The sequence below is a fragment of the Anopheles nili genome, chromosome 3 (assembly GCF_943737925.1).
Source record: "Anopheles nili chromosome 3, idAnoNiliSN_F5_01, whole genome shotgun sequence".
In the NCBI taxonomy this organism is placed as follows: Eukaryota; Metazoa; Arthropoda; class Insecta; order Diptera; family Culicidae; genus Anopheles; species Anopheles nili.
In genome coordinates, this window is record NC_071292.1 from 30087712 (window position 1) to 30229090 (window position 141379).

Here is a 141379-nt window from a genome sequence, read left to right on the forward strand (position 1 = left end):
GCGGTTTTTACCACCGGACCGGCGTTTCCTGGCCCAGCGCCCCCTAGCTGCGGATTAATTGCTACGCGGACTAACAGCTCACAGTGAATGAAATCCTCCGGTTTGACTCTGTATTTCATGTGGTTTGGTTTTATTTCCTCTCAATCAGCTGCCCGGTACATCGGTACATTGGTGAAAAGTTTGCATCCCTCATCCCGGCCAAGGCGGTCAGGTGGGCTGGATTACCAAAGAACCACCGACGCCCACCGGAAGCGGTGTAACGAGAAGTGTGTGTGTGTGTGTATTTGCGTGTGGGTGGTGTATGTGTGTGTGTCTGTAAATGTGTCGGTGTGTATTAGCGTGATACAAACTACATATTTGCATAATTCGACGGTCGGCGCCTGCGGATGTACGGTTTTTTTTTTGTTCTTCAATTTATTTTATTTTTTTAGATTCTTTTTTGTTTTGTTTTGAATTCTTCAACTAGATCTACAATTTGCAGACTATTCCGGGCTCGAGAAAGCGAATCGACAGACACCGAAAATGGGAACCATATTTGAACCCACCCATAGTGCGCCCGGCTGGTTTTTTTTTTATCTCCCCCTCCGCATTCCGTTCTAGTAGTAGTATTGGGTTTGCTTTTGTTTTTGGTTTTGCTTAAATGTTTGTTGTTTTTTTCTTCTGTTTGTTGCCAGAGATCATGCTATGCTTTTTAAGTGTTAGGTGGAGTTATACGGAGAGTTTGTGTTACTATACCTAAACGCGCCCTTCGGAATCGACCGCGAGTCCGTGCGTGCGGGCTCTCGTAGTAGGATTTCCCTTCTTTTCTTTTCTTTTCTTTTCTTTTTTTTTTGTTTGCCTTCGGTTTCCTTCTTTGTGGGTTTTTTTTTCTTCTGAAGCAGAGAGCGGAATGCCTCCGGTTTTGCAATTAGCTGTACAACTTACCTACGAGTTATTACGATGGTCTTAAATCTTTTATTTTATTATTACTTGCTTTTTTTTTTCTTCTTTAACGTGGGTATTATGTATACTATTGCAATAACAAAATCATACAACAATCTTCACCAACCGATAGTAGCTGAAGTACGGGAAAAGTATAAAATGCCTAGCCAAATGATTCAAACTTTACGCCGCACCTCCTACTACAATGTGTGTGTGTGTTTTTTTTTGTTTGTTTTACTTCTGCTCCTTCGTCTTCTCTTCTATTCCTCCATAATATGCTCTTGATTTTGCGCACGCGCGCGCGCACTAACCAGGGCTGCTCTCATTTGCGCCCATTTATCATTCCTCTAACGCGTTGCTTTAACTGGGTTGCGCTTGTTGCTGTTTTTTTTTTCTAGATGTTAGCCAAGCACTTAGCACTTTCACCTTCGTCCTGTCCATTCTGCCTTCTGACTCCTTAACGCCCTTTGCGCACTACACCTTTGCTGCTATGCTGCTTTGATCTGCGGCTATCCTAACGCCAGTGCGTTTATAAACTCATTCGAACATCAACTAGGGCCACTTTCTTCGCTTTTCCTTTTCCGTTGTGCCTGCTTGCTGCTTGCTTCCCTCCGTTTGCTCACACCCACCGATGGTTGGACTCCGGTGCACTCTTCTTCTGCGTCTGCTCTTTTTCCTTTTCCCCCGTTCCGCACGATGATAACACGCAACAGAGCGAGAGCGGCGAACGGGGACTTTTCCGCTGGCTTTCAGCTGGTTTATGCTGCGTTAAGCGGGCCTCCGATTTAGTCGATCATCAGCTCGAAGTGAACGGACCCTCTTCGCTCGGCCCGATCGTACATGATGTTGCGGGCCCAGGCTTTGCACTCGATGTTGATCAGCACGCCAGCTGAAATTGAGAAAGTAGCAGGTCAAACTCCCTTCAAATGCTCGAGCATGATACGTTGAACATAACTGGACACTCTGTTGACAAATGAAAAACATTCCACTCGCACAGTCATACTGATCGCGGTTCTTCCTGTGATTGCGCATTCCAAGCCCTCGTAAACCTTGAACTTCGTACCATTGAACCTGAAACGTCCACGTGAGTTTGGAACGTGAGTTTGCTCGGTGCAACGCATTTACAAAACCGGTTTCAGACCATGAGAAATGCACTTTCTCGCAAGGATAACGGTATGTGTTGAAAAAATCCAACACGATGTGGTGGATTTGTGCTGTCAAAAAATCCATTTTCGTTGTTTTATTGCAATTGCCATAACCGGATTGTTTCGGATGCCAATGCAGGGCATCGGAATTATTATTGCTCAACCCGCTCGACCCGCTCAGTCAGTGAGTGTCTCAGCAAGTGTAATGATCATGAGGCTCCCTTTGGTTAGTTTAGGGTTGCTTGTAGCCCTGCATTGTGTGTGCGTTACGGCGAATGTGATCTCATTTGGGACCCCCGATGTGGAGCTGGATATTTGCTATAAAAAGCGCCTATTAAAAGGGCTTCGCAATCCGGTCGTCTTCACGTTTGATAATGTGAGCTAAGGTGTTTACAATGTAGACCATACAACGTTTGTATTGAACGGCATCTACTCCTTCTTTTAGCCACTGCCCAATCAGATACGGTACATTAGAGTTGAAATGCCTCCGCATCGGTACAACACTGAATTGGCGGTAAAAATTGTTCGTGGGGGGTTAGGGCAGTTGTTTGCGACGATCGAGATACAAGATCTCAAGAGATCGTACTTCATTGGGAGCAACGTGGAGGTAGTTATCAAATGCTCCCCACAATCGACCACTGTCGATCCTTCGCAAGGCTCAACATCAACGAGTTCGTCAACTGCAGGACCTATAACAACCAAATCCACAACTTATTCTACGCATTCAACCGGCTCCACTCATCCTATGACACAACACACCACTTCTATAAAGCCTACGTCTGAGCATCCCATTTCTACAGTTGGCTCTAGCATTTCTACTGCTATGACGAGCCCCATTTCTCTTCCAACACATACTACGACGACGAAAAAGCCACATAGTACGATATGGACAGTGCATACCACTGAATCCACTGCTATGACGACATCTTCGTCGTCTACAACTCCTGCCAGCACCAGCTCTACTAGCGAAACAACCAACAGCAGCTCTGCTACAGAGGGAACAACTCGGACAACTCCTAGAACGACCAGCTCTACTGTTGGATCGCCAATGTCTTCTACCGAAATGTGCGCTGGTTCTGCAACAACACCTCAGTCTTCCAGCTCAACTGTTGACCATGTCACAACCATGTCAGCATCGACATCGACAGAATCGTCCACTACATATCAATCTTCTAGCTCAACATCTGAGTCAGAATATGGTAATTCCAACACGGAATCAACCACAAAGCCAACAACGTCTTCGACAGTATTATCTACTGGCAGCAGCACTCCGGTATCATTCAGTTCTACAACTCAATCAACCACCATGTCTACGTCGTCATCTACAGAACCATTTTCTCCTGACTGCAGTGGTTCTACAACCACTGCTGAAAATACCAGCTCGACTCCAAAATCAACTACTGCGTCAACATCAGCATCTACGACATCATCTACTCCCGAAACCAATACCTCAACCACTGGATCAACAGTACAATATACCAGCAGTACTCCTGAATCTTCCAGTTCTACTACGGAGTCAACTACTATGTCAACGTCCTCTTCATCATCATCATCTACTTCCAGCAATACTCACGAACCCAGCAGTTCCACAACGGAATATACTTCCACTGAAAACTGTACTGATTCTTCATCAAGCACATCAGAAACTGAGCTCACAACCTCGTCATCATCATCCACTATTAAACACACAACTCATACCTTCACTAGCTCCACTAAGGAATCAACAGGCCATTCGAGCACGTCTAAAGAATCTACTGATAGCTCTACCATGCCTACTAGCCACAGCACATCTTCTAGTACAGCAGAATCTACTACCAGCAGCACTCCTGAATCCTCCAGTTCTACAACGGAATCTACCTCTACTAAATCGTCATCTAGCACATCAGAAACTGAGTCCACAACGCCATCAACATCATCTACTACTATGCATACATCTCATTCCTTCACTAGCTCTACCATGGAATCAACAAGCCCTTCAAACATGTCTACTGAATCTACTGAAAGCTCAACCTTGTCTACAAGCCACAGTACATCTTCTAGTACTGCAGAATCTACTGCCAGCAGTACTTCCGAGCCTAGCAGTTCTTCAACGGAATCTACCTCTACTAAATCGTCATCTAGCACATCAGAAACTGAGTCCACAACGCCATCAACATCATCTACTATGATGCATACATCTCATACGTTTACTAGCACTACCAAGGAATCAACAGGCCATTCGAGCATGTCTACAGAATCTACTGATAGCTCTACCATGCCTACAAGCCACAGCACATCTTCTAGTACGGCTGCATCTACTACCAGCAGGACTACTGAATCCTCCAGTTCTACAAACGAATCTACCTCCACTGAAATCTCTACTGAATCATCATCTAACACATCAGAAACTGAAGCCACAACGTCATCAACATCATCTACTACTATGCATACATCTCATTCCTTCACTAGCTCAACTATGGAATCAACAAGCACTTCGAGCATGCCTACTGAATCTACTGGAAGCTCAACATCAACAAACTCAACCATGCCTACAAGTCACAGCACATCTTCTAGTACAGCGGGTACTACTTCTTCTAGCTCGACGACATCGATGATGTTTACGCCACCAACCAAAACAACAACTACGGCTACGACGGCAATGACTACAGCCAGTTCATCATCCACTTCTACTACCACAACGTCTACTACTACTCTATCGACCACTTCAAAACGACCTCTAACCACTTCAGCAAGGCCAACTCTTTTTCCTGCAGTAACGCTCAGTTCGTCGACTACGGGCCTTCCGACCACTAGTGCTGCTAATAACCTGCTTTTTAATGCTAACAAGCAAAGTACCCTTATGAGCAGCTGGACGCCTTCTTCAAGCCTTCTCGTGCCTTCAGTGACTCTTGCATTTCCAACCCGTAAACCACGACCGCAATCCAAACCATTCAACCCAATATCTTTCTCTTTTATCACAAAGCCTCCAAACCGGCCAACAAAAGCAATTGCATATACTGATATATACAATAAGGCGCGAAAGTTTTTCATTTGATTTATCAAATGGTCCATAGTTACATAATATACAATATCAAACAAGATGTGTTGTGTTGTGTCCTTGTTTCTTGTATCGATCGATTTTGTACAAGTGTTTTGAGCGTTGGTTTCATATACTTACTCTTTGGTTTTTCGAAGTAGACCGCTACTACGGGCGGCAGATATCCATCAACATTCTTGTACGGGAAGAAGTATCCTGGGAATCCACGACGCGGGATATACTGGATGGCACCGATGTGCTCATTGTCGGCAGGATTTTCGCCCGCGCAGGAAACCCAAACCACGTTGGTCTGCAACGGAAAATGGGAATAGGTTAGAAGAATCTAATCTTCACCACCCAGTCGCTGGAGGCTTACGTTTTTGTTTCCTCGAGCTTCCTCACCACGGATGTGCTCCTTGAGATCGTCAGGCATCTTTTCCGGCAAGTTGGTCGAGGTATTGTACATGTCTGGAACCCAGTTGTAGATCTATCCGGGACGGAAGAACAATAATGTTATATCCATAACGTAGAAGACTAAAGAATCGTCAGCGTAGCCACTGGACTGGTTAAACACCCAGCAACAGTACCTTGTTAAGCTTCAGGAATATGCACGGGCTCTTCTTCTTGAAGTTGTATCGGTTTTCCTTGACACACGGGGACCAGTTAGTCATAGGAACTTTGCAAACCTTGCCCTCCGGTGGCGGATTGTCGAACGAGCAATCAACACGGTTATCTTCCTCTACCGTGTAAGCTGGACGTAGCGAAGAAAGAACAACGATGTCAAAAACACTCATTGCCAAAACGTGTGCAATTCCGCAAACTTACGCTCCAGAAATTCGTCGATCAAATTGGTCCAGATCCCGACGTTTCCGTTGTCGGAGGCTTTGTACCAGATGAGCGAGCTCTCCACATTCTGGTACTCTGGTGGCGTTGGTCGAAAGCCCAATCCTGCACAAAGGTACCTCAGTGAGCATCTTCTTGCGCATCTCCTTAGGCTCTATTTCGCCGCAACTTACCTGGATTTGAACCAATCAACGAACTGTCGAGTTGGTACTTCGGCATCTGCATGTCTAGCGTCTGCCAGAACACGGCCAGCATCGCGGCGAAGAATCCAACGAGGGCAGCATAAAAGCACACGTAGAAGAAGAGAATTTTCGCTGTAACGATGGAGAGAAGCGAAAGAGCGAAATGCATGATTAATGAGGGCTTCATTAGTGTTGACATTTAGTACGGACTCGTGCGGTGACGTACATGGCGGCAAAACCTCCCGTCCGGCCAGGGTTACGCTTAGGAAGCCGTTTGTCGGAACACATTAACCGCACCGTGTATTCGCGTGAGACCCTAACCAAAAACCCGCCTGCTATTAATAGCAACACTTTCGATCCGATCACGACAACAGTTGCTACCAGACGCGCATGTGACAGCGGAAAGGTGAGCCATCGTCATCTGCGTCAATAATTCCGTGGAAATGACTCGAAAAAACACACACACACACACACAAACCCACGCCACACATGTGCGGGCGGTTTCGAAGCTTCAAGCTCACAACAGCATCCGTGTGAGCGTTTGGCAAATTAAATGTAAATGGTAGCGATTACTTACAGCATCCCTCCCGGCAGGATATGCCAACTTACGCCATGCATTATGCGCTCAGTGTCCGTGCAAATCACCACCCCAGGGGTGTAGAAATTTCAATCCCACTCTGCCTTTTTTCCCGATAAGGGTATAGGAGATACGCAAGGTACACAAGGTACATCATCAGATCGCACAGCTGCCTTACTTGCAGCTGAACGAACCTACCAACAGCTGCAGGGTTGTTTGCTGCATTCACAAACATTACGCTACGACGCTGCCATTCCGCAGTCTATTCAAACGCATCCGGAAAAGCGCACCATCCGGCGGCGGCCTGAATAGACTACGCCCTTAGGGCACCCGAGCTTGGCAAGAAAAAGGCTCTCGAGTGTGTGAGCATCGCCGGTGACGGTGACCGGCCTGAGGGCGAAATCTTATTAGCAGCGACCACTTCACTCAGCGAGCACTGTAGCTTCACCGTGCGCTGACTTTGAGGTGGTTATTTTCCACATACACCCTCGCACACACACACCCACACCCACACGTACTCAGTGGCCTTTCGCAGGACCACTGGGATCTCGAAACGCTAGAGCTTCACGCCTTCTTCACACGCTAGCATGATAGCGCCTGCACTATCGCCTGCACGGGAGTCATCGCCGCTGACTGTCAAAAATATCAATTCTCATCAACGAGATATAACCGTCAATCATTATTCCACAATTAACACACCCCAGGCCGGTTCGGCTGTTTAACGATTGTGTTTGCTTTTGCACCCCATCTCCCAACGCCCATCAACCCCAGTCGGTGTCAACTAGTGAGGTCGTCTCGGTGGTCGTGAATGTGGCATTCCATGAACTGGAATCTCGCCGTTTAGAAGGTCGCACGAACGAACGGTCTGCCTTCGAACGAACGGCCTGGGTCTGGGTTGATGCGAGTGCACAAATCAACCATGTTAATGAGCGGCGCGTTAGGACGTTACACGCTTTGGCTCAACCATTCCAGCCTGCCGTCGGACGTGATCGCGTGATCTGACCGCTGTTCTGAAGCCTATCTGGAGTCACGATGGAACAATGAGACAGCACGTGTCTGACCGGGGTGATCAGTGATTTTGCGAGCCCCGTGGCCGCCGAATGGGTAAGTAGGGGAATTTTGCTCGAGGCGTGTGCGAAAATTCCCCCAGTAAAAATGGTGCTGATCCTTTGAGACACTTTTCCAGATGAAAAACCCCACCTGCTAAGCAACGCCCGTAATTTGGGGATTTTTTAATCACACTCTCTCGCAACAAAGTTCCCCGTTTTCTCGGTCACGCCGCACACGACAAGTTAACGCTAAATCAAATAAAAATGCCATTACACCGATGGCAATGAATTCCAGCTCTAGCTCTAGTCTGCGCCTGTGTGCATAAATCATTTTGTACCGAGCTATTTAATACCCCTGTGCCAGCCACCGATTTAACCGACAACGAGCCCAGTCGGAGTGTTGTTGGCAGCTTAGGGGGTAGTTTTATTTTTTCCTCCCGCCCGGTAAAACCCTTTCCAATGGCCGCCCGTAGCGGTGATTGATGACGTCGATATCTCGGGGGCTCAACTTCGATCGATTATTGGAAAGTGCCCGACAAAACTCACGGACCCCGTCGACGCACATGGAGATCAATTGAAATTAATGCTTATTGATTGTTTCTACATAGAATTAATTGAACCCAACCCAATGCTTAATTGCTCGCTTACGAGAACCGTAGTCAATGTCACACGCCACTATGTACGTGTGAGTGGTTGTTGGTGTGCAGCTGGGTGGATTGTGGAGACCTAAATTGAGACGTCCTTTTAGAAGCGCCATCGTGTTCTATCGTACATAACGTCCACAACGTTCAATGCTGCTTGCTCTCGGACATTTTTCCCATCATTCTTACTCTATTCCAATACTCTATCGCTCTCACTCTCTCTCTCTCTCTCTCTCTCTCTCTCTCTCTCTCTCGTGTTGGCATTTCCCTTGAGATGGTAAAATTCATGAATTTTAAAATCGATTCCAGCGCACATCCCCGTGGGTGCCATGTGCGATAAGTCACGCGACCCACAGCGACAGAGATCCATCAAACAACGCCCAGTGTTTATCGATCGATTTCCATCGACGGCTTTTCGAGCCGTCGAGAGTTGCATGAGGGCGTTTATGAATAGAAAAGCAGTCCTCTCGAAGCACTGACACTCGAGAGAGGGAGAGAGAGAGAGAATCACTCGTCCGCAGAAGATTGCCATCACGTGCTCCAGCATCTGGTACGTTTCGTTGCATGGTTTTAAACGTGCTTTGTTTCACATTTCAAAAATAAAATCTCTAATGTCTGCCCCAGAGTTTGCAGATCCAATTCGGCACGAATGGACAAAAAGAAAAACTCTCAGACATTGAGTGCATTGCAGCAGGGAATCCCACCCTTCGGCTTGTATCCGTGTATTGTCAATGTTGCTGGAACAAACGAAAAAAAAATCCCACAACACATTACTACCAACTGATAGCACAGCTCAGCGAAAACAAGCGCTCTCGCGTTTCGTGTTTAATTTTTTATTTACCACTGTTCGCTGCAGAGTGGCCGAGTGTTTGCATGCGCAGCGAAAAGAGCTACAAAAAATGTTTTTTATTACCCGCGGGCCACAATAACACATCGACTATGGATCATTGAGAACGTTCGGCACGTTTTGCGAGTCGTTTCAAGCGAGCAAGAAGAGGAGTTGTAGCCCACTTTTTAGCTGTTGAATCATACGTTACGAGCAGCATTTAATGAAACGATCACATTTCATCTATACCTCGATGAAAAAAAAAAATAAATTGTGACCTTAACATCCTGTTGAATATCTAAAGGGCAAAAGAGTTAAACAAAATATAAATCAACAGCCAATGGTGGGTCATTTCAAGGGCTCCAAAAGTGTACGGAGAAAGACAACCACCATGGGTTGCTGATAAAATTTTTGCCAAACCATTCCGCGTCCGTTTTGCCGAGTGGACCTTCGACTAACGAATGAGGTCAGTGAATTCATTGATGGGAAGCTCAGAGGACAGCGGGCGTATATTTATCAGCAACTCCACGCCAACCGAGAAGCGTTATCAACGTATTGAGCATCGAGTGGATCCGGTAGGGCTTGGATAAACTATTTGCACTACGAATGGCACAGGCAGGGCCCGGTATTGTCGGTAATGTCTAATGGCCTATCCGGAGGTACGCATTGTTGCCTGTGCAAACAAGACCGGATCTTGATAAGGCCCTTCATGGAACCGTTCGATGCGATCGGATACGTCAACGTGCCCACCATCATTCTCGCTGCCCTAGTTGGGTGGCGAACATTGCGCATGAACCGATCCCACTGGGGACCAACGGGGACTGCTCTTGAGTCCCACTAAAATAGCAATTTCGACGGGCGTCTTGCCACAATCCCGCACCAACCATCAGCAAAATAAAAGATTCCAGTACCGGTGTCCTATTTCTCCAGTCGAAGAGAGCGACCCTTGTGCAAAGTACGCAAGACGGAGGAGTAAAACAGACCGGAAGAATGGGCGTAGAAAAGCGGATGCTTCCATTGTACAAAAAAAAAGACAACAAGAAAGTATACTCAAAAGCCTCGCAAGCAACCCCTTTTGAAGAACTGCAAAAAAGGAAAAAGAACATCCTGTTTGGTGAGCTTATTTGGCAAATAACTTTATAGAGAGTATATCTTAGGCTTGAAGGAATGTGGGGAGAATTTTAGCTGATGTATGTTTAGATTACACTATACGGTTTTAAATAAACAAGCACGAAATTCCCAGTAAAGTCTATAAGTCCCAAATTTTTGAAATAAATTCATCGTTAATTGCCTGAGCTTAAAAGCTTGATAAGCGAGCTTTTGATTTAACCTCAATATAAACTCCCTTTTAAGATCTCAATAGAAGTAATCCTTAGCAAGATGCCTGAGAGGTGTTTAATGTTTTACGGGGAGCACTGTTAGAAGGTCTGCAAAACCACCAAAGCGCACCAACATATTTACGATCGTTTCAACATTCAACTCCAGCACGCCAACTCGTGCGATTCGTTTTTGGTGCGTTACGACTCGCTGACTTCCGACATTTCGGCCGGTTTGATGGTACACAGCGGAACACACAAGCATATGGCCAAAAGCGAAAGGCACAACGGCACATCGAAACGGCACAAACGAAGAAATGAGTGAGGGCAGGGTCATTTTTGGTGCGATATATTAATAACTTTGTTGACTGATCGTGGCGCAAAAAGAAGCTTCAAGAAGATGAGGGATGAGTGGTTTGCCACGAGGGTAAAGTCCTCCCCAAAATCTCTCCCTTACCACCACGCGTCCAACGGAAACGATCGTTGAAATACTTGTCCTTTTTTTCTATATTCTTCATCAGCATTTTCTAGCTCTCTCATTTCGGAGTTAAAATTATCTGCACAAATCGAGGTTCGTCAGTAAGCGACTCACATCGGCAAAGCAAGAAGTAACAGAACAGGTTCTAAGACAGTCGCTTTGAAGAGTTGCTTTTTCTCGCTGTGTTACTTGCGGAACGGTTCACCTGGAACGGCTTAGCGATCGCGGAAACCGGTACAAACGGCGTTAGCGAATTACAACCGGGGCCTGGTGACTCGCGCGAGTTACTCGCGCATTCTGGAAAGCAGAACCAATAGTTTGCAAGTAGGGAGAAAACAAATAACATACGCCATAATCAGGGCCGGGCGTTTTAAGCGGCGCAAAGTACACAGAGCGCTTGGAAATCCCACCGGAATTTCGCGACATCAATAATGGGTTGTGGGACCGGTTAAGGGTGTGCCTATTAGCCTAGCTGGAAGTTAGAGCTCGTTAGAGATCAATTCCAGTAGAGAATGTTGAAAGAGCATTCTCTAAGAGCTACCAGGTTGATAATTCATCCCTTCAGCTATCGGGGATGGTTCGTAGGAAATCCCAAAAATCGATCGGATCTCCTCTCTCTCTCTCTCTCTCTCTGGACCAAAACGAGCGTTGTACGAGTTGGAAAATCGCACGTTGGAAAAATAAACCGACGCCAGTTATTTATAGGCCAGCAGCGCAAGCGCAAAGGACTCGCGACTGGCCACATGGTTTGGTGAGTCGTCAAACAGGCCAGCTAGCGAAAAGCGAACGAATCCAGCGGTGACTGGGTACTGGCTAACGATAGGGCAGGTGTATACGCGACAGACCGGCCAAGTTTACGAAGTATTAAATTTAGCCCCCGTGGTGTGCTCTTTTCCCGACCCCAAAATGTGGAGCAACCCGCGCGAAGGCCAACACGAACGAATGTCCCATTCGGTGGGAAAATTAACGAGCCTGCAATGATGCATGGAGTCGACCGGTATCGATCGCTGCTTAATAGGATTCGTAACTCAATCGTCTGGGTTGCTAACACCGCAGGTAGGACACGACCAAAACGTCAAAGACTACGTGGTCAGGTGACACGAAACCTTTGCTGGGGGTCGTGTCAGAAACGCGCCCAGTTACTCAACCAAACAGTGGAAGGATGATCCAGCTCGTACAGCCCGTACAGTCGTTAAACGAGCTACAAACTACCGAAGACTAATCGACGGTCAGGCCCGCAGGGAGTTCCTCCAGCTGCAGTCGTTAGGAGAAAAAGTATGAGACCACATTACGAGCAGCGGGCACGATAAGCTGGAGCCAGCTGTTCACTGCCAACAAATGATGTCATGGCTCGTTACTCGGAAGACTCGCGAAGCTGAGAACATTCATGACCGCTAAGAGTGACACACTTTCACGCAAAGTGTAGATAAGCGAGAAAAAAATGGAGAATCAAAATTAATCAAAAATGGATGTATCTAACAAAACATACGCACACGTGGGTTTTGGTGAGGGTTTTTTTGGAAGAGCGAAAACACTTCCACCATGTCTGAAGGGTGTATTCTTGAACTGTTCTTCCATCGGGACCTTCTGTTCCAACGGGCAATGGAAAACGACACTGCTGCGGCAGCTCAGATCGAAAACCAGGCTTCACTCGGGACCGAATCGTCGAGCAGGCAGCATTGAAATTCAATTCGTTTCAATTTAAATAACAAATATGTTTGCGGTGTAAATATCCACGCCGCCGCAGATGCTTCTTTCTTGGGTGTTGCTATATTTGCCAGTCCGTTCTAAGCGGTTTGCTATGCGTACGTTTGATTCGACTATGCTTCTCGCTAAATTGCACGGTACACACATTCCATCCACCAAAATACGTATCCGTCGGGTTTGACAGAACGCAGCCTGCTGCGATTTCTCGCAGAAGTGACAGATTTGTAGTTCACAATGTATTTTCTCAAACCCCCAACCGATGGGTTACATAATAATGGCCGCATGTTTGGTTGCACAGATGATTCCAGCCCTCACCATGTTGTAAATGCGCGTTTAATGGGCCACACGCTTTTACACGATATTTCCCCGGATGAAGGTCAACGCGTGGTGTCGCTAGTGGACATCGTTAAATGATGCCCGAAATGTTCGTCAGGTGTCAAATTGTAGTTTGATTTACACAACAACAACAACAAAAAACATGACAATCACGACCCCATCGTAGTGGGCTGTGAAAAGAGTGAAAAAAAAAGCATTTTCCACAAGAAAAAAAAACCGTTTTGCCACCCCTAACCAAAATTACGAATCCACCGCATTATCAAATTATACGTATCCCGTTTCAACCGTACCATTACTTCCGACCGGGACGGGACTTCGCTTATGTAATGCATACCATTTGGTAGTTTCTCTCGCTCCAGCAGGCGAGGGTGAAAAAAAAACGCACAAGAAACGGGAAACTCGCATTACGGTAATTGCCGAGCATTTGTACGAACCGACCGACTCAGACTCAATAATTTTTCCTCGAGCAAGTAGTAGACGTTAGCCTGCGAGCAGTACATGGAACGGGAGGTCAGCATGGCTGACTGCGAAAGTGGTTACATAATGCTGCCTTACACGGTGTGTCGCGCGTACGCACACAACCACAACCACACACAGAGCTATGGTCGAGCTCTCACAGACCTCGGCAAGGCTCTCGACCGGGGGATGATTAAATCGAGCTTCGTTATCCTTTTCCCGTGCGCTGTTTCGCTTGTTGTTCACTTCCGGTACGCCAGGCACACCTACCAAGCGGTTGCGTAAGCGCTCCTTGCACACCATTCGGAAAAGGATCCTTAACCGAGCCTTGCCGTCTGTGTGACAGGACCAGCCCACACACAAGACGGCCGGAGAGGTCGATTGAGATGGATTCGACATTCGATCGAACGTGACGGGAGACTCATCAAGACAAGCAGGACATTCACAAGTGTCCTTATTTCGTTGGTGGTCCTTGTTTTTTTTTGTTGTTGAGTGGGCACGATGGACGTTTCGGGACCACTTCAAATCGATGCTTGAAGTGAACCGAAAAAAAGGGCAGATCCACTCATGGTCGGTTGTTTGTCGGGAATGTAAAAATTTATGTAACCAGCTCTTTCCCAAGCTTTTCCTTCAGGTGAGTGAAAATTCGCTCGCGAGAGCGAACCGGGTCGCGAGCGCTCCCTCTCTCGCGCTCTCTCGCGTGGTTAGTAACGTGACAGGACACTTGGGGGCGCTAGTGTGCTAGCCCCAACACCAGGAAATTGGGGGATCCTTCACCGTGCTCCCAGAAGGAGGTTCGATGGGTCACGGGAAAATCCAACATGGCTGCGCCCTATTTCGATGGCGCAACAACGCGCGTGTATGTGTTTGCGAAATGACAGTGACTTACCCCAGCTGGATCCGGTGCGGCCAAGGCATTGGCTGGTTTCGCTGTTCCACAGGAACGTCTTAAATCCTTCCCATTTGCCCATCTTGGGCGGTGGGGCATAGTACTGTTCTGCCACCTTCTTGTCGGCCATGGTTGCTGCTTTTGCTGTTGCTGCTGTTGCTGTTGCTGTGGGGTTTTTTCCCGCTGGCAGTGGGGTCCTCGCGTCGGTCGTCGGTGCTTTTTTTACCACCCCCTTTGCAAAGGGCTACTGCAACGTTGCACACACCTATGCACAACTATGGCAATACACACCTCTCGCTTTTGCGGATGCACCTGAGGCGCCCGTTTGCACACGTTCTTCCGCTTCCGGCGTGTACCCGCGTGTAATCCACAAACAAAAACGCGCGCGCTCTCTCGCTCTCTCTCTCTCTCTCTCTCTCTCTCTCTCTCGCACACTCTCACGCACAGCACACAGCAGCAAACGCTCGTTCCCAGCACCAGCTAATCCCCAACTACCCGAGCGTGGTTTGATCGTCGCGAGGACATTCAGGATGTGACGGCGTGATGGCGGATGGGCCCGCGTCCAGGCGGTTTGGAGTGGCGTGGAAGGAATGGAATAAAATGCAGATAGAGAGAGAGAGAGAGAGAGAGAGAGAGAAAAAAACAATAGGTAAGATTATACTGTTTGGTAAGCGAAATCGGTGCTTCTTTTCCGGTGCTGCGTTGCGTTTCCGCTGCGGGTCGTTCGAAATTCGCGCCGAAGGATTCGCCTTTTTTATGTAACCACCCAAGAAGGTGGTGTGTGCGCGAGCGCACGTTTTCACGCGACTCCCCGACGTTGTGTGTGTGTGTGTGTTTGTGTGCGCACTCCCGCAGGATCCACCGGAGAGGTTCATACACACGCGTACACACACACACACGTACAGAGGGGCGCGCTCCTGCAGTTCACAGGAAATGGAAAATTGAACGCCCGCTCTCGCAAGGAACGCCAGTGAAAAATCGCTCAACCCTTTTACTTTGCAATAGAGCCTTGTGTTAAAAGCCTCGAATACCCTGTTATATCACTCTCTTTCTCGCGCTCTAGCTTAGCAACTGTTTGCTCCTGTCCTTTTTTTCTTATTTAAAATCCCTCTAGTTTTTTTTCTCTCAACATGTCCTCCAGCCCAAAGGATTCTCTTGCTCTCTTTTCTCGTGAGAAGCTCTCGCTCTCTTTTTTTCTCAAACACACATACACTTTTCCACGTTCATACATAACTTTCTTCGCACACATACGCACGCACGCACACACACACACGTTCGCTTGTCAAGAGGATACGAAGTATATCCTTTTTTTTCAGTAGTTCCAGTAACGCACGATGACACACCACTACTACTTCTCAGTTCACTAAAACGTCCACATGTGGGGGAAGGATCATTTCTTGGCCAATTATTCTCAAGCTCAAAGCACGGCGCGATCGTTCATATGTTTTACAAAATGTTTGATCAAAAACTTTCGCACACACACACGCACACGCTGTCGGCACAGTTGAAACAAACAACACTCCTCCACAACACAAGCGCAACAGTAACAGTGTTCGAGGTGGCTTTTTTCACCAACTCTAAACAGGCCAACCCCGTTGCGGGAAGCAGCGCTACGTACCGCCAGGCGTTCAGTTCAGCTCTCGAAAGGGAAACCAAGCGCCAACGATACACTCGTAACCGATTCCGTCGCGGTTCTGAGAACGAGTCGCCATGCTGCCAACTGCCTTGGTTATTTATCCGACGCAACTCCAGATTCCTGCTGGGGGTGGAAGTCTGAGTGCCACCCTCTTACCACACGAGAGAGAGAGAGAGCGAGAGAGCGCGGGCTCGCTCTGAGCTCCAATTTCTCGCATTTTGTCGCGTTTGCTCCACTGGAATTCAGCCCATTGGAAGGCCTCTCTCGATTGCTCTCTCTCTCTCTCTCTCTCTCTTACTGAGAAGACACTCACATCGAGGGAGGGGGTTGATTTGAGAGAGTTTGCTCGCGAAAAGCGGATGGGGTAGAATTTTCCCTCCCGTAAAGAACCCAAGCGCCCAAGCTGATGTCCTCCTTCCAAATCGCGCGTTGGCGAAGAAAATTCGGGAGAACCAGCTTGGCCAACTTGGATGGGTGAAGAAGCTAGGGAAAAAAACCAACGACGTATCGATGTCTTTTCGGAGCGAGCGAGAGAGAGAGAGAGAGAGAGAGAGAGAGAGAGAGAGAGAGAAATTATGTGAAAGAAAAAAAGGAACAAATTCGCGCAAACCACCATTGCGCATGATTCTTGCGTTCGATCGGCCGCTGCAGAGACATGGCAGTAAGCAAGCGGCCAGCAACACGGATACAAGGACATCCTCTCTTCGTCTTCGACTTCCCTCCCCCTCCCCCCCCCCCTCCCTTCAGGATCCCTTTTTTCCACCTTTTTTCCGTGGAGTGTGCGCGGGCGCGCGCGTGTGTTGGTGTGTGACCCGATACGGAGCGGGTGACAAAACTTTTGGAGGACACCGACAAGGGTGAAAAGTCGGCCGAAGGGCAAGGAAAGAGGAGCTGGAGAGAGAGCGGGAGAGAGACGCATACTGCAGACGGAATGGAGCCAACGGTCGTTCGTATGGAGAAAGGGGAGCGAAATACAAGGATGAAAAAAAGTGAAGCAAATTTTTCACTCGCTCCATCGAAACACAGCGACTGCCGGAATATGGGGCTGATTTTTCGCCGATGTGCACCAACGTGTGTCACGGGACACGGTCCTTGCATCGCACACACACACTCGAATGCCACACACATACAAACACACACACACACATACACACACGCTCAGAAGAAACGAGGACGAATTACGGCACCACGGGGATCGATAATTGTTTCCTTGGGCTAGTTTCAATTCCTGCGTGCTTTAATTCCTGCGTTTTCTCTCTTTCCCTTTTTTCGAATCCAGACAAAGCAAGGAACGGTTCGGTTAAACTGTCTCCTCCCTAGCTGTTCCCTTCCTGTTTCCTATCTCGCACACCTGATCGATCGGCGGTATAAGACCTTCGACGCTTCTTCGATCGCTCTACTTTCACAATGCCAGCAGCAGCCAGCACAACCAGCACCGACGACGACGGGCTCAGCAGACAGCAGATGCTAACCTTTTACTATGACCACATAGAACCGAATACTCTATGCAAGTGGCCTGTCGCACGGCACCGTCGGACTGCTTCCGGGGGAAAAACGAACTGAGTCCTGCCACTGGCCATTGGAATCGTGGCGGATGGTGAGCGTGCGAGTGTTCACTCACTCTCTCGCAGTTTTCCAGCCAATTTTCCACGAACAGGCCCGCATTCCGGGAAGAGAACGCGCCTCTCTCTCTCGCTCTCTCTCTCTGGGGCTGGGGGACAGAAGAGGTCCGTGCTCCAGTTTTCTCGCGTGGTACCTCCACCCACCGAACGATGCCAGTGATTGTGTAATCATCAGTCTCTTGCCACACGGCCTGACCCACCATGCGCCTCCATCGTTGGTCGTTTTATTGCTTTTTCTTCTCCGAACTGAGCAGGCCCCCACCATCGGTGCATTTTCCGAGCATGAGTGCCCTTCCTTGTGAGAGCGCGAGGAACTCATCGTCACTCATTGGTCGCTGAGTTGCTTCACAAAGGACGTTATTTTTTTTTCCGCGTGTGTTGGCCGATCTGATTCTTGCGCGTTACGGTGGCGGCCTCGAATGCTGGAGGAAACCTACTCCCGGTGCACAACCGAAATCCATTACGTCATACCTCAGCTGTTACGCCATTAGTTTTTGGTTGCAGGTGGGGAGGGTGGTCGTGGTGGGATCACTCGTTCCGGGATTTTAGGATTCGCGCGATTCCTGCTTCTACTGTTGCTGCGGGCTCGATCCTGTGGCCTTTTTGCGGTTGCGGAAACCAAATTCTTGCTGCTAATCCTTGCAGGAACCTTTTTGAAGGGATGTGATTCCTTGATTCCACCCCTCAAACCCCCGCCCCACCCCCCCCCCCCCCCCCCGCACACCCCACCGGGTGAGCTAATGCTAGTGAGACGAACTGCAACCTACGTCAATCATGCAACGCAATTATGTAACCGTCGAACCGTACCACCCGAGGGCTTGGCATCGCATTCTTCGCTTGCTCGGGCAGTCACTTCCGGTGGGTTCGAGCCTTGCAAGGTAACATTGTTCCTTTCCAACACCCACACACACACACACACATCCACTGACGCGCAATCGAGCCTCCCCCCGTTCGGGGCGGATATCAGATTGTGCAAAAGGCAACATGGGCCAATTGGTCCTTTTTTGCCTTCGGCTTTCTCATCACGCGCTCTCTCTCTCTCTCTCTCTCTCTCTCTCACTTGTTAGGAAAATGACATTCTCCCGCTTGAAAACCGTAACGAAATCAGGATATCAATTCGAGGTCACCGGGCACCAGGAAAAAGGGGGGGGGGGCATGTTTCTCATCAAAAGATAATTTCAGTCGAGCCGTGGAAAGGTGCGAACAGGAAATTGGAAAGAACCTAATGGGAGGGACAGAGAGCGAGAGAGAGAGAGAGAGAGAGGAGACAAAAAATGAAATACAAATATATTGATCACGATTGAGCTCGGAGACATTCGAACGGGGAAGTCTGATGAAGGTGACGTAAAATAGGAATAACATTTAAAAAAAAAGGAAACGAGGAATAAGGCATGATGAAGGTTTTTTCGAGTAAAAATGGGAATGCGATGTTCGCTTTATTCATTTTCTATATTTATTGCAACTGAAAAATACTTATCAGTAGGGAAATGTTGCACTATCGAACGAACGGAGCATAAAAGTACACTTAAGAATATCGAGACGTCAGATATCATGCCGCCACTTGACGGTCGCAACCTCGTTTCGATTCGATTTGCACTGTTGTCACGATACGATGCACACACTTCGCAGTATCGGAGGGACAACAGCAACATCATATTGTCATTACCGAAAGCAGGACCTCTCGATTTCGCTGTGATATTTCAAGTACACACGTTAGCAACGACAACAAGCTTCAATACTCAGCCTCGACGTCACGGCAGCGATCGTGATCAGTCGCCTTCGTCAATAGCCTGGAGAAGCTGGCACATGCTGAGGCAATTAGCATAGCATAAGCGTTCCACCCAGCCCGATCCAGAGCCCGATGACGACACGGAAATTGCACCTCGAGCTCGCCCGATTCCGGTCGGGCGCCAGCTAGGACCGTTTAGCACCGTTCCGCGTCAGCGAGCGATACGGCAAACGGAAAAAAAACGCTGGAGAATGCCGGGTTCTCCACCCCGCAGCCCTTTCAGAGAATGTCCTCAAGCGCAAGCTGGTGATCACGCAATGGTGATGGTTTCCGCGGGCCGTGCCATTTTTATCACCTTTTCGCGCGCAGGGCCGGATCCGATCCAGCCGATTGAGAGCAATTAGTGGAATGTGGCAATTAGCGGCGAATTTGTTATTCACATTACGAGCCCCATCAAGGACAGCCTCGTTGGCAGGAAGGAGAAGGAGATGGATCAGCCGGTGAAGACATGGCAAACACGGGATCAACGGAACGGCCCAACAGCCCTGGGCAGCGATTAGCGAGCGCATGACGTCACGGCCGCTAGATGGCGCTCGAGTTGTGGTTGCTTACACTTGAAAAGTATCTTCTTAAGTACGTTCCTGAGAAGCGTTTTGGAACGCGTGGAAATAAGCGTGTGCGGTAACCAACGCAAAGCTCGAGCATGCATTGTAAAACCGGCCAGTTAACACCTGCAGCAGTATAAACACTGTCCAACGCCAACGTGCCGCCAACGATGGCCGATTGAACGCTGGCGGGCTCATTCGTGCAGGCTTTCGCCGGGAGCACGCTAGAGAAGTAGTAAAAATAATGATATTTTTAAACCCTCACTTTGTGAAGTGTCACATTAGCATTGCCATTTTGAACGCTGCTATCGCAATTCATTTGCATCATTAGCACGGCCGTATGGAATCGGCCAATCGATGCAGCGGGCAGGTTGAGATACAGGCGATTTTGTGAGACTCTGCCGCGAAAGGCTGTCGACGGGCGAAGTCACGTTTTTCTCCGGTCGGAAGAGTTGTTTGAAGGTTGATTGAAATGGAATGATCGCTGCATGTACGCTCCCGGTTAGATAATTTCGCCCACTGATAAACATTTGTTCATACTTTTAACGCTTTCGTGCAAATAAAAGGGAAACCGTTTTGAGCTAAAATTGAAACACTGCCGATGTGTGGCGGTACAAGGTATTTGCAGAATGGAATGTGATAAATTCGAGTGGAAACGAATGTATTCGTACACTGCTTGTTTGATTCAACATACATTGTCTGTTTTTCGTTCAAACTGCAACATAATTCAAACTTCAACATAAACCTGCTATAATATGTACCGCTGTAACTAACGCCGCTGTAAAAAAACGCTGTGCTATAATTTATGGCGATACTGTGGAATGATGTACGATAGTGGGATGTTATAGTGCTAAGAGGAGTCAGTAAAGATTTTAATGTGTCTTTTTATGTGCAATGTGAATTATTTAATTAATGTCAAAATTAAAAATAATTTGTCTTACTTCATACAAATTAAATCTGGAAAAAGTGAATCAGTACAAGATGTGTATAGTAAATGAAATGAAGCTTTGATTTTTATAAGTTAAACTACGTCTCAGTCTGTACGGACTGCCCCGTTAGGTCAACGAATTTTTCGAAACAATTATTATGAGATTAACAGAAAATGGTTCCGTTTTAGAAAAAAAAGTTTGTTCATTGATATGTTTAAAAACAAATTTATAGCTGAAATGAGTTTAAAATATCCGTTATTTAACGTTAACACTAACAATGAACCACGTGGATGTTTCGTGTATAGTTTAGAAATGGGAACAAAAATAAGCTCATCCTGGTTTAGGTGCTGTTGAATGTTTAAATGATCGATTTTTCAAATGATATAGTTCACAAGCGTTAAATACTATGCCATAAAATATCTCTCAATAACAGCATACAGTATAGTGATATTAGTGCATTACAAAATCGCTAATAATATAATCTATCTAAACCATCTTTTTGAACAACAGCATACATCATTTTTATCAAAACAAAGCATCTAGTCTCAAGCCGAATTGTTAGGAAACACTAAATAATGGCCAGCGTTACCTGGCGACGGTTGCTATTTTCCTCAGCAACGCTTTTTTACCGCTTGTGCGTGGTAGGCCGAATGCTTCCCAAGGCAGTTGAAATCGTTCTCCCATCAAGCAGCTTCATTCAAGTTCCAACATCATGGTGCGCGAAATGGCTGATACCGAGTTTGGGCCTAAAAAGTGAGTATTTGACTTTGTTTCAAAACTTCGCGGTTCAAGTTTCGATAGATTGCATCTAATAAACCTCCTTTCGCGGTTCTCATCTGCTTTGTGGAAATCAAAGAATGACGAAGAAATCAATTCAGGCGTCATGCCGGAAGAACAAGCTCTATCTGACGCCTCATTTGAACGACGTTCTTTATCTGCACTATTCCGGTAACGAGAGTGAAGATGTGATACGTGTCTGGTTTCTTTTGTTAACCATAAGCTTTTACTCTCCTCTTATCTTCCAGGTTATAATGCCATCGAGTGTCTCGAGGAGTACGTGGGCCTCAAATGTCTCTGGCTCGAGTGCAACGCCATTTCCAGCATTTCCGGGCTCGACCACCAGGCCCAACTGCGATGTCTCTATCTGCATAACAACCTCATCAAGGTCAGTATCATTTCGGGAAAGGGTGCCGTCGGCGTCAGTCACGTATTGATTTTACGTTTGAGTGGCATCCCATTCTACAAAATGACTCCCACTCCAAAATAACAACCTAAACAAACGAACAACTGCATCCTGTACGCCTTTATCCTTTAGAAAATCGAGAACTTGGAGAACTGCAAGCAGCTGGATACGCTGAACCTTTCCCATAATCACATAGCGAAGATTGAAAATTGTGGAGGCGGTACGTGGCGGAAAGTCGTCGTTTAGTGTATAAAACAAGTTTTCATCAGGCTGTCATGTACTGTGTGTCTTTGTAGAAATACTTCCTCTACTAAATACGCTAAATATATCCCACAACTGCCTGAAATCGATCGAGAGCATTGCAGAGCTGCGAAAGTGTGATTTCGTGTCCGTGCTGGACATTTCGCACAACCGTATCGAAGACATAGCGATCGTCAAGGTTCGCCTTTCCCGTTTAAGGATTTAGCGCTTCGAATTGAATGATGCCTTATTCGTTTCGCTTCAGGTTTTAGGCGAAATGAAAGGGCTTCGTGTGCTGACGATGACAGGAAATCCGGTTGTCAATGAAATACCCTCTTATCGCAAGACGCTCGTGCTGGAATGTGTAAGGATATGTGTATTGATCGTTAGTTTTATTTGCGTGTAGCTAAACATGAAACTATCCCTTCAGAAATCACTCACATATTTGGATTCTCGGCCGGTTTTTGACAAAGATCGAGCGTGTGCCGAAGCCTGGTAAGAATTGGTAGCTCTTTCATTTAGTTAACAAATAAAGCACGAGGCTAATTTTCTCTCCGAAGGAAACGTGGTGGCTACGAAGCGGAACGGAAGGAACATTTGCACTGGAAAAAGGAAGAGCAACGCAAAATGCGACGTAGCATAAACGGTACGCATGACATCAAACTACAAGCAGGAGATTCTTACTTAGGGGATTTGGTTTCAACTCAAACTCGCTTTTTTTTCAGCAACGTTACGTTTACGACACCGAGGAGCCGGGGAACCTGAATTGGTAAGAACAGCAACGTAAACTTCATCCTTGTGCTTATCCTTTCGGATCATTTTAGCTGAAAACTAGCAGCGACGAGGAATCGGATGAAGGAAAGGACCGCAAGCTTGAGGAACAAGAAGGCTTACCACAGGAGGAGTATCAATCCAACGAGCTGGCATGGAAGGAAATGGAAGACCTGTTCAACCAACACACCAGTGCGCTGTCACGATCGTTACCATCTGTTCCGTCAAATACTACTCAGGCTTTCGCCTCACGATCATTTGAAAATGAAGCACAGTTTGTTGCGGAGAAACCATATAATGATGGTATGCCAAGGGCGCTTATTGAAGAAATCACGATAGATGAGTATGTGGAACTGATTGCAGACAAGACAGCTTTTGAAGACGCCGCTAACAATTCGTCGAAATTAGCAGAAGAACTACCAGAAGAAGCTAAAGACCCTGCTTGGATAGATAATCCTAGTATAAAAGCGGAAAGCAATGAAGCTGGTGTGGAAGAAAAAGATGAAAATGCAGATAATGCATCGGAAGGACACGGTGCTAATGAAGTATCACACAGAGAAGCAATGAAGGTAGTAATAGATGAAATATTGGATGAATCAAAAGACGTTGTTTCAAGCATCATACTTGCCTCAGATAGTAATCAAGCATCAAATGATCAAGCAGAAATCGCAAAACCAGTAGTAGCCGATGGCAAGCGAGACGCTCGACTTGCGTCCGCTGAAGAAGATGACACCTTGAACGTGGTAATTCATTCGAAGGAGATTTCTATAACGATGCAGCCGTCCAATTGCGATGCAAGAGAGTACCCACTTGAGCTGCAAGATGTTAACGAGCAGAGTGGTGAACGAAAGGATTCCACCACTTCGGTAGATTCTGTCATGGGATCCGACTCGAACTCCGACCCCACACTAGTGACCGATTGTGATAGATGTGTGCAAGACGGTAGCTTGGCGAACTCGTCCCGTACGGACACTTCCTCAGACAGTGAGGATATGTTTGACAAGATAGTGCCGAAGAAACACCGCAAGCTGGCATCTGCCGTGCGAGCCAGCGATTCGTCGACCAGCAGTAGCTCGGAATCAGCGGATGAAGCCGGCGGCTGTAAGCTGGACAGTGTGCTAGACCGTCAGAACACGATCACAGAGTTCATCGACGAGTATAAACGCTTTTTCCACTCGGTTGATTTGCGTGATCCAAAGTGCGTTTTGAAAAACCGCCACAAGCTCGTGCGTCCTCAGACGGCGAAGGTACAGCGTACGGAACCCCTGGTGTATGAGGGTGTATTGAAGACGATAGAACGCAACTCGAATGAGGCCAAGATCGAGCAGGCACGTCAGGAGCGAGCGATGGAAGATCGCAGCCTTGCGAAGGACACTGTGTTCGAGCGGTTGTTGAAAGGACACGCGACGGTCAACATGAACATCGAACATCAGGCGATATCTATCGGCGGGAAAGAGCACAACTTCCAGGAGTACCGGTTGGAGATGTTCCGCAAAGATCAAGAGAAGCTGCAGACGTTGATTGATCGTGTCACGGCGCAGAAGGACAAGTACAACGCGCACATCGATAGCATTCACGATCAGCTGGCAAACATCATGGATGATTACGGGCAGATCAGTGAGAAGTTGCGGAAGGTCGACGACATGATACAAACGATCGGTGAAGATGTCAACAGCGAGGGAAGAGAGGCCCTCCTGGACTGTGCTGCAGGTGGACAAGCAATTGCTAATGTTATCAACGAGCCCTTGACACCTGCACTGAGCTTCAGAGCAACTCCCGATCTCGCAGCAACGATCGATCCGGAAATAGTCGATCATCTATCGTCTGAAGAATCAGCTGAAGACAAATTTGAGGTACCTCAGACACCTAAGATCGGAAGCGCATCAGGTGAGCCACAGAAACGTGATCCCCTGACAGATAAGTTCGGATCCGATCCCGTGTACCGGAAGTTCATCGACATCCAATACGAGATCGATAAGCTAACGGAGGACGAGATCTTCTGTGCACTCTCTGAAGCGGCCCGAGAACTTCACGAAGAGGAGCTCGAGGCTCAGCTACTTCATGACGCCGTCGATGAGTACTGGAATCCGGACACTGACATCGACGGGTTCCGCCGATGCTTGAATCTCGACGCACATCCCGTCATACAACGGTTCAAGCACTTCATCGAGTACCAGGGCACCGATACGGACGATACGGACACGGAAGCGCACGTCCAGAAACTGGAGCAAGCCTACCGTAAGTATGAGCGTCGTCTTTCGAACCATCTCTTCGACGAGTATCTGATCCTAAGTCGCAAGGCGAGCATTGCAACGACCACCGGAGGGGAATCGAGTGCAGCCGAATTGGAGCTGATCGACCTTGAGTCGGGTTGCGTGCGGCGAGCGTCCACAAGCAGACGTTCTACGGCTTGGGATATGAAGGATTCCTTCGATGAAGCTTTCGCCGAGGTGGACGAGGCCATCGAGCCAATTCCTAGCGCTTGTCAAGCGCTTGAAGAACCAAAGCCCGAAGAACTGGAAGATGACGAGTCAAGGCCAGAAGTCAACCACCGTACACCAGACGAGAGATCAGAGGATCCGATCGCAGAGGTGGACAAACCGGAGTCGTGTTAGATGACCACCGTTAGTTGTACCAAGCCAGAGAGGCTTTCTTAATGTTACCCGCACAAATTACGCATGTAGAGGACCTTGCAGATCATGTTGCACAAGAGTTCGGAGATAAATAAAGCAGTCGCACAAGTGTACTGAGAATAAAGGTTCGTTTTAATTCGTATTAGTACTTATCGTCGTAGTATCCCCTAAGAGCGGACTCCTCGAGCAGCGTCACAAGTGAGTCAAGTGTCTCCTCGCCTGTTGGCACAATCTGATCCGGTGGCAGGACGAATCCATTCCAGGCGTTACCATCCGGACGCAGTTCATAAGTGTAGGCAATCTTGACATCCTGCACACCATAGCTCCAGTCAACGCTCGATCCGCTAGCCGGGTAGATCGCATCATACACATTGCCATAGGTGTACTTGGTACCATATCGGCGAGCCAGCGACTTCACCGTCGCCTCGGCGATATCATTCAGGTCGTCATGGTTGGGCGAGTGTTCACTCGTGTGACCGTACGGGAACAGCAGCAGTTGCGAGTACGAGTGGAACCCAAGGTACGCACCCAACTTACCACGCAGTGTTTCCACGAACGCGGCCATCGAGCGGGTCTCAACTTCCGAAAACGCCTGAGGTCCAGCATAGGTGTCCGCACACGCGTTATTGCTGGTACCCTGTTCAGCCCAGTGGAAGTCCCAGTTTCGGTTCGGATCAGCTCCATAACAGAACGCACCATAAGGCTTGCGGGTCTTACGCCACAATCGATTCACCTTGTGCGTGTACACATACCCATCCGGATTGACGCTCGGGAACACGTACCAGTCGAACTTCTCAGCTAACGCGCGCACTTGCGGGTCCTTGCTGTTGACCAGCTCGTTCAACAGGTACGTAACAGTGGCGGGTGAGATCCACTCACGTGCGTGAATTCCTCCCTCAAGGAACACACCCGGACGTCCAGCACCATACGATAACTTCACACCCTTCAACGTGCGGTTCTGATACGATCGACCAGCGTCCAACAGCTCCACTTCAGCGTGATCCTGCGCCAGCTTATCCAACCAAGCGTGCATCTCCTCCAGCGTGTGATAATCGCGCCAATCGAAGGTTCCCTTCGCGCGACGATTCGTCAACCGGATCCGCTCGGTATCGAACGCACGCTGCACATTCTCATCGATCACCTCGTGCGGGATGTACTCCGTTTCGAGCGCTTCCGTAAAGTCAGCCAGCTTATGCGGGGCCACAACGATATCGAACCGATCGCCCACCTTCCGGGCTGTCTCGAGGAACACCAGACTATCGCTGGTTTGCTCCATAGCGGCCACAACCCGCAGCTGCTGCTCGTTGACGGGCGTCACCCGGTACAATCGGTAGTTATCGTACCGAGCCACCTCAGCAGCCTCGATCACCTGCACGGTGGCCAAGGCTAATGCCACCAGGGCCAACGTTACCGTACGGTAGTAGACACCGCTCGACTGCATGTTCGTTTCGTTCCGTTCACACCACTCGACTGTACCGGCTGGACTCGGTTGGGAGCCCTTTTTTATACCTCTACCGGGACCCACTCGGTTGCGAGAACTGGATGCGGGCCCTCCAAAGGGTGTTCTTCTTCCTACCGGTGGGCGGTTAACGGCCTTGCCTGAAGTACCCAAACCCACCCGGGGGGGCGAAGGAAAACCAACCAAATGATAATCGATAAGTAATGGGGGCTGGGAGTTGGTTTGATCGTCGTGGGTTTACCTGAGGGCCAGCTGAGTTGTTTGTGCTAAAAAAAGAAAAAGCGCAAAAAAGCAACGTGCTTCTTGAGCTGTGTCGTACGCCTTACCTCTCGACTTCGATCCGATCGTAATCCAACCTGGGGTCTTTCCCAAGCAACCCTCGAGGATGCGGCCCTCACGTGTTTACGTCGGAACAGAGCTCGCAGCCAACGCTCATTAGCGGTAACGGCGAATTTGTTTAATCGCAATTGCACCGGATGGGCGCCAGGTTAAGATAAATCGAACGTTTATCGCTCACAGGGTTATTGGCCGCCGATCTGACCGAACTCGGAGGCCCGCCATTAACGGAACCCTGATGATGACAACCGCTGGCTAAGAGGAACCGGAAAACGACACACTTGACGTGCCGCTCGTGTGCGTTTGGGAGGGGGTGGTTGGGTGGATGTCACTCCGGAATGGGGTTGGCTTCTTGTCTTGGCGATAATCTGGGGCACTCGAGCTCAAGAATTTCGATCGATTGTCTGGGTAAATATTTTTATTGTGCACTGAGGAGCGCAGTGGGTTTATCGCGTGTGCTCGATGATGCTCGATCTCGAAGCTGTGAGCTGTGGGATTATAAACAGACATTCGAGGTGCAGGACTCGCGACGCGTCGATTGACACAATTGCCAACACTTTGCCATTTGGGAACGATTGACTTTGGAAGCTATCAAGTCCTGTTAGAGTGGGGTACATATGTTTTTTTTTATTATTATTGTGTACCTTTCTATTACATATTTAAATTAAATCGGGACAATTATCACGTGGGTTGTTTAATCTATATTGTCTCAGAATATTCTTGTTTGCGAAATGTTATTATCAGCCTGCGTCAAATATCAGAACCGAAACATTCTGCTCGTGGAATATTTATTCTAGCCCACCAGTAGTGTTGAGCATAAAACCGTGTTAAATACTGCCTTTTACATCGTTTGTTAAGCTGCGTGCGGTACTGGTGTACGGCACATAATGTTGAAAGTGAAAAGCTGGCAAAATTACTATATTGGTTTAAATCGGTCAAAGAGAGGTTGCTTCTGATTGTAATACAGTGATCCTGGTGTTCCAACATTATAAGAGGTCTTATTCCTTTCACTCACGAGTGAAAAGGAATGTCTTATTAAAAATTTCCTTAATTACAATAATCAAAAATAAATAGACAAGATTGCATTAAAAGGGCTCGAATCGTTTGGTTCTTTATTATTCCTCAAGCTCATCATCCGCTAGCGACTTTTTGGTATTAATCAATTCCCCACGAGCACGCAGCGTGTTTGAGGAGTTCTAAATTCACCTAAATGCAGCTCATCAACCATGATATGCCGCATACGAGAGTGCACTGACTGTTCCGAAAGCGTTCGTCCAGCTGATAACACTCAACACGCAGGTTGTGGCCTCTTGATGCCGAGCCAGCCACTTGCCAGTGCCCGAGTGTTACCGGTATCAGCTCCAGCACCAGCCCTTACCATCGAGAAATAACCGGTTGCCGCATCTTGGGCGCGCCCAAACAACGTGCCCTAGGTCAATTGAACCGCGACGAGCCGCGATCGATCGAAGGGCGCTCATCGTGATCGAGAGAAAATAAAAACCGCCACAAACCGGTACGAATCACCAGCGGAAGCACAAACAAGACCCTTTAAACATCAGTCCTACTAGGGCACGCTTGGGACGGCTGATGCAGCGTGTCGTTACAACACCCTTAACCCGGTCGGGGCGCGTGTACGCCTGCAACACGGGCTGATTAGAGAGTGATCCTTGTTGGTGATAACTGCCGGTGGCGGCGGCTTACTTTCACGCTTTCTGTGACCGGTTTGTGGCAGTGCGAGAGTGGGTCCAGGGAATCTGTGTGCCGGTATAAATAGAATTCTCGCCTGATCCACAAACCCGCCAGTGGTGTAAACAGCTCACGGAGTGATAGAGGAACATCACTTTCTTCTCTATTTTTTTCTTGTGCGTGACGAAACCTGATTGCGCCAGGCCCAGTTTTCAGACCTCCCCGAAAAAGCAACGAACGTCAGAACCTCACCAGACTCGACATCGTGGGGCTTGGCCAAATTTCATTGTGTTCGTGTTAGGGTCTGTTGTCGTTTATCAATTTAAAATAACAACAGTCAGCAGTTTATTCGCCACGCCACTCTGGCCATCATTATCGCACGCAGTAACTGGTTTTTTGTACGAGACACACGCCGTGTCTGATCCTGCATATGGCGATCATCTCGACCGGCACCATGATTGGCACCTTCTCTAATCACTAGTCCTCGTTGCGTGTGTGTGTGTGTGTGTGTGAGTGTGCATAGTGGCATGATGCAGCCGTCCCGTTGATAAGTGACGGTGACTTTTCGGCTACCCTTGGGGTTTGAGCGTCACGGGAGGCTGTGTATAAATAAGGGTCGCGATCGTGCTCCACAACTCAGTCCATTCAGTGCCTGCCGGCTCGTGGGGTTCGCTGATATCTGCTCGTCCTTGACGGACAGTCACCACTCGAAGGACATACACGATGATGGAGGATGCTGCAAGGAAGAACGCCCAAACGAACGGGTTTCATGTGAGTGTTTCTGTGACAGGTGTGGTGCGAGAAAACAACGATAGTGATCGTTATCCTTTCGCTCGACAGGCTCCCACCAATGGGCATCACGCGGAGCAGTTGAAAATCGCCATCATCGGCCAAAGCAACTTTGCCGCGGAGGTGCTCGAAGTGCTGCTTGAACGCGAACACCTGGTGGTTGGGGTGTTCACGATCGCTGACAAAGGTTCCCGTGAGGATGTCCTTGCGACGACGGCTCGCAACCATCGCATACCGGTGTTCAAGTTCAGCGCCTGGCGTCGTAAAGGCGTCCCAATACCGGAGGTCCTGGAGCAGTATCGCTCGGTTGGTGCCAACCTAAATGTGCTTCCGTTCTGCAGTCAGTTCATCCCGATGGAGGTGATCGATGGGGCGGCATTTGGGAGCATCTGCTATCATCCTTCGATCCTGCCGCTACACCGTGGTGCCAGCGCCATCTCGTGGACGCTTATCGAAGGTGACGAACGGGCCGGTTTTTCGGTGTTTTGGGCCGATGATGGGCTAGATACGGGCCCGATACTGCTGCAGCGCCAGTGTCCTGTCAACGGGGATGATACGCTGGATTCGCTGTACAAGCGGTTCTTGTATCCTGAGGGCGTAACAGCGATGGCTGAAGCTGTGGACATGATCGCTGCTGGAACGGCACCGAAGATCCCGCAGACGGAGATCGGTGCCAGCTACGATCCAGCGTTGTTTCGCGAGGAAAACCAGCACTTGAACCTCGACCAACCGGCTGTGAGGATATTTAACTTCATCCGTGGACTTGACTCGGTGCCCGGTGCACTGGCCATCGTGGAAACGGACGCAGGTGTTGACGTACCTGTGCGGTTGTTTGGAGCTTCGCTTAGTGCGAGACGATGCATGGCTGATGGTAAGCCCATCCGCTTCAAAGGATCGTCTGCGGTGGCTTATGTGTGTCGGGAGGGACTTTTCATCGTTGGAACCGATGGCAGGTTGGTTCGAGTGAAACGACTCAAACGCGGCAACAAGGTCATTCCAGCTGGACAGTGGTTCGAGCAGGCTGATAGCAAGCCAGTGCCACTAGAACTGAGCGAAAAGGAACAGGAGCAAGAGACCGTGTTGCGTGGCATATGGAAGTCGATCTTGAAGGTTGAGATTGAGCCGGAAACGGACTTCTTCGCGTGTGGTGCCGGTTCCATGGATGTCGTACGGCTGGTTGAGGAGGTCAAGGACACACTCGAAGTGCCCGTTGTCAATGAAACACTCTTCATGGCACCCGCGTACGGAGAGTTCCTACAAGAGGTCGTGCTGCGGTTGCGTACTGGCGCAGGTGATCGTGCCTCCGAAACCACGTGCGAGTTCAAACACGTGCTGCTGAAGGCAAACCGTCGTCAAATCACCGTCCCAACGCAAATGTTCATCGGTGGGCGCTTTGTGGACGCAGAGAACGCCAAGACACTGCCGATTGTCAACCCTACCACGGAGCAGGTGATCTGTGATGTGGCGTGTGCTTCACGAGCTGATGTAAACGCCGCGGTCCAGGCAGCTGACGAAGCGTTCTGCGGGGTTTGGAAGACAGTGAGTGCTCGTGAACGCGGCCAAATGATGTACAAGCTGGCGGATCTGATGGAGCAACACAAGGAGGAACTGGCGACGATCGAATCGATCGATTCAGGTGCCGTGTACACGTTAGCACTAAAGACACACGTCGGTATGTCGATCGACGCCTGGCGGTACTACGCTGGTTGGGCGGACAAGATCGAAGGTAGCACCATTCCGGTGAACCCTGCACGTCCAAACCACGTGCTGACGTTCACGCGAAAGGAACCGATCGGGGTGTGTGCTCTGATCACACCCTGGAACTACCCACTCATGATGCTCTCGTGGAAAATGGCCGCGTGCATCGCAGCCGGTAACACCGTCGTGATTAAGCCCGCTCAAGTGTGCCCACTGACAGCGCTAAAGTTCGCAGAGTTGACAGTTCGGGCAGGGTTTCCCGCGGGTGTGATCAACGTTGTCACTGGTGCTGGATCGCTTGCTGGGCAGGCGTTAGCAGACCATCCGTTGGTGCGAAAACTGGGCTTCACTGGCTCAACACCGATCGGCAAACGCATCATGGCGTCCTGTGCGGAATCGAACATCAAAAAGTGCTCGATGGAGTTGGGTGGCAAGTCACCGCTTGTCATCTTCGCGGATTGCGATCTGGAGAAAGCGGTACGACTCGGCATGTCGGCGGTGTTCTTCAACAAAGGTGAGAATTGTATCGCCGCTGGGCGGTTGTTCGTGGAGGATCGCATCCATGATGAGTTCGTGCGTAAGGTGCTAAAGGGTATACGATCGATGAAGATCGGTGATCCGTTGGATCGAGCAACCGCACATGGACCGCAAAATCATCGGGCACACTTTGAGAAGCTGCAGGAGTACTGCACCATCGGGTTGAAGGAAGGAGCCACGCTGCTTTGTGGAGGTCGACGTGTGGCGAATATGAGCGGGTTTTTCTTCGAGCCGACCGTGTTCACGGACGTTGAAGATCACATGTACATCGCTCGCGAGGAATCGTTTGGACCGATCATGGTGATATCGAAGTTCCATGCGAGTGATTTTGAGGCGTTGGTGGCGCGAGCTAACAACACAGAGTACGGGCTTGCCAGTGGCGTTTTTACGAAGGACATGCAGAAGGCGTTGCGGTTTGCTGAGCAGGTCGATGCGGGTACGGTGTTTGTGAATACCTACAACAAAACGGATGTGGCCGCTCCGTTTGGTGGTTTCAAGCAGAGCGGTTTTGGAAAGGATCTAGGTGAGTGTGAAGCAAAAGGAATGCGCTAGGGTGGAGTCCTTATTAATACAAGTTTTTGAATTTTCAATTGCAGGAAAGGAATCCTTGAATGAGTACCTGAAGACCAAGTGCGTAACTGTAGAATACTAGTGTCACGGATTAGTTAAACAATAAGTCAATGCGTTAATGGCAATAAATTATTTGTAATGCTAAAATGATCTTAATATTGCGCTTTACTCATCGGAAAACTGAATTTTCACTCACGACCGAGTGAAACGCTTCAATCTACCTCACTCGCCTGAATGTATGCAATTGGTGAGCATATCATTTCGCCCCTGCGCTGCAGAGAACGCATGCACATTGGGAGTAACGATCACGGTGAACGGTTAAAACAAACATAAGTGTGCCATACGCTGATAAAAAGAAACTACAGCAAATTGCTCGCTTCCTTCCTCAACCAGAACGTTTGCTACGTCGAGTGCACGCATCGAACAGCAGTCGAATCGTGAAGAAGTACACCATTTCAAAACCGGTTATAATGCTGAATCCCAGAAACAGCCCCAAAATACCACCAAACGATGCTGCAAGGACATGCAAACATACACACGTACGTCAGTAACAGCCTCATCGTTTGATGCCAACCCAATCTCACCTAAAACGCCCAGCGAGTCCTGATAAATGTCCATCCGGAAGTGCGTTGCCGTCAGATCCGCAAAGTAGATGTGCACCAGACTGTGGTTCCGGAGCTTGATATCCTTACTAGAGGCGGAAAAGCAGGTGTTACATGGGTGGAACACGGAATGCACGCATCCAGCGACAACTTACAAGAACGACAGCGCGTTATAGGAGTAGTTCCGACTCATCGCACTCGTCACCATTTCCGACGGGTACTGGATCTTGTCACATCCTGGCAAACACCCACAAGGAGGTACGATCCGACGCTCAGACAACCGTTCCACGGAGGCGTTTACAGTCGGTACAGCCGCCTGGTAGAGGTCTCGTAAACGCATCAAACACTCCATATCCCGAACCTCACAATTTCGCAGGGATCCGTTGTTGGGCAGATGATACGGTACACAACCACACCGGGCGTGGATAGTCGCCGCTCGGCACTCAACCATACAATTGACGTACGAGTAACGCTGTAACACCGTCAGAACACGCTCACTCCTATCGAAACAGTTCCGAACGGTCGGTTCAACACCGAGAGCATCTCGAGTGGCATAAGTCGCCGTTGGTTTAAGCGTCACAAAGGACTCCGTGCCCGCTAGGATGAGCTTGATCTCGGCATCGTTATCCGGGTAGTCGTACGAACCGTGGATCAACAGCTTAAACCCGTACGCGGCCACATCCGTCGAGTGATAGTCCTCCACCGATGGTTGCAGTAGTATCGAGAGGCCCGTCTGAAAGCCACTCGCCATAACACGCCTTGGTTCGCGGGGTACACTGACCGTGATCTTTTTCGGGTAGTTATCCTTCAGCAGCCCGTAGTAGTTGAACGAACAGCACAACCCCTCGGTGGTGTTGACCACCTGGAACAGGTTGTCACACCTCCACTGGGTGCCTTTCCAGAGACACCGCTCGAGTAGAGTCCCACAGGGTGGCGCAAATTCACCCATCAGCTGTGGTATTTCCAGATTGTTCTCGAGCATGGTGTCGTGCAGCATCCGATACCGGTCGGGATCGGTCTGCCCGAGTCCGGTCACGTGCAGGAACAATCGAAACAGGTCCGACAGCTGTGCTGCTGACACGTTTGCAGGGCGTCGCATCGTCTGGGCACGGTTGAGCGCAGCCGAAGCGGAGATTTTGTTCATATTGCATACAGTAACGGCCGGAAAGGGGAGATTCCAGCTTGGGTAATTCGTCGATTCCGTCACCTACGTGACCCGATGTGGGTGGAAAACGAGTTTCCTGTATCATCATTAGCACCACAAAACCCACGCCTTCGCGAACTTACCGTAACGGTTGGAGTTTCCACGCTCCAGGACCACGAGATCGCAAGCAGCGTGATGGCGACGATGGTCGAAGATAAAACGGCCAGCAACCAGACGGTACGTTCCGTCACGTTGTAACCCTCACGCACGATCTGGCTGTACCCGTGGAGGGCCGTGTTCCTGCATAACTCTCGCAGTTGCTTTCCGAACCAGCTTCGAAAGTGCCTTCTCGAATCAGGCTGCTTCGAAGCGACCTCACTGCCCTCGACATTCCTCGCAATCACGCGCTGTGTTAGACCTTTGAGCGTTATTCGGTGCATCTCTCGGCACGTACAACCTTCACCGTTTCCGGAATGAGTGAGAACCTGGAAGCAGGAACGCACCTGCCACACCTGAAGTACATTAATAATTCGTGTGGAGTCATCAGCCCGCTACACGGTGGTCGGTTGTCGAACATTAAACTGCCCATCTCAGCATAATTAACCTCCAACATGACAGCTGGAACTCCGGACAATCTCTAGACAGTTGCTTCCTGGGGTGGGAAAGTCAGCCAGATAGGAAAATCCACCCTCTGCTGGCATTCCCATAATGGAATGGTGGTGCTTTCCCTGTCGAGACCAAACCCACAAATAGCTCGATCAATCCCGTGACCTGCCGCTTGTGTGCTTTCCAGTGCCTTGTTTGAGTGGGTTGTTTTGCGACCTCCAGTGCTCTAGATAGTGGCCACCATACCGATGGGGACACACCATTGACGTCAGCTTTTCGAACACTCCCCGGAGGCCACCACGGGTGAACCCATCACTATCAATTCCTACGATTGAGCTACTTTTGCAGCATCTGCCTGCCGGCACGAACGTTCTGCACACCGGTGGATGAGATTCCCGTGCACCAGTTTGACGTGATTCGTGCGCGATCGCGCGATAGCGTTACTCAATGCGATCGATTAACTGGATTGGGCGCGTGAGCCTCTCTGCGGAAAACTCACCCAACCCAACCATGATGCAATAACTGTCGCGATGTGCGTCTAACATTGCGAAATATGACACTCCTCCTGAGCGAGTGATTTTTTTGTTGTTGTTGTTGCTGATTTGCGTTTCGTTTAAGACGCTCCAGCGAGTGAAGTTATTTCTGGAATCGTGTTTGATTGATTAAGCACAACACGCCCCACACGGCATATTCTGCCCCACAAATGGAGCACGGCAGAAAGCTGCTTGAAATGGTTTTTTTTTCTCGGAAAAGTGTTACCGTTCACGTTCAGACCGGGGAAACCGTGGAAAACTTACGCGCCCGGTTCAAAACGATCGCAGCATTAAGCGATTCTTGTTGCGCTAACCATTTTGGACCGGCCAATTCTCGAAGGCCCACCCGTTGAGCGTCAATGGTGCACGATGACGCACGGCGTGCCAAGTCTGGCGGGCACTTCCAGCTATTGACCTCAAAATCATGAAATAATTGCATAACGTACAAGCCCGCGGACCGGTGCGTGCGCGCTGCATTCGACACCATCGTGCGGACTCTGCTGGGGCTGCTAAATTAACGAATTTACACTTCCATCGGCGGGCGAATGCCGTGCTGTGGCTTCGCTGGCATCCCCGATTGACGTCATGGAGGATTTTGCGTGGAAACGGAGAGGAAAAATCCGGCCGCTTCCATGGGGGTTCGTTTTCAACGAAGCAGCGTGAAAAAAGAGCCACAAGCTGGGCTGCGAAACCCTTGCATGCCGTGCGATGGGGCGGACGATTGAATTGGAAATTACCCGCGCGATGTATGCCATATATTTGCCGCCAATTTGGAGACGTTGGCGTTTTTCATGAATATCGTTGAATAAAACCTGGGTAAAGCGATGCAATTTGCGGGGCAGTTTTGTGCATGCGCGTTTCTGGCTTCGTGCGGGAGTGATCTAGTCACCGATGCGCTTTTGATGGGTTTTTTTTTATCTCCATGGCAACGATTGATACAAATGGAGCTGTAAGGGATGATGAATGTCACCATGTTGATCTACTTACATGTAGAAAAATACATGAATTCACTTATTTTCATATTGCAAACGTGTTCCAGAACGAGAAGGTGTCAATGAGGGTCATGAGAAAAAAAATATACAAAAACCTTTTATTTGGAATTTAAAAAAAAGCTTACAACAACACAATGTTTTAGAGAAACTAACATTTGGAAAATAAAATCATTTTAAAAGGTGAAGGAGTAACAAAAACACCAAAAATTTAATATGCCTTTTTCGCCATTTTTAACTCAATGAAAGGGTTAATGAAAAACAAACCCTCGAGCCATTCAGCTGCATCGAACGTCAGTGCGTCAGATCGGAATCCAAAGACTCTGAAGGTTCGTTACTGCAATGCAACAATGGTGATCGTCAACCAACAAACGAACGCCCGCACCCAACCAATTCAGAGCAACGACACCGATCGCTGGCTAGAATCCAATAATTGAGGCTTCACAAATGCAAATACCATATTTGTACGGGACGGCAAGGCACCAGTGCACATGCCTCGATGTTCATGGAAACGCAGACTCATTTTATGGTCGGTTTTCTTTTATGGCCGCCTGGTGTCAACTGACATTCCGCCGGCGCTTATCGGCGCGAGCAAATAGTAACGGCAGCTGGCGAGCAAAAGAAACCCGAACCCGGGCTCTGAGGACGGTTCTGGCCCTCCAGACAGGCAAGCACCCATTCCACAAAAGGCAAGCAAAAAGGTGTTTCCTTGGGTTCGGGCTGACACGCACTTGGTTTCGCGCTTTGGTACGCAATAACATTTTTTTTATCAAACTCTGGGGCACAAAAATTCACACCCCTCCCGGGTGTGGCGATTGGGTCAGAAATGAGTGAAAAACAACGCCAAAATGTAGCACATAACCCACGGCTTATGCACCCCATCGGATGGCCAGTCAAACGGTCGTGGTTGGAACCGTTTGGCCCAGATTTGTGTTTTTTTTTCGCTTTTCACTCGCAGCTCGATGACGTCAAACCGCGGTTTTAGGTGATTATGTTACGAAAATCACCCCATTCAGGCTGTCTTTGGTTAGTCTTTCACTAGCCTTGGAGTGTTTTCCCCCTATCACGACGCAATTGTGTTTTGATACGGGGTGACAAGAACTTGCAAAAATTTACTTCCGGTCGGATGCGATAACCAGTCAACAACCAAACATTGGAGTGTCTGGAAATTTTGTTTGGCTGGAAAAAGCAAATAATCAACCAGACATCGAAAACAGACGACGAAAAGACGCACTTTTTAAGGGGCCAGTTCAGTAAATTTTCTTCGATGGACGATAAAGCAGTAATCCTTACGCCCATTACCGTCTGGGAACGCTCCAACGTCACCTGGGGAACTGCAGGTGAATAATGGTGCCTGCGTGAGACGCATTAGTCACTGACGTGTGACTTTTTTTGAACCTTTACGGGAATTGAAAGCAAACTGAACGGTGCCAAGCCAGCTCGCTTCTCCCGCTGGACGTTTGACCGTTGTCGCTTAATGGGGAATCCACTCAAAACAGTCATGGAGCAATCATTTCACGCGTTTTTCTTTCTTGGCCGCAGGATAGCCCTACCTGAAAAACAACGCCATTTTATCCAAATGAGTCATGAGCTGCTTCTTCGCGTTGTAGGCCAGGGTGTTTTATGCTTTTTTTGCAAATAAAAGGCGTTTCGTTTCACCCGCGCGAGCAAGTACTTCTGCACGCTTCAAACTCGTACGTTACTGCATTTATATAGCCTCTTTCGAAAATATAAATTATGTTTAACGCGAAATTATGACGTCCAATGTGGTCTGGACAATACTTTGATGCGTAAAAAAAACGATACGAATGCAACGTGGAGAAAAGCTGTGTAGCTGTTTGAGGTTATTCTAACGATAGTTTAAATAGCTAATACAATGGAGCATTTAAAGATTCAATTCCGTTTGAAGAAGCCCGCCTGAAAGCTCCGATGTAGGAGCTTTTTATGAGTCGCTTCACAAACACGATCGAACGCGCACTATAGGATTTGGGATGATAAGCTATGTCCTGAAATGATGCAATGTAGAAAACTATATTATAATCCGGTGTTATTTAATTCAAATAGTACTTACTCTATACTCATACGGCTCATATTCGTAAGCCTTAATTTTCTTCTCAAAATAGTATAAAACACAATAATAATTTCAAATTATTTTATAAAATAACGCTCAATAAAATATCTGCAAAGAAATGTAGCATTTCACTATTTGATATACACATTTTATTATCGTGCATGATATAACAAAATTGTATAAAAGTATAAACATTAAGGCTATCGATTAAATTGGTAAATTTATTAAGAAGATTTTCTTAATCTAGACACTAAAATGGTTGCATAAAATTAAGCAACGCTTTTTGCTATTAACAATAGAACATCTGTTTCCTACCGTCTGCTATCAATTCTGAGTAAATCGATTTAATGAAAAAAAAAATATATACATTCATAACTTAACCACACCCCGGTCCATCGTTGTCCCACTGTGCGGCGCATGAAAATGAGAAAACGGGCTCGACGACGGCACGTTCGCTCTTTGCCGCGGCGAATCGAAAGCTTCACTTCGCTTCAATCCGCGGTCTCGATCGTACGCGCCGCGCGGTTTAGTCGCGATTTTCGCTCGACCACCAAGCGTGGCGTGTTTTTCGACTCACTTTCAACGCAACGCAAACGGGGAAGCCGTTCGGCACTCTCGGCAAAGGGCTATCAGTGATTCCTGGCGGGTCATCTCGCACGCCAAGTAAAAGACAAAATCAAAACCGTGACAGGTTTCGAGCACGGATCGGCCACGTGCAGTGTGACTTAAGTGAGATGTTTTAGTGTCTGCCTTCCGAATGTGCTGAAGGTGCACTTTCTGAGCGGAGGCAAGAGTTTAAAGAAAAAAGAGCAGTAGGCCGTGAAAGGTGAAAAAAAACCGAGACCGAAAAAGCGCAACGGTGCGTAGTGAAGCGTTTCGCGCGCGTGGAGTGTGGTTTAAAAATTAAAAAAAAAAGCGTTGGGTGAAATTTTCTCCCCCTTTCCACGAGCGAGCGCAGCTTTCAATTTCGAAGCCTCACAGCGCGGGTAACGGGCGTTAAAGCCCCGCATAGTGTCGCCGCATAGTGTTCCCACCGAGACCTGGAAGAGTGAAAGTGTGTCCCGCACAAAAACCAGCACCAGAAACGGGCCACCTCTTGCGGGCCTTCTTAGGCGCACGCGAAAGAAAACGCGCTAGAGTGCGTGCATAACGCAGAGAATCGTGAGAAAGAGTTTGCTCACGAGCAGCGCGGTTGCGCTGCGTTAGCAAATGGAAGGATAATAGTTTTGCGCCAGCTGCGCTCAAATAGTGCGCTGATCACACAATAAATATTAATTAAACAAATGCACGGTGGTGCACCTTGGAAGTAGTCGTCGTCGTCGTCGTCCGCCAGCTCGGTCGGAAAGTGCCGCTGGGTGGGTTGTTGTGGAAAATATTTACATTCGCATTAGGCCCGAATCGGTGCTGCCCGAGCGGGAAGGGTGTTCCGGAAAAACAGAAGTATAAATCTACGCCGCGCATCCCCCGTCTGAGAAAAGGGCAGTACTTGGAGCGCAACCCTACAGGTGGTTGAGGTGTAAAAAAAACAGCTCACATTTCCAGCAGTACACGGAGCTGTTTGCTTATCACCAAACCCTAAGGAGAGACTCAAGGTGGAAGACAACTCCGGGGAACTCCCGGTACGGTGAAAGAAGTGCACGGGTTGCGGTGGCAAAAGCAAGACCCCCGTTTAGGAACCGGTCCCAGCCTAGGTTCCAAACCCACCGAGCCGCACATTTGCACATTCCACAGCATCGAAGCGGCGACCGTCCAGCACAAACAACTCCATTCCGGGCACGTCAAGGCATCGTCCTCCAACCGCGTTGTTCGCAAGGTGTGCGCAAGATCGCACAGAGTGTCACCGAACCCCCGACGCTAGCAGGGTGGAAAAACTTTCATCCCGGCACGGCATGACTTCTTCCATATTTCTCACCATGGCAGGATGGACCAGTGACAAGTTTCGTCTCTCCTGTATCGACAACAATGGCCTCAAGCGTACGCTGCTCAAGATGCTGATACTGGACAATGGCACGAAAAACTCGGTAAGTAAACCCCCGCCTGGGTGTCTACTAAGCGGCATTGCAAGCCGTCGATTTGGTCGATAAGAATCTCCTCATCGTGAAGGAAAACTTGCGTGTCTTTCGAAACGGTTCAACGGTTTCGATCGAATGCGTAAAGGTGAAATACCTGCCGAATTGTTGCACCTTTTTTTTGCCGTGCTGACGCGCGTCATTGCGCTTTTATCTGCACCGAGGCCAAAGTGTGATAAGGAAGTCGTTAAAACCGACCCCAAACGGGTGGTGGGCTCATGTGCGTGTCAAATTTATGCAACGCAGCTTTAGCGAGTAGTAACACCTTGTACAGTACCTGTCACCTGGCGACACGACAATTCACCTGCCGTGTTTTATTGGCTAATGTGTGGCTTCTTCACGAGCCACATTAGAGGTTATGTTTCCCAAATACCAGAACCACCACCCCGTCGATCATTTTTCGAACAGCTAAGGACGCCCACGCACCGCCGGAATGACGTAAAAAAAACCGCACACAAATCAAACGCCCGTAATCGGATACGAATGAGGCTCGTTTTTTTTTTGGGGGGGCTCTAGAGTCCACCAAAGCCCACTCAGAAGGCTAGACATGGGGACCAAAGCCCCAAAAGCCGCTTGTCAATGACACTTTTCACGGTCATCGGTGAGCCTACACCGAATTTTGAGGCCCGGTTTACGTCAGCAGGGTTGCTTCTCCGCGGAAATATGCAAATGTCGCTGTTCTGTCTTAGTCTGCTGCTGAGGACGCACGTTTAGACGCTCCATGGAGGCTTCCTTCCTGCTAGCACGATCCAGCGATCGTGAAACACGCTTCCAGGTGGTGGAAATGATCGCATAAGATCGAGGTCTCTCTCTTTCTCTCTCTCTCTCCAGTAGATGCTCTAAATTCCACCGGTACGTCACGAAATCCAACGCGTTTCCGATACGCAATTGATACGTCCAAACGGCGTCTGGGTGTACTTTCATTCACAGGTCCACGCTAAAATAACCGCTCCGCAAACAGTAGGATAGGCCGCATGTGGTGTTAACACACATTGCGAGGCTGCTAACGAGTCTGGGTTGTAAAATTAGCGCCTGATGACGCTTGGGTATGACGCCGTGCGATCGATCTAACTGGTGGCCATTAAAAAAGCCAATCCACGACCTCACGAATGCGCCGAACATCCTCACTTCCGTTCGAACGGTGATCGAATTCCGTTTTTTTCTCTCTCTCTCTCTATCTCTCACCTTCCCCACCCAATCGGGCTCACGTCCTTAGACAAAGCGTTTTCATGTCCCGCTAAAAGCGAAGGCACACAACCTGTAGGCGGATCTGGTTAGGAGTCGGCACTGGATTCCAGCGGCCACGTCTGTCCCAGGTGAACCAGTTACATCCGGCACACGGCTGTACGGCCAGAGTTTAAGTCCCTTCAACTGTCCCTCCATCGAGACAAAGTGGCCATAGCTGCTTCCTGCAACCGATATCAGCCTTTCCTCGGGCGCATTATCATGAGACGCGTACGGTAACGTGCCTTGGGCGGCTTGGGATCACACGATCCCGATTGACGTCAGGCACACGTGCAAGCGCATCGCAGCATGTGATTTGAAAATAACATGCGCCACTGACACGCCGCCGCCGCCGCCGATCGAGGGCTAATTTTCTCTCCACTCCGGAAGCGCCAACTTGTTCGCATGGGATGGAAAATTAAAATCCGAACCACCCTTGCATTGAACTCGGGCCGATTTCAGACCGATCAATTCAGCTATGGGTTGCAATTCACAATACAGCACACGTCCGGTGGTTGCGCTCGTGTTCCACTGCAACCCTAAACAATGGATGCGGTTTGATGTGGTTTTTTTTTTTTGAGCGAGTAAAATCGGTCCCATTCTTATGGCGACTGTTTTGTAAACTTGCATGCACGGACTGACAAACAACCGAGCTGCTGGAACGGGACTTGTTGTAACCATTTTGATCAACTACGGCTAATTAGCTGATTTGAAGCGCTTCCAGCGAGAGTGTAAAATGGCACGGATTGATTTTTAAACCTACGACACTCACACACACGCTGGCTCCCGATGTCACTGTTTGACAGACGAAGAATTACCCATTGCATGCGATTAGAGTAAGTTTTGCTCCGCTGGTGCCAACGAATCCCCCTGGGTCTAGTTTAATCCGGATCTAGTGGCGCTCAGAGCCGGAAAACTGTGCCAGTGGTATGCCAGGAAGTACCTTCGAAGCTCGAGAGGACAGCACAGAGAAACCGAATGGTCATGGCACCTGCATGGGTGCGAGGAGAGCTAATTATCAGCCACCGTTGACGCGTTCAGCCCGCAGACACAGATCACCAGTTAATTGCCAGCATCCCGACCTGCGGTTGGAGTCAATATTTTACGCCACCATCGCACCGTTTTTCACACGTCTACGGTGTGTGTGTGTCCTTGAAGGTTTAGCCCCAGGAACAAACTAAAACCACTTGACCACTAGCCGGATCGACCTCAAAACGATCGTGATGACGATGAGCGGCGGGAGGACGTTTGCGCGTCGAAGATGACTCAAGAGTGATCGGTTTTGTTGCCCACTCGTGTGCCTGTGCTAGTACGTCTGTGTGTGCGCGCGCGCGCGCGCGTTTAGTAGCCTTTTTTTTACACTGCCTTCGATTACCTCTACCGCAAATGTTCGTCCCGATCGGTCACGACCATATCCATATCTTCCCCCGCTTTATTACTCAATCGTTGTGTGTAATATTTACATCATGTTTTTTGCGGGTTTGTAATGTCAAACCGACGTCGATCGTTTTGTGCGGCTCGGAACTGCTGCTCATCGCGTTGCATTCGTAGGTGTTTTGTGTGTGTGTTTTTTTTTCTTCGTCAACAAAACCACCGTCTGATCTTTAGACGTAGGTCAAATCGGTTGTGGTTTCAAAACGTTGCGGTGACACTAAGCGGCGAATCTAAGCAACCATAGACGAACCACACGAAACTCGATACTACCATCGAGATATGACACTACCATCGAGTCGGGGTGCGCGTCTACTTTGATCGGTAACTAACACCTGCCCTGAGAGGGATCGATCGTGCGTTAAACGCACACTTTTCTCTTCCGCCCGAGATTTGACACATTCGCGATCGAACTCGGGTTTTCGGAATGGTAGATTACGCCCCGGAATTCCCACCCACACCAGTGCCTTTCTGGCTGGTTGGAGTTTGGAGTTTAGGTTTTGGAATAGTGGTGGTTGGAGGAGGCTTTAGAATGCTTTTTAAAAAAAAATGGCGCTTTGTCAAAACTGGAGCACGCATCGGACGGTCGATTTGGTCGATTGGTGAATTTTATGATCAAGTGATCGTGAGGCTGATCGTGAGTGAAAGCCCACCACTGAAGCTGCTGAATATTTGAAAGGTTGCGAAAACCTACGTGGCCTTGTGCTGAGTGCGTGCAGTATGAGTATGGTAGGAGTTTGATCGATTACAAGCGGTTCGATTCGTACCGATCACTTTAAGCTTGTTTGTTGATACAGTTGCGTTCGTTAGCCGTGTCTAACCTCCTGTCTTACTATTGCATTTCATTTGCAGAACATCGAAGCGGAACGATCAGCAACGGAATATCTGGTCGATCAGGGTGTGCCGACTGCCAATGCCAACAAATCGCTGCTCAGCTTTCTCGCAATCGTAAGTATCGCTCCCTCCTCAAGCCCAGCGGAGGTTAGTGTGTTGTTCACCTGCCATCACACCGTCGCGGTGTACCGAAGAGTGATCCCTTATGTCCCTCGGCCTTGATGATGTGATGTCAAGCAAAAAAGGGCTACCTACGGAGCTGTAACGAAGCGTGATCTCTACGGGGTGCCCTGCGAGACATTCAACACCGTGCTGAGCCACCGACCGACTGACTGACTGCGACCGCACGAAGGAATGGGAGGCCACAGAGGCCATTAAAATGCATGTGCCACCATCTTCTGCTGCCGATGGGTGACATTTTGTGCAATTTATTGTTTCTCGAGCCGCCCGAGTTGGACGTCCTCCAGCTCGGCATCTACGAGCACCGGAAGCACAACGGCCACTAACGTAACAGTGCCAGTGCCATTTTACGAGCTGCACTGAGGTTGCACCAAACTGCAGCTGCAATTGCTGCGGAAGCGTTTGTCGAAAAGCGTACCACTAGCGCCAGTGTCACTATGGCTCGCTGCGTCACGGTCACGGACAGATCGTTCACGGACTCATCCCTCAGCACGTTCGCGCCATGCTTGGGTGTTAATTTACGCCTGGAATCTTCTGGAGCGCAACGCTGGAGACCATTGTTTCGAAAACGCACTTCCAAAATCGGGCCACGTGTTGCGCAGTTACTGCCCCAAAAATGGCATCGCACTCCAAAAGTGTGCTCCATTCATTAGAGCCCATAAAAAAAAATCCACATATGGTGCTGGGTGACCCGTATATGGTCCAATGCTGCCAAAAACCGGTGGCCATGGTGTTGGGAAAGATCGCACCATCCTGGCTGGTGTCTAATAATTCATCTTCTTCGGACCTTCTGGCGGTCTTCTCACAACGGAGATGCAGTCCGTGTCAACACGTTGCCACGGGTTGACCTCTTCACTCTCCTTCGCCGGTGTCACGCAGCTTGGGGTGGGTTAATTATTCATCACGACGAGTAAGGGTGGCTTTACAACCCTCAGGCTTCCCATCAGGGACTATTAAAAGATCTGCGTGTTGCGGTTTTTTTTTCCTTCACGGAACGGATTTTGCTCACACCGCGAGTTCGTTCGCATCGCGAGTTCATTGCGTTCCCTTCACGATTGGCGGAATGCTGTGCTGACGTCAGTTTGAAGTTCATTACACGGGTGTGCGATCGAGCACATAATGGCAAGAGCAATCCACCCGAACGGGAGCAGATTAAACCCCAACAGGAGAAACCACCCTTCTCACCACGGGGTGGTGCCCTACGTGACGGGCTTTAACCCGTCCTGCTTAAAGGGGGGAGGTGGCATTTATCTCGATGCGAATGAACGAACGTACGTGCTTTCGCCGTTTCACTGACGATGTCGTGAGATGAGGCGTCGCACCAGACATGTCCGCTGGAGTTCGCAAAACGCCTGGGCTGGTTTCCATTTCAATCGTGCCGCGGTTGAAAGAAAGTGAAATAAAAGGCTAAAAGTGACAAAAAAAGAGCAGCCACCGGGCGTGTGCGTCATCAGGCGGATGTCCGCATTCCCAGCACGTTGGTCTCGCACGATCAGGCACGTCGTCCTACTTTCTTTGGTGGGGAAAAAAAGTAACAACTTTTACTAATCAGCGGTGGTTCCGGTCGGGGGTTTAACTATGCTGATGGAATTCGTACATTCAAACAGATGAGTGGTTGGATGATTCGAAACGATCGAACGATCTCCAACTATCAGATGATCTTTACAACTTTTACATAACTGAATGCCGACAAACGGGTCATCATCAGCGCAATACCTACAGCAAGTGACTAACATTTAGAAATAAAAAAGATGAGTACAACTTCACAGACCTTCTAGACATTAACTTAAGCCCTCCGGAACGTGATCGTTCGCACCAGGGCCAATAACGTCGCACAGAGACCGGGTCACGTAATTGCTCTTTCACTTCGGTGCCTTTCCTGCGGGAAGGACACAAACACCGCTCCACCACCCTCTGCCACGTGCCAGCGACACGCGAACTAATGGACCTCCGAGGAGAGGGTCACCTCACCGACACCACAACAATCGACACTCGCGACAGACGCCTGAAAACCCTTTTACGCGCGCTCCAACTAATCCCTGGTTGTAATTTATCTGAATTACCCCCAATTAGCATACGACTGGTGGGGGGGTTTGCATTGTTTCATGTGACACGCGGATGACGGAACGCATACGGCACGCCCGGTGGCCGTGGAAATGGGGTGGTTTGCGCGTGGTTATGATTTAATTAATAGAAACACTGACGTGGGGAGGAACAGGCCATACCAGAGCGAATGCAATGGCCAATGCGATTAGAGTGGCAGGATGTGAAAGACCACCCCAAAAGAGTTGTGAAGGAAAATTGAGCCACCAGATGGCTGCCTCTTCCAGATGCGACGCAATGTCTACGTGCTTGAGATCAAGTGTGGTTTTGTCTTCCAGAGCAGTTCCAAAGAACAATCGCTTCACATTGACCCTCTCGCTTGACCAAAACAGAGTCTCAAGAGCCCGCCACGTGCACGCCGAGGAACCTTTTGAACCCTTTCAACGTCCACTTAGGGGTCCACTTCCGTTCTCACGAGCGATGGCCATGTTCTTGCCAAAACGGCACAAGAAGTAAAGCAAAACCCCCAGCGCCCCAAGTGCTGGTTCGTGTGTTTTCCTAGCAAACAGCATGCACACGCAGCCAATAGACAAGCAAAATAAGAATTAACAAACCGCTGGCATTATGAACATTGGCGGTTTTTTTTCGCCGCCTTCCCCTTCTTTTCGATGGGTCAAATCGCGATAACATCGCCGTTGCCTTGGCAACGCGTTCTGCTCCGTTGGCAGAACACTATGTCGTTTGTTTGAGGCGACGCCGCACGTCCTGCCAAAAAGGAGAACGAAACGTCGTGTTCGTCCGTCTAAGGTCGATCAACTGGTTTGTGAGAATCGTGCCAGACTCCACAAGGGCCGGGGAAAAATATATATATATTAACACAAATCAAAACAAGCGTTCACTGACAAACTGGGCGGTTTTTGCTTGTCCGTTACCCATTATGGAGCATTGTTATCGCTCGGCGGTAACAAGTGGCGCCCAACAATGGGAAGTTAATTAAAAATAGCACACACAGGCCAGCTACATACTATCTACACTGGCCCCTTGCAATCGCACGTCACGCGGGTCCGATTGACGCGTACACTACGTGCGTACGATGCGCGATCGCGCCGATGCGTTTCGATGCGTTTGGAGACGGGCGCCATTTTGTGTGGTGACGCCATCCTTCGGGTGGATGGATTGTGCAACATCGGGCGCTAACTAGGCGCGAATGTTTTCGAACACATTAAGCGCTTAATGGCGGGGGGTTTTAAATCGTTCCACAACAACCAAAACAACAGCAGTTCTTGACCCACTCCGTGACAGGTCCACCTGATCGCGGTCCTTTGATAGGAGCTCTGGGTTGGCCCTTGGTGGGTGGTATAGTAGCTTTACCGTTGCCTAGTCAAACCTACCACCGGGTTGGATACGAATCAGCAACATCAGCAAGGGTTGGAAAAGAAAATCCCGCACACTGAAAAAACATTCGCACACGATCCGGATCGCTGGTGCGGTGTTGTGTGAGCAACAACCACCGGTCTCAGTGACGTCAATCGAACGTTATCAACCGACGTTCCGATTGGGTACGGGGGCGATTAATCCGTGGCCATGCCTCCTGGTCGGATCTTGGCGGTTTTGTTTCAATTTCAACGATTGGAGGCTCGCGATTATGAGGATCCGTGAATTCGCTTCCTTGCGAAACGAAAGCCACAGAACAACAACGCGCGAGGCAGATGGGGTTTGTGAGCTGGTGGTGTTTTCTATCAACCGAGGCATGATAGTCAAACAAACAAACAAAAAACCCCCAAAATTCAGCACTCAGAGGGCCTGCCAACGATAATGCTTCCAGTTTGGTCGCCTTATTCTAATGAAACCGTTTTGGAACGCAAATCAACTTTGATCGCAGTCAAGAGCGTGGCGAGTGGCACTTGTTCCTAAGCGGGCAACCCCTCGCTAGTGGCGAATGGAGGGTGACAAAATGTAAATTTAAAAGAAAAAAAATACATACACACTCCGTGGGGTGGGATACCAGTTAGGGACGGTTTAATTCATCGTCATCGGTTCCACCGATTGGGGCTGATTGAATGTAAATGTTTACCAGGCATAGTATTTTTTTTCTCTCTTTTTCAAACCAAGCACGCTGTTCGGCCAGTTGAATCGATTCTGTACCCATTCGAAACACCCAAATAGCTGACCATCGTTTGATCGTGGTTTAAAGCTAAAAACAAAATCCGCCGAACATTATGCCATGATCGCCGAACACGCGATCGAGATCATCTCATATGCAAATCACCGCCCGATTTCCCAGGCTCAACTCGATCTGGATTTCGTCTCGCTTGCTGGACCCACAAGCGCCAGTAGACAAACAACGCAAAGCAAATCATTGAAATGATCAACAGCCGATCAACTACCGATCAGCCCGCGATGAGTGAGATGTGCGTGTTGCTTCCGTCTGGTTCGTGCGGTGGGCAATTAGTTGCGAGCTTCATCTTCCCCACCGGACAAACGGCGATGACTCATACGACCATTTGCTCATCAGCTGAACAAGACATTGGCCCTCACCTGAACCTTTTTCCGAGCCGCAAGGTTTGATAAATCACTTCCATTAAAGCGTTTGGTTAACAACCGCTTGCCGAAACGGCAGCGTGCGATAAGTGATTTCGCTTATTTCTTTTTTTTCTCTGCCTTCCCCCAGTGCCTAATTCCCATACCGAGCGGTGATTATTCAAAAGTGATAAATCGAATCTCAGTGATCGATCAACAGCAAACAAAAAATGGCCAAATCCACCGGATCTAGGGAGGCGAATGCCTAAACGGTTCGGTTCGGTTGTTTGGCAGGGTGAACACAGGGCGCATATTTGGTTAGACATTCCTCTACCGAGCGTGTCTCTGATCGTTTCCCGATCGCGTTCTGAACCCAAGGTTGCCAATAAAGAAGGCCCTTTTGGCCGATGGGAAGCCACGGTCGAGCCGCTTCTTTAGCGGTGGCCCTTACCGGTGGCCAGTGTGGCGAAATGGAAAGGCACCCGGCACGGTTTGAGACCGACCAACCGGCGTGTGTGAGCTGTTTTATAAAACGAGGGTTGGAGCAAAAAAAAAAACCGCCACGACTCGAATACGACATTTCATATAGGCAGCGTTTGACGTCAATCGCGCAGTCGGCTGGGAATCGGGGTGGTGAATTTAAGCGATACATAGAGAGAGAGAGAGAGAGAGAGAGTGTAGAGAGACAAGAAATCGAGCTCCCTCACACGGACTCACCATGCCTGGGTGAGTCTGGTTTCAAGCCACCGAGCGAAATATATGCGCACGCAAGGTGTATTAAAGGAGAGATCTCCGCCTCTCGAAAGCTCCAACGCGATCAGTCAGGAGGACTGGGGTTTAGGTCACCGGTTAGGTTTGAGTGGGGTGGGTTTCGATGTAAGTACCGGTTGCATTGCATCTACCGGACTTTTGCATGGACACCAGGATGCACTTAACCGCAGAGTAGGTGCTACGTGCCGGTAGGCTCGTCTCCAGCTTTAATGAGCTGATTGATATAATAGCTGTAGAGTGGCTACTTCTGCGAACGAAGCGACACACGCAAAACGTGTCACTGAACCTCGAATTATGCCACACGCATGGCAGATTCTCACGCCACAAAAAGAAAGGCCACGCGTTACCAAACCTACCCATTATTGCAGCGACGGTGATCGAGCGTGAGACAGAGGAAGCTGACTGGCGTCCCAATGACGTCAATGTAGCGGTTCCGAGCCACCGAGCCGGAGATAATCGGTGATCGAGCCTCGCAGCTTGGAATGCTACAGTTTCATGCGCTCTTGTTAATTCCGTTCCGTCCAGCCGCGATCGCTTACATCCGGGCTGGGTGAGCAAAATTTATCAGCGATGACTTCCACATTATGCTGCCCGCCGGGAAAACTGGCTAGCAAACAGCGCGAAACCCTCTGCTTCTTTTCGGTCATCAAACCCCGGAGGGTTTAGCTTCTCGAAGAACCACGAAAAGAACCGCAAGAAAGTGCCGGTTTTGGGGCGGTTCGTTTAAGGCCACCGAACTGCGTTCGCGTCAACGTGTTGTCCGGCCGTCTGGTCTGGAGTTCAATGTTGGCCCCAATTAGCTGCACGAGCGTGAAACCGCGTAGAACGCGGACTATAGGAGTTTTCCTTCGCTTCGGTTAGGCGGAATTCCAGTTCCGTGCCGGTTGTTTACGTGCGCACTAACTAACGTAAACTGTAACGGTCGAGCTCGTTTGGAGCGGCTAATTGAATCCACCTGCGCCATTATCGACGCAAGCACCGGAAAATATGGTAGAATATGGGGCTAAAAATACCACACCACGCTACCGGGGGGAGGTTTTTTCGATTTCCAACCTCATTGAAGATGAAACAGAAAGACCGTTCAATATCGATAGCCAACGAAGTTATCTCCATTCACTGGTGGAAAGACTCCAGCCTTAACAGTGACTGTTCACGGTGTCCTTGAACACTTCCCAAAATGTACGTACACTTTAGAATGGCTCCATGTGAGCAAGGAGTAACTGTCGGGATCATAAAGGTAAGCCTCACTGGCACTGGGTAGTTTGGGCTGGTCCACCAACTCAACGGGCAGGTTCTAAGCTCTCTAAACCTCACCGGATATCGGCAAGGTCGTCGTTTTTGGGAGCGAGATGGAACCGAGTCTCCACGGCACGACAAAGAACAAGTCAAACAAACGCAAACACCACGCGTGTGAGCACTAGAAAAAAAAAAAGAACCCACATTCACATGCCTCAAACATTATCTGAAAGACAAATAATTGCTGGCAAGGAGGGATTGCTTATGGGTGTTTCGCTTTATGCACGTCCTAACGCAGACAATTGTTGGACATCACCTCATACTGTTTGAAGTACGCTCAAGATAAAGCTCATATCTAATGGACGGTGCATCATATCAGTTAAGGTTTTATTTTGAGGATGCTCTCGCACCTCAAAATTTGAGTATGAACTTTCCCGCAAGCTCAGTTAGTATTCATCTTCACCAAGCCGGCTGCTCGAAATTAAGCCTGAAGTTATCCTCACATTGGAATCTCAATTCATTTGTCCACCCCTAAACGCCTCATTCGATGGTATACTCGACGCAAACGGTTGCTTAACCCCTTGATTAAATATTGGCGTTTTGTTTTCGTACCATTCCAGAACGCCCTCGAGCTTAGTGCACCGGCCAGCCCCGTCCTGTTGGAATGTAACGCCCCAACGGTTCCACCCGGCTGGCTACAGCTGTCAGGACACCCCAAAAGGTAAGCACAAGCGCCGAAAAAAGTTCTAACCCAAGTTCCGCTTGGCTGGAAGCAAACTAACAAGGCACCCCCACCGGATGACTGACGGATCGATGGGCATCATTGATTGATTGATTGTGAAATGCTATATTTAATCCGCCATGTAGGCCTTCGCCGTGCGCCACCTCCGAGCGGACGTTTGTTTTGAGATTGCGTCGGGTCCAGAAACGTTACCCCTTCTCGGGGCCAGGCTGATAAGCGCGGGAAGCCTTCTAACGGCGGCGAAAAAGTGAGGTTATGAGGCCCCACGCTTAGCTTCGATTATGCGGCAAAACCCGGGCCCGGTTTGTGACGTGCCCGTATTATTGAACACGGGCGCCGTCTGGTCGGTTCCGTGAGAGATCAAACATCACGCAGACAAGGTCAGCGGACCAGCCTGGTTGTGGCTCGTGTCATGGCGCTGGAAGGTTGGTTTTGAAGTAGGGCTAGAAACCCAGCAGCAGTTCCGCAGCTGGTCAATTATGATGATCCTAAAAAAAGGCTCACGCTTTCTGCACATTTTAACTCCTCGTTTGCGAGGCGGTTTAGAAAATGTCCTCCCACAATCGCGCGCATAGGAATGCCACATAATCAAAAGGTGTCACGAAAATGTTAACTTTGCTCACGTAACGGCGATCGGATTCGGGTGACGGCCATGACGTCAAGGTGAGGCTGAAGTTGTTGGAATTTCGTAAGCCGAGACGAAGATCTGGGCGTCGAGCTGGAACCGAGCTGCGTGTTTCGCTTTTGTCACTTTCAGCTGGTATGGCGTATGAAGACATTTCATTGTCGAAGATTCTCGCTGCAAGGGGTGGTTTTTCTCGTTCCATCCACGGAACCAGATGGATGGAACTCGGTTGGTGTTGGCCGTACGAAAGAACACGCTGGAAAGCAAATATTTATTCCTCACTCCTTAATGACCCGCTTCTCTTTAATGAAGTTAAACATTCGAATTGTGCGCCTGAACATGGGAATGTTTGACCATGGCACATCGTTTAGGCGAACCACGATCATCAGAGGATTAGTGTTTGGGTTGCGGAGACAAAGCTTCGTTTGATCATTTTGAAAAAAAAATACATTCTAAGAAACAGCAGAAATAAATGATTTATTGTTCACGTACTGGCAAAAAGTCTTGATTCCTGCAACTCCCAAAATACGTTCCCAAAATCAGTGCCGATATTAATGAAACGTGTATTTCCCTCCTTTTTTCCATTGCAGTATCGCTCCAGTGGCCAACGGGATCGTCCGCAAACGCATCTCCGGACCAACCGACACCGAACTGGTCGCGTACCGTCAGCTGATGGGAGATCCACACGCGATCAAGGTGGTTCCAAAGTTCCTCGGAGTACACCAGGTCGGTGGGGAACACTGCATCGAGCTGCACAACATGCTGCACGGTTTCGTCGAACCCAACGTGATGGACATCAAGATGGGCTTCCGGACGTTCACCGAGAGCGAGGTAAGCAACACGGCGTTGCGGGAAGACCTGTACCAGAAAATGATCGCCGTCGATCCGAGCGCACCGACGCAGGACGAACACGAGCGTAAAGCGATCACCAAGCTGCGGTACATGCAGTTCCGTGAGAACATGTCCTCAACGCAGGAGAAGGGTTTCCGCATCGAAGCGCTTAAAATGCGCGGCTGCACACCGGTTACGGATCTGAAGACGGTGAAGAGCGATCACCAGATCCGGTCCACCATTGGGCATTTCGTGAACGGGCGGCGTAGCGTGGCGAAGGACATCGTTAAGCGGCTCCGGCAGATGCGCACGTTGATCGAGAAGTCGGAGTTTTTCCAGCGCCACCAGGTGTTGGGCAGCAGCGTGTTCATCGTGTACGACGACAATCGGCTCGGTGTGTGGTTGATTGATTTTGCCAAAGCCTTGCCACTGGCCCATGGCACCAAGGTGACTCATCGACGTCGTTGGCAGATGGGCAATAGCGAGGAAGGTTTGCTGTATGGCTTCGATGAGCTGATCCGCACGATGGAGGCTGTGCAGCAGCAGAGTACGCACGCTGTCGGCAGGCATCAGTCGCGAGCGACGGATATTTGAACCTAGCGAGCAGGTGGTGACGTGCACACGAATTTTACCTACCACATATCCTCTCGAAAGGCTGGCCCCTTCAATAGTGGTGTCACACGCGAAACTAGTCAATATATATGTTTGTGTTACGGCAGCGTTATGCAGGAGGAAAATGAAGCAGCTGGGCGCATGGTAGCAACAGCGGGTCATGTTCATTGAAGTAGTGCCCACAAAAGGATCATAAAAGCCGCAGCAGGGCAGCAGAAGGTCCTGTTGCTGTAGCACTGGACCAGCAAATGGGGCAGCATGCTACTACCGCACCATTACGGGATGATCGTTAAAAGACTGAATTTACGCCGGTAAGAATATGATACTAGAATATCAGCGATCGCGGAAGGACGAAGCGCTAGTTGAACGTAAGGACGTGCGTGATCATCCCGTGGTGAAACGGTACGATGCAACTCCTGTCTCAACCGGCAAGCATATTCCGTGTTCGCGAAAGGATTGCACGTTGTTCCATATTGGAAAGAAGCCTAGCTAGCTAGCTAGTATGCGATCGGAAAAAAATTTGTTTATTATTTAATATGTTAATGTATAAATTTAATAAATATAATATCGTATAGCTATGTATATTATAACAGAAACTCTCAACGCACAGTTTTTCCATTGGGCCTTTTCAAGTCTAGAGTGATGTTGTTAGAAAGAAAATAGATTGAAAGAAAACTCCCACAATAAAACTGGAATAAAAAATACGCGATGTTTCACTTTAAATACGATCAACGTGTGTTGATATCTTCCATTTGAGACACATTTACCCATAACAAACTAATCTAAACTCGTCGATAATATGCTAAATAATGCGTGGCGATTTAATGCGCGAAAACTTGCTTCGGGATGCTAGTGCCCTGGTTGAAGGCCATTGGCACGGTTTTGAATAAAATAATACTTTAGCCACGAACCATGACGTTCGTCTTATGACGCGTGCGTTTAAATGTATGCTGGCTTATACAAGGGTGAAATCGTATGTTTGGTTCATATAAAAGATAAATTGATTAAATTCGTTCAGCTTTTTTGCGTATTTCTTTCATACACATGTTTACGTTTTCTTTCTCAATAACAGTCAATTTTAATGCATTGCTTTTGATATCTTTAATCGGACCTAATTTAATTGCAATGAGAAATAAATCGGCACCAATTTATAATGTCTTATGTTCACAAATTTTCCGAATATATGCAAACAGCTTAATAAAAAAACTCAATTCTCTACAAACATCGTATTGTGTATTAGCTTTCCGTTGTTGCGGCCTGGTGATCCCAAAATTGTTTCGCGCGTTCGAAAATGTCCTCGCTTTGGCTAAATTCACATCCACCTTGCAGGTACATCGGAGTGAATTCGCGATACGCTAAACAGACACGCCGTTCTTTGATATCCTCTCGTAAGACCGCGTGCTCCCATTGGTAGCGGGGTGGACCATAAAGTACTAGCAAGGACCGCCTGTAGCAAAACGCGAAATGCTGTTTAGTATCGTGGGGGATTTACAAAGCTGAAAACAACATTTACCTTGGCATTGGTATCCGTACGATGCGGTTCTCATACGCAGCCATCAATTTTTCATCTATCAGCGCTCCCAGTAGGTGCTGCCTGTAGTGATCCAGATGATGCAGATTATACTTGGGCTTCCCATCCGTGCATCGATATGGTGACATGGTCAGTACGGAGTCACTGAGCAGGTTAACCGTTACTATCCGCTCGCCCCAGATCCAACAATCGTCTATATGCGGATCGATGGAAGCCCCCCGTTCGGGTGTATATTCCAGCGAGCATTGCTCGATGGTTTGAAATGTTCTCAACAACGGAACCTGCTCAAATCGGCGTTGAACAAACTCGGACACCCGAGGGAATCCAGCAAACTGGGCCGCTCTCAGGCGTGTCTTTTTGAAGTTAGTTTTTGGTCCAAAGTTTTGCTTCCGACGGCCGCTTTGCGAAACATCCCAAGGTAGCTCGTCCAGACCATGCAGTAAGTTGGCCTCCTCAGTGTTACTTAGAAAATCTAGATCGATATACACGCCAGGGTACTCTTCGCCCAGCGCTCCACCATGCTTCGGATCATTTTCATGCTCTGCCAGCACCGTTTCCCAGTTCCATCCGGTATATATTTTACTACAACGTGGGCAGTACACATAAGATTCGTAGTTCTAAAAATGGAAGTTTAAAGAGTCAACATCGATCTACGCTACCGGTACCATTTGAATTTCACCATTACCTGAAATGTAGTATAAAAATTGATGGGTTGGATTCCGAACTCGGCTTCACAATTCAGGCATGTCCTGCGTCCTTTGCAGCCACACGGCCGTGGGTGATCCATGTGTGATTTTTTTTACAAACCGGTGTAATTTGAAGCAAGAGGACACATTAAAACGGTATTTATAGTTCGAAAGGACTTGAAATAGTATTCAATCAGCTGGCACTCGTTTTCCAAAGCATATTTTGACAGTACACTTTCGTTTGTATACAATCCCTTAAATTTGACATTTCAGCAACAGGGTGATTCTTATTCTGTATCGGGTTTGAACGCATTTCAAATTTAAGTCGTTTAGTTACAAGTTTGAACATCTTATTCATTCATTTTAAATTAAATTATGTTGAATACACACTCTGTAAAGATCAAATGATTATTTTACGAAGTTTCAAGCACCAGAATGTTCATGTAAAACAACAAGAAAAATCTTGACCAAGTCACAAGTAATAGCTTAACCCATGCTACATTCGGATTAACGTAATAGGTGCATCATTTTTATCGGCGTTTTGTATTCGTCATAATAAGGGTTAAAACAAGTTAAATCATTTGTGATCTAATGCGAGTTTTAATCAAACTTTCAAGTAGTTATTGTAACACACCTTAAAAAACAATTTCCTTCCCTATTTGTTAAAATCCTAAGATACTGATTGGTTAGCAATGGGAATAACCTACGCGTTCAAAAGAAATCGTAGACTGAAACGAGCCTAACAGGCATACTTTACGAAGTAAATCAAACATGTATACTTGAAACACAAACACAAAAGATACAATCATAATAGAATAAAAGTAATACGCCTTGGAGATTAAAAGTTCAAAAACAACGTCACAGGGCAGTGATCGCTACCGTACACCTGTGATCGTATAACATTATCCGTCACTTTATCGACCAATCGTTCGGACATGATGAAATAATCCAGTCGCCAGCCAACGTTTTTGGCCCTTGCTCCCCCCATGTACGTCCAGAAGGTGTATGCACTTTGCCGGTCCGGATACAGCTTGCGAAAAGTATCGACAAAACCGTACGAGATCAGCTTCGACAGACCGTCTCGTTCTTCCTGTGTGAACCCGGCATTTCTGCGATTTGTCTTCGGGTTTGTTAGATCGATCTCTTCGTGTGCAACGTTCATGTCACCACAAAGTATTACCGGCTTTTTGGCGTCCAGCTCGCGTAGGTACTGCTGGAACTTTTCATCCCATCGCATCCGTGCCGGTAAGTTTACCAATTTTTTGCCCGAATTTGGCACGTACACACACACAAGATAAAACTTTTCGTACTCGGCAGTCAACAAACGTCCGTCCCGATCATGTTCAGCATCCCCCAGTCCGTACGCTACGTGGATGGGCATCTTCTTGGAGTAGATAGCAACACCGGCATACCCTTTCGTATTGCACAGCCAATAAGGATGGTAGCCCGGCACATGGCGCATCTCTTCCGGCAGTTGTTCCTCTGTGCATTTTGTCTCCTGAAAGCATATAATGTCCGGTTTCTCGTGGTGGATAAATTCAACTCCTCCTTTTTCGACCCAACTACGCAGGCCAGCTACGTTCCAACTAGAAATTTTGAAATTCGATAGTTGGTGGTCTTCCAAACCAAAGGAGATGCTTTCGTAATCAGTGGTACATTTGTTCATCTTAGATGCGGTTGCGACTTTTGCTTTTTTTTCCTTCGGCGCTGCCGTTGATTTGTCTGTTCCATTATTTTTCTTGTCCACAAAAACCATACCTCGTTTACGTTGGATTACTGTTAGAATATTTATAGAAAGTTTGTTTGAATAAATTTAAAAAAAAATCAATTGTTTCACTGCATCGTTCGAATTTTACCTCCGTTGCTGGTATCAACAGATGGTGTGACATCGTTTTCGATGGTAACTTTATCATCTATTACGCTAGCTGCACGGACAAAATGTTTATAAAAGTTAAGTTTTCTTGTATGTTTTGAATTATTTCAGCTCAAAAAATAAACCTTACGTATCAAGCTGTATTTCGAGCAAATTATTAGTCATGCATAATTATTTTTAACGGCATCTACCCACACAATTCAAGATTGAAGCTTGGTGTTCAAACTGATACATTGAGCCCAAGGAAAACAAAATATAACTACATTACAGTGTGTTACCATCCTTTAAAAAGAATACATTTCACAGAAAATATTATATTTCATTGTTAACAATGATGAGATGGTGTTAGTTAGGGAACAAAAAACATGAAAATTATGGAAAAGAGAGCTACTTCGAAGATATTTGTCAATTTTCTAGAAAGCGCAACAGAAATTCGTCTAATTACCCTCAGCTGGTACTATCGCTTTTCGACCTCTTCCTCGGATGGGCTGCGTTGCGTTCTTTGGGGGAGTTGGAGTTGGAGAATTCGCTATCAAAATACAGAAACAAATCATTTTTAATCATAAATGCCAAACACCTTGCCAATGCGATGAAATGATAATAAATGAAAAGAAGATCTCAAAATGATAATCAACGTTTTAGAATGAAGCTTTAAAATGTTTCTCATGCAGAATGGTCAAATCTACACTTCAAATACAGCATTCAAAGTGCATTTGATCTACTCAACACTTACCGACTGGTGGTTCTTCAACTTTCGCTGCTCGCTTTCTGCCACGAGCATTGGGTTTGGCAGCCGCAAGAACCAATTCTTCTTTCATATCTGGCTGGTCATCATTTTCCTCATGTGTTTCTAGTTTTGGCTGTTGTTTTTTACCCTTGGTTTCAGTTTTACCTGTTTTTTTACATAAGAAATATATTATTCCCCATCGCTGCTTTACTGATCTTCGATATTATATGTGCTGCATGTACTTACTTTGCGCTTTACCTCGTCCTTTCGCAACAGTTTTTGGTTGTACATTTGATGTTTCCTCCGCTTCTGTCGTTACAGCTGGCACTGGTTTAGTTTTTCCGCGCCTAGCTGTTGTAGCTGGCTTTTCCTCAACAGTAGCCATATCGTTTTCCAGCACTACAGCTGGTTCAGCTTTTGCAGTCTTGGTAGTTTTTTCTTCTTTCATTTCAGCATCTTTTTTTGCTTTTGATTTGCTTGGTTTCACTTCTTTGACGGGTACTTCCTCCGGCACCGGAACATTCTTTCTGGGACGACCTTTCTTAGCTGGAGCTTCCTGTTCGGTCAATAGATCCTGACCATTTTCATGTGAACCATTTTCATCGTCCGCTGAGGCTTCTGGGACAGCGGCAACGGATTTTGCTTTCTTCGTCGATGGTTTTTTCTCCGGCTTTTCCGCGCGTATTTCCTTTACGGGTGCCTTACGCTTGCCGCCTTTGACCGGCTCCTTTTGCAACTGCTCTGCTGGCAAGTCGGTGTCATTCACTGCTAGCTGTTCCAGTTTGGTTTCCTTTGCTGCTGCTGCTGCTGCTTTTGGTTGACGACCACGCTTTTTTGGTTTATCGTCCATGTTAATACGTTTGCAGAGAACAACAGACCAACAATGCTAGTAGCGCACAGTCTACCTAGATTACTTGAATGTCAGATAACAGCCAGCTATGAGCAGTGTTGTTTTAAGCTCAATGAATGATTTGTTTATCCGTCTATTGGTGGTTGTTCGCGTAGATCAACTTTTGCTTTGAGCTGCTTCTTTACTGCCCACACTTTGACTGTACAATCTTATGATTTCAACAACCAGCACCACACCTACCGAATTGAGAAAAAACGCACCGACGAATGTAGGAAAAAATCGAGCGCGATTCGATGAGGATGCCGGTAGCAAAAAAGGCGCGCGCCATTTGACTTTTGTGCCGTATAACACTTCGCGTGCGTGAGTAGAACAGTTTTGAAAGTTTGTATTTCAAATCGATTGGACGGATAGCACTGGCATTATTAGCTGTGCAATCGTTATCCCACGAGTCACACCCTGTTCATGTTGAAGATTACGCAACGGTTGATAATAATAAAGCAAATAACGTTCGAAACAAATCTCTTTTTATTTCTAGTTAAAATGCAACACAACTCAAACTTTTATACCATAGCTTTCCGCTTTCGTCAACAAAACCTCCCCACTGGACATTTTTCCATTCCCGGCAAATTCCGTGCCGGTAACGAGGCCACAAAGCGCATGCCCCGTGATCGTTGGAACGTGCCATGGAAACTCGAAAACACTGCCACCCGCCTGCAACCGGGCACATGTCAAATTCCAACGGGCATATGCGTACGTTTCTTTCCCCCTGTGTGTGCGTTTCTCCACTTGCTTGTGTGGGTGCGTTGGGGGTGAGTGTGCAGTGAATTTTCCCGATTTTCATCCCCTGGAAAAGTCAGCTGAGACGACGGCGACGGCACAGAAAGCTCCGACAAAAACGACACTAAAAATGTGCTAATCGCGTTCCGTGAGTGCGGATGAGAGGCAGGGACGCGTGCCGCGTTGTTTCATAGTGGCCAACAGTATCGCTTCAGTTGATCAGTTTCCGCGAATTGGCAGCGAAGTAACTGAACACTCCACATCGCTTGCAACCCGTTGCCTGTTCGCATAAAATTACATGCACAATGTCCGCCGCCTATGGAACACAGCTGGAGCTGCAATATCCCATCGACGACACGCTGGAGTATTTCATCAAGTTTCCCTCGCCGAACTTTCGGAGCGACTCCCAAACGGCCGAAAGTGACTATGTGTTCGTTTGCAACGAAACGAACGTCCCCATCGTGCTGCTGCTTGGTTGGGCCGGATGCCAGGACAAGTATCTCATGAAGTATTCGAAAATTTACGAGGACCGTGGGTAAGTGGGCACGGAACACGGCTGTTGGAAAAGCGTGGCCCTTCACACGTTGTGCGGCCATGAGAACCGGGAAGGGGGTAGCTAACGAAACACATAATGCTTTGTTTATATTATCACCACGCAGGCTCATCACCATCCGCTATACGGCCCCGGTGGAAAATTTGTTCTGGAAGCGGGCCGGTATGCATCAGATTGGGGAGAAAATTTTGAAGCTTATCTACGACATGAACTTCGACAGCCATCCGCTGATATTCCACGTGTTCTCGAATGGAGGCGCATTTTTGTACCAACACATCGCGCTTGCCTTGCGGCGCTCCAAATCGCCAATTAACATTTGTGGCATGATTTTCGACTCGGCTCCGGGCGATCGGCGGATAGTGGGACTTTACCGTGCTATTACGGCCATCTATGGAAGGGAGCGGCACTGCAACGCCCTACTGTCCGCTTTAATGGCCATCGCGGCCATTGTACTGTGGACGTTTGAGGTAAGTCCGGTGACGACGCAGCTAACGAATTTAGCTCTATATCATGTGCTGTATACTTGCAGGACGCCTTCAACTACATACTCAATTTTATCAAACCACGTGGCTACGAAGTACAAACCAATCCGTCGCACAATCTTAAGTACGAAAGCAACGCCTGGCCACAGTTATTCCTGTATTCGAAGGACGACCTTTTGATACCGCACACAGTAGGTTACGAGCTTATGTAAATGCATAGAATCTCACTCTCATTCTCATCGACCTGTACCTTGCAGGATATTGAAAAATTTGCCACTTACAGACGGCGTTGTGGTGTGGACGTACGTATGGTGTGTTTCGACCGTTCGGAGCACGTTAAGCATTATATCCGGCACCCTCAGCAGTACATTTACACCGTGTGCAAATTTATCAACGACTGTTTATCCCATTACTACAACAAATTTCACAACTAAATATCGAGCTTCGGAGGGTCTGCTCATTTCCATAGGATGCGGTGCGTTATTTTATTCACATTTTCCAAACAATTTTCTCATTATGCAGAAAAGAATAGCAAACAGCCCCTTCCAGCGCGTTCATGCTTGGTCATGGTGCCACAAACCAGCGCACATTTGATACAAAATATCGAAACCAAACACTCCTGCAAGGGGTGGGTAGATACGCTCACCTGCCTGATGAACTTAGCGATTTCCCTGGGGAAGTAGTAAATTTAGCAATGTTCTTTTACGTGATCTGCATAGCAATTACCCTTTTGTGATTCTCTTAGAATTACTAAGCATGTTTAAAATGCCTTAATTCGAAACGCACAAGGTCGTGCGGTCGTACGTTAAACTTTTCAAAAGGGTAGAAATAGTAATAGCTCCGAATCGTGTAAGTGTTGGCTCACGATCATCCCGACGGAAGGAAATCAAATCTCAGTAAAACATGGTGTCCGGGGTATTCCAATGATTCGAGAGTTACAACATACAGAACGAAAGTAAGAAATTTCTACGGAATAAACATTATGTGCTTATCATCTGAAAGAATAAGTGTATGTTGGAATTATTTTTTTTTTCTTTATTGGGACGGACAAGCCGTATGGACGACTCTACGTGAGCCGCCGACGTAATATACAAAGGGCATTTACTCCCTTTCTTTGCCTTATCCCGGGCATACTCGGTTGATATGTTGGAATTATTTATTTAGTATTTTTTTTTTAAATTAGCCGAACTTTGAAAGCTCTTCAAAGAATATTTTAAAAATAATCGCACATTGTAACATGCTGTCAACCTTCACGTATAACAGTATAACAGCAGATATACCGCTGCGCGGAGAAACGTCAGAATTGTATACATTACGCGGCCTTAAGCACCGGCATGCGAACGATATAGAGTGTTTCGTGTGAATTAGAAACAAGATAAAGTTCTGTTTTGCTAAATGCTAGCTAACATTTGAATCGTTTCGGATCATTGGATGTAAAAGATGAAAAGATATTTGCTAGATTTAAGCGCCATATATTCAGACCATCGACAAAAATCGTACCTCGGCCACCGCGCATCGTGGAGCACAGTACGCTCAGTAATACGAACAGTGCAAGAAACATTCGATATTGCTGCCGAATTGTACATTTGCAGCCAAGAAGGGATATTGTTTCCTGAAACAGAGAGTGTCGAAATTCTACGAGACGATGATACATTAAAGTATGGTAAACGTGAGAGTAGTGTGTGGTCTAAAATTAATTGTCCAATCTTTGCAGAATCTTACCCAAATCGTCTGAGGGATTGGTAAATTCAGACACGGAAATCGTATCCCTTGAACCAATTGCGTCTGACAATGAAAACAAGAGTGCTTTTACATCGATATTACGTAGTTCTTACGAAGATATAGAATCGGCTCTTGTAGATCTACCCAAAGTAAAACGACGACGGGTACGAAAACGTAAAATAAAAAACAGCACCCCAAAGAATTTGCTTGATGATTCTTCACCAACGAAAATAAGAGCACTTGTAAGAAGCTGTACCGAGCAAAAACTGCACGTTCCCAAAGAATCGAACTGCCAGGAAAAGGCCGAGCTGCCCTTCCGAAATCTAAATCTTACCATGAAAGCTAGAGTTGTGCGAGCCGTGTCTCCATCAGCGATAAACCAACGTGAATGCGATAGCAACGGTACACTTTCCAATCCCGATGTTGATGGAACGTTAGCAAAAGAGCCAACTAACCTCAGTGCCTGCGTCTTAAACCAGACTGTAACGAAAGCGAGAGTTGTTCGAGCTCTTCCGGATGAAAATTCTGTCACGGTAAAACGAGAACAGCTTGAAGCAGTTAGCAGCACCGCAGACACGCTGCAACAAATCACTCCACGAGAAGAGGCGAAAGAAATCGATACAATCGAGATCGAGTCTTCGTCTCTTGTAAGCTTTGAAGAGGGCACTCATGAAACTACTATAACAACAGTATGAAAGTGTGTTTCAAGTGTTGTATGTTTAACTGTACCATATGTTGCGGGATCTCTCTAAAACGAATGCATTGTACATGCGCATGTTTTCTAGCATCTGGCTAATTGGAAAATAAATATCAAAAATGCATTTTCCGTGCGAATAAAATTGAACTTCTGTACTCCACTGTAGATAAGCTTGAATTATTTGTCTTCAATTATGGTGTTTACTAATGCATCACGAAAAACGCTATGGTTTGGATTCCTACCACAGATACACGTTGGTAATATCTAAAAGTTATTACCGTAAGAATAAAACTTCGATTTTCTGCTCGCTTACCACAACCGATATGGCATCAACCGCTCAATACGCGAAAGAATTTTAATTTAGGCATCATTGCAGAAGAGCAACGATTTATCACTGTTGCAATCATTTTTTTTGAATTTCTACAATATGCGTCGATTCATTAATGCTTGAGGAACTGCCGCCCACAAGAAAATCCCCCAGGGAGTAGATACTTGTCATGCTTGAATCAGATTAAAAACGCTCGCCAGCGTTTCTTCAACACATGTGTCCGGTTGCCAGTTAGAATTTATTTTACTTTTACGATGATAAATACAATCCACGGAGTTTCTTTACTATTCAATAGCATGCACGGGAAAGAACAATTCTTATTTATGGAAAAATAGAATTTTGTTTCACATAAAGACACCACAGGGGGTAGCACAACGAATATAAATATTTTTTAAATAACATTGTACAAGGCAAATGGTGTAGCGACGATTGTTGAACATGTCTAACCAATCTGAGTGCACTTAGCAAACACTAGACGCCTCTGGCGCATTCAGGAGGAGTTCTAACTGGTTGGCTGTAATAAAAGTGAGCTAGTGTGGTCCATCAATTCAACGCATTGATGGCTCTTGAGTGGGTGTTAAACTTTTGCAGGAAAGGGGACGACAAAAAATATATAGCAACAAAAGCCATGTGCCATAGAGTAAAAGCTTCATTTCGGGAAAGACTCATCTGCAATAATAACTACTGCATAGTGCATAATAAAGTGTGTGGTATGGTAAATGTCCCTAACATGTGCTGCAAGTTTCTACCACGTGCTAGCTGCCGCGCTTACATATACTGCTGGATGTGGTTCTCAAGCTTGTCCGCGTTCGCACCAGAGAACTGGCCGAGGACTTCCTTCCTCTTGATGAACAGGAAAGTGGGCATGCTGGAAATGTTGTACGTCGCCGCCAGATCCTCGCACTCGTCGACGTCCACCTTCACGACGACGATCTTTTCGGAGAACTTGTTCTGGAACTCTTCCAGCTTCGGGGCGATCACCTTGCACGGCCCACACCAGGTGGCGAAGAAATCGACCACCACCAGCAGATCGCCAGCCGATTCCAGCTTGTTGTTGAAGTCTTCCTGAAAAGGCAAGTATGCGAAAAATGCATTCCATCATGCAATGATTCCGATTAATCTAATGACATTTGCTAAAACCCAACCCGGAAGTCTAGGTCTCGGAGTCACGAGGTGAGTAATAATTATAAACGAGAGATACCATCCCCACCGAGAGTGCAACAAATGCAAACTGATGCTATAACATTTGCAAGCCATGAGTCTGAACGATGGCGTTGACGGGGAAGTAATTGTCGTTACAGCAAGATGACAAACGCTCCGAAAGCGATGATATCATCCAACAAATACATGTGAATCAGCTGCCAGTTTACAGATCGCTTTGGTCAACGCAAAGTAAAGCAAAAGAGCAAAACGACCAGGTTTGGTTTCATATGAGCATTACGCTGACGACTTGCGACTACATTTCGTGTATGATGGGATATGGAACAAAGCAGCAACACAATGAATGTTGTGATAAGTTATCATAATTAGCTTGGGTTTACTTGTGCTGCCTGTCTGTTCTATGTCCAGATAGCTTCAATGGTACGCTATCTTTTCCTGGTACAAAGACTAGAAACCTGGCGGCCCCATCGGCGTTTAAGAAAATTTATTTCTCTGTAACAACCTATCTTACATCAACAGTAAGCGTGAACAAGGACAGCAAAAACTATGTATGAATAATGGAACTCGCGCAAAAACATGCGTATTCCGGATTGGCATTCGATTCAAAAACACTCATGGCTTGCTGAGGTCACCTAATTTCAAAACGGTGTATAATTTCATGGCTTACTCGATCCCCGGTGCGGTTGTTTCCAATGACTCAATGAAACAGGTTTCGCTTGCCAGACGAATGCAGCGGAGTTCCAGGTGAAACTTACACATGCCCTGGTGTGAGAATCGAACTGAGCAAAAATGTCTAATCGGAGAAGTGTTTTTTTTTTCTTCCTCCGAACATTTTTTTACACTTTCATTCCGCCGTTTGTTAAATAGGCCTTGCTATCGAAACCCATCGAGCGACACCTTTCCGGGCATTAGATAGGGTGATGAAAGCACCACTAAATAGGCAGGTGTGCGCACTGCCATAGAACAAGGTATCATATTACGGAAATAAATTTTGGCTTTTGAAAGCAATTGTCCAAACGGTGTGGAGTGTTGGGCTTGGTATTGGAAACGAATGTGTAGCTACGGTGTGTTTACATAAAAACGCGCAAAATTCGCCCCTTCCCCCCAGCACAGAGTAAACACCTGTTTAGCTATCAAACTCATAATTGTAGAAAAGGGCCCGGCCCTTGCGTTCGAACGGATGGTGAGGAGCCGAGCTTACACCGTGCAATCAATCCATCATTGCACCATTTTCTTCCCGGAATGCTCTAGAAAGACGCGATAATGAAAGAAAAACAGCGCCTTCCCGGAGATCAATGCTATCAGCTGAAATAAATAGCACACTCTCGGGTGGTCGAAGAGGCCTGTCTCAGTTAAACCCTCCTTTTCCAAGGGAAATGCTTCTTTTCCTGGGAGACGCAGTCGCAGCACTACATGCATATGCTTCGATAAATGCTTGTTGCTTAGAGCGACTGTCATAGACAGCGCTTTGCTCGCGCTTATCTAACAGCGAGGCACACATACTTTGGCATTTCCAACGTATGGGGCCGCTTCTTCTCGGTCGTCCACAGAAACCGCACGCAAGGGTGAGAATAAAGTGCCCGATTGAAGGGGATTTTTCCGCATCATTGCACCCCCGCTCCGGCACACACATCGGCAAATCTCCATCGATTTCTGCTCGACACTTTGGTCATCCGCTTGGCGTCGCGGTCGCTTCTGACCAATTCCACAATATCGTCATCGTCAATTGCCATCATCATCGGCCGCAGCAAAGCAGCCCGCCCTTGCCGGTCTTGATAAATGGCGGTCATGAAGAAGGTCGTCGCACACGAACACACACACACACACACGCACCAAAACGCGCGTTCCTATGGTGCGCGCGGGTGAGAAGGCAAGCACAAAACGAACGAATTAATTAGCTCTTCAAAGCGCGGCTCGCGAGTAGGAATGCCCTCTTCTGGTGTCGTTTAAATGCAAACCCCCGAAATAGGGGATGAAAACCCCCGCGGGAGTGAAACGTTTCATCGCGTGCGCTTGCACAAGCACCGGGAAGCTCCACAAATCGACCGCATTTGACTGGGGTTGTTAGAGGCTTGGCGTTGTATGCAGTTCCCACTTATTCCGGATGGAGGGCTTATTAAATGCGAGACTCATGGCACGCAGCATTCGCCGCTTGCTGAAGAGCACGCGTTTGTGATGCCACCGTTGCTAGGGAACACCGCGGGAATTTGAGGAATTTCACGTGTTTGGTAGCTCTACTTACGGAGTCTTTCACGATGTACACCATTGTTGCTGGGAGATGGATAGCGTAATGTAATCTCGAAAGCGGGATTGCAGGATTCGCGGTAAGGCGCGTATGCTATGCTGCGACGAACGACTTTCACACTACAATCTCGCTGTACAAAGCTAGGAATGAGCGTAATGTCAGTTTATGCTCTTGAACCAAACGCTGGCCATGGCAGTCGGTATGAATTTGACAGCACTGTCACATTCGAGCTGCTCTTGGCCCAAGCAATTGATTTCAAACTGTAATAATGCATGTTACGGCCATGCAAAAATCGTAAGATAGCCAGAAAAAGATTATCTTCAGATAGGAAGGGTAATAAATATTATCCTCAGGGATGCCTCCTTATGAAATTGGAATAAATTTCTAGACAAAGATAAAATATGCAAAAAAACTCCTTTACACGCAAGGTTTCTCTTCTCTGGCATATGCAGCAGCATTACTGTCTGTTGTTGTGTTCACTGCATCGTACTCTGTTGCAGTAGCATTTTATGTTATCTATCGTTTATTCAAATACATTCGTTCTCACATGTGTTTCATCGTCTTCGTCCTTCGAAGTTTATTTTTCTCTCCCACTTGCTGTGCATATATCAAATAGTTAGATTACGAACTTACAGTTTGCGTGCACCAATTCTTTCGAGACCTACTTGCTTATAGCAGATTTGTCTAAACATATCGTTTTTAACCAGGATTTAATGTATAGTTAAATTGTTGAGTGTTTTATTCAATGATGCGTAATGATGTTTGCACAAGCATTACGTTTCAAAAGATGCAATTGCAATAAATCCGTTTTGGAGACTTACTATTCCTAAATTTATTCAATCTATGTTCAAACGGGAAAACGCATGTTCTTTACTATAGAACGGTTATACATAGCTGTATATACTTTACTTCAATAGCTATATATAGTGTAGCTCAAATGCATTCGGTTAATATATGTTTTCTGTTATACACGATGGGATGAATAATGAAATATTTTGTGAAATATTTCAATCACCTAGTACCCATATTTTCCGTAAGAAGATTACGATGCAGCATGAAACATTTCAAGCCGGATGGAGGATTCAAATTATGTGATTTAATGATACTGCTTTTTTTCGTATATTATACCTTTACTTACTTTAGTTATTAGGCGCTACAACTGCTTAGCAGTCTAGGTCTGTTTCAAAAGAAGTCAGAACCACACACAGTCGAGTATCGTTGATATTTAATCTAAATCAGATACAATGATAAAATTCGTTGTCTGAATTAAACATTATGCTTTATGGTAAGATAGGACAAGTACCATTATCCAGATTAATTCCCATACGAGCAAAACATATTTAGCTGAATTGTAGAAAATCGTAATTTAATAATAAAAAAGCCAAACAAGCCGAATATATAATTAGTTCCATTTCCAAATACATTAACCTTTGTTATTGTACGATAAAATAAGCACAAACTCGTATTCGGATGAGAAGGGTCGTAGAGCAAACATCGCTCTCAAGTAACCACCAAATCTGCCCCAAGTCGGATGATTATTGCTTTTGATTTATGTGCTTCATCGGATACGATTGCACCGAAATGGTTTGTGGTCAACGAGTGGCAGATGACGATTCCTCTTCCCCGGTTTTCGTGTGCGAGTTGGAGTACGCATCAGCACCGTGTTCTCTTGTTTTCTGCATCCTACATCCTTTGAAGGGATATCTCAGCGCGTTCCGGCTGCAGGGAGTATCACGTTCAAGCGAGCTAATATGAATTTAATTCGAGTTTTCGTCCCCCACCCGGCGGGCGGATCCGATCGATCGAAATATGTCGCTTTTCTCACATTAATTCTACCCACTAACGATTAATGGTGGCTGAATTTGCTGCAAACGAAGCGCTCGTGCGGTCAGCGTAGCACGTGAGTTCGAAATGGGGATTGTCGGAGTTCTTTTTTCTCTCTCTCTCACTCTCTCTCCAGACCTGCCCATATGGAAAAGGTTACCGGTGAAAAGTGGAGGTGGGAAATTCACCAGGCAGCCCATTATGCCAACCCTCTCTCCCCTGCACAATGAAGTGTTCGCCCCCTTCACGCCCTTGGCCGGGATGCAGGGGGCGAAATGATTGATGTAAATCAAAGGCAGATTATTTTCCGATTGGATCGTTCGACGAGATTAGGGATTGATAGGTACGCACACAATCGCGAGCGAAAGGACCACGTTTTAAGACCAGGCAGGATTTAATGTACGCCAGTGCTTGCAACGAGGAGACAAACTCCGGGTTCACCGTCCCTTGCAATGCCTGGGGAAAAATTAATAATAATTATTATTTTATCAAACTAACATTAGAATGAAGATTATCTTAGCAAAACTGTTATGAACTGGTGAAATTGAATTCATGATTGGAAATAGCAAAGAAATCAAAATACAGTTAGCTGTGTGTACAATTCGTTTCAACAAACAATTCTGTAAGACATTTTTCTTCTTCTTAATTTTCTCGACTACAGGTGGACGGTCAAGGCCTGCTTTGCTAAGCTAAGCGAAGCGAGCTTTCTTCATGACTTGGAATTTTCACGTAGTTCTGGATAGTCTCAGTTCTGCGTACGAGATTCGATCCCGATACTGTCGTCTAGAATAAGAATACTAGAATTCATTAATTTGGGTGCATAAAATATGCTACGCATCTCAACCGTGTTACGTTTGCTTGCATGAAAATGATCACTTATGAATTGCTTTTGCTCATGCACAAACAATAATACGTTGCACAATGTATTGCCTGCTTCTGTTTAGCTTAGACCTTCCCAACCCCAAGTTTTCGAAGGAACTTACTCTGATTAACCATCAGCAAACAATACAGATCTTCTGAGGCATTCACGAGCACACACGGGTAGACGCACGCCCCATGTCGCGATTGTAAGCCCACACTTGGTGGAAAATCGTTGCACCGGCGCTGATGCATTCGAATCACGCATCCATCCCTCGGTGAAATTTTTATGACATGAATTATATTTTCCACCCGCGTGCGAGAGATGGTTTGATCCTGTTCGACGGGTAGGCACGAACAATGCCACAAACCTCAGTTTTCCCGCGGGCACTCAGGAAACCGTAGTAGTGCCTCGAGTCAGCCGCCTCCGGGACACTTGAGGCGTCTTCATTTCGCATTTCGCAGCTCGGTGAACTTTCATTAACACACCACCGGTGAGGGATTTCCGTCGACCTTCTGCTGCAGTGGGAGCTAATTTGCTTTCGTGCCAAGCGGCGCCGTACATTCCCGGGGGTCAATGAAAATGTGGCCCCCATCTTCGGTGGGATGGGAAGAGAAAAAAAAAGCCGCCCGTTGCACGTTCCGGAAAGGCGGCGCAGTTGTTTGTGTGAAGACACACGGACGCCTGGCGTTGGAGGACACCGTGCAAGCGGTTCCTTGTTCGGGTGCGCCGGGCGTGAGTTTCATTTTCGCGCAATATTTTACGCCCCACCGCTGTGGTGCGCTTCGCGATGTGTTAAGGTTAATCAGGAAGACATTTTAATGAGACTAATGTGTGCGCGTGTACGGAAACACGCCACAGTGGCGTAGCTGTAGCCAGGTTCCATCTGGGGGCTTTTCTGTTCGCGAACGGGATGAGCGATTGGCAACGATTTCACCGTGGCTTCTCCAGGCTCTCGGGTCGTTGGAGTCGTGGATTTCTGCCTCGAAGTGGTGCGTAGACGTGAAACGTCGTTTATATGTTGATTAACACCGCAGCACGTCAATCAGGAGCGAGCGGCTGTGCGGCTGTGAGGGTTGCGCTTTTGTAACGAGCAAGATGGCGGCTCAGGTGACTGCTTTTGCCTTTTTTAGCTTTCAGTTTCTTCTTTATGCGTCGGGGGTTGTCAAATTGTGTCCGCTGAGACCGAGATTTTATCGATTGGGGAATGATAAAACTCGCGCTGTGGATTGTTGCAGCGATGTGATAGAGAAGAGAGACAGAAAGGCAGTGAGAGATATACCGAGTGTTGAATAACTTGGTAAGATGAAGAAAAAAAACGGGCTAGTTTTTTGATAAACCTTTTTAAGCAGTTTGAAATTTCCAAGTCTTTTTGGTGTTAATGATTTGAGGTATTAAATTGTTAAGATTGACCCAAAGTTAGAGTCTTAATGAAAAACGAATATGAAAAAAATTAGTTGCCATTAGGTATTTAATATAATTTAATGCTGCATTTTCTAAGCTTAATCCCTTTATATCCTATTGATCGTTATTGAGTTTTTTCTTATTGTGTTGTACTTACTTAAAATATTAAAAACTATCATATAGGTGCTGGAAAAAAAACAGAGTAAGTTTAGTATTTATCCCTATGATATTCTAGTAATGGTATATAGTAATGGTATATAAATATATTTAACTACAATGTTTGATTTTTCACCAATAAAATTGAGTATAGAGAAACAAATCTTAAGCTTGAGCTGTTTAAAATACAAAAAATAGCTACATTTAGCCTAACATTATCTCGGCACGCCTTCTAACACGATTAAATCCTGCTCAACCGATCACGTTTGATTAGCGTCGACCCGATTAACAAATAAATCGCACCACCACCAACCGATCCCAATCACCCTATCGCTGTTGAGCCGCGAACGGCGCACACGAACACAGTAATTGGATGATGAAGGCCCGTCCGATCGGTATCTAAATTGATCGTCTGAAGCGCGCATTCCGCGTTTCACAGTTTCTTGCCGCCATCTTCACGCCATTTTCGACGACGTGGGGAGAGAGCACATTATTCAACGGGAGGCACGCGCGCCCTTCGAGTTCAGCCCTTCATAATTCGACAATTATTTCGCTTCGCTGTCCGCACGATCGCTTATTTGTGGGAGGGCGATCGATGGAACGTGCTGGAAACGATAGAAAGCCCTTTAAACCTTCGTCACCCGAGCACTTGTGTGAGGGGCTTTCTTTCTTTTTCTTTTTTCTTACAACGGAATGTACTCCCATTTCAAACCAATTTTTGTAGCTATTGAGACTTTCATCCTTTTGAATTTCGAGGATTTCCCGCTCGTGCAACTATGGCCACTGCTGGGCTAGCTAATATCCTCGCTTGTGACATACGCTTGTCCTATTCGATCACACCCATCCAACGTGCGTGCGATACCTTCCCGAAGGGATCGATCGGATCCTTGCTTCGTTTGCTTTCCTTTCGCATCCTTCAGCGCGCCCTGCAGGAGGCTTATTGCGCCGGGTGAGCCTGGCTACTTGCACAGCGGCATAATCGATCCGATGCCCATCGGTTAACGGTTTGAGTACGATTAATGGGCCAGGTGCTACCACCGATGGCAGGGATACTCGTCGCAACAGCGCGCAACAAAGGATCGGCAGGATCGAACGGCAGGCGAGACATCCTTACGCGCGGCTAGAAAGACACGTGAGCCACGGCTGGCCCGGTGTGGGAGGTAATAAAAATAATTTGATTTATGCTACCGGGCAGCTGGTTCCCGTTTAGCGATGGCACGGGACTCGATGGCTTCCTTTATGATGGGGTGGAAATTATAAATACACCCATCTTTTGGAAAGCGAATATTGTGGGGTTTGATGTAATGCGCTCAACTGATCAACTGAACTGAACGAAAACCAATCAAATCAGCGTTGGTGTACAATTGGTGTGATTTGAGCTAAATTAAATATTGTGACCGAATCGATTGACTGAATCCCCGGCAATCATTATAAACGTTTATTTCTTTCATTGCGTGCTATAAAATCAATACTAAACATCACTGCATACTGAAATGAATTACTTTTGAGGATTATCCAGCGGATTAGATGTACTTTCTCGCTAAAATTGTCGTTTTTAAAAAACCATCTCATAACTGTAATGTTCTTAAATATACTAAATCAGATTGACGGATGATGTTCTATAATCAAAACTATTTAAATCAATCAATGTAAACTACGTTTAGTTGAGATCGTCTGTAAAACATTACGCATATTTAAATCATTCATCCTTAGACGTTCAGTTTGAGTAAATCTAGCTCTTACGCCGCTGTACAGCTCTTAAAAGTGCATTATTTCATCCAAACATGCTCAAAACCGTTTCATGTTCGACCCCTCGCAGTGCTGCACTTTCACCTCGAGTGCTCGCTCGAGGTGACAATGAAGAAAGCAAAACTTTCTCAACCACCTTCACCAGGGGTGTGGTTTTTCCTCGAGTTTCCCATACCAAGCGAGAGAAACCCCGGGCAGGACGTTCGCACAGTGGAAGGATATCCTTCGGCACACACTTTCGCATTACGATAAACGTCCATAAAAATCCTTTCATATCCTGCCCGGGTGGCCTCGGGAAGGTGCGTTTCGTGTGCTTTTTTCTCGATCCTTTAACGGACCCCCCCCCCCCCCACTCAAGAAGCCAAAGTTCCCCAAGTTCACGCACACGAGCTTTGTGTTGCGCGAGCAAAAAGGAAAGCATTTTCATATTTACCGCTTCCGGTTCCGCACTTAACCCGAGGTGGGTGGTTGCCGGGCCACCAGCAGAACTCGGCGGGTGGTTTGGCGTTTTATTTTGGACGATTAAGGTACAAACATGGAGCTCGCGCGTTACAGCGGAGGGTTTGCGCAAGCAAATGGGGCCCGAGGTTAGCGATATATCCGTCCCCGTTTGGTGCAAAATACCGCAAATAGTTCAAAACGCGACCATTATTATCAACACCACCGTCGCGGATGGTCGGCCGGAAGTCGGATGTCGTCGGTTGCGAGGTTGGGTTGCTCTGCTTCGTACCTTCGTTCTCGGCGTGGCGAACACAAGAACACCGTTTACACATACGCCGATGAACCAGCCGGTGTTTTGGCAGGGGGAAGGATGGATTTTTCCGGGATTATTTGCGGTGGGCAACGAAGCCGAGTGTTCGGAGTTTCCTTGGCGATGCGGCGGGCTATGATAATGTTTGTCCCCGTTGAGGAAAGCCTCTAAATGTCGCTTTTCCGCTTTGGGTGGATGGGTGGTTTGGTTACTCACCAGGTTCACTTTTTGGGGGGCCCATATTCGCCCGTCAAAGTCGCGTGATTTATGACGCCACAGTGTGCTTCAGGTGCGAATTGGGTTTGGCTGTTTTGCAGATCGTTCCAAAACAGAGCACATTTGGTGGAGTTATGGGTCAATTATTCATTTCCGGTATGAACAAATTGCTTCAATTACAGACCCCACCGAACAGATGCTTATGCATGTAATGTATATTGACGGTACTTTTTCATGCGCAAGTGGCAAAAATTAGGTAAACCTCTGCGTAAAATTTTATACCACAATTACATTCACATTCTCGCTACTGATTGTGGTTTTTTTTAAAGGAAAAAAAAGGAATGTCGTCATCATAAACGACCGAAGATGTAACGTGCATTTTTAGAGACTCGCGTCAACGTCAACGCCATGGTCTTGGAAGCCTATCCCTCCTGGAAACGCGGTACGATACCGAAACGACCATACGTAAAGTGAGGCCGATTGTTGGTGCAATAGCATCCGGAAATGGCGGCGGAAACCCGGACAGTTAGCTGATCGTAAACGATGATTTGCATTATTTATTCTTCCCAACTGAGCGGAATCTCCTGGGAAGGTTGGAATGGTCGGAATCGGGCCTTGGATCAGGTCGGAAGTCGGGCCAATTGGGAATTTGTTTGTGCTCGTAGAAAGATGAACCATGAGTTAACCTTTGGTGGGTTAAATTACCTATGTTGCGTGATGAGCAGTTGCAGTAAAACGGTCGGCATCAGCAGCAGTAAAAAATGGTTTGTCACAGGATATTAAATACATTTGCACTACAGAAGCTTAAGTATTTACTATACTCGATGTATACAATTAAATTATATGACATATGAGCTTTTGGATGGATTTTTTGGACAGTAATTTTTACTCAGATTATATCAAACTATAAGCAATATTATATTGAGTTGAGATAGTTGATTGCAAATGTATGCGTTAAGTGTCCTTAAATTATTCTTGTAGAGATACAGCTGTTTTTTTAAGCAAACAAATCATATTACAATTTCAATAAATATTTGTTGGCTTTTATGAAGTAAAACGAAGTGAGTTAAGTAAAGTAATAGTATATTTTACTTGTTCTGAACCTAGATATATTTTTGTTTAACAAATACGCTTTAGGGCACATGTCACATCTCAGAATTTTCAGATTTTTGTTTACAACATTAAAAACATTAAAAACAGTAAATTTTGTGTGGCAACGACAGCAAGCGATTGGCGTGGGCATTTCGGTACAATAAACGATGCTGCTGGTGCTTTTTTTTTTTGTGGAACACGACTTCACCACCTACGCTTTGAAAGGAAGCGAAGCTCCTTTCATTACCGGCAGCGGCACGGAAGCCGCACTTGCCTTTCATCCAAATGAGCGCAAAGAAAAGCGAGCCTGGCTTTCAGGCTAATCGTAAGGACGTTAAATCTTGCAAATAATAATGCGATTACAGTTTAGCACGTATGCACATGTATACGCAAAAGCAGCCCCGTCCGTTTTAGTCGGCTTTCGGTTTTCGGTTGATCGCCGTGAAAGCATCTCAAATCCATTAGAGCCCTCCGCTGGGTCGTAGTGCCAAAGGCTTGGCTTTATCGCATCACGCCGGTTATTTTTGTGTATGTTGGAAACATTTCGAATCGCTCGGCTGCGATCGGGATGGACCGATGCCAATATATCTGCACTGAGGTAGAACTAAACCGATTTCTCGAGCGGGAAGTGCCGCTGGATGTTGTCGAAAGGAAAAACACTCGCACACACCCACACACACAAAGATAAACAACCCATCAGCATTAGTCACATGCTCGTTCTTAAGTATTTTGTAGCAATTTCGTTGGGTGGAACAGGTCCTTCTAAGGGGGAATCCTGCCGTGACTGTGAGAGAAAAATGTCCTGAATGCTTCCACGCTTGTTTTGCTTCAGCAAATGTGTGTTTTTCCTCATTTGCAGTGGATTGGTCGCTTTCCGAAAGTGCCTGCAGCAAATTTCGGTCGGTGTTGTTGTTTGTTTTGGTTCTAATCGCACCACGCGTAATTTGTGTCCTCCGGCTGTGCAGCTTCGGTTCGAGCGAACAGATGGAAAACGTGGTGAGTGTATGCCTTGGGGGCATAACTAGAAAGGGGCACAGGAAAAATTCTCAGGCTCCGGCTTCGTTCGAAATTCCGTTTCGGAGAAAGGTCTTTCATTTGTTTTGGCCTCAGGACATTAGGCTTCAGTCATTAGATTGTTGAGTAGGTTATAAAAACGATGTTAAATATAACCTTTCAGGTACAACACATGCACTTACACTTGAATGCGGGTTTTTATCGGGTGTACAATTTGTAGGTCACATGTTTTTTTTAACGCTACCCAAAAGAAACCATGGAATACAGTGCCAGAAGGGTCTCTATACTCTTTGTAGTCTTTCCGGCGAAAATAGATGCAACATGATATACACAAAGTTAGTGCTATATTAGTTTGGAAGAAGAGTGTCTACATTCGTTTCACCGATATTGTTAAAAGCAACAACATGTTTTAATAAAAGTTATTTCTAATCTAAACAAATTTTCAATCTTTTTTTAATGTGATTGTTTCAAAGCTTTGATAAATTGAAAAGATATCAATGTCTTTTTTTAACATTCTTGTCATGTTAATTTATTCATTTTTGTATCAACTTTCCGTCGAAAATAAATACAAAATACACTGTCATCTATATACCTGTTGGGATATAGATATTTTGCCAAACAAAACGATAGTAAAAGATAAACTAGAATGCAAGAATAGCATGTCAATTGAAGTTCAGTTTTGTTACAGTTACAATTTATTTGTTTCATTTTACTTGTAAATATTTGAAAACAGATCAACATGACAGTAGATTTAATAATTAAAATCTACTTACAGGTGATAGATTTTTGGTTAACAATTAATCAATTTGTTCGTTAAATAATACACGTTATAGTTGTTGGAATGTTAAAATCATACATTACACCATGTAAACGAAAAGCTTCCGTTACTCCCAACTACCAAGCCTGTTGCCTAGCAACGCGCATTGTGCTTGTGTTGACATTAGCCTCTGTTAATAAGGGCGAAATAAAGGCAAAATAATTGGACATAAGATCACAGCCAAGTGGATGCTCCGTCAACCGGGCATAAACATAAGCAACAGAGCGCATGATACGAGCCGATTCATTTCCAGCACCCACTTGGGCTCGCGGTGCAGCGAGTGCAGCGAGTGCAGCGAGTGCAAGTGTACTCGTGTCCTGTCGTTGACTGCCAATAGAAACAAAGGTCCATCGGAATGGATGGAAGATGAAAGGGATCGCATTCCCACAGCTGCCTCGAGCATGCAAACCCACGCTTTCCATTTCTCAATCCCACCAGGAGCCAGGACGTGCCGTTGAATGTTGAAAAAAAAAAAGGAAACGTGTAAAACAAACGCTCCAAGGATCTCACTCGGACACGGTGTCTCGCACTGGAACAAAGCTCCCCGTTGGCGTTGAGCCCGAACGTCACGAAAACTGTTTAATTGAGTTCTGGCAATGCTACGCGTTAACAACCATTAATTGTCCCACCACCTATGGAAGGATGTGCCGGTGTGTGTGTGTTTTTTTGTCTGTGCTTCTTTTGCGTCCATTTGTCACACCCACCGCACAAGGATCGGGAACTGGGTTCGCAGTCCCACAGTACGTGAGCCATTTTGGATGGCCCTTCCGGGGTATGCTTTCATCTTTGCGGCGCGTCGAGTGCGCGTGGACTCGAGTCCTGCACGTTGGGTGGCGATCTTGCGCAAAATTGCGGCTCGCGCAAATTGCCACGGAAAAAGGGATGCCTGATGGGAAAAGTGCACATAATTAATGCTCCAGCATTGCCGTAATTTAGTGGCGCTCGCTGCTGAATGCGGCTGCTTCACAGCCGTGTGGCGTTTTAAGTGAAGAATTTCTGTGGAAGAATTTGACGTGCAACCCGTGCCGAGTGGGACGAATGGGACGAATGGGACGAATTGCACGTGGCGCTGGGAAAAGAAACGCTCTCGTCCCTGTACCATTAAATGGAGGCACTGGCGCGTTGGCCCTCGGCACATCGAGCCGTTTCGGGGTCGCAGGTTTCGAGGCTGAAGTGTCCAATTAGTAGTTGAGGCACTCTCGGTTGCACGGGTTGCCGTGTTGGTGGGTGGTTGGCCTTCGACCAGGGCAGGCAGGCGGTAAAACAAGATCCGTCGAGGGCTCGCAAAAGGTGTCACACCAGAACTAATTAGTGCCACTCGGTGGCCACGGGTGCGGTAGTAATGGCGAGTGTTTATAATTATAAAATTGACATGAATAGCATCAAACGGTGGATGAGAGTGCGTGCAGGATTGGTTTACTTTCGGAAGCGATGAACTCGGCCACGGTCTAGCGATAGATTGATGGCACTCGGGAAAAATCTTTCCACCAGCCAGTTCTTTTGCGTCCAGCAAACCTTTGTGGGTGGCTGTAGAATTTAGCAATAACAAAACTGCGAGAGATTCCTATTTGTAGTCTACAGTTCGTCGCTTCTTACCATCGTGAGGTTAGTTAATTAGGTTCATATGGCCTAATTACACGCAGAAACACGTACGGAGTGTATCTTTTCATTTGAAAGGCTCCGTGAACGAATCTCTTAATTATCTGTTTGAATGCTACGTGTTCATATCTACCTTTGTGCGGGAAAATGCACGAAGATGAAACGCGTTGTATGGTGATATTTATTTGAGTGTGTTTTCTTGACACAAAAGGTGATTTTTAAATGAAAAATAATAACACAAAATACGTGAAACTCTCGAAAGCTGAACATAGAATTGGCATTTACATATTCGTTTGAATTACTTGTGTCGTTGAAATATTTCTTTTGATGTATTTTTGTGAGCTGAATTTTTTCTGTTACATATTTAGATAGTTAAACAAAAAACAGTAATGTCTACCAAGCACGGGAGGAATCATTTTACTCATTTGTGTAAAGTTCTCTTAGAAAAAAATCGTTGCGTTTAACTGAAGTAACTGTACTACGGTAAAAAGGACCAGGCGTCTCCATTAGTAAACAACATAACTTTTACTGTGTACGCTATGTCCTTAAACTGCATGCTGCTTGTTCTTATGAGTTATTAAATGTTTGAGTAGACTGTTTGCTGTATTCACGCATGTCGTATGATCTACTATGTCCTAATGTTCACGTATAATAGGTTGATAAATACGCATGAAGTGATTCCGTATTATTCAGCAAGCCAGTTGTAATATCTTCTTCAATAGTTAACAGATGATAAATAGTTATTCAAGTAAAATAAAATTCAATAACTTAAATCAATCAACCCGTTAGTTAGCGTACTCCAGCTGAATATATTGTTAGCACATAGTAACGTCAATTACATGTACAGTCTTAAAAATCTCTGGTTTTTGCTAACAAAGTGATTAAATCTTTCTTGAACGTCGTACAATTTGCTAGTGCATATATGCAGATTGTATCCCACATCCTTTGATTTTATGTTCATTTTCGATGAAATTGATTTTTTTTTTCATACTGGAACATCATCTTCTTGCAATCAGTAACAACTAAAGGGTGCGAGCAAAAATAAAACTCCCCAATACTGAACCATTTGTTGGTAATGCAAACGATGCTGGGGATTAGCTGTATTATGGCGGCCGTTAAAAGCAGGGGAATAGTTGTTTGTTTTCAAAATAGCGCCGCGTCCGTAGAGAAAATATAAGCAAATTTGTAATCATATTGCACTAGACCGAAGAGCGAATTGGGTGCGGAGGAATAACAACCGGAACTAAGAAATGGGTGGAAATTCCGTTGAAGGGTTACAATACTCATCAAAATTCCCGTTGAAGCGTCTTTGTAGCAAATAAGTAAATCATATGGCTGGCTTGAGAAAAGTGATAAACATTTGGAGATATCACAAATATTTATGACTTAAAATCTTAGTTAACTTATCGCTCACTCAAAATTTGTTAACACGATTTCATGACACGACCTTTAACACTTCACAGCAAATTTTATCTATTTTGCAAAAACATCGAGTGCTGGCTAAATTATGCAGGAAACTTGTTAGCAAAATTCCCAATAAATATCACGATTGTGCTGTACCAAGATGTCTGCCATAAAACACCTACAAAACAAACCCAAAAAGTATTCGATACAACCTCAAACGTTCGTTAAAGTTTGAATTGCACCTTGTCCCTTTCCAGTCGCCCATATCAAGCGCTACACCTACACAACGTATGTTCCACAAGGTGCATGCTTTTGGTGGAGAAAATTTGTTTAGTGCCACCCTTGCGGTCTCATTCACTGGATTCACGAATCGCGAATATCGTCGAACGGTTACTCCGTGCAGGCAGCTCTCTGGATCATCCAAGTCCTTTACGGCACGACCCCAACGAGCCCCAACCCGGTCGGCAGCTACTCCACAGGAGGAATGTTTACTTTTCGCGTGCAAAACTAACACAAAGGCATTTTAGCAATTCGGCCCCCGGTACCGAGGCACTCGCAAGCGAGAGAGAGAGAGAGAGAGAGAGAGAGAGAGAGAGAGAGAGAGAGAGGGCCGTACATAAATTAGTATCGTCGGCTGGCTCGAGGCCCCAGGCCAGGCCAGGCCAGGCGGATGAGAAGAAAAGCCAACAGTAGTGGGAAAGCCTCGAACAATGTTGCTCGTGTGTTATTACTAGCGCACCAACAGCACCACTTGAGCGTACGTTGGCACGAATAATGGCCTGGCAATGGCCACGGCGTGTACGCTTCGAGCCGTAGGCAATCCCCCACGAGTGCACCTTTCGTCGGCACTTGCAATTGAGCGACGATCGTATTAATTTATTACATCGACCCGCGACCAAACCGCGACGATGGCATGGAAATGGCCGCCCAGAAACCCGGTGAGAGCCTGCTGCAAAATGCGTTCTTCCCGGGTCTTTTGGGGGAGGCCATCCGTTGGGTGCCATTACACGGTTCGATCGAGTGAGAGCAAGAGAGAGAGAGAGAATGGTGGAAGTGCGCAAAAACAAGCGGCTCTTTCCGTGGCCACTCGAAGAATTTGACCGGTCTGCACGGTGCGGCACCATAATTGAGGCAATAAATTGTGCCCCCGCCCAGCCAGCGATGGGTGGCGATGGTTAATTTATGTATACAGTCGAAAGTGAATTATTGATTTGACCGCGGGCGGAACATCGTTATGCTGGCCGGTGCTGTGATACGATGGCTGGAAATATGGCTCCCACCGTCGGGGTCGGGGCTGCTTCGTCCTGGGGACACTTGCTGGCTGCCTGGTGTTGGCTTTTTGGCTCTTTCTTAGGTCGCACCAGCCTGCAAATGGCTCAGGGGTGCGATCGACGGACGCGATCGACCGGGATGTAAAGTATCCAATTAAACATTAGCGCTATCGTTAATTTATAGTTCCGCGAGAAGAAGAACAAGAACGCGGCTGAGTTGCGGTGAGTTTTCGATCGCTGCCAATATATTTTCTATTCGCGCGTTCGGTTAACACCGGCGCGGCGTTTGGCTATTGTTTGGTGCGAGCTGCAACATATTTCACTATGGCGTGAGCATAATTGCGGGTGGGAAATATTGAACAGCGTGTGGGAACCGTTTACTTTTGCGTGGGTAAGCTTCGAATAGCGTGAGTACGAATGAAAACTATCGCATAAAGTGATTTATTGTACACATATAAATTAGTTTATACAAGTTACTTGTTGACGCGAGAGGATCTTTATTGTGATTTGAAACTTAAAAGGAAATTTACATGCAATGATACAGGATAGCATGGTACTAAAACTGGTCACCAATTAAACGATTTATTAGAATACTTAGAGCGTCTCTCGTTTCTTGGAAGCAAAACTACTTCTTTGAAATCAGCATGCTCATTTGTACGAGATTCCTATCTATTGATTACTTATTTTACCTTCACGTTTGATTTATGATGCCTCTATCCAAAACTTGAGCAAATTTTCTAAGCCACAGTAATTCAAGCTCTTGCGAAAAATCGCACACAAAAATAACCACGCATCATCTACGCGTGTTTTCCAGGAGCTACATCCTGCATAAAATTGGCTGCAGTGCAAAGAAAAAATCTCCCGCGACATGAAAAGCGACAAAATGACTTGGAGTGATCGGGCCGGAAATTCCTTACAACCCACGTGCTCGCGTTAGCCCCCTTTTTTGGGATGTGAACGACCAAAAAGAAAAAAAAGGGCTCACCGACTGCCGGCCCATCGTCAACCGGGCGTCCGCCGACGTACATAAACTCGAACATTGTTCCGAGAAGGAGTTTTTCTTCAACCACTGGTTCGCCCCCATTTTTCGCCCGCCACGAGCGTTGATATCGGCTTTCCTTCCGGCTTTCGCCACCGTTCAACGACGGTGCCACGAAATATGACTGTCAATAAAGATAAGTTCAACAAATAAACCCACACACGGCGTTGGTTCGCGCGCCCGAAACCGGGTGGAAAATGGATTCCCAAGCTGGCAGCATTTTAAAAAACCGGCGCCTTTAGTCGACCGTCCGCAAGACCGTGGGCTGCAAAAAGGGCTGCACCCGAGGGTTGTCCACCGGGTCCACTGTTTATCCTTCCGGTTTTCAGCACCCCCCGTGGACGGTACCCCTGGGAAATTGGGAAATCGGGGCCCAAGTGCGAGGAAAAGTCATCCGTGTCGTGACGGGGGTTTTTCCCGGGGAAGCGCGCGAAAACCCGGCGAGTAGCAGAGAAACATTTTAAAGTATTAGATAACGGCAGCGAGGTAAATATAAATCAGATTTAGAGACACAGCCCGCTTTCCCGGGGTTTTTCCCCCGGCTCCCGGTGGGTTCAAGGATTCGCAACGGATGGTGGCGTCTGGCGTCGTCTTTCCAATTTTTCAACTGTCCAACTTTGACCGAGGGCACCGGAAGCTTGGGTTTCGTGTGAACTGTAGATTGGTTTGATTGAGTGGGCAAATATTTAGATAAACGGAAACACGAGCCTTGCGGATAGCCCGGCATTGGCTCAACTGAACTCGAGTTACGGCCACGGAGGGCACACACTTTCGCTAGTCGCCACGACGGCTCGTCGGGTTTTGCAAAAGCGACACGGTGGCAGAATGTTTGCAATTGAACGGTTTAAATGGACGATTTTTCAATCCATCGCTAATGCTGCTGCGGGACGACGGTGCGTGTTATCGGTAAAGTGATATCTGGGTAGTTTTAGAGTATCGTTTCGTAGCGCAATACTTTATGCGTTCGCTGATCGCTGAAAATGTGTTATCGATAAGCGAGCCGTGTTGGACGTGTGCTCGAAATGCTGACGATTTATTGATGCGAAGATATCGGATCGTAAACGGTTCTATTTCAAATGACTGTATTAAAAAAAAACACTTACACGCATGTTTAAAACTATTTCGTTTTTAAAGTTTTAATTGATAATGCGGGTACATATTTGTTCATATTTATTTTTTGATTTATTTATGCACACTAAGTCTTCCAGCACAATATAGCCTTTATGAAACTGAAATAAAACTCTTTGAACAAAATACGCTCAACATAATGTTTAACATAAAAACGCCTAGCAAAAATAGCAATCAATCAATTAAAAATCAATCGCATGAGACATCTCATTGAACGCCTTGGCCATTTGTATTGAGGGGTCAGTCGTGCCGTACTCTCTACGCTGGAAGTCAACTGAAAGCAACTGCCTGGGTCTAAGTGATTTACTTAGCGTCGAAAGCTTATTCTTTGTAGAATAGATGGAGCGTTGAGATATGACTGAATATTATGATTAGGCACAGAATTATTGTATTGAGCACCATATTTATTAAGACAACTACGTTTGACTAGTTCATGCTGACGATTTGTTTTTAGTACGTTTTTTGTCCAGGTTTTAAAGTAAAAAAAAGGTTTTATGATAATTGGTCAATATGTTATTGTATACTAATTTTTTTTAATTTTTTTTAGTATTTTCAAAGGATTGAATAATGCATTACTCGTAAAAAGTAGTCGATTTCTTATACGATGATTACATTAAGTGGAAGTCATGAATTAACGGAGCATTACTTTTTATAAATCCAGGCTAAATATTGTAACAAACTTGAACTGTCTAGATGTGCCTAGATTGGTAACATTATTTTACGTACAAAAAATATACAACATGCTCCGCACAAACTCAAATCGACTGCTAAAACATCCGAACAAGCCAATCAGCACATGGTTTAATTTTTAATCGACCCACACAATGTCAAGATGATCGCTGCCAAAAGTTCCCACCCCCAAAAAAACGTCTTGTGAGCAGCACGTTAACACTTTACACCCCGAACGTACGAGGGAAAGGCGCCAACGACAGCGATAATTAATTACAAACTTTCGCCATAACTATTTCCGGCCGTTTGCAAAAGTGGCGCGTTGCCAAACTTTGCCCCATAATTTCTGCATCGCGTACGGTCGCCACCTGCAATGGGGCGAAGTTTTGATTGTTTCCTAATGATTGTTATTTACTTCTAATTATGCCTGATTTGCACAGCTTCCCTGCTTCCGTCAGTGCGAGCGGGCGTTCGAAGGCAACTTCGCCCTCGTGCGTTTTCTTCGCGTTTCCCTTAGCGCATCGCAAGGCCGGTGAGCGGATTTGTGTGGGCCGTTCTTAGTTTTCCCCACAGAAATCGTTCGCACTTCGTGTTGCACGTGAAGCCGGCTTCTAGTGCCATAAACAGCGTCGTTTTCCCGGGGCCTAATCTCACTGTTCCGGCGCTAGCGAGCGGTGATTCCCTCGCGCTAAATCCCTTCCCGGGGAAATTGAATTTTCCACCAAAACCCCTTTTTCGGGTTGCCGTGCCACAGGGAAGGGCAAAAAATCGACCTAGCATCAATCCGAGCGTACCGAAGCGCGTTAGGAAGTAGCTGCTTCGGTTCGGTTACCGATCGATGCCACGTCGTCGTCGTCGTCGTCGTCGACGTCGTCGTAGGTGGCTTTTCCGGTGCGGTGCACCGGCGGTGTCGAAGCATGACACCACCACCCGGTTCCGATCCGGAGCGGAGGGAAACATATGCTCACCAACATGCCCGAGAACAACATAATAATGTAATAATATCTAATAAAGATTGTCGCTTGCGTGCTCTCGGGGAGGCGGCTTTTCCTGCGGCTTACTCCCGGAACTCCGTAGGCGCCACGGCAGGCGAATCGCGGGAGGGCTTATCGTGTGCAGGGATGCATGAATAAATTATTGCGAATTATGGCGGTCGTTACCGGCGTACCGGAGCGCCGGAGTGCCGTGGCATTAGGGGCTAATCAATCAAAAAACAACCCCCGGGCACACGCACCCGAGCGTCTTCGGCAAAAGACCGGCATTACGGGATTTCGTGTCACGGGTATCATCACTGGCACGGGCCCCGAAGGGTGGTTGTTTTGTGTGTTTTTTTTTCTTCTAAACCCACTTTTTCCCACTCGTTTCGGTTTCCACGCATACATGCGTGCGTTTGGGGGAAAGCTGCGTTGGATGACGGAAAAATTAAATCACCTCCAAATTGATTTTAATGAGCTGATAAACCGCATCAAATTGCTGCCCCAGGTGAGTGTGTGTGTGCGTGTGGGCGATGCGAACCGTCTTCCTAGTGGGTTGAGAGGGAAAATTGCTCTGGGTGTGCGGGAAAATTGCAGGTAACAACGAAGAGGGGCTCGATTTTTAGGGGTTTGCGGACAAAACCCGCAATGGAGTGTTTTGCAGCGTAGTTTGCAGTTATTAGCGATGGCTTAGCTCTGTCATCGTAATGTTCGTTAGCAAAGAACTCCAGCTGGCACTATAAACGCGCTTGCGAGGTTCATTAAACCCCACTCGTGGTTCCTTGTGACGTACGAATAAAAACCAACGGCAAGCTAGGTACGATTTTTCTGCATAAAAAAAAAAACTATTACGCTTTTCCTTCATTTTCCCACCCTAGCTACGGTTGCCTCGCACGGATAAGCCCGTTTATCAGTTACCACCATTCAGTTACGTTTGGCACGCAAAAGCACCCAAAACGTCCTAATGCCCGGTGAGTTTTTTTTTCTTCTCGGTGACAGTGGCACTGCCTGGCCTGCCTGGCTGCCTGGCTACAAAGCTGGTCATTCGTCAAGGATTTGCCAGCGGCCAGGCCGGCGAGCGGGAACATGATCCCGCACGAATGTTGATGTGCAAAATGTGTAATGAGACGGAACGGTGGCGATAGTGTAATAACGATGACGGAAAATCGACGACCGCGAAGACGCGCGCGCTGACGAGATTTTCGTGTCATTTGGGTGTATATCTTTTTTTCGTTGTTGTTGCCGTTCTGTTGTTGTCGTTGCGCCAACGGTTTTCCCAACGGTGTGGAGCGTTTTTCTTTTCACCATGGCGCGAGAATGACGCTGGAAGCCATCCTCCCGCCGATGGACGATGGCTTGCGATTTTCTTGTTTCGGCGTTTTTTTCTTCTTTCCTGGCTTTTTGAGCGCGAGCGTCATTGTGAGGGATTTCATGGCATGCTTCGTTTTGCCCGCCAATTAGCGGGAACAAAATTTCATCCCAAACAAAACCGCGAGCGTGAGCGTGTAAAGGACATTTTTTGGACATTTTCAACGAGGTACAAAACTCCTCATGAAACGTGGTTTTACAATTTCTCTCGCGTGGGTTGTGGTTGTTGGCTTTTTGCTTTGCTTTTTTACGCGTGGCTGCAATACCTTTAAAAGGATGTAATAAATCCACGAACCTGTGTGGAAAGTTGCTGCTCATATTTTCGTTTGCTAGCCGAGATTAGCTTTTTCAACCAAACCATGAGTGGGAAATTAACAAGAGAGAGAGTCGTCAAAAAAAAAACACCCAGAAATACCCATCCGATTAATTATCGTTGCAAGTGGCCTGCTCGAGTGGCCCTCTCGAGGTGCCCTTACATGCCGAGGTGGGTCATTATCGGTGAAAGAGCATCAGCAAATTTTTATCATTTCCCAACGAAACCAACCGGATGCCCCATCGTCCGGATGTTCCAAGGACGAAAGGAGTGGAAGCTAAAACCACCGGTACTGCGCTAGTGGGCAGTAGGTATAAATAGGTTGTTGAAAAATTATGCTCACATTTATCCGGCCCCGCTTCTGGGTGGATTCCATCCGACCGACAAGCTCAACCGGGCCAGGTTGTCCGGCAACGGGTTTTTTTTCTCTCCATTTCGTGCTTCGGCAGCTCCGGAAGCCGCCACTTGATTCAGCTGCATTACACGGTCGATGGTAATTTAGAAAACCTTCTCGTGGGGAGCTCCACCGAAGCGAGAGCACTCCCGGCTACTCGGTCGGTCAACTTCCGTAGACAGAAGTGCCCCGGGAGCTTGGACGATCCAGTCTCGTGGTCATTACGTAATTGAGTTTAAAGTTTTCAAGAGTCGCATTTTCCGCACGGTTTCACGGCAACGGCGCAAGTGGATCGTTGGACTTTCGCACGTGTTTCAAACGTTGAGCTGCGAGAGTCTTTGTCAAGGAGCGTCACGTAAACTTATCATGCGCAAGGAGCATCACATTGTTGGGTGTTGCAGGTTCTCACACCGCTTTACGGACGCTATGTGTGGGATTATTTTCTGCGTAACATAAGCGAACGCAATGTGGACATGGAATTACGCATTACGCCCCGGCGGGAACGGCGACTCATAATAAGGTCCTGCCTGGCTAATTGACAGTAAATAGGAGCCCGTTTTTGATTCCACATTTTCCCGACCGACAGCCATTGCGAAACGCCTTGCATCCGCCATATCGAACGCCGCCCCAGGATCTAATTAATTTATCGCATTCATTAACCGCTTATCGACAGTTCATTTGCTTAAAAACCGACAATGCGGCGCTAAGCAGCTGCCGTGCCGAGCCCATGCAATGCCTGGGAGGCCTTTTCTCTTCCCGGTAAGCCCGCTAACGAGCCGCCACGAGACGAGACCGACCGGACCGGAAACGGAAACGGAATCCGAGAGAAATCGGATTCGGCTCGCGGGAGAAATCGAGCGCACACCGTTGATGGCGTGGCAACCGAATCGGTCTTACCGTGCCGGCATTAAATGCCCCCGAGCGTGCAATCGTGCAAACTGCACCATGGTTGCGCATAGGACGTGATTGTGCCTGATTACCGGCTGTACCCACCCGGTTGGTGGTGTGGAAAACCAACCCCGGCGATCGAAGGGTGAAGGAGATGTAAAATATTTCGCCACAATCCTGTCACGTGCCTGACGCACTTCAACGGTAACGCCCCGATGGTTAGACGTCGACGGCCAACGCGACGGTTGTTCGGTTTCACCCCAAGGGTGGGGGAAAAACCCACCCCAAAATGGGTGGAAAACCCTCGGCACGCGGTTGCGGGGGTGATGCAAAATTGAATTTCATTATCCGCACATTTATCAGCGCTGCCGGCACACACGGACCCAGCGATGACGTTGATGTGGGTGTGTGGGTGTGCGCGCGCGCGTGGTCGATTCACCCCGACCGGAAGTCGGTCGTCTTTGCTCTTTGCGCGGTAGAGCGTCGTCCTGGCCGTCGCTCGATGGCTTCCCTTTTAATGGTGATTATCTGCAACCGCGTGGCCTTTCCGTCAATTCCTTGGCACCGTGGGATGCGTGCTGCGTGTCTGTCCATTATCTCGCGGCCAGATGATAATGATAAGTAGCCACGCGATGCAGCGAAACATGTGTTTCGGTGGGACTGTGTTAGCCACGTTCCATTTTTTGGGCCACGAGTCTCAGCTGGATTTGGGTGAAAGGAAAAAGGAAGCTCCCTAGTGGTGGTGATGGTCGAAGATTGAATATGTCTTTGCTGTGGCAGAGAGTCACAGATGGGGTTGCTGTTGGGAAATATAAAAAAATACAACCTTTGCTGCATACATAAATTGACAAAATAATTGTCACACAATTGTGTGCAAAAGTAGCTTCAGTAGACTCGTGTTTTGGAAGCGATATTAATCGATTCAATGAACAGCGCGTTCATTTTCCAAGCTCTACCTTTGGCTAACCTTCTTCCAGGAACGACAGAAGGGGGTTACAATTAGCCTCCTCCCAGGAATCGCCCTTCCGGGCTCACGCGGGCTCACGTAACGCGATACGCATCCGAGCTAATGTCCTTAAGCGCTCTCGGCGCGCATCTTCCACGCTTGTGGCTACAAAACCGGACTAGTCCAAACGGCCGGAAAGGGATTGTGAATGAAATCGATAATGATCGTCAGTTAATAAGGCGCACGGGCGCCGTCCCCGAAGTTAATGCTGACCGGCCGCACCCACCGGGATTAGTTCACGCATTCGACAACCGGGCGAAGTGCGATTTTGCGGCTGTCAGTTCACTCAATCAATCGACGAGAGCGAGCGAGAGAATTGTGGCTGTTCCTAGGCGGTACCGGGGGTGGATGGATGGGCGGTGGCACACGGTCGGCCACGTGACATTAATTTATTTAACCAAATGAAGCACTTTTTGCATTTTCGATATCGTTTTAAATCTGTTGTGACACATTTTGATTGACATTGCACGCAGTTTCGGCGTCATCGTCGTCGGAGAAGCCCCTGTTTTTCCCGAGGAAGCCTTACCCCGTGCTTGCCGATGGCTTGAGAAGGGTCCACAACCGGATGCTGTCGAGTCGAAGCCGGCTTTGTGGGCATTCCTGCGTGCCAGTGTCGGATGGCTTCGATGAGACGGTCGCGCCGCGGCGTAAGTAAGTGGACCATGTGTCAGCCGATGTTCCGGAGAACGACGTGGCCCCGGGTTACATGGCGCACACGGGAAATGGAAATTCAATTAACAGATAATCTTATATGCGGATTATTATAATTAAATTTGCCCCATCCCTGGGCCGCGGTGCAGGTGCGACCTTATTGCGTCCGGTGCCGAGAACCAACCGAACCAACCGGTTGGGATGATTACAGAAAAAGGTTAGATTGATTTTCCGGACCGACCGACGGAAACGGTGACGGTTGGTGACGCACGAATTTTCCTCACACCCAGTCGTGGGAGGAAGTCGCCTGGCGGTTGGAGATTCTCCGGAACGGAAGAATGCGTACGACCAGCGCCGGTCTGCGCAATGGAGCGTAATCCTTGCGGGGCCTGCGAGGCTGCTGATTGACATTTTAACGGCAGCTTAAGGTCATCTTTTGTCGGTGGATATATATATATTTCTGTCAATGTGAGGCATTGCGTGCATTCAGTAAACTATTGGCGAGCGCATTTGGGTATTAGCGAGCGAGGAAACTACTAGAAACAGTACTTGATGGCGTGGGTAAAGCATATATTGTGTGGTTTCGTGCATTAATTAGACATATTATTAGCTGCCAGGCGCATGGATGATTTAACGGTTCAATATTTGATTTCAGCGATGGTCGTAAGGTATTGTCTTGGTAAAATTTTGATTAGAAATCATAAGCCAATAATAAGATAAAATGGAGCTAATTTAATTTTCTCTTCTTAGACAACATTATAATTGAGATTCATCAGGTCTACCATTGAGTAGATCAATTCTAGGACAAATATATGCATTGAAGCATAATCGATATAAATGCAATTGAATAAAAGTACAGCCACTTATGCATAAGGGAAATTTGGGAATAAAGGAAATTCCCCCCGTGACAAAATATTTCTAAAAGTAATTTGAAAGCATTTTGAGTAAACGCTAGCATTTTAAACATTTGTAACAATATGTTGTCTGTAACGATCATTCGTACCCCTCAATTCGTGTGCATTAAATCGTATCCTTTTGCAGTACTAATCGAATACCAAATACGGTAAATAAATTCCAAGCAGCAAATGCGAACCTCTTTTATCAAAGCAGTGCTGAAACATCTCCTGCAGTCTAATAAAACAGATGATTAATTTTCAATCTGCCATTACTTATTAATTATCGAAGCAATGGTTTTGCTGTATATATTAGCAAAATAAATGTTTTGATTTTTAAGTAAAAAAAACTGTCTACATAATCACTAAATTTTTAAAATTTAGTTCAAAAGCCTTCAAAGCATCAAGAAGAATTCCATTAAGTGTAAAATTGATTTGCAATGATAATCATAAAGAAAACCAAGTATAGTTTATCAACGAAAACGATACAAAGCCAATCGGATTAATTGTGAAGTTGTTTTTTAAAGTCACACAGGGTTTTTTCTTGCGATTCCATTTGCATAACATCTTTTGGTTTGAAATATTATTCATCACAAAAATATACCAGCAACATGTTCTTCATTCATTGCGCTTGATAATTTCCAGTGGCTGCAATCTGTGACAGCTTTGTGGCTCAAATAAATTCATCCCTCAAGATCGCACATGCAACAACCCAAAAAATTGCTCAATAAACTCTTCGCATCAAAGCAAGCCATGATTTTAACTGCCATCCGACTGTACTGTAAAGCCATATATTCACCATCGCGGGAGACGTTGCAGGGATTCAACTTCATTTTCCAGCCCCCGATACTTGAACATTAAATCAGAGAGGCTTATCTGTTGCAGACCGGTATTAACATCGATGAAACCGAGGGCTGTCCCGCACTTCCAGTTCCCTCAATTTGCAGTCCACCAGAGTGTGTGTGTGAGTGGAACTACATGCAGCCCATAATCTCCCGTGGCCTAGCGCAGCCTGAGCTAGCCGTAACCGCAGCTTAAGCTGTTGACTTCCGCCAGATATTCTTTGATGATAAAAGTACACCTCCTCTATCGGGTCGGACGGTTGCGTGTTGCTCGCCCCTTCTGGAGGCCGTCTTCCTTTTTTTTTTTTTAATGGTCACTTTCCTCCCGCTGGCGAAGGACATTTCGCTTTTTTATCCACCACCGCCGATCGCTATCGGGACGGATATTAAACCAGATGTCATATTTGAAACTGAACCCAACGCGCCACGGCCCTTTTCCGAAGGAACCACACCACAGCACGGAAGGGAACGCCGACCCTTTGGGTTTCTTCGCGGGCCGCTGGTCAGAGAGCTCCCGAGGGACGATAAAAATCTAATCCTTCTGTTTCTCGCAATCATCGCAGCTTAGCGCACTGCTAATCCCCGGTTCGGAGCGCCCGTTGGGACATTCTCTCTCTCTCGGGGGTGTCCTTGAAGGACTCCCAGACGCACAGAGCTCGCTCGTGAAGGGTGGGTGAGACTTTCGGTGAAACAAATCAATAAAAAAGTACGTAATTTGGTTGTGGTGAGGTTTTTTCTTCTGTTTTTCTTTTTTGCCTGAAAACCGTGCCCCTGCCAAAGAGGTTTTCCCTCGTGAGGGTATTTGAGCGTTTGAAGTGTGCGGTTCAGGGACCCTTCGGGAGATGTTCGAGAGGGTTTCGATACCGGATTTGCATCTTGATGCATCGCGAGCTGAAGCTAAGGCTTCAGGCTTTCGGAAGCTGGACCCCAGTCCATCCAACGACCGTGGGGAATCGATGCACGATCCGCGGATTCCGAGCCATTTGACGAGATGCGTCGTCATTTTGGCTTTTTGAGTGAGTGACAAAAAAGGGCAAGGAACTTTCCGCCACGGACGATGATGATGATGATGATGATGACGCTGATGACGGCGATGGACCAACTTTCATCGCCACTCGAGTGCTGATGATCACTCCAGGACGTACACTTCCGAAGGCGCGTCCCAGTCTTGGAGCGCCGGTACTTCTGTTTTATCTTCACCGTACTTCATCTCTCTCTCTCTCTCTCTCTCTCACTGTCAAGGGCGCAAGGGATTTTGCGTGAGTTAGTGCGAGTATGTGTTCGAGTGTGCTTTACTTCGGGCAAATCCCGCAAACCACAAGTAGCCGTGAGGGTGCGATTCTCGAGAACGGCAGGCTTCGAGCGACCGCCGGTCGATTGACAAGTCGGTGTAAATACGTGCGGGACCTATCGTGGGGGGAGAGACCTTTCCTTCCCTATTTTCCACCCAATCCCCATGCAAATAGGTGCGCCCACGTGGTCGTCAAGCAGGGCAACAGGAGAAGCGAATGAACGGAAGAAGAAGCAAAATGAAGGAGAACCGTGCAAAAATGGGAAAAGTCGCCATGCCACGTCAATCCCTCGGGTTTCAACCCCGAAAAAAAAATCGTCAACCTCCCCCACAAAAGGGATGTGATGAAGGGTGTGCGTGTGCCGTACGGGTGTGTGTGTGTGCTTCAGGGAAGTCACGAACCCGCGCACTCAATCACGTAGCAACCGAAAGCGATCGCGTGATTTCTCGCGTTTCGGTGAATCATCCGGTGGTGCATTTTTGCACCCTTGGGCGTGCCTGTCCGGCGTGTGTGTGTCACCCGTTTTGGGGCGGATAATCGTCAGTGCAAATGATATTTGGAGGAGTTTTTTTCCCGTGGCCTAGGTAGGGACGGTTTGTCGCATTGTTTGTGAAGCAGGCGCAGGTCGTTACAGGTGTGATTCGCGTGGTGTTCGCGCTTAAGAGCGTGGAAGGAGCGTTCAAGGAGTCCTTTTTCTCTCTCTCTCTCACTCTCGCTGGGTTTGCGGGATTTGCTGTTGCTAGGCAACGAATTATGGTCGGGGGGGTTAGCGTCAAGTAGGCGTCCACTTGTGGTTGCGTGCGGGCACAAAAAAAAAGAAAAAGACAATGCGATAAGGGGAGAGATAATTTTGAAGGTACCTGTTTTACAAGCATCTTACGGTGCTCGCGGTGATGGTTCTTACGAGGGACACCGATGAACTTTCAGGGCAGCGAGCCATTAGAGTATATTAATTATGCAAAATTCATCTTGCGTTGAGCGGTGTGTATATCAGTGCCATCAGTTAGCATAACAAAGCGCAGTTGCAGTCATTTTGTGCAGCGTTTCAATTGCTTGAATTGTGCTGCTCGAGTGGCCCCGTGACTGCTCGTGGTGGTGGTGGGTAAATCAAAATTCATTATTATGCATAAATGCAAAATAAAACACGAGGTTAACTGTGCTCTTGATAAACGTGTGCAACGTTATTAAGAGGATCCTTTATGCAAAGCAAAGATCGTTAGAAACATTACAGACTAATGAAATTAAAATGTCACTGAATAAATAGAGCTCTGTTTGATTAGCTTTAAATTAAAATAATATTTTTTTTATTATTAAGTGACATATGATTAAAAGGCCTAGAAGCTATTGTACTGCTATTGTATTGTATAACTTTATTAAACTGTATTTTATATATGTATGGTTTTTACGACAGCGATTAAAACCTTCACATGGTCTCTTAGATATCATAGTGATGATATGATAGCATTCACGTTTGTTTTCTTCGATTTGCACTATATTTTTTAAACTAATCATTGATTGGAAATCAAACATCATTAACGTTACTATCCACCAAAAATAAAATGACACAATAAGAAGCCTCATGCAAAATGCAGAGTGATAAAATGCGTGGCCCGCGTATGACATAATTTACCAATTATTTTACCCCGAATCGATTAGTTTCGTGAGCAATGTGCGTAATAAAAACCATCTACCAGCATCCTCACCTCAGCGGACCGAAAACATTTTGCCCATTTTTTAGCATAACTCCATTCCATGGACCCGCATCGAAGGAATTCTTTCGCATTTCCCTCGGCTGGTTCACGATAAAACGGCACATTGCTCGAATGCCGGTAAAACATATTAAAAATCCCGCTAGAGTGCACCAAAAATTGATTATCGACCATCATGGTGGTGAGCCGAAATCACGAAACCACATCTCACTCTGGGCGGCCTTTTGGTGGGTGGAAACCAAAAAAAACGAACGCTTGGTAAAAAGGAAGGATCTGCCAGCGAAGAGAGGGAAAAATCTCCAAGCCAAACCGTCGACGGCGCGACGGATATCATAAAAATTATGCTCACGTGACAATCAAGCAGCTGCAACATTTTCTATGCCTAATCATCGTTCCGCTCATCTCGAAGCCGTTGCGAATGGCGATGAGAGGGAATCGAACCAGGACCGGCTGACAAGGACGACCATACAGCTGATTCCTGCCTGAACTTGAACCACCCTCGGAAGGGATTTTATTCTCGCCGCAAGGAAGGAAAAAAACGCAAAGACGACCGCCTGCCGGAATGTGCCTAGTGGAACTTTACCGGACGCTAGAAAACATCGGCGAGACCCATTCGAGATGGGTCTTCTGGTATGAAAAACAGGGAGAAAAACTATTTTTGCGCAATAAAAAAATCATTGCTTGTTTTCCACGCACACATGCCTTGGTTTAGCTTATTTTTTCCCAATTTCACGAACGTGCCATCGCTTCGGGTGAATTTTTATTCCGCGGTGATTTGCGCCGTTTCTTCCCCGGCCTAGCGCAGGAGGACGACTACGACGACGACGACGCGGGAAAAAAAGCAAGAAGAAACAGCACACCCAATACCACCAAAAACTAAACCATGACGAAAAACCCCGACCCAGATTTGATGGACGGAATAATTTCAATGCGCGGGGCTTTTCTTTTTCTTGTTTTTGTGCGATGTCATTGCCTGAGCACGGCCACGGGCCTCTCTAGTAGGGTGTTTGGAAGAGCAAAGGGTCCGGGAAGCTGGCCGAACGTAGGGCGAATCATTTTTTATCGTTCATTCCCCCTTTTGCACGCCCGGTGTCGACGCAGGAGGGATGCGAATGCAGAAGCTTCGACGGGGCCAGTTTTAGGCGGATGAAGTATGGCTGGCAATCTTCGAATGCGAGGAGGAATGAGTAGAAAAAAAAACCAGGGAAAACAAGCGAACTCGCACGCCACGGTACACACTCTTTAATTTCCCAGCCCCTCGGTTTGCGGCCTCCACCCTTTCATTTTCCCTTGGCGTTCCATTTGCGACGGGCCCTTTCCGATAGCTGGCGCGTGAAGTAGTTTGATTTTGCCGCTTCGGTTTCGAGGGTATTCCTCTTTTTATTTCGGCTCGGGAGGTAATAATTTCCATCGACATCGACGGGGAAATATTGCTGTAATTGTAACGGATTCTAATCCGAAGTGTTTTTTACCGCAGCGTGTCCTCGTGCGGTCGAACGCAGGACCCTCGAGGGCGCCCGGTTGAAGGACCGCATCGAAAGGCCCACACACTCGCAAAGGGCGTCGCGTCGCCTGTCGGTGGGCTCGGAAGTGATTAACGATCGTGGATGTACTTTTTTTTCGCCACCGACCCCGGGTTGAGCTAATGATTGTGCTGCTCGTTGGTGGTGGACTCGATGAGTGGCTCGATTAAGGCACGGTTGTTTCGCGGCGTGTATTGCGCCACCCTGCGTGGAGCGTTTTGGTAAAAATTAATGCACACGCTGGTTTTTTTTTATTTATGCAAAACGATAGCACGTAGCGAATTTGTTGTTTGTGTCGGTTTCATGTGATGCAAATGAAGAGAGAGAGAGGAAAAAAACGGCCAGAATTGAGCGTTTAAAAATGACATTTAATGAGCTAATGTAACACGCGTTACGATCGAAGTAAACATTGAAACATGCGTAGCAACAGAGAAAGCTTTGTTTCTATTTTTTGCGTCAAAGATTGAAAGCTGTCAAGTTTGGAGAACAGAAATATATGCAAATTAAATTCCATTGGCAATACAATAAACTTCAACTATGCAATGTACTTCGATAGTTCTGCATGAATCAAAGTTTGAGCTTATTTTAGCAAATCGTCCTCTTTGGTATAATGTTGTTTTAGGAAAATCAATCAGTTCTTTGCAACTTCTAGGGCTTTTTCACATCATGAAAATTGTTTTACATAAAATGTCCCGGACTGTCCATTACACCAATACAGCAACGGTTCCGCATAGGGTCGTGAAGATTAATCCGCTCCAGTACCCATTCGATAAGGTTCATTCAATTACCATTAATCGGATATAGAAACGACCCATTGCAATTTCCTTTCGCATCCGCACTTTCTCTCTCGCTCCCTCTCTCTCTCTCTCTCTCTCTCTCACTGTCGCTTTCTCACTCACTCGCTTTGAATCGATCACGCGGGTGTGCTTTGAACATCTCCTGATCGCATTTTTGTTCGCTTTCGCTCCCCGACCGGTTGGGGAAAGCCCGTACGAGCTGGCGAATGGTGAATTCCTTTGATGAATTCCTGCACCACACCCGGGACATGCGCATGGGCACGAACGGAAGCCAGCAACTTATCCACGGGGTGGCGCACCGGCATGATTAAAGCCCCCGTCTCGCCTTTATTGGACGGAATTATGCAATGTTTGTGCTCTAATGCTAATGGCGCCTGCCGACTTTCGTCCTGATTCGGTCGACATTCCCGCCGTGAAACAGCCAGAGGGTGCGAAATTCCTCCCAATCGAACGCCGCAATCGCACGGTGCGTGGACATTTTCTCGGAGGTTCGGTCACATAATTTACATTCCCGAGGCGGGAATGTGCCGCACTTTGGGTGGAATTCGAGCAAAAGCAGCAGTCACGGACCCGCCAGCGAAGGTGATATATTAATATCCACAATGGCGCGCGTGAGTGTTACCATTGTCCGGTGGATTTTATTAGAAATAGGTGGAAATGCTAGGATTCATTATTCATCAACAGTTTCGCCGTCATTCGTCGCATTCCATTCGATTATGCGATTCTTGAGGTAGGGTGGCTGCTAAATGCACGTAAGGCTGTACTTTGTGCAGTGCTGCACACCCACACCATCAATTGCTGCTGCATATGGTGCCCTTTTCGCGGTTGCTCTAAATATATGAACAGTTAACAGAGCTCGCGGTGGCTGGAAAATCGGTAGCATTCATCTTTCACGGTATCGCGCACCGATTTGATCCTTCTGCATCCACCGAATCCTTGAAAGAGGAAAAGCATAACGAGAAAAGAACACGCACGCACACACACACACACAACTCCAAGGAAACCCTAAGAAGCGGTAGGTCCTTCCGTCAGCGAACCCTTCCACGATCGGGTGGTAGGCCTTTGATCCGAAACAACACCGCGGGTGTTCCCCGACGGAGGTCACCTCCTGCACCGAGCGCTCCTTCTGCGAGTCCTTAGTTCCCGAAGGACCAACTGGCAGCGGCCGGGGTGCATTGTTAGGACAGAAAACTAATCACACTAGACGACGCGGGGCCACTGGGTGCTGGGTGCGTTTGGTCCTGTCAGGGCACACTCTCCTGGAAGTCCCGCTGCGACCGAGAAGCACGCGTGTTTTGTGGACCATTGTGTTAGTGCGCCTTCAAGCTGACGTTTGATGCGCTAAGGAAGCGCATTATCTTTGCTTTTGGGTGCTGCTGTGTTGCAGCGAGGGAGGGTTAGTGTTTTTTTCTTCTTCTTCGAAGCTCGGCCCCATCCGTGTTCGCTCGGCGGGACGAAGCAGATGGTGCTCTGCTGATGATTAGCTGTGATGAATGCTTATTTTTCGATGCCGTGTCGGTTGGGATGGTGCGTGCGCATGAGAGGTTTCTTAATTTCTTACCAAAAAAAATATTGGAAAACCAAGGTAAGGTAAGCTACGGCTAATCACCTACAGCTTCTCAACCATAGAAATATGGGTTCGTAAGCGTTGTTTGGCCTTAAGTACTTTATTTTCTCCTTAAGTCCTTAAGTTGCGTTGTATTTTCTTGTATTGCTTTAAGAGGCAAGGCAATTGTGCATCATATAAAATTATTGGTTTTAAATTGCCTTGTGCAACAAAAAAACTTTTACATAATTTTTATTTCCTTCCATACTAAATATTTCTGAGTTTTATTTGAATCGGTTAATTCTATTTATTTTACTTCTTTTGTTGAACATATTTAAAAGTAAATCATAGCCTTCTGCGTTATTTAAAAAAAAACTAAATAATACAAAAGAGACGAAAAAAAAAGTTGTCCACTATATTGATGAATGAAGGATATACTGAAATGAACGATATTTACTTGAAGATATTATAGATACATTTTAGAAACGATAAAAATAACTCAGCCGTATCCTAGAAGAAAATGATAAAATCTGTTAAAGTTACAACTTAAGTTCCTTTTTCAGCGATAATGTAGCAATGCCCTCATTTTTCCGACTTTTCTCTAATAAACTTATCTCAGATGCATCCTTAAGGGATATGCTAAGACAAATGGTCAAAATAACTGCCTAAGGGGGTAAGATTGAAGCCGATTTTGAAGGTGCTTAACATTAGCAGTTCTTTAACAATTCTTTTAAATAAAAGTTGTTTTAAATCGCCACACTTCAAAGGCCAAGATCGCACATTAAAAACGGCCATTATACCCTATTTCGATACTACACCAGGGTCCAAAAGGTCTGTCCTGCAAAACGTTTCGTCACCATTTGCACCATAATCGTAGCTTCTCGTCCACGTATGTCCCTTCGATGCCTTTTCTCCTCGTCGTATATCCCATCAAACCACTCGCAATGGCCGGGCACAATATGCGGGAATTTAAATTTATCGATTCCGCGCGGCAAAAGTTCATCATCCAACGAAGCCGAACACGAACACTTTGCGTCGTCCGGAAAACCCACGTCCTGGCCGGTCGCTCGCACAACAAAGCACAGAAAAAGGATACGATTGCGCGAAAATTTGCAACAATCGTGTGCGCCCCCCCGTTTATCAGCCCCCTTTTTTTTCATCGCATTCCAACAACCCACGGCCCATCCCCGCTCGTTGGCTTCGCCGCCGAACGCAGGCACGTTCCTTCCGTAGCATCGATTTTCTTCCACGACGCAAAAGCGGAACCGGGACGGGCGATGCGGCTGGCGGCGATGCTTTTGCAACTTTTCAGTTCAAAAACTTTCACTTATGCCGGCACTCGCGGGACGCGCATTCGGTCGGTCAGGCGGCCATTATTGTTGTGCCGGCACTCGCCCCCAGACCCAACCCTACGATGTTCCACCCACCCTCATACCCTTCTTCCGTTCATTGAACTCCTCGCTGGTGGGTCAATAAACTGGCACTCGTCCTTGGCATCAATAGCGGAATGATGCAACAATGGAATTAGCGTCGATAAACCCCCCCCCCCTTAGGGTTGTCGGACGCTCGTGTGCGCATTGTGTTCCGTGTTCCGTTCCGTGATGGTCCCTGTCCCGTCTGTCAGGAAGGTGGAGGTGGTGGTGGTGGAGACGCACGATAAGGACCTCCACTCGGATCGGGATGGCTGGAAGCGTGGGGAGCGGATTGTTTTCCCTCGTTCAAATGCAGCCACGGTGTGCATGTGTTTGAGTGAGACTCTTTCCTTCATTTTAGTTGTATCCCTGGCCTGGACTCCCCCAAACCCACGCAACTGAATGTTTTTACGATGTGCTGTGTTTGTGTGTTGGAATGTGGAGCATGTTTCGTTTCTCTCGATTTCGTCACTTTGGATAATTCACGTGCTTTTGCATCATCGCGCGTGTGTGTGTGTGTGTGCGCGCGAGAGAGAGCCTGTTTGAAAGGATCGCAACACAATCCACAATACAACAAGCGCGCGAGAGAGAGAGAGAGAGAGCGAGTGAGTGTGAGCGAGAAGACACCATGCAAGGAGTGGAAAGGGCAGCAGTAATGAATAGTGTTTAAATTGAATTGCTGCCGGTCCTGCTCGTGGTGTGCCCTGTGCTGCTGGCAAGCGAGCCACTTAGCAGGACAATAAAAGCTTTGACTTTAAAACAACTTTCCATTGCTAATGCCGTTTGCGTGCCCTGCTTTTCGCTTTCCCGGCAGGCGACCCGCAGCTTCCCCCTTTTTTTGAGGCCCGAGGCTCGGAAACGAGGCCAGGATTACGCCGGGGACGCGCGGCCATTGTTCCGCCCGGTGTCTGGTCTGGTGACCTTGCATCGGTGAAAAGCATAAGCCACATTTCACGAAACCCAATTTGGTGCCGAATTGGGCCGATAAAACATGTGCACAAGTAACAGGTTCATTGGGTGGCTAGGGTTTTTTTTGTGGATGTTATTGTTTTTTTTTCTTTCTGACAGGTGGTGCATTTGAAACTGTCAAAAAATGAGCTTAATTGATTAGACAGGAGTGACAAGTAAATCCTTGCGAGTAAGGAGCTCAAAATAAAACTAATTTTAGTTAAAATATCCTTAAACCTCGGCTACCTTTTCACGCACTCAATGGCCATGTATCCTGCGTGGTTTGTGGCAGCAAAACTTTCCCTCTCACTTGCCAGCGTGCGTGCGTAAATGGGAAACGGGCATGACGGTTTTATGAACACCGGCGCAAATGCATATGCATATAAGGGTTTTCCAGTGCGTTTTCCAGCGTTCTCTCATTACACTCCTGTGCCGGCTGTTTGTGATTTTCCACCGAGCAGCACCCGCCATCGGACGGCAGCGACATGGCAGACATTACGTCACGTCTCGCAAGACACGGGGGAAGCGAAAAAAAAACTATCCACCAAACCTAAGCGGACAGGGGCCGGTGCTACGACGCAGTTTTCCCTCCACACAGCTCCTTGGCTGGGAGGGATGAAAATTATGGCAACCGTACTGCGCAATCGCAAAATCCCCTGGCTTCAATACTCCGTTTCGTTTCGGTTCTGTTTTGTTTTTTCTTCTTTCTCTGACGTCCTTTCGTTCCATTTCGCACGAAACTCTACGGGAGCTCGTTTCTGCCGGTGCCGAAGAGCCAAGGAGCGTGCGTTCTGCAGCTACTTTGCCAAACCATCTCACAGTAGGCCTTGAAGCAGGACAAGAACGTTGCGTACGTTGTGTTGTGCTGGGGTGTGAAAGAGAAAACACCCCACATAGCGAGTCGATCCATCTCACTCTGTCCACCACCGGTACACCGGGGAGCTCACCGGAAGGATTCACGCACACAGCCCAGAATCCTTGCCCGGTGAGATGGAAGCCCACTGGAAGCGGGGGCGAGATTTTCAAAATGTCTCCCCCATTTTGGGTAAAAGCACGCGTGCTTGTGTTGGTGGAGGCGCCCATATCGCGACGCGCATCCTTTTCTGCTTCTGCCGTTTGCGCTCTTTTCCCACACACACACGCGTGGTGTAGGTGGTCCCGTTTTCCATTCCAGCAACATGTTTTTGTGCAATCCTTTCGGTCAACGGGTTGCACACACCCTCGCTCGCATCCCGAACGGGGGGGGTGGAAACAAAATGTCGTTTCATCACCACCATCGTGGGTGGGGTGATGGTGATGCGAGAATGTAATTTTCAAACTACCGGTTTGGGGGCAAATTTTGCTTTCCCGCTTTCGCGTTCCCTGGCGCTTGGAATTGCGAAATTGGTGTCGAGCGGATTGTTTTTTCCCGCCGGGTTGCACTTTGGACGCAGGGCATGCAAAAACAAAAAACAACCCGCGGGTGCGATGAAAATTAAACTTCACTCACAGGCACCCCAAACTCGCTGATGGGGGCTTTGGGGCTGATGGAGCGCTTCTTTTTTATTTTTGCTTTCTCTCTCTCTCGCTGTCCTTTTCATCCAAAAAAGGACACAAATCGAGCAAGTCGCAAAATGGGTTTTCTTCGGGGTTGATTCGGGCTCGCGCCGACCAGAGGGTCTGATTGAAAATGTCAAATATTTTGAAGCGTGCCGCGGTCGGCGGGATATCGATTTTTCTCCCTCGAAAACCCGGCAAATCCCTGCCGGCGAAGGGAAAAGGACCGTTCTCCTCGGTTCCTTCTGCGCCGCCAGCAGATAAGGATTAAAGTTTGGGAAGGGGTTTCGATCGTGTGCACCGGAGGGCACGTTTTGGTCGGTTTCTTCGAGCGTTGCGAAAAAGCGTCACTAAAACGCGGCGTGGATAATTAAACTTAAAGGCAACGTAACGGGCCGGGCAGAAGGCGACGCGCAAAAAAGCAGGGACGAGCCGCGAAGGAAACGAGCGAAGAAAAACAGGACGAAAGCAAAAACCGACGCCAATCCGGCGAAAGCAGATGCCCTCGAAGGACACCGTCCCGGATGGACTGTGCGGCCCGGATAGCCGTCATCGTCGTCGTCGTCGAGAGCGTCGAGAGAAGGGATCCTTCTCGGGTCGAATCTCGCTCGGTGCTGCTTGAGAGACTCGTGACGCACGGGAAAAAGGGGAATTCCTTCAAGGGCCAAACCCAGAACAAAGGCTTCCCATCTTGGCAGCAAGGTTCCAGGTGTTCAAGTATTTGGTACCGACCTGGCTGGTTGGCTGGTGCCGAAGGTTCCAGCACACGATGGGTCCTTCGCACTAGATTTTTTTTCCAACTCGGGGGATTTTTTTCCCTTTCTTTTCCGCTTTGCTGCTGCCATTCCCGTCGGGCGATTTATTCCGCTTTGATATGAAGGATTTTGCTGCCCTTACGGCGTGCGTACTCCTTGCTCAAGTGCGCGTGGAAAGGAAGCCACCGTCGCCTTGCTGTCCGGGTTGTTTTGGGTAAAACTTTTTTGTCAGCTCTAATCGCTAAACGCGTCACGTGTGTGTGTGTGCGTATGTTTTATTTCGGGACGCGTTGTCCTTCGCTAAGGGAATGGAATGAGCATTCATGGACCGTGGATTCGTCCCGGGCGGCTTAAACGGCAGCTTCAAGGCGCTTATCAAAACACCGTGTTTCTAGCGTGGACCGGGCCGAAATGGGGCTTCTAGACGGGAGCATCCGCTCGATTTGTGAAAAACCCTTTGCTTTTGATCGCATTACAGAGGCAGACCGATTTTTGCGCTTGATTTTTATGCCTTTACGTCTTTTTGGAGGCGTGTATTTTTAAAATACGCATGTGGATTTTTTTCGAGCTGTTTTAGTTATAAAAAAAATACAATCTTATTGCTGCCTTAAAGCACTCGCACAGGAATGCTAGAATGCGACAGAAAAGTGTCTCTTTCTCGAGCGCTGAATCCAAAACTCCAGCGCAAACGTAAACCTTCTGCCGGCAATCCTGGCGAACCGGCGGTAAGTTTTATCATAAAATTTAAATCACATCACAGCTGATTTCGTTCCACAATTTCCGAAGGGGCCACTTCCCGTTCTCCCCACTCGACTGCCACGATCGAAAACCTTTCCCTCGGCCAAACCTTGGCCTGGCTTGGCAGAGGACGGAACCATCACCGTCCCGAGTGGCGGATGCGTTCCGTTTCCGGTGTCGCTTTCTTGTGCCGCTGTCCCGAGAGTGTGTCAAACCTCCCACGAACACGTAGATCGGATGCTTCTCCCACGGACGCTTCAAATTTTCACCAGCTCCACCAACTTCCGGAAGCAACTGGCGAAGCGCCATACCACGCGAGTGAGCTGCTTCCGTACCGTTTCCGCGACACCCAATCGACTGTTTATCTTCATCGTCGGCAGCACCCATTATCGGGTGCTATTTTAAGCCTCCAACAATAGCGGATGCATCGTGGGTGGGCCGATATTTGCCCGTGAAATGGAGAAGTGTGAGCATAAAAATCGAAGTGACAGAACGCTGAAGCAGTAAGCGTGAAGGAACCCTGCACTCATACGAGCGAACCCTGTCCCGTAGCAACGCAAAGCATGCAAATTGATTAAGTAGCCTTAAGGACATGCTCGGACCGTGTGTATGTGTGGGTGTTAAGTTCCGTGATAGTAAAAATCGATTCGACTCAACCTAAAACGGGGGCCACTTTAAACCCACTCCGAAACCGAATTTAAAGACCATTTCCATCACAATTCATCACAATGGTTCACGTCCCACAGGGCGTGTTCCTTGTAAATTACCAGAACCGAGAACCGAGAACCGAGCGCGTTTGGAAAAGAGTGTTTTGCCGACGGCATTTTTGCCATTTCGCTCACCGGCGTATGTTTCGGTTCGTGACCGAGCGAGCGAAATTAAACTAACCAATCTAATTAGACTATGTTGACCGAAACGTGGTGTGCTTTTGTGCGCACGGGCGACTCCGGGGAACGGGTGGCCAAAGCATGACCCAATCTTTTGTCTCGCTGGTGCGTGGGTGGGTGGGTGGGTGGATGAGAATGAAAGCAAGTAAAAACTAAAAAAAAAACAAAGAAGACAGAATGCTACAAGCCACCGGCCGATGTACTCTCCTGTTTGGAGCATCTCGAATCAAAATATCAGCCGGTAATGGGATGTTCGGGAAGCTTGCTTGGGGGCAGGTTTGTTGTGGGGGTGGTTTTTTTTTTGTTTTCATTCCTAGTCCGAGTGGGCGAGTTTTGTAGAGAGGTTTTTTTTTGGGTGTGTGTTATATTTCGACAACTCACCAGCGCTGTGGAATTACTGGTGCGTTGTTAGGTAATTAGTTTTACCGGACGAGCGTACTTCATTACGGAAACATGCATTTTTGCGTCGACCATGTGGTTCTTTTATTTTGCGCACCTGCTTCTCTACGAATTTGGCTGGAGAAATGTTGCCAAAAGGGGGCCTAATTTTAGTGTATTTTAGTTTTTTTGTTGTTGGAATTCACCCAGCGCACAGGGGCAAAAATGCAAAAGCTGTTTGATCTGCTTCTCTCGTTCATACGTACGCAGGCGACTTTTTCACCTCCACCCACACCTTTTCACGTTTTGTAAACTTCTGCTACATGCTTTACGTGTTCCTTCACCACCCGAAGGGGGGCCAGTTTAAACACAGGGCCGAGGTTATTGTTGCAAAAAAAAAAGTGTTGTGGCGCAGGAAGGTGTTGCAGAAAAGCTGCTCCTTTGAGCGGGCCACCACAACCGAGTCGGGAAGGTATCGGTTCTTAGGGTTCACATCGAGCAAAAGTGTATGTTAAGTGGAACGGAGCACACACACACACACACACACGCTCATGCAGGTGATAAGTTGGCAGGAGAAGCCACGGTTGTCCTTTGTAGTGATGCCCGAGGACATTTGACTGGTTGGTTTGCCCGGTGTCCTAAATGAGTGTTCCTTCTTTCATGCTTTCTCTATCTCTCGCTCTCTCTCTCTCGCTCTCTCGTGGAGGAAAAACAGTCGAGTCTTGGTAGGGAAAAAAACGGCCAGAAACCCGGGGAGTTTTCTCTTCCAGTAGGTGCTCCAATTCCCTGAGCAAGAAAAGCAACCGGAAAAGTGTCTCCCCGGGAAGAATGTCGCTTCCGGTCGTGGAAAGGGCGTATGCGAGCGTATTGGTGTGTGACATATGTCAAGTGGCAGAACGGGCAAAGGTGATCCCATCCATGGCCATTGTTTCCCCGTTTGGCCACCGTGTCCTGTTGGCCTTGTGGGGCTTCGTTTGTCTTGAAAATTGAATTCATCTTCCAGTGATTGTGACTGCTTCGGGCGCGATTCGGTACGCTCTATATACTCCGTGTGGTTGGGAAAAACCCCCCTATTAAATCATTACTAACCTAAATATTTTCGCCCGTACGATGCCCGAGTCTCCTGAATAAACGGCACCACGCACGGGGTACAGTCGCTTTTCAACGCGCCCGTCCGGGTTTGATTGGATTCCGTGGGCTTCTGCCTGCTGGTGGATCACCGAAAATGCGATCATTAAACGATTACGCCGTGCCTCGGCGGGCAATCAGCGTACCAGACGTTCTGGTACCAGTGTTAATGGGTTAATTTATCCTTTAGTTTACATTTTTTTTCTCCTGCGTATCGGTGGAAGCGGCCAAGACGATCCGTGGCGCATTCCCGCGATCCTCAAAACGGTTCGAGATGAAAAATTCGAACCCAAAAAGCGGGGACGCGCGGCCTCGGGTACCTTTTGCCCACCTTTTGGGTTCGAGCTGCAGCGGCGGCGGCGGCGGCGTGTTTCGTGAAATAATAAATAACGTAAATTAACCCATCAAATTTCCAGCTAATGCTGCTCTCATCTATTAACTTCGCGTTCCCGACAGCTCCATCCGATCGCGCCTTTAGTCTGACCCAAAACCCGGTGCTGAGAAAGGCGAAAAGAGAAAGAAACTGTTCTTCGAAATGCCCTGGGTTGCGATCGGAGACCGAGGGCGTCGGGAGTTGTTACATTCCAGGCGCGTATTTTTTTTTCTCTTCATTCGTTCGTTGGAAGTTCAGGGATAAGTAGTTTTTTTTTCTTCACTTCTCTTTGCGTTCGTCACTGTGCGGCTTGGATCCGTGTTTGGAAGGCTCGTCATGGTTCCAAAACCGTGCCGAACCCGGGAAGTCCTCCAACCTTCGATGAATAAACTTGTCTAGCGAGCAAGGGGAGATGCCTCAATGCCTTCTCTAGTTCTTTCCCTATTTCTCTGTTGGTGCTCTACGGCAGCAGCAGCATAGACACGGTGTCTAGGTGATATCAATTTTGGCGGATTCCAATCGTTTTCAATGCGCACGGCTCACGCACGGTCCGAGACTTGGATCGTTTCCGCGAGCCACACATCATGATTTGCAGATAATTTTCCCTTCGTCCAGACAGGTTGGAATGTACAAACAGGATAACCGATTTAATGACTGAGGCGATAGCTGGCTGGCCCGCTGGTGGATGGTTCGAAAATATGCTGCCGCTGTAAATTATTTGAATTTCAGCCCGACCGGTGACATTTGGGATGATTGGCGATTTTGTGATGGGATTAAATTCGGTGCTAGTGGGATAAACCATTAGGGTACTTTGCGGATCGCTATAATGTGCTGTGATGTGTTGTTGAAAATTTTATTCACTGATAAACTTATTCAAAAGTAAAAAAAAATATCTTTAGTAACACAATTTTGATTACAAGTTTGTTCTTTTATAGGAGCATTATGGACGAATCAAACAGATTCAGGATGTTTCGTAATGAAAAAGAAATCCTTTACTTGCAACTCATCCAACAATGGACTTGAAACTTTCTTAACTTGGAAAAATAATGCCAATAGGCTACGATATTGGCTTATGTCCTTGTTTAAAACATTTAAAATAAACGTAAGGATCAACGAAATATCATCGCTTATGCAACAGATTTGTCTCAATATTTGCCCAATAAAACTCTAAAATTACAGTTTTTTCTTAAGGTAAATTAAATCCATTACTAACTTTGTCAAATGTGCTTATTCACAATTCTTTTTTTTAATATCAAGTGAGTAAATATAAGTTGCTGCTTAAGTGATGGAGTTTCCAAATTAAAAAAGTATTAATTTGTGCTTTTAAGTATTTGATTGCTATGAGTTTGTAGTGTTTTGTCGCCAGGTCGAAATGGACGACAGTTCGTCCTGTTAGCTTTAGTTGTCAGGTTTAAGTGCACAAATAAATTTGCCTAAAACGATAAATAAACGTACGAATCCCTATACTGAACGTATACCACGGCCACGATCGACCCAACCCCATGATCCCGTTCCCAATCGACGTTGGCCCGCGCTCAGTGGCCCCGTTCGAACAATTATCGACCACGAGGCCAACCACCGACCGCTTATCCGTTAGCCGTTTGTGGACCCCGATCGTTGGCGGAGATTGAGCGCGCGCTAGCAGCATTAGATAAGGTCGCTTTTGGGGGCCCTTTTTGCAGGTTCACGCGGTACCGTTCCGGGTCGCCGGTCGGTGGCGTGCCGATGGTTGGCCGAAAATTCCGGCCGCTAAAAACTCATTTGGTACCGAAATTCGAAACGAAATCAAGCTTACCCCCTTATCAATCGAAAAACCGGTTCCGGGTGGCTCATTTGAATTGGACCAAGCGAACGGGGCCCCGAGAAACCAGCCCATGACCGATTGCGGTGGCTCACCGTTGCCCTGGCCCGCGATCGGTAATTTGTTCGAATTAGTTTCGGGCGTATCTGATTAATCATCGCCACGAACTTCGAACGGACCTCGAACGGGGGTTTGGATGGAAAGAGCGCGATCGCGAGCCGTCGAAGCGTCGAAGGTCTAGCGATTTAGCGGCATTTTCGACCGTTGGACACGCGATCGTGGCTTCGAAACTCCCGGGTCGGACGGTGTTTGAGGCGTATGGCAGGCCAGGCTAAGTGCGCACTACATTAAATGAACGGCGCATTTTTCTGCCTGCTGCGGCCTCCTTCGGTGGGGTGGTTGAGTTTCGAATACGATCACACCCTCTCAGGACAGGAAGCATCATTCCCGGGGGTCACCGGGGCTAGCAGAAAGGCGAGAGAGACGTGCGTTAAAAAACAGATTATCTTACCGTTCCATCATCGTGGCGGTGTTTGGTGAAAAGCGCGAGGTGGAATAATTTTTGAGTCCTTATTTCTGCGTTTGTGTACGCACACGAGGCACACTAGGCGAGAGTAGATCTTAGTTGGACGTTAAAATGATTCAGTTATGAGACGTTTACTACACTCAACTGAAAATCGATCTTCAATTGCTATAAAAAAGTCCCAAAACATCACAGCTAAGTGAGGAAAATTGTTTCACCCAAAAATTGATCATTTTAACACCCATACGACCCCCGGAACGCTTGCCCATAGTGCTCGTCATCACGGAAACCCCGCTGGAAACGCCGAAAGGGCGACGACGGCGGCATTAGCGAGCGCATGTCATTACGCGAGATCCGTCGAGAAACGTTCCGATAGTTAATCTTCACTCATCGCTCATCGCAAAGGCCCAGGTCCAGGTCGATGAAGCGAAAGCATAGAAGGGGCAAAGAAAACGCGAGATGGATGAGTCATTGACGTCCTCACAAGCCACCCTCTCTCGCTCTGGCTCCGGTCAAATAGCCCACCCCCAGGATGGGGTGGAAAAAAGTGAACGAAAATGAAATTATTAATTCCCGATCATGCGGGGTTTTTGTACGGCCAATCCGTGCACTCAGCGGCACGGATGCAGCTGCAGCATCCGGTTGTGGCCCGTCCGCACCTGAAAGAATTAATTAATGATCGGCCGCTGTCCCTTTCGAACCTCCATCAGTCCTCTTACCTCGGGGGGTGGCCACCAAGAGGCTCAAATCAACCACATCTTAACCACCAGCCGACGGTTCGACGACGCCGTTGCCGTCTTTCTGGTGACACATCCTTCATTTCCTTATCCATCAGCTCGTCCGTTACATCCCGCATCGGTCGGTCGGTGTGGGGCGAAAGTAAATTTATCACTTTGACGGTCATTTATCATCCCCAGAGAAGCGTATGGCAAGCCGACGGGGCACGAGGACAAGAGAGATTAAATTGTGGCGCTGGGAGACGGACGAACGGAGTTCGAAACCCCCCACCACGGGGTCGGTTTCGTGTCCTTTAGTGTCCTTTGACTGGCGTGTGTTTTCCTCACAGCGCGCCTAATAACTCTCATCCAAGAGAGAGCGAGAGCGGGAAAGAAAAATCACGCGCAGCACCACGATTTCACGATTTGTCGAAATTATGGTTCACTGATTTTATCAAAACCCGCGTGTAGTTCGCGTCCCAACCCCGAGCTGCATGTGAAGGTCACTTTCACTTCCGGCGCGCGGCGGAAACCGATAAAGAAGGCGAAGGAAACGCACTGCAACCCGGAAATGGGCATCGTTTCCGGGCGGCGGGCCACAAATCGACCGCCAGGAAGCCTAATGGAATCGATTAGAAGCGAATGACCGGATGTAGGGGAGCGTATTTTGGGGTGGAAGTCACCCCCGTCGTCGGGCGTCGGTTCTGTCGCAGAAGCGAATCGTTGAATTATGCGATTGGGACTTGTTGCCGGTGGAAGTTAACTCAGGGAAAGAAAAAAAGAAAACTGTCCCATAAGTTTGACAGAACGTCAGATGTCAAACGAGCATGGCACGCTTTGACGCGAAAGAAGCGCGTGTTATCTCATGAAACAAAATAAACAATATCCTTGATACTCATCGCAACCGATCGCACTACAAATTGGACACCTCACTGCACACGAACGTGCATTATCGCGTTGTTAAACGTGCACATAATCATTAGCGCTGTCGAATAAATAACCGTGCAGTGTAAAACGCACGATATAAACAAACCGTAACTGCCATTCGAAATGCATTTGTGTCATTTCCCGACCCTCGAAAGTTTATTTATTCCTTCCCAGCTTCGCGCGTTCTCACTCGCCCGTTCTCGATCGCACGCAAAACCGGAAGGGGTGCAGCATTAATTTATGTCCACACTGGCGTCTTTTTAATCACTTCTTAAAGACGTCGTCGCACGGTGCGAACGGTGAATGGCTAAACAAAAAAGAAGCTGCAGTAGCAAAAGGGCAAAAACAACAGCACTATCCGCAGGCCACCATTTCCACGCGCTTTTTCCCGGCGGCCTGGGAGCCGTTATTGTTTTTACGCGATCGCTCTGGGGGGAGGAGAGAGAGACGATGGGCGATGGAAAAGTCATTTTCTTTCGCGTCGCGTGAGCCATCTTGGGCAAAACTGGAACCATAAATAAAGGACCCTTTAGCGGGTACGCGCGAGCGCACGCTTGAGCGTAGGAATGGGCGTAGAAGCACAGCAAGGAGAAGAAAAAAAAACAAGAAAGAAAACCCATACCGACACACACAGATCCACGGAAAAGATGAACTAAACAAACAAAAGCCGCGCGCTCGCCTGTGCGCCCTTTTTATATGTGTGGTGAATTATGAGCAAAACTTACCGTCCATAAATCGTCCCGCTTGCGACCCGGGTTGCGCTCCAGGCGGCGGAGAAAACTATCTTGAAAGTTTCGTGGACCCAAGGTGCGCTGTACGGAAGCCAGAAGGACAGACGGAAGCGAAAAAAAAAAACACACACACACACTCGCGATCGACCGAAAGAATCATAAACAGCCACGAATAACGAGGGATGCGAGGGAAACTGCACTAAATCTTTTCCACCGAGCCCGCCAACCACCAGGCCGCGATCGATTTCCATGCGAGGAGTGTGAAATTTAAATTTCAATTAGCCCAAAGCCCGTGAATCCTTTCCCCGGGGTGCGCACGGTGAAAGTGATAATTTATTAATAACCGGCGTGGTTTGGCGATTATTTATGGCGCCCGAAGATGCGTTCCTTACGGCAACGGCTACGGCTGGCTGGTTGGTCGATCGCGTCTCCGATCGGTGCCCGTTTTGTGGCGGAAAAACTTGAGCACTCTTTCACCGGTCGATCCCGCGACGCGCTTGTCGATGGGAAAGTTAGCATTGCGGGAAAAGTTTCACTTGCGCCGCGCTCTGAAGCCACCAGGGAAACACCCTCTTACCGGAAACGGGTTGTAACGGCTGGCGGACCGAAGTTTTCCCATCGTCGTCGGGAAAACGCACTCACACAGCGCACCGGGAGAAAGCGAGAAACGGTGGAAAATTGTTTTGACATTTTGACCAGTTTTTCTGACATTTCCTTTCGACTCGCGATCGAGGGCAGTCAACCCACCGGAAGCGCCGGAATGCCACGGAATGCGTGCAGCTGCACTCGCGAACGGTTCGTTTAATTGCATAATTTGGGTCCGGAAATCTGGGACGCGGGCCAATTAGCGTCACGGGGTTTGGGTATTGTGCGACCCGGATGGCGGGGTTAGCCATGTGCCGACCCCTTTTTTTGTTCCTCCTTTTTCTTGGGCGACCATTTCCTTACGCAAAGCATCGGGTAAGTGAAGAGTGAAAAAAAAACCCGCGCTAGAGAGAGAAACTGGACACCGACCGAACCCCCTTTCGGTGACGCCCTCGGACGCACGGGGTTTCGGCGTGATTTATTCCGCCAGGATCACGCCGAAACCCGTCCTATGGCCGCCGGTTTTTTTTTTCTCCCCCTTTTTCGCGAGAATGCCCGAGTGCGCGAGTGCGCCCAAGAGTGCGCGTTCGGCGTATTCAAATGCGCGAACCAGCTCGCACGTATAATTTAAGACCGCTGTAACCGGATATCGAGCAACTGAAGGGCATCCTTTTTTCCCCCTTGCGTGCGCGCGAGCAGTCAGGCGCGTCGTGAGGGAAAACCAATTGTTCACACGATCCTTGTGCGCGCAAGATTGCAAGGCAAAACCCTGGAGAAACCGTGGAGATGAAAGAAGAAGGAATAAAAAAGACGAATACGACTCAGATGCGAGGAAATATCCTTTTTTTTCTCTACCGCGTCGCATCGCTCCCATTCGATCGCGAGGTCCTGCCCGACGACCGGTGTGGGCTTATCACCGCGAACGGTCAACCTACTCATCGCGAAGGGCTCATCGGTCTGCTGGTGGACCGGAATCGGTTGATGTTGAGATGATGGTTCCACGAGACGGCTAATTAATAGGCAAGACAGCAAGGCAGCCATCGTAAGGGAACCATTCGCCCCAGGATCGGCAGAACAGGCGATGTAATCCTGTTGATAAGCGCGGTGCGTGCATCAAAATTGAAGAACTGCAGCGATGCAGATGGCCCCGAACCGTGGAGGATGGAACTCGTTTTTCTCGTTAGCCGAATGCCGCATGCGTTCGCTGGACAGTTGTTTAAATCGGTGCATCTCAAAGGAGTGTCGTTGCAATTGCAGCACCGTAAGGAAGCGCCAACGAAAATGCATCGTAAGAGCACGAAATGCATGCGGACGCGATCGATCGGTTGATGTTTTGAGGGCCCTTTTTTTGGGGCCTTAATGGGTCCAGCCAGTGCATCGGTGCGCAATTGTGCAAGGAAGTGCAATGTGTAGCACTTTTGCGTTGTCACCAATCACACCAGTTTTTCCTGTACCGTCGTGTCGGATGGTCGCCACGACGAATGGTCGATTTGATGCGCACGTCGGGGGGGTAAAATGGAAAAACGTTTAAAAATGGTTTTTAAGTTAATGAGAAAAGCGGAATTATTCTGCTGCATGCACATCCGCCTGTACGAGGACCTGCAGCGGATCCTGCAGTCTCTCGTTTCGCCTGCTTTTCCTCGCTTGCTGAGTTTTCTTTTTTCATCCCTTTTTTGTTGTTGCTGTTGTTGTTGCATCCCCAGCAGGCGGGAATATTTTTCCATGTTTTGTGTGTTTACGTTTCGTTTGGTTTGTTTTTTTCTTTCCTTCGCCTATTCAATGTGCAACAAAAATATCATCTTTTTTATGATGATGCAAGCGTGTTCGTAATGGAGATTTTTTTTCCCGTTATTGTTGCTTTCTCTCCACCTCCACGGCAGTTTGTTTACCGGCCGTTGTTTCGTGCCGTTTCCGCGCCAGTTTATGCATTATTCCGGTGATATTTTAGCCTATTTCTTTTGGGCACCACTCCTCCATGGTTTTTTGAGTGCACTTTTTTTTTTTGCCCAGCACTCGTGTCCTTCGATTGTAGCAAAACGTGCCGCCCATCCATGCCGTTATTAGTCTGCACGCTGCAGCTTGGGTGAAAATTAAAATGCACCTGAGTGCAGTGAACGCGCGCGCGCGCGGCATGCCGTCAATTGAATGATGCCCGCGAAGCCGATGGGGATGGGGATGGAAAATGGCACCATCCGATAGCGTCGGGAGACATTAAGCGTAATGAGTTCGGGGTGAACGGAGACGCGCTCCGTGCGAAAAGGGACACGTAAAATAGGGTGAGTGTTTGCTGGTGGCGCCCGAGTGAGGCAAGCTAATCTGCAGGATGGGAAATTTTCTGGGAAATTTGCCGAATAAGTCTAATCGCACAATGCGCGTCGCGCTACCGGGGTGAAAAGTACCGTACAAAGGCGCCAAGGTGCATTGTTGGGATGCGCTATTTTTTACACACACCCATATATATATATTTACACACAGCTTTTTGGAATGTTTCTTCAACGCAACGAGCCGCATTGTTCGCCAATTCACGCACGTATGAAGGTGCATTTGTGCATCGTAAACGTGCAGCGGGAGGTTTTTTTTATGGGGATTTTCTTTCTCATTTTAATTGAATTTTTTTGCTCCGTTCCATACGCCACGGAGAGGATTAATTTTTCCTTCCTGCAGACGTACGGGTATTATTTGTTTGCAATACGGTTTGTGTAGGTTTGCAATTTTTTTTTGTGTTCAGTGCTCATTTATGCTACGGAATATGCTACGAATATGCTGCAGCAACGGCAAAACATAACCGTACAACGCGCTTTAGCTAGCACAAATTACGATAATCGTGTGATATTTCCTGGCATTCGATCGGCATGTCTATGTTTTATTTGATCTACAGTTTTGCTTTTGGGGGGCTTTTTTTTATCCAGAAGCTAATAAAATGCCAGCAGCAAAAAAATAAACAGTGGAAAAACACATTAATCCACCTATGTTTTTTTGTTCACCCTTTTAATCGCCTTTTGATGCGAGATATTTATTCACACATGTGCCGTGGGATATGCGCTTTGATGAAAGAGAGAGAGAGAGAGAAAAAAGAAAAAAAGTGGCTGTTAAAAATGCGTTCTATTTTATGGATTGAGCGATAACTGCGTGAAAGGATAATGGAAATAGTTGAAAGCACACGCAGCCCGGCTAATGGGCAGTTATTTTTGCAAAAAAAAAAAATGCACACTCCCTGCGTTTTGGGGCCTAATTTTTACAAACGTTTCTCGGTTGCCACCGGCAGCGAAAATTGATCGTACACATTTCACCTTATTACGGTGGCCGCTGTAAGATCGAGACATTTTAAAATAACTTCGCGTGGTAGGAAAAACGCCGCGCCACGCAAAATCATACACACAACCTGCGCGTACTCGCGCATTACCATAAAGTGCTTTTCGACGTTCGCGAGCCCACGCCGACTTCCGCCCCGGGACGAGAACAATGGCAAGATGAACGTCGCACCGGGGAAGTCCCCCGGAAGTCCTGATACTGATCCTGATGGCTGCCAAATAAGCGGTGCACTTATTTCTGCCACATTTTACGCCACTCCACCCGGCCGGGGGGGGTTCGAGAAATATTGCACCGTTTTCTTGGCCGTCGGCTTCCACGGCGGTTGGGAAGCGAGTTTTCATTTCGCAACGGTTGTTTTTATTTTCCTACTTGTGATTTTCATTCTTTTTGATTTGCGCTCTCCCGCGCTATATGATTGGCACCGGCGTATCGGCGAACGGTGGTTGAAAACATAAAAATGAATAAATTTGATTGCTTATTGCCAAATGGAAGGAAGTAATTTGCGGAGAACTGCAGTAATAAACATTTTTCGACTCGTAAACGCAGACGCGAGAGTGGAGAAATTGAAACGACCGAAAAATCGTCCACCCAGCAGCAGTCGTATCGGTTGCATTGGGCGCGTGGAAAGCGCGGAAAAAGTGGAGGTAACGGTTTTCACGCCACTTTTCACGATCGATTTGGCAAGATTGGAAAACTCGCGGAGCGTTCAGATATAAGTGGGGAAGTTGTGGTGTCGTCTGTTGTTGGGTTGTTTTTGGGGTGGAGTTTTTGCCGAGCGTGCGTCGCGGATTGTGATTTCGAATTAGGAATTCCATAAGTCAGCCATTTGGGAAAATGTGCAAACGGGGCTTGGTTTGGTCGGTGATATCTATCATTTGCTTGAATTACTGCTCGTGCGGCTTGGAAATACATTATGCAAGCGATGTTTTTTTTGTCACATTGAAATGAGTTTTAACGATATGCTTGCCGTTTTACGGTGCATTTCAGTATCGTGTTTTTTTCTTATTACAGAGCAAATTTAACAATAAATTAATGTTCCGCATGTTCGAATTAATTTTCAAATTAATAGCATAAATATGTTCAAATAATTTTTCAAATTATTATTTTCAAAATTCAATAAAATCACATTTCAAAAATTTCATTTAAAATGTCAAATTAAATTTAAATTAAAACACATAAATTTGCAAATTAATCACACAAATATGCCACTTGGAAAAGTTCAAACAATGTGTTAGAGCTACGTAGATAAAGCCAAGATTGGTTAAGATCACAATGATTAATCCATGCACGTGTTATGCAGGTGAAGATCGTGTGTTGATACTTCTTGCAGGAAAAAACAAGAGAAACCCATTTTTAGACATCATGCACTTTGGAAAAAGCTCATTTATTTCACATAAAGTAAATCAAACAGTCTACACCGTTTCAAGTGAACATTTAGTTCCCTCCCCAAAAAAAAAAGTATCCTCTCGTACCTGAATGAACGCGATCGAAACAAAATTGCAATCCCACCCTGTAAGGGGTCCCATCCGTGGTCCAAAACCGAGATGGCGAGATGGCCAGCAAATTACCAAAAACCCCGCACGAAAGCGTCACCACCGGGGGCAATCAATGCATCTCATTATGTCCAGCATAACTCATTTCGCGCGCCAAAACCAAAGTGTCGGCACGCGTGAACCGATGCACCGGGACCGTGCAGCTCCGGTGATAGGGTGTGGGCGAAAAACGGGGGGGGGGGGGGGGGGGTGGGGGTAATTGGAAAACTTCTTCAGCTAATCCAACTTCATGAATATTGAATTAGTTTAGCGCACCGTTCGCTCCCGTGCCGCTCATGTGGGTGAGCTTTCCTTTTCTTTTTTCTTGCTGAAGGGTTATTTTTTGCGACGTCTTCTGTTCAGGCTGTGTGTGGGGGGATTTCAAGTGGGTGGCAGTGCCGTCTAATTACTTCGCACGACCACAAGCACGCAGAGGCAGTCAACGTTGGTCGCTTTTCATTCCACATTCCGACGAGAGCGAATTCGGAGACTTCACCCCCACGACAGCGCTAATGTGTCCCATCCCCTCCGAAGTCCGATGAGACTGTCTTTGGCGAGTGACATGCCGAGAAAATCATGTGCGGGTGTGTGCGGGTGTGTGTGTGTGTGGAAAACCTCCCTCCCACCCTGCATGGTGGAAAGAAATTTCATTTCGCAATCGGTTTGCGACCGCAGCGCTCCCAGCGATTGCAATATAATGTGCGAGCATATGTTTTTGCGAGCGAGGATCGTGCAACGATAAACCACCGGCGGGAAAGCGCTCGGAAAAGCGGTGTAAAAGGAACGCGCGCGCGCGCGCACGCTTTCCCAGCTTCCTCCAGGTTGGGAATTGGGGTTTGGTGCGAGGCGCGTCATAACCGCGACGTCACGACGAGACGACATGGCGGCGCTGAACTCGACACTTGATCAAATATTTAATCGAAAAAACCCTCCCAAACCCCCACACACCCCAAGCCAATCCTGCCCCCCCTTCGTGCCCAATGAGCCGTAGCCCGTGCGGTGATTGAATTCCTGCGAGCGGATAGTGCGGCTCCGATGGGGGCACCGGAGCGATGTGGCTTGTGAAAAATGCAAGACCGAATCGCTTCTGTTTGGTTCTGGAATTTATGTACGCAAGCCGAGTGTATGTGTGGGTGTGTGCTTTTTTTTCAGCCATATTTTTACCACACCACAACCGAAAGCGAAAAATCAAGGGCCATGTGGTCGGACCGCACGGCAAGGCAGACTCCTGGGGCAGACTTTGGGGTTCGGTTCGGGCTGTAAAACGATTTTAAATTATAATGATGTTTTTTCAAGCATATTTTGTGTACACAACCGGCACGCCCGGGCGAGTCCTTTCGATACGGTGCTGCGGGCCGTCCTCGAAGCTGCGGCCGGCCTCAATTGCGGCTGGCAGCGAAACCGCTTCCCGTGGGCGTGCAGGACTTTTTCCCCGGGACCAGGGCTGCAAATCACTCCATGAGGCGTAACGAGGCGTACGGCCCTGGGACGTCTCGCAAAGGCAACGTCAATATTGCCATCGGGAGGCGATGGTCCGTGAAATTTAATAAAACTTAGATTAGCTTTGCGGTTGCGTTCGGGCCGCATTCCGCCGTATTTTTGCACTGCTCGCAGGGTTTTTTCTTTGCCGTGCATTTTCTCCCTCTATCTCTCTCTCTCTCTCTCTCGCGCTTCCATGGCGATATTTATTTTCGTGCCACGGCATCGTCAGACGTCTGGCGCTGGCAGGAACGCGTGTGCGTAGAGTTGCGTAAGGTTGGCGTGAGCTGGCACGTGTCCACCCGAACCTTGGCAGAATGTTTGTTGCGTTTAACTGTTTGTTTGTTTGTTTGTTTGCGCTCTCAGCGTCGATCTACACCCGAACCCGACGCGAGTGTCCCATTCCCGGTTCAGGGAGCGCCAACAAGTGGAAAGCAATTTGGTGCGCAAACAATGCGCTGATGACGACGTGCTATAGGTATTTAGCGGTTTCGATAAGAAAATCACGGTTGCGTAGAAGGGTTTAGGTTCGCTTGGTTGGCACATGCAACAACTCAGAACCGACGGAGGCAGGTGTCCTTCTGCAGGCAATGATTTTCATGACTTGTGGAATGCAAATTATTAGCAATATTCTCCGAACTGAACATTAATTATGACCCACAGCCTTCAATCTCCGTTCACACACACACCTCAATAATCGCCTACTTCGAGAGTTTCCTACCATAACTTGATAGCGTTTTTCCACGAAACCGAATGGGATGCATCAAAGTTGGCCATGCCACCGCTGGCAACGCAGCGCGCCGGAATATCCTTTTTTTTCATCATCATCGTCTTCTTCTTCTTCTTCTTCTTCTTTCGCTGCCTCACCAAATCCACCCACGGGCAGGCTTGGTTTCGGCCCACCAGAAACACCGCCCATCGCCCACGCAATTAACGGAAGCAGTTGCAGACGCGGCCCCGGCGCCGGTTCGAGGCGGGAGTGAGCAAATATAATTTTCATGCTCATGCAATATGCATGGGACCCCGCGCGCAACGTGGCGAAAGCGCGTTGCATATTACGGAAACTGCCGGCGGGCCAGGCGGCAACCCTCGGTTTCGAGGAAACGCGCGTGGCATCCGGCCTGCCTTTGTGTGTGTGTGTGTGTGTGTGTGTGTGCATTTGGGGTTGGATCAGTGATTCACGCGGGTGTGCGGTGGTCAAAAGGTCTCGGGTGGATTGATGAAGACGAGAGAGTGTGAAAGAGAGAGAGAGCGAGAAGGCCGGGAAAAAAAAGAAAATCCCCATCAGCCTGCTCCGAAGCCGGCGTACTGGCGGCTTAGCAAAAGGATGGCAGCCTCCGGGAGGCGTCGATTTCAACCGACACCACCCGGTGATGAAGGTCCGTGGGCCTCGGAAGCGGAAGCACCATCGAATCTCATTCAAAATATCGTAAATATTAATTTTCTCCAAACATTCCATCATTCATGCTCGGAGCGGTATGGGCGCTCTCCCGTGGCGCTGCGTTGGTGAACCACATTCAGGGTGGTGGTTTGGGTGTGTGTGTGTGGGACACGCTTCCGGTTTCTGGGAAGGCGGTATGGCGACCCACATCGAATGTCACTCACGATCGATGCCGCAGGGTGCGTGCAAACGGGCGTGCGTTGGTTTGTGACATTTGCCTCGCCGAGTGTCACATGCCAAGTGCAAATATTCGTGCGTGGAAATACTAAACCGGACGGCGGTGGCGGTGCCTGGCATAAATGAATCGGTAATGGCCCCGGTCGGACCTGCCACATAATAACCTTCTTGACCGGGATGAGGAAGGAGCGGACAAAAATGGGGATTTTCCCACCCACGGAATGAGAATGCGTGTTTCGGTGATGAAACTGGCGCTGACTGACGCTACGAAAATAGCGAGAAGAATATTTTGCGGCAATCTACATATGTGTGGGTCAGTGGAAAAGCCGGTGGAAATTTGAGCAACCTTTTAGGTAACACATTTTACCAATATAAGTTGAATTAACACCATATCAGTTTGACAAATACTATAATACAATAATAGTTGAATCTTTATCATTTTATGTAGAGCTCGACTTTTGGCGTGAAAAACTTTGAATGCTTTCAATAGGACTCTCTTCCAATGAAAGAATTATCGTAATAAGTATTGGGGCTTTAACCGAGTCAGCCCGGAATAAGGCCCTCTGCGGCGGTTGGGAGGAAATGTCTTTCAGCTCACAAAAAAATATTCAAATCTAAATACGGCCAAACCGTTCTTAAATAAATAACAATTCATTAACAAGTATTGGGGCTTTCAGCAAGCCTAATTGAGACCTTTACATGTAGTTACAGATTGTAAATAATGAATTCCGAGGAAGAGTAAATTTTGCCATGATCCTGGCCATTCCAAGGATTGTAACTGAGGCACTTGGAGGGATGTTTCCAAGAGAAATCTGAGAAATACTTCAAGAGTTCCTCACAGATGCAACTACGAGACGATGCACCATTATGGCTTCGGAAACAAGTTTTTTGCTGGAGAAATCGATATAATGTTCTATATAATATTGTTCATCAATAATGTCATTATCGGTTATCGAACCTCGGAGGAGTATTTTTCTCTTTTGAAAAGTCCATAAGATGTCATAATCTTATCTAATCTCTTTATTGGATCATAATAATATCCAATCGGATGTTTGAAATTAAAAAAGTGGTAGTGAGAATCAAGAAAAGTAATTTTCCTTGAGTGCCGTATAGATTTGCAGCTCTTGTTTCTTTGTCTGCTTGAAGGATGTACCTACATAATTGAGAAATATAAAGCAGAAAGTTCAAATGGCAATTTTGTGGAAAAATTTGACAATAAAACGAACCACTCATCGACCACTTAGAAGACCCACTTCGGTTTGGGAGCATATTATTTTTTCGCAACCCAAAATTATGCACCTAAAACATGCCCATCCCAAGGCCCACCCGCTTGGCTTGTTGTAGCGTAAAAAGGTATAAATAATTTCATATTCAAATAACTGTATACAATGCCGATTCTCTTTGGGGGATTTTTACGAAACGACTCACCTAAGACTATCCCGAGTGGGACGGTTTTTTGTGAACCAAAAGACACGAGCACACGACCTAGCAAAAAAAGATACAAAAAAGCTAGACGAGCAGAGAGACGAACGGCTAGATTAGACCACCATAACGTCGAGTAGCACCTGTGGGCTTGTTGGTGGATAAAAAACGGAAGCCAAATTAATGGCGGAGGTAGAGCATTACGCATAAATTCGTCCCAGAACCGACGAAGCCTGTTCCAAGCTGCACGAAGGTATCGCGTACCGAGCACGTGACGATAGAAGGGAACATTTTCGTAGGACCGATGAGCAACAGGACCTGTGCCTTCGGGCACTGAGATATGAGGATTTTTTTTTGCGAACCACATCATTATGCTTTCCTGCGCCTAGAAATTTGAAATTATGAAGGGAGAGCGATGGAACTAGAAGCTGATAAAAAATAAATCCCCCGAAATAAGCAATTTGCAATTCAACGATTGAGATCAAGCTATGAATGGAATCAGTGTTGTAGGTTTGCAAAGAGAAACCTTCAAGTAGTCACGACCTAACTACACACTTGAGTCATAATTGGGTGATAAATGAGCAATAAGCATTTGAAGTAAGGATACCGAAATAATGTGAATGTCTCTGTAATGTAATGTAACATTTACTTATGCTAGTTAGAATAACGTGCTTGACCTTACGTTGCATTTGGCAAAATATCTTCTACGAAAAGAGGTAATCGATTTATAAATATGTTAAAATCTTTTTTGAATTTAGAGCTTTCTTTAATTGTTCAATGTAAATTCTGATCAAAACAAATTATGTAAGGGAAAAAAACATAGGTATGCAGGACGTAAAGTATGATTTACAGATAGTTTTCTCGCTACTTTGATCCTCGATCCTTGTTTATTCCGCATGAGTGAGAAGAGTAATTATAATTATTTGTTTCAATCGTTGAAATGTGTATAAAATAAAGTAAACGTAATTTTTTCTTCTTTTTTCAACTTTAAAACACCCCCCCCCCCGGTTAAACTATTTCAAAAGGTTCACAAGGCGATGTAACCCGTCATGTCACATCACTGAGCTCGTAACAAGTTCCATTTCCTTTTCGTATCGCAATCATTTTCATGCTTCTTCCATCTCACACGCCATCAGCAAACAGGCCAATCCGGGCCTAGAACAAAAGCAACTCCCTAGAGCTGGCACGCGAATTTTCGCAATCGCTTCACGTATATCCTTGGGCACGTTAGCGCAAAGGGTGTCCCACCACTTCTCCATCGGCAATGTTGCAAAACTGCGTGTGCGAGTGTGCGCCGGAAGCGAGTAAGTAGGCGTTCGCCCAAACCGACCATTTGCTACAGGGAGGTGCGAAGTGTACATGATGGATGTACAAATTTAGGATACAACTTTTTGGAGTCCTAAATCCTGCGTCCTTCCGGCGAGAACGGCGGTGGCCGCAAGCAGTCGACTTGTTTTCTTCTGCTGTTTGCTAGTGTGAAGACTTTCTGCTTTCGATTACCTCAAACGGTACGGTGAAGAAAGTACATAAATAATACGAGTTGTAAGGTTAAACAATACTACCGTCTTGAGTTTGTAAGGTTTGGGAGAATCAAATTCCATTTCAAGTGATCAGATAAATGCGGTAGTAAAGGATATGTAAATTAGTTGAGTATGAGGATGCCGAATGGGAGATTGAGTTAGTCATCAGACAAGGGAAACTTTGCTTTAAAATTTCGTAAATTTGCGATAAGAACTAGTAAAAGATTATATAAAAGAATTGCTATTTTAACTTTAAAAAGACTTGATGATTTGAAGTTCGTGCAAGTAGATGATTCTTCATCGAAACTAGTCTTATTTTCATGTTTGAAGAAGTGTAAGTGAAACCCTCTCATGAAGTGCTCCATGTCACTATTATATCCCTTTGATGTAAAAGGCGAATGGTAAACGGAACGGACTTGACATCAAAAGAAGCAAATCGTGCCTGTTGCTGGTTCTACTGGATGGAAAGCTTGCATTTTTTTCTCTGCAAATCAATCTCAGAATGTTCTTTCATTTACAACACCCACGTAAGAGGCACTGGCGAACGAGAAGTGACAAATACGAAAAGAACACTAGACAGTAATGTGTTGTCTGCAGCGTGCAGCATCAAATGCAAGTGTTGAGCTTGAGCAAACAGCTATTCTTAATGTATGATAATACTTTGAGCAGCTGCAATTGCTACTTTCACCTCTGGAAAACGTGTAGATGAGCGAGAACAAGCTATCGTGTGATTGCACTTAACCCATCAACGAATGCTACAAAAAAGAGCTCGATATTGGTGCTTCGAGCTTGGAGGTTACAAGCTGCATATTATATTCGAATTGGTCGGAAACTGGGATGTAACTAATTAGATTGATTTTTATTTCAGAACTTTCGTAATAAGACTGCATAGTTGAAATATAAGAAATACGTTCCAGAAATTAAGTATCAAAGTCAAAAGTAAGATATAGCAGGCTTATTTTTTAGTTTAGCACCACCTTGAAGCACCTGTTAAATTGAAATGTAAGAAACACTTCACAATCCAGCAAAATTATTGCATTTTGATTGTGGCTTCGAGCCATCATCATTCAAATCCTTGAAATATTTCATATAATTTATGACGCTGTAGGGCTTGCGAAAGAATTCACTCAGTATCCCGTTGCTAAGGACTCGTGACATTAATTTCCTGCCTTTCGCGAGCTGTGTATCCTCTTCGTGCATCATTTAAATTATCGGTGAATAATAACGACATCCTTCGCAGCTCTTGCTTTGAGGGGTGCTTGCGAAAACCACCGCATCAGTGCGCCAATTCAGTTTCCAGTGCGGGGAGTAGAGAAAGATAGAAAAAAAAGCAGGCTGGCAGAAGTAAATCTCGCGCACCACGGCCATATCCCATACACGTATCGGTGTGGATTCGTGGGCTGGCAAGGCAAAAGTGAACGTGTGTCCCGGGTGCCATTAAGCGAAGAAGAAATCTGGCTGTGGTGGGGCATCTCGCGGGGCCAAAGAACAGCCACGAGGATGAGCTAGTGCAAAAAAAAAGAAGCAAAAAAATGAAAAAGGGAAGGAAAGCTTGCCACCCTCCCGGATGCTGCGGGTGGTTTGGGTTTGGGAAAATATGGCAACCGCAGAACCGCGGAGCCATTTCTTTCGGCAGGTTGCAGCTCACTTTGCTGATTTCATCGTTTCTGCATAATATATTTTTAATGGCGCTGATATTAAATGAGGAAATTATAGCTAAATTTAACTTAATGTGTCATTAATTTCATTTTTATTGTTATTCGCAGGGCATGAAATTTTATTCACGACAGCCGCACGAGCCGTCCTTCCTGTGGCGAAACCGTGGTAAATGGTTTCGGAAGCAAGGAAGCACGCTTAAGGATTAGAGCGCCGGATTTACCCCCCAGCTGGTGGTTGGGGTGATGGAAATGGCTTCGAGTGCGAAATTTTCACCCGCAGGAGTTTTGTGATTATTTTACAATACCAACCCGCCGGAAAATGTTGCAAACCGTCGTACAGTAGCTAGATAGTGGTTGAGATTCTAGGTAAAGAACGCAAATTGATTTCCTCGATCGTTGGTTAAGTGAATTATTATGCTACACTCACAGAACATGTGGTTTAGTTTGCCGCTGTTTAAAAGCTGCTTAAAACAGTTTCACCTTGGCAGGTGCACGCAACGTCGTGGCCTACTGAAAGCTGGCCGCCAGAAACCTTCAGCAGCCCTTAGACTTTACCATCCATTCAAGCAAGCGCTGCTTCCGCACGTGAGTGACAGACGATGACAGCTTATCGAAGCGTGAAACCATAAACATTACCACAGGAGTTCTCTTTGGTTCACGAAATCACTTCACCGTACAAAAATGCCACGGCCCCGACCCGGATGCCCTTCCACGCCAACGGCCAACCGACGTCACGTCCGGATGTTTTGGGAACGCACGCTTTCGCAATTGCGAACACGCTGACAGGTTGAAGCAGGCAGACGACGACGCAACGTGGAGGAGATGTTTGCAAATTCACCGTCGAGGTTGAAGGTGGAAGCGCAGGAACACGGCGAAATCCTTCAACCGCATCCAGAACGCAGGCCTTTTGGCACGGGCGCGGTACACGTGGAATCGTTTAGCAGCGTTTAATGAAGGAAAATTATCATATTTATGCTGTCACTGCTGCTCATGTCGGATGAATAAAAATCTTACCATCACTGTTGGAGGTTTATGCCACACGCAGTGGCTGCGAGATGGCTGCTATTACAACAGGCTGGGCAGAGACACCGTTGTCGAGATGCGCGTAGGTTTAGGTAAGTAAGAGACATTGTTGAAGGCCCCCTTCCAAAAAGGGTAAACAGCAATCGCTTTTATGCGAGGGCTTTCTTGCGTGTTCGTAATGAGAAATATTTGCAACAAAAAAAAACTACACCTACAGTAGGTAGCTTTATGCCCGTTTTGGTAATTCTTCAAGCAGCTGAGCTCGTCTTCTACAAGCGCTATATCAATTTCACATCGAGCAAAATAATACATCTTTAACAATGAACGAACAACATACTTTCCGTTACATTTTGCAGAAGCACAGATCGGAGTACGATCAATTTATATTCTACCCAGGCAACAGCTAATTTGGTGATTCCAAGCGCACTCCTGCAATGGGACGAACACCGAAACGACCCCAGACTAAGTACTCTCACCGGAAGCACGGTGTCATACGCCATTGTTTTCTAAGCTCCCGTCCAGTGATATATGGGTTTTATTCGTCCTTCCTTTTTTGCGAAGTGGAATCGAATCTCGACGCAACCCCAAGCACGAACGTCTTGCAAGGCGCGCGGATGCGAAGAAGAAACAACTACCGAAGAAAGTCCCACCCACCTGCGTGAAGTAAGGCGGATTACGAAATTAGGAAGTAGGTATTTCCTTATTTTTATTAATTATGATTAGTTGCCACGGGCGAAGGCGATGATTTACGACGCTACGGTACGGGCAAAGTTCGCTCTTTCGTTCGCTCGTGTCGTTGCTTCGTTTGTCGACCCCACGGTTAGCTGGGCGAGATTTTCCTTGGGAGGAGCCAAAGTTTTCGCCGGAAGTTCACCGCACAGGTTCCACGGGGCGTCTAGCAATAGCTTGCGTGAGGCCGTCACCGGTGGATGCGAACGGGCGTACAAAAATTGAGCCAAACTTGGGTAAAAAGAAGCAAAACGGGCGCAGGGCAAAAACCGTTAAAACCGGGATCAAGGGGAACCAGTATGGAGCGTCGGCAGAAGCCCCACCAACCGGTCCAACACGCCAGTGCGTCACGGTTTTCGTGTGGAACCAGCAACAACCGGAGCAACAGTAACGTACCCGTCACCGGTACCCGGGCGCATAATCTTGATAATACATGATTTTCATCTTTAGATTGGACAGAATCATCTTTTAATACGCTTTCGTTTTTCAAAGACGGCCCCCGGGGTTCGTGCCGTGTCCTGGCGTGGCTGTGTCCTGTTTTATTTCCCTTCACTGGCCGTCTCGGGGGAACGCCTCAAGGAAGCCACTCGCGAAGTGGGTGTGGGTGGGTGTTGATGGGGGGGAAGAGGAACTGATCGAATCGAAAAGCTCAAGCCCATTTGCCCTTCGTGGGGGTTGGGATTGCTTCCAGCTGCCAGGGCTCGGGAAAATTGATTAAACCACAATCGTCGGCACGGAAAGAAATCGCACGTAAGCCATCGCGTGTGCGTACACGGCTGGGGGGGTATGGAAATCAAAGGAAAATCCAGGATGGAGCTTGCAAAAATAGAATATTAATACTCGATCGATTTAATGCGGCCAAGCTTACGCCGTTCGCCTGGTGTGCACCTGTGTGCGTGTGTGTGGCTATAATCCGAAAACTCATCATCCGAGATCCCGAGACCGATAAAGGGAGCAACCTGGAACGGGTCATGATATTATGCAGCGGCTCGTGTGGGTGCGATTATTTACGGTTAAAGCACATACGCACAAATCCCTTTGCGTCATTAAATGTGCGTCCGTCAATTTGCTCGAAATTGTTTAAGGACGGTTGGTATTTATTTGGTTTAGGCTTTATTTTCGCCGTTCTTTCATTCGATTTCGATTCGTTAAACTGGACAACATAGAAATTTTGTGAATAGTTAAGTAAAAAACAGTTACAATAATATTGGTAAATTGACAAGGAATCATATAGCAAATAAATAATTTTAAATGAAGGTATCACATTTGATACACATAAGCAACTTATAAGTGTCTGCGAAAAGGCGTTGATTATTATCATATAAATATAATTCACACCATAGTAACGATGATATATTTAGTTATTTAATCTGTTTCCAATAAATTGCATTTCAAAAGATATAATAATCTATAAAGCTAAATAGAAATTCACATTAATGATAAAAATGTTCAATAATTCCAATGGTCCAATGCAGGGTGTTAACTTCCCGGATCGGGTATTGATGGATTCAAATAGACTGCTGTTCTATTTGTTAGAAATAATACGTTGATCTTTTAATCAAAATCAAACAATCTTTAGTTCAGGAATGTCTGCAATATAGAAAGAGAAAAATGTTCGATAGAAGCTCATCTGCACCAGGGTTTTCCTTCCAATAGTTCCTAATTAAACGCTAAAAAATTCCATGTTTTTAAACATCCCCGCTGGTGCAACCACAGTTCTTGCGATATTTTTCCCGCTTGCATACCGCCAGTTCCATTATCTACGCTCACCACCTGGGTCGAGGTTTTGCATAAAGAAATTATTATTTTTTTCCTCTCCAGAACCCACCCACGGTTCGCTCCCGTGCAGCAGTAATGTAAGGAATATATAAAGAAAATTTCTCGTTTCACGCACGTATTCGCTTCTGCGCTTCCTCGCGCAACCTCATACCGATATATATCCAGCGATCCTGCGGCCACACCAGCAGCAGGGCGGCTCTGTTTTATGTAAATTAATTCGAAAAACTTACGATAAATTAATTCCGAAAAGAAAGGCGGGAAATCGCAAATTTATGTGGAAATGTGCAAATTTTAAGTTCGCTCTCCCTTTTGAAGGGAGGTGGCTTTCCTTGCGTTTTTTATATCCTTTTTTGCAATGCCACTGGTTTGTACGAGCCGGCGTACGATGCTGCTCACAAATCCTGTCCACCTGGGTTAGTTTTAGTGCGCCCATTTAATGTCCGACCGGGGGTCCGGCATTGGGCCGCAGGAGTTGTTTTATTCGCTGGCGGGATCCGTGATTTTTTTTTGCCTCCCCTCCCATTTATCTGGCGTTTTACGCGATCTGCTCCCGGTGTGGTGCACGGATGCTGGCTCGTTTGCTCGGCCACGGACGCGACTGTTTGCCGAATCCATTTCCGAAAGATGCATTTTCTTGAATTTTAGCCACGTTTATTGCGCGTTCAAAAATTGTGCAAAAATATTTCACCCATCCTGGCTGAGGTGCCGCTTTGGGGAGGTTGGAGCTTAGCCTGTGTGGCGATTCGGTTGCCTGGCCGGGCTTTAGATGTGCATTCCACCACGGTCCCATGTGCATGTGGTTCTATCTTTGGAATGCATTTCAAAGCGCCACCTCGAACCAACCCAACCACGATGGGTATTCTTTCCCAGGGGATGAGATTTTTTTTTCGTAGCAACTGGAAATCCTTCACATGGTCAATGCAAACCGAGCAGCACGATGGCGGGTGTTCGCTTTTTTTATCACTACACACGAATTGATCGTCCGTCGGCCAGCGTTAGTGCTTCCGGTGTGCTGGATTTTTTGTACCCGCAGGTCCATAACGAACGAATTGAAGGAATTTATGATCATTCCCCCGCTGCAGTTGAGAATCAGCGCCTACTTCGTTGTTTTAAGCCGAAATGCTTTCGACCGTAGATGGCAGTGATCGCGAGCGCTATGGGACCGCCATGGCGGAAGAGCCACTGTTAAAAACATGTCCGTAGACATGAATTAGTTGAAAAACGTTATAGGTTCAAATCGTAATAATATTGAATCCAATTTTTTTAAATCCCGTATAAATTGTCCCAAGCACGTTGAAATATAAATTAATTTATATCCTGTATTGAAATTCTTACCTTGATTTTTGATGCTTTTTCATGAAGGCTTTTTTTCTTAGTAGGCTGCTGTTTTCCTTAAAAAAAGCTTACTAATGTTTCTAAGAAGAGAAGAAGCTTTCTAAGATCTTATTAGCTTTACATTTCATACAAAATTAAAAGCTCAAAAATTTGTGGCAAAATATCAAATAAGAATTGAAGATTTCGAAAATCAAAAAAGCAAACTTTCGCAGTGTTTTGTTTATAAAATCGCTTTAATAAGCATATTTGAAATGATTTGTTTTGCAACTTACCTCAATTTATTGGTATAAAATTAAGAAAATATCTACGAACAGGTTAAGGTGTTAAGGTGACAACACTTAAGATGAATCCAACGTTACTATTTCAACACCCCATAGTCGGTTAAACTGTGAAACTATTCCCATAGGCAAGGATCTTAGGTGTAGCGCGAAAAAAGAAAAAAAAGCCAATGGATATCCCGAGCAACTCTTCAGTGGCTGCCTTTTTTTAGCTGTTGTTGGTTTATTAGTGTTGCTGAGCGCACATTCCGATTCCCTGGATTGAAATAGCCAAGCCTCGACCTGGCGATCGTACCCGTTTTCCTTCATTTTTTCCTCCAGGATCCACCTCGTCCCTGGGACGGTGCCACAACCGGCCAAAGTCGCCCGTCGAAACGAGAACCAATGATGGGAGTGCAAAAAATTCAGCGAAAACGCCGGCAAACTAAAAAAAAATCCCACCACCGTCCTAAAAACGCTTTGGGCGCTTCTGCGCGCATCGTTGCATCCGGAAGTTATCGCTCACTCGAACGCCGGCCAGTGCGCCGGAAGTCCGATTAATGCTTCCGCTTCGTTCGGTTGGCTGGCTGCCGGGCGGATGCTCGCTAGGACTTGTCTGCTTTGTAATGGGTTTTTATTTGCAGTTTGCCATTTTTTTCTTTCTCCACTCTCTCTCTCTCTCTCTCTCTCTTTATCGCGCTCTCACTCTCTTTTTCCTCAGTTCCGTTTACCGTTTCATCCCCTTTATCGCGCATCTTCAGTCCCGGGATTTCTTGGGTTCGCGATTGCATCTCGCCCGTTCGTCCATGAAATTGCTCCGTTTTATAATGCAGGAAGAAGGATACGCTGGAAGTAGTTTTACGCCGGAATACGTCTAATATTTTCTCGCCGGCAAGGTGCGTCCGCTGCTCCGGTGGATTGAATATTTAATCTGACCGTGCGCCTGAAATAAATTAACACCACTCCGTTCCGTCGGCATAGTTCGGCGGAATGAGGCGTTTTCTAATTAGTGTTTTAAATGGGTTGCACGCGATAAGCGTTCGATTGGACCGGTATGAAATGTTCGCCAATAGTTGGTCGCATTGGAGTGCGGGCGTAATTACTCACTTCCGGCGTGGAGACGTATCCTTTCTCGGAGACGTTCGCTGCAAATGCGTGCTGCTAATCGAACTCTTCAAGCGAGCGACCATGACAGCGCCAGTGGCCATTCCGGAAACACGGAAGCTCGGACAGAAAGGAGGAAGAGATGTCTCGCTCCGAGCGTCACGCCAGACGTCGGAAACCGTCACCGAGGGCTGCTGCCGGATGTGAGGGAAAACATAAAATAAAACGAAAGGCTCCGCCGGACGTCGAAGTGCGTCTGCATACGGTCATCGGATGATTCGTTTCCGGTTCGACGAAGGGACGGCCGTTGATGCCGCATACCAGCCGGGTGGCACGGAATGGCCGAGGGAACCGACCGAGGGAAAAGCGGGGGAGGATGCCAATCGATTGCCTGGCCGATGATGTCGATGTCGTGTGCGGTATGTCGATGGTCAACTGCTTGCTACATGTAATGTAATGTTCATGCAAATTGATACGATTTCGTTGAAATAAAATTGGGAGAAATGCTAAAGGCTGTTTTTTTAGGATATAAAGTACAGTATGGTAGTTTTTTTGTCACTTTTTCGGTGTGTAGTTTAGTTGCAAATAGCATCAGAAAAGTTGATAAGCTGCGTAACTCTATCCTTATTTTATTGTTTAAATTATCCATTGATCGATTATTCGTTAGCACCGGCCCTTTTAGAAGGTAATTTGCTCGAATATCTTAAGGACCTTTAAAGTGTTCATTCTTTTAAGAGCGCTTCTTATAGAAAGTCGCCTCTCCAGAGATACGAAGTACTGGCAAGACGCCATCACAGTCAGTGGAAGCAATACGCCATTTAGTTCAATATGAACCGTAGCGTAGGTGGCAGGATCTCAGCAGAAAAGGATGGGCGAAAAAAAAAAGAAAACCGAACGCGCTGGATGAAAAACACATTAAAACGATTTCGTGGAAAGGTTTTTCAGACATTTATTGTGAGTGTGTGTGTGTGTGTGTGTTATCTCCCGCTCCCAGTTTGCTGGCAGCGGCCACAGTAAACACGTCTTAACCTCTCGGAAAGCAAATGGAGTCGCCGTGTGAAATTTCCTACCAACCGGAAGGAGCCAACCGACAGGACGAGCTGGAGCTGGACTGACCGGCGACACACTGAACTGGCCGAAGGAACACACACTCCCGGCGCTCGATGAAAGCGCTCGAGAAGATCTGACACTGCAATCGGGCCTGGTCGGCCTGGGATAGTAAGTGCCGACCGGCTTGGGGTCTGTTTGGGGCAAAAGAACAGCGTGAAGAGAAGCAAAAACAAAAGCAAAAGCCCAAAAAAAAAGCGAACTGTATCAACCAAACGGGCGTTATTCACGTAAACTATTCCGATCGGCAAACAGACGGGGCAGAATGGGCGGATGGAAATCGCCAAACGCTGTCCAACGGACCGGCGGACAGGGACGATGACGAGCAAAAGCCATCTTGGAAAGTGCCACAAGTCGCCGCTGTCACCGGATATTGCAAAACTGTCCAGAATTCTCGAGAATATCTTACCGGAGAGGCACAAGACCCAGAAGAGGCGACACCATTAAAGGTTCTTCGGTGCGGCTGTGGGTTTGTGGAAGTTGTTGATTTTTTTCCCCAGTTTTAGCTGCTTCTTTTGTGTGCGTGTGTGTGTGTGTGTGCTGGCGAAGAGACGTTCCGGTTTTTCTTTTTGAGCTGTTTAAAAGCTGCTTTTAAATCTCGTCATAAAAGTAGGCAAAATTGCGCAGTTTGCTGCAAGCTGGTTTCTTTTTCTTCAAACAATCTGCATGTTATTTTTTGTGGAGAGCGTTGCTGAAGAACTTAATAAAAATAATAGTATCTTTTGCAAAAACAGACATACGAACGATTGTAATAATGCTATTTTTTTAAGCAAATGTACCACTGATTCCGAACTAAATCACAATAAAGGTTTATATATCCGTATTTTTATACAGAATATCTGAATTCAGGCCAAGATTTTCAGATTAAAAATATTTTATTTATAATCTTTGAAGTTGATGTTGATAGTTCCTCTGTGTTTGCTTGAACAAAACTGAACCCAAAAAGTATTTTTTAAATTCCTCGATAAAGTTAAAACCATAAGTTACAATTGCTTAATAAATTAAGCATAAATAATTGATATTTGTTTATAAATAAAAAATAAATAAACCCAGAAAAAAAAGCATTTGTTTGGATGTTTAAAAACATTTAAGCGATAGATCAAGGTTATATTAATAAATGAACAAAAAATTGATTGTGATTGTGTGAGATCTGTAATTTTTGAGTAAAATTGATGATGGTTGTGTAAAATTGTGTAAGATCTAAATGAATATTAAACATGTATAAATAAATTAGAAAATGCTTTCTACATTTTATGGTGTACCTCATTGAAAGTATTTAAAGCACTTCTGAAACATGAACTTAGAAAATCCTCTTAGCTGCTCATCTCAATCCCTGCTACTGGCGTTAGCTTCATCCACCAGAACTTCTTTCAAGTGCACTCTCTTCTCGCCGGGTGGGCTGCCTTTTTCCCACCCCCTACACACACACACACACCCACTAATAGCAGGGATCAATTTCAGTTTCGTCATGATGGCACTTGGTCCGCCGTCATGATGCAAAGGGGCGCGCAAAGCGATCCACGATCACCATCGCCCAGGGGAACGTAAACGATCGCGTCTGCAACAATAATCCCATATCATCGACGGATTAACGGATGTCCCCTTGCATCCAATTATGCACCGAATTACACCGTCGACAATTGTTGTCCACCAGCGCTGGCCAATGGCAGCTCTCGAGAGAGCTCGAGAGAGCAAAGACGCAAAAAGACACACATAGCAGAGCAATGGTGGCGGAACCGACAATCAAACCACCGTCACGTCACGTCCGGGCTGTGGATGTGGTCCGGAAAATGCTTTGATCTTCCATTGGCCACTCCACGGGCCGGGGAGTGAGTGAGCGCGAAACAAAGCAGGAAAATGGTGAGAAGTTCCGTTTAACTTTTTGTCATCGATCCGCGCACTCGATCTTTGGCTGCTTGACGCGGAAAAACCCGGGTGCGTATCGCTCAAGTACCTTGGTGCTTGTTATTAATTTACAGTAATTATTTACGCCATTGTGCCGCGATGCCACGGGCACGCCTCGTAGCAAATCAAATCAAACGAACGCTAATGATGGGGGCTTCGGTGGTTCCGGTTTTCCCGCGAGTTTCCCTCCCTGATCGGTGCATCCTAATGTCCGAGCAGATGGTGCCGAGTTTCCGGAGCAACTCTCTCTCTCTCTCTCTGTCTCTCACACAAACATTCTCCCGATGCCATGACGGGTTTACAACATTGTCGAACGCATCCTGCTGCCGGTGGTGCAGTTGGGGGATAGTTTTGCACTCGAGTTGCACAACACAATGTGTGCAGCAAAATGACACTGACCTTAGCACGAGGGATGCACGATCATGGTCACACGGGCTGGTTTTGGTTTCGGTTGATGGCGGTGCGGGAAGATTGATGGATGCTTGAGGCCTGATCGAATGGGAAGAATGGTGGAAAAATTGAGCGTATGATTAATGCACTCTTAGCGTTAGTAATTGATGGACAATGGCCGCGCACGCTCGGTCGATCGATGATTTGCATGACAGTGCGCGGCTGGGGAAAAACTCTCATCCCATTAGCTGGGGGATGAAAATGGATGGAAAACTACTCGAACTGCGAGGAAAGAGCCACCATTTGCTTACAACCGTTAACCGTCGTTGGTTGCAGCGAGAGAGAGAAAAAAAAACCCACACACCATTCATGCATTGATTAAAGGGACGTCTTGGGTTTAGTAGATCAGGCAATCGTCCTCAAAACCATTGTTCGGGTGCACCCCTCGAATGGAATTGGGTGACGCGGTTTGTCTCACAAAATCCACCGTCGGCACGCCAAGATTAACACCTATCCAATCATGGTCAAATGAAAAAAGGAGGCCAACAGAAAAGAATGGAAAAAAATACGCTGACATTCCCATTTCGCCACAATCGGCAATACAAGCAAGGATGTCAAAAACTCTCTATGACTTGTCGCCCTCCAAGTGATCTTTCCCTTTATTGTTTACCGTTATTACATTCGAGCTCAGCCCGGCTGCCAATTAGAGGCCGGTACACCGGAGAAAGAAGAAGGTTAGTTCTTTTTTCTTCACACCATCCACCATCGACGTGCTTTCACCCCAAAAGCATCTTCACCCCAAAACGCGTGTCAGAAAATGCGACGTCCAGCAAACGGGCTAACAAAAGGGTCGCTTCTGCTAGGACTGCCAGGACCAAATGAGGAGACTTCGCCTGCCTGCGTCTTGGACGACGGTGCGCGTACAAAGAGATAGCTTTTGAACTAATCTAAACGAGGGCCACGCGAAGGATCAACCCTCCGTGCAAGGATGCTGGGCCCGGGGTGTGTCAATCAGACGAAGCCCACGGTAGCGGCTCGTCAAGCGCATGACACCGTAGGCCGGAAATGTGTTTTCTTGCGTGATTTATTCAACCCCGCACGGGGTTCTTGCGGTTTAGCAGGGAGTTCGCTGTAAAACCCGGTTGCGTGGCCTGGTTTTTATTAAGCAATGCAGCCGGATGCATCACGCATAGACGCAGAAACAAAGATGATCCTTTTTCCTTCAGCTTCAGTGCCGTCTTCGCTGGCTATTCATCGGGAACAACTGGAACCGCGGTGTCATACGATCGGAACCCATCGCGGCTAAGTGACATGAGAAAACGTAATTTAAAGAAGTGGAACATTGTCCCTAGCGGCAACAAAGGAACAACGGAACCGCGCGCAGAGGTAGTCATATTTATGCGTTTGACATTTTATTACCGCTCCCGGCGGGTTGACGAGGGTTTGCTCCAATTACCAGCCAGCCAGCCAGCCAGGAGCCGCCCGTGAAGGATTAACGTGAAGGTCAACGCCCCGGGTCGGTGAGGATCGCATGTGTCATGTGTCAAAGCCAATTAGATTTCGACCGATTCACCGGACGCTTACCGGGAAGGTGAGAAATATTAATTGAAAATGGTTCTCAATTAACAGCGCGCAGCAAAAGGGGAACAAAAAGCCGCTAAGCTTACTTGGATCAATCGATTCCATTCGGGAGGACTTAAAGAAAAAAAGGACAAGAAAAAGGATATTGCGAGGCGTTTTCTCTTGCCGTGTGAACAAACGATCAAACGGCTTTTTTCTTTTGCCAATTGATTCATATCCCGATTTATGCCTCGCGTTACGTAAACAACCACGTGTATGGGTTGACAAAATGGCATAATCAGCTTCTAAGCAGCGCCTTCGTGCGAATGTGCGTGATTTCTTTTAATCCTCTTCATGCTCCTGCCGATAAGACGATCATTTGAAACCCCACGCACTCGAAAATCGCATTGATTTGGTCAGGAACAGTGGCGCCTTTTATTTTCCATTCTTATCCCCCAAAGATGAATGTTTTCGTGTGATGAAAACTCGCGCACCTTCTCTCGTTTTTCGCTTCCCCATGAAAGGTGCCTTCGATTGGAGTTTTTGCCCGTTCAGCTATGCAATTCTTCGCCCCATTTTGCATGCACCAATTGTTGCATCTGGTGGGGTTTTTTTTGCAATTAAAAAACCTGCCTGATTGAACCAGATGCCTGATTCGTGCGACCACGCGGCGATGTGAAATCTGTGCCTGGCTGTCGAATCGCACGCTAGTGCCTCACAAAATCAAAGGCACGCAAGCACGTAAGGAAGCACATTTTCCGATACGCAAACGAGAACCACGGGAACAAACGCGCCATTTCCATGACACCGATTCGCAAGGCGACCGATGGAAGATGAATCCACGCCACGAGATCAAAGGGCTTGGCAAACACGGACCACGTTCCGGGTGCAACCGGTGGTCTACGTGCGTGTGTGTGGTGGTTACGAATCCTGCCGGCTTCTCGGTGGTGATTGGAATCAGCGACCGCGATGTCACGCTAGGAATGTTTTGGGTGCGAATTTTGTGCCGCAATCTCGCATCTTTAGCGCTCGTGGCAACGGTGAAACCTCACAAGCCTTCCAGGTTCAGCTACGGTTTTGCGGAAAAGTCGTCGAGGTTCGGTTGCGGTGGCTTTACACGCTTTTCCACGGTGGATGCTTTCAACCTTTTTTTTAAACGGGGCGTGTGGTGAAGTTTCAACATACGGCTTCGGCGTTCGTTGGAGTTTGCAAATGTGTGTTTGTTTAAAAGACAATGTTTTCAGTGAGGGTTTTATGCGAATTATCACATCCTTTAGGTTTGCCGTGTCTCTTGGCTCGAAGCTTCCACATAAACGTCCTTTAGAAGTGTGCTTTCGTGAGGAATAAAAAAAGAAATGTAACATTCAATTCGTTTCCCTGCGATTCGGACGACTCCCCACCGGCGCCGCAAGTCCCGCGATCGAATAAAGGAACGCGTTTCCTGAATAAAGAAAAAAGGAGCAAAAAAAAAAAAGGAAAGCAAAAAGAGACGCCCTTCCAGTGGCCAAGCAGAACCGAGGGGAAAGCAATTTGTTTCTCCCATTTAGCGCCGGTCGGCAGACAAGATTTATAATCCTGCAGCGTCAGGTCGCCGAAACCATTCCGCCCTCTGGTTAGCTCCGAATTACGGCCGGTCGCCGCCGCATTAAAGACGTCCCTCGAATGGCTTCCGGTCCCTGCTTCTTTTTTTTTCCTTCCTCCAGGCTAACCCACGGGCGGATTCAAATCACCGCTTGAGAGTGTTTTCTTGGCGCAGCGCAAGATAAATAGATGGCAAATTTGAGCGCAAAAAAAAATAAAACAAGCCAAGAAAATGTCCCCCACGCTCGGAATCGATAATAACAGGCACTGGTCCTTCGAATGGCGTCCATTTCGTTTTGACTTTGTGTTTTTTTTCTCACTCTCTCTCTCTCTCTCTGACTGTCTTGAAAGCCATCTACAAATGAAGGGAAACGGGCACCCGGAACGCTCCCGATGGGGCTCGGAAGTACCGGATTCACCGACCGAGCCCGGCCTATCTGTCTCTCATTAAGGAAACAGATTTGGGGCAAGCCGTAAAACGCCTGGTCGGGTGTCCATGTTTTCCCCGATGAGATTTTCTTCGGCCACCAGCGTTAGGGGACGCCTTGTATTTTTTTTCTTCTTCCACTTCTTTTGGGGTTGGCTGGCTTTACTGCGGCAGGATAACGCCGGTACAGTGGTGTGTTACGGCTATCTGTGCGAACTACTCAATCTCCTGGCGGCCCATCGGCAAGACAAATGAAGGGAAGTTGTAAACGGACAAGATAAAGGTGACATTAACGTTTCCTGCTACACACATTTTATCCCCAAGACGCATCCAGCGGGAGCTCTTGCTTTCACAAACACTCTCTATCTTGTGCGGCAACGAGTACTTAGTGAGGAAAATTCATTTATGAAACGTATCGTTCGGTTGAAGACGTAAAATGGCGTTAGAAGTAGAACAATTTTTCGAAAGGAAAATGAACCCGCCATGCAGCAAGCACCGTTTGCTTCGATTTGAAAAACACGAGTGTGTTTTTAAAATGGCTGTTACTGTTTGCTTCCCCCAGCCAGCGCTTGCTACGATCGGAAAAATCATTTCAGCTGCACACGTTCGCAGCAACGCCCGGGAGGGAAAAAAAACACACGAAATCAAAGTGTGCTTGATGAGGCATACAGAAAAAAAAGGGCCAGAATAAATAAAAATGGGTCCAGCGTGGAACGCGCGAACGAACCGATTTCGGAACTCATTTCGCTAATGATGTGGAAGGCGGGCACCCCCCCACCCGAAAGGGCGGACTAAATGTAGAAAATTATAATTATAATCATTTCACTGAGTGCACGGTGCGCGCCATTTTCATTTCATACCACCACCCGCTCATTGCCGGCGTCCTTTTAGTCCGCCGTGGTCAGACCTTTTCCAGGGCCCCTTCGTTGTTGTTTTTTTTTTCGTTTGGCCGCGCACACCGTGGAAAAGCACAGGCGAAGTGTGTTTGTAAAATTTCCCTCCGTGAACACACACACACACACACACCGCGAACCCGGTGGCCACTCGAAGTGGTGCAGAAGCCAGAAATTTTCACAAATCCCCTGAACATGTGATGAAGTGTGTAATTAGTGGTCTATCAAAAATCACTCTCGCTACATCAGGAAGCACGCTCGCGTACTCGGACACGTGCTGTTGGGGGCGTTGCGAGTGGTGGTTTTTGTCGAACCGAAAAGAGTGCGTTTCCCGAGCGCCTAATCCTGCATCCTGGGCCACTTTCGAAAGGCTGGCTGGCGCTGGCTTTTAGCACTGCCAAATGCAGTGGAAACTCGTGCCACTCGAGGATGGTTGGCCCGCCACACGACTTCACGTTGAGCCGTTTTCAATTATTTCGATTGCAACCGAAGGGAAGCGATTGAAACCGGGAAATCTGAGAGAGAAAGAGAGAGAGAGATAGAGCGGGAAAAGTGGCACATTTCGGGGCGGGTTGCGCCCCGACTGCTAACGAGATGCTGAATCCAAATGAATGAGGCTTGAGCGTGAAGATACATCGCTGTACGAGCAGGGAAGATAAGGCCTCTCGATGGCTCGACGTTGGCTTGAAATAGCTCAAGTAGTGGCCCTGTAGTGCGTGCATTTTCGATTTTCCCATGTACCCACCGACGTATGGGGCATTTCTGCAGCTCCGTTCGATTTGTTTTGCAAATTTGTAGCGAAATGAACGAATCTTTTCAAACACAACGCATTTTAAAATTGATTAAATAACAACCCCGAACGGGCATGCTCTTGTGCGCACTCTTTGATGCTAACTGCAGGGTGTCCTTTTTTGCCAGATCCTTATCCTGTGCCATACGATCAGTTAAAACAGAAGAACCGTATAACCTGTTCGGCTGAGCTGGCTATGGTGTGACAACAAAAAAACAAATGCACGACTCAATCTATCAAAGATAAGGTTCTTCGGAAGAGGAACTACTCGACAGCTGTTGTGTTTTGAGGTTGAGATCGAGCGATCAAAAGCGATGCATCTAATTTCGGATGACTCGCCACTCGGAGTGACCACTTGTAATTGATTCCTGACAACGATAGCGTGTGTTGCGCGATTGAAATTGGGTTGTGAACGTTTTGCATCACTGAATGGGTGCATTTACATTCGGGCAGATTTAATTCACTTTTGGATGCCGAACCATATTGGGATGTTTAAACAGATGGACATTGGACAATTGGAAAAAAATACGCTACATGCTTTTTTCGTTACAAGAGAAGTTGAAAAAGAGACCCTTTTTGAATCAGAAACACATCGTATTCATCGTTGTTTCATTGAGGTTTTATAAGTAAATTATGTCTTTAATGTACTTCAGCTTATTCCCACACAAAAATTGGCTTCTTTCGTTCGATAATTATTGACAGTATTTGGCATCCCATCAGCGAGATTGTGGCTGAAAGCTGGTTACAGAAGCCCATTAGAGGGCTTTTCAATCATACTCGCAGTTTCTTCAACTCATCATCCTAAATTAAAGTCACACAGTGGCACCGAAACAATCCGTGCTCCCGGGTTTTACTCGTCATCGTCATTATCAGCTCCCGAATACGAAATATTTCCCACCACACGTTTTACGCACGCATTCCTCGTGGGGCTCCTGGCAATTTCAGGACACGCACCACCCGGTTGCCGTACGCAAGAAGGCAGCCAATCGCGACGCAGGCAACAATTGCCATGCGAAAGATTGACGTTCGATTAAACGTACCGGATGGAAGATTTATGAACGGGGCACCAGCGATGGCAAAACTCTCGAAGTAAAAGGACCAACACAAAAAAAAGTATTCCCCACGATCGAAAGGCAGCAGGAGCCTCCTGTAGCCTCGCGGTATCATTAACAAGTTCGCGACGAGAACCGGTCCGGTTTTGATAAAATGTTTAATTGAAAACAAATAAAATCTCATTAAAAGTTTCACCCGCCGTGCGGTGGAGGTTGCATTCAAAATGTCTACAAATCAGAAAAATAAAATAAAACGAAGGAAAGTGTGCTTCGAAAGCGCCAAAACCTCGGTTGGCCATCGCTATGACGAAGATGAAGCCTGCACAAAAGCCAAAGTTAGGAACAAAAACGTGATAAATCTCACGCGGGGACGAACTTATAAATTGCTTCCAGTGCGCTCGTTTTTATTAAATTTGTTGCTATCAAAGTGGCACCGGCGTAAACTTGACTTCTAGCGCCTTTTATTTTTTGGCATCGGAGTGATTCCACCCAGCTTCATTTGTAAAATTGCATTTCCGCCTCGCGAATTAACCTATTCGGTATCAACTTTTGCACGGAAGGTGAGCGTTTATTGCTTCCTAAACACACAAATCTGATCACCAACCTGTGTGATACCTTCCTGGACATTTAAAAAAAATAATAATTCTCATTTCAAAAACACGGTGCATTCTGTTAACTCATCTCAAAAACCACGGTCCGAGAGCATTTTCACCAATCATTTCGTGGGAATTAATATTCCTGAATCGATAACCCAGCCCAGCATCGTGTCGCCGTTATCAA

At 47.1% G+C, this 141379-nt stretch overlaps 11 protein-coding genes across 11 annotated transcripts; 5 read left to right on the forward strand and 6 right to left on the reverse strand.

Annotated features, from left to right (window-relative positions):
• Positions 1-356: 356 nt before the first annotated feature.
• LOC128723322 (sodium/potassium-transporting ATPase subunit beta-2) lies at positions 357-16072 on the reverse strand. The gene is made up of 8 exons (XM_053817050.1): positions 16001-16072; positions 14383-14873; positions 6099-6239; positions 5908-6030; positions 5670-5833; positions 5459-5569; positions 5224-5392; positions 357-1810 (listed from the first exon to the last, which is right to left on the reverse strand). The coding sequence occupies exons 2-8, from the start codon at positions 14510-14512 to the stop codon at positions 1707-1709; spliced, it is 942 nt and encodes a 313-aa protein (XP_053673025.1). The 5' UTR covers positions 14513-14873; positions 16001-16072; the 3' UTR covers positions 357-1706.
• Positions 16073-21615: 5543 nt separating this feature from the next.
• On the forward strand, positions 21616-25760 carry LOC128724046 (dynein axonemal assembly factor 1 homolog). Its single transcript, XM_053817810.1, has 10 exons — positions 21616-21656; positions 21760-21851; positions 21929-22068; positions 22219-22306; positions 22383-22525; positions 22592-22690; positions 22757-22821; positions 22887-22972; positions 23052-23095; positions 23151-25760. Exons 1-10 carry the CDS (start codon positions 21616-21618, stop codon positions 25710-25712), a joined length of 3360 nt encoding a protein of 1119 aa, XP_053673785.1. The 3' UTR covers positions 25713-25760.
• Positions 25761-25872: 112 nt separating this feature from the next.
• On the reverse strand, positions 25873-27171 carry LOC128723091 (zinc carboxypeptidase A 1-like). The gene has a single exon (XM_053816802.1). The coding sequence runs from the start codon at positions 27169-27171 to the stop codon at positions 25873-25875; it is 1299 nt and encodes a 432-aa protein (XP_053672777.1).
• Positions 27172-29937: 2766 nt separating this feature from the next.
• On the forward strand, positions 29938-32887 carry LOC128726220 (cytosolic 10-formyltetrahydrofolate dehydrogenase). The gene is made up of 3 exons (XM_053820014.1): positions 29938-29982; positions 30052-32758; positions 32832-32887. The coding sequence occupies exons 1-3, from the start codon at positions 29938-29940 to the stop codon at positions 32885-32887; spliced, it is 2808 nt and encodes a 935-aa protein (XP_053675989.1).
• A 303-nt stretch (positions 32888-33190) lies between these two features.
• On the reverse strand, positions 33191-34991 carry LOC128724047 (sodium channel protein Nach-like). The gene is made up of 4 exons (XM_053817811.1): positions 34695-34991; positions 33563-34614; positions 33390-33496; positions 33191-33318 (listed from the first exon to the last, which is right to left on the reverse strand). Exons 1-4 carry the CDS (start codon positions 34989-34991, stop codon positions 33191-33193), a joined length of 1584 nt encoding a protein of 527 aa, XP_053673786.1.
• Positions 34992-40172: 5181 nt separating this feature from the next.
• LOC128723247 (inositol-trisphosphate 3-kinase A) lies at positions 40173-54381 on the forward strand. The gene is made up of 4 exons (XM_053816965.1): positions 40173-40771; positions 44327-44422; positions 51679-51779; positions 53016-54381. Exons 1-4 carry the CDS (start codon positions 40640-40642, stop codon positions 53848-53850), a joined length of 1164 nt encoding a protein of 387 aa, XP_053672940.1. The 5' UTR covers positions 40173-40639; the 3' UTR covers positions 53851-54381.
• A 723-nt stretch (positions 54382-55104) lies between these two features.
• Positions 55105-56208, reverse strand: LOC128725963 (alpha-ketoglutarate-dependent dioxygenase alkB homolog 4). The gene is made up of 3 exons (XM_053819736.1): positions 56085-56208; positions 55382-56016; positions 55105-55315 (listed from the first exon to the last, which is right to left on the reverse strand). The coding sequence occupies exons 1-3, from the start codon at positions 56184-56186 to the stop codon at positions 55105-55107; spliced, it is 948 nt and encodes a 315-aa protein (XP_053675711.1). The 5' UTR covers positions 56187-56208.
• A 715-nt stretch (positions 56209-56923) lies between these two features.
• On the reverse strand, positions 56924-59535 carry LOC128724048 (DNA-(apurinic or apyrimidinic site) endonuclease). The gene is made up of 4 exons (XM_053817813.1): positions 58932-59535; positions 58692-58850; positions 57942-58010; positions 56924-57861 (listed from the first exon to the last, which is right to left on the reverse strand). The coding sequence occupies exons 1-4, from the start codon at positions 59533-59535 to the stop codon at positions 56924-56926; spliced, it is 1770 nt and encodes a 589-aa protein (XP_053673788.1).
• Positions 59536-60617: 1082 nt separating this feature from the next.
• Positions 60618-62296, forward strand: LOC128725946 (transmembrane protein 53-B). Its single transcript, XM_053819720.1, has 4 exons — positions 60618-60847; positions 60972-61332; positions 61395-61538; positions 61605-62296. The coding sequence occupies exons 1-4, from the start codon at positions 60618-60620 to the stop codon at positions 61779-61781; spliced, it is 912 nt and encodes a 303-aa protein (XP_053675695.1). The 3' UTR covers positions 61782-62296.
• A 491-nt stretch (positions 62297-62787) lies between these two features.
• LOC128726739 (uncharacterized) lies at positions 62788-63799 on the forward strand. The gene is made up of 2 exons (XM_053820563.1): positions 62788-63005; positions 63062-63799. The coding sequence occupies exons 1-2, from the start codon at positions 62788-62790 to the stop codon at positions 63762-63764; spliced, it is 921 nt and encodes a 306-aa protein (XP_053676538.1). The 3' UTR covers positions 63765-63799.
• Positions 63800-64313: 514 nt separating this feature from the next.
• Positions 64314-67633, reverse strand: LOC128727399 (thioredoxin-2-like). Its single transcript, XM_053821308.1, has 2 exons — positions 67498-67633; positions 64314-65159 (listed from the first exon to the last, which is right to left on the reverse strand). The coding sequence occupies exons 1-2, from the start codon at positions 67519-67521 to the stop codon at positions 64863-64865; spliced, it is 321 nt and encodes a 106-aa protein (XP_053677283.1). The 5' UTR covers positions 67522-67633; the 3' UTR covers positions 64314-64862.
• Positions 67634-141379: the final 73746 nt, after the last annotated feature.

Excerpts from the sequence above, each read along its gene's own strand:
- LOC128723322 (XM_053817050.1), bottom strand. The coding sequence starts at position 14,512 with ATGGCCGACAAGAAGGTGGCAGAACAGTACTATGCCCCACCGCCCAAG. Across the intron at positions 5,393-5,458 it reads AAGCTCGAGGAAACAAAAAC|ACCAACGTGGTTTGGGTTTC; the intron begins GTAAGCCTCCAG and ends TTTCCGTTGCAG. Across the intron at positions 1,811-5,223 it reads CTACTTCGAAAAACCAAAGA|CTGGCGTGCTGATCAACATC; the intron begins GTAAGTATATGA and ends TCTCAATTTCAG.
- LOC128724046 (XM_053817810.1), top strand. The coding sequence starts at position 21,616 with ATGGTGCGCGAAATGGCTGATACCGAGTTTGGGCCTAAAAA. Across the intron at positions 22,526-22,591 it reads AAGACATAGCGATCGTCAAG|GTTTTAGGCGAAATGAAAGG; the intron begins GTTCGCCTTTCC and ends GTTTCGCTTCAG. Across the intron at positions 22,973-23,051 it reads AATGCGACGTAGCATAAACG|CAACGTTACGTTTACGACAC; the intron begins GTACGCATGACA and ends CTTTTTTTTCAG.
- LOC128723091 (XM_053816802.1), bottom strand. The coding sequence starts at position 27,171 with ATGCAGTCGAGCGGTGTCTACTACCGTACGGTAACGTTGGCCCTGGTG.
- LOC128726220 (XM_053820014.1), top strand. The coding sequence starts at position 29,938 with ATGGAGGATGCTGCAAGGAAGAACGCCCAAACGAACGGGTTTCAT. Across the intron at positions 29,983-30,051 it reads CCCAAACGAACGGGTTTCAT|GCTCCCACCAATGGGCATCA; the intron begins GTGAGTGTTTCT and ends TTCGCTCGACAG. Across the intron at positions 32,759-32,831 it reads CGGTTTTGGAAAGGATCTAG|GAAAGGAATCCTTGAATGAG; the intron begins GTGAGTGTGAAG and ends TTTCAATTGCAG.
- LOC128724047 (XM_053817811.1), bottom strand. The coding sequence starts at position 34,991 with ATGCACCGAATAACGCTCAAAGGTCTAACACAGCGCGTGATTGCGAGG. Across the intron at positions 34,615-34,694 it reads TGGAAACTCCAACCGTTACG|GTGACGGAATCGACGAATTA; the intron begins GTAAGTTCGCGA and ends CGGGTCACGTAG. Across the intron at positions 33,497-33,562 it reads TATAACGCGCTGTCGTTCTT|TAAGGATATCAAGCTCCGGA; the intron begins GTAAGTTGTCGC and ends TTCCGCCTCTAG.
- LOC128723247 (XM_053816965.1), top strand. The coding sequence starts at position 40,640 with ATGACTTCTTCCATATTTCTCACCATGGCAGGATGGACCAGTGACAAG. Across the intron at positions 40,772-44,326 it reads ACAATGGCACGAAAAACTCG|AACATCGAAGCGGAACGATC; the intron begins GTAAGTAAACCC and ends TTTCATTTGCAG. Across the intron at positions 44,423-51,678 it reads TGCTCAGCTTTCTCGCAATC|AACGCCCTCGAGCTTAGTGC; the intron begins GTAAGTATCGCT and ends GTACCATTCCAG.
- LOC128725963 (XM_053819736.1), bottom strand. The coding sequence starts at position 56,186 with ATGGATCACCCACGGCCGTGTGGCTGCAAAGGACGCAGGACATGCCTG. Across the intron at positions 56,017-56,084 it reads ATTTTTATACTACATTTCAG|AACTACGAATCTTATGTGTA; the intron begins GTAATGGTGAAA and ends TTCCATTTTTAG. Across the intron at positions 55,316-55,381 it reads GTACGGATACCAATGCCAAG|GCGGTCCTTGCTAGTACTTT; the intron begins GTAAATGTTGTT and ends GTTTTGCTACAG.
- LOC128724048 (XM_053817813.1), bottom strand. The coding sequence starts at position 59,535 with ATGGACGATAAACCAAAAAAGCGTGGTCGTCAACCAAAAGCAGCAGCA. Across the intron at positions 58,851-58,931 it reads AGGACGAGGTAAAGCGCAAA|GTAAAACTGAAACCAAGGGT; the intron begins GTAAGTACATGC and ends GTAAAAAAACAG. Across the intron at positions 57,862-57,941 it reads TGTTGATACCAGCAACGGAG|TAATCCAACGTAAACGAGGT; the intron begins GTAAAATTCGAA and ends ATATTCTAACAG.
- LOC128725946 (XM_053819720.1), top strand. The coding sequence starts at position 60,618 with ATGTCCGCCGCCTATGGAACACAGCTGGAGCTGCAATATCCCATCGAC. Across the intron at positions 60,848-60,971 it reads AAAATTTACGAGGACCGTGG|GCTCATCACCATCCGCTATA; the intron begins GTAAGTGGGCAC and ends ATCACCACGCAG. Across the intron at positions 61,539-61,604 it reads ACCTTTTGATACCGCACACA|GATATTGAAAAATTTGCCAC; the intron begins GTAGGTTACGAG and ends TGTACCTTGCAG.
- LOC128726739 (XM_053820563.1), top strand. The coding sequence starts at position 62,788 with ATGAAAAGATATTTGCTAGATTTAAGCGCCATATATTCAGACCATCGA. Across the intron at positions 63,006-63,061 it reads CGAGACGATGATACATTAAA|AATCTTACCCAAATCGTCTG; the intron begins GTATGGTAAACG and ends CAATCTTTGCAG.
- LOC128727399 (XM_053821308.1), bottom strand. The coding sequence starts at position 67,521 with ATGGTGTACATCGTGAAAGACTCC. Across the intron at positions 65,160-67,497 it reads TGTACATCGTGAAAGACTCC|GAAGACTTCAACAACAAGCT; the intron begins GTAAGTAGAGCT and ends TTGCCTTTTCAG.